We start from the raw sequence: 144,179 nt of genomic DNA on the forward strand, positions 1-144,179 counted from the left end.
CCCGATAGCCCCAAAATATGGGGTCGAAAAGAGAGATCGTCATCGAATACAACTCCAAGGTTTTTCACTTGGGAAGATGACGTCTCAGGAGGAAACATATCCTGGGGCCACCACGACTTCCACCCAGGATCAGGGGCACAGCCGAAGAAGAGCAGCTCAGACTTGTCTGAGTTGCATTTCAGGCAGTGCCGCTGAAACCACTTGAAAACTGCACTCAAACAGTCTTTAATTCTGTCGCCGTCAAACACCTCTCCCTTCCTGCATGTAAACAGAAGCTGAGTGTCATCAGCGTATGAGATGACCCGGGCCCCATAAGCCTCCGCTACCATCGCCAGAGGGGCCATATAGATGTTAAATATGGTGGGGCTCAGAATGGACCCTTGAGGCACCCCCACCTCTAGCGATGGCATTTCCGCGGAGAACGCTTGGCTGTAGTAGGATGCAAGTGCGCTGTGCGCAGATGGCAGCAGCCCAGGGGTATGTGGTAGTTGCAAGTTTATTGACTTTCAGTCAGACGCATGTGCTCTGTGCACGTGTGACAGCAGTACAGAGCGCAGTGAGAAACGTTTCCATTTGCACACCTTATGAAGTCTTAATAGGGCTACAAAGGGCAGCTGACAGCATTAAACTCTGCTGTAGGGTTTAAAAAATCAAAGTTGTCAGTTAGTGGTAGCGATTTTGGTACGTAACATGTCTTCGACGGTGGAGTCCATCGGTGTCTGTATCTTTTCTGCAGGTTGCACGACTTGTGCTGGCGCTTGTTTCAGGGTCCCGGGTGGCGCGAGATGTCACAAGTGGCCATTATGTTACATAATTCTTAGTAACAAGTGAAAAAAGACTTTCTAGGGTCTAGGCTACAGATTAGTGGTTAAAAAAAGACTGATATTAAGAGTTGTTACTTAAAATATGCTGGTGCAGTTAAAAAGGGTGACGTTAAGTTTAAATTCTTCATAGTAGGCAATTAATAATTATGTGCAGTATTTACGGTAACATCAACAAAGGAAAAGGTGGTTTTCAATCATTATTACAGTGCCCAAGAAAAGGAGGTGGTAGGTAGACAGGGATCATTTTATGCTGAGCCAGGGGATGCTATAGTTTAATCCTGATGAGTTTGTCCTTAGATGGTGTACCCATCTCTGATCCTTTTCAAATAAACTGTTCTCTGCATTTTGTGATGTCCCAGTTATTGTCTCATTGACCACCCAGTTTAGGTCATCGATGGAGAGTTTCTGTTTAATATAGTGAGTTCTCATTTTGGTCATTTCACTTTTGCATTTGACATTACTCCTATGCTAACAGATCCTCTGTTTTGTTTTGCGACAAGTCATTCCGATGTACCTGAGGTTGCAAGGACAGGTGAACCTGTGTTGAGTTACAGTTGGTATGTTGTCTAATCGTCCATTTGAGCTCTGGTGTCAGTTGTATGCTTTTTGTGGCAGTAGTTAATTTGCATACTGAGCACTGTCGGCAGGAGTAGTGACCTCTGACTGGTTGCATGCTCCATAACGTGCTGGTGGGTTTGTTCATTTGAGGTTTTGGGGGGCGTGTGTGCACAACGATGTCTTTGATATTCCTTGGTCTTCTATTGGCAGACCTTGGCTTTCGCCAATCTAGTGAGCCAGATGTTATTATTCGCCAGTTTTTGTTTATAATCTTTGTTACTCCATTGCTTGCTATGCTGCACGTGGTGACGCATGTCAAGATATTCTGTGTAGAAGTCTTAGGAGTTATTTCAAGGAGACTTTCTTCTGGTTGGTTCCTTTCCCTCTTTTGACATTTTGCCCCTGTTTTGGCTGGGTAGTCCCTTCTAGATAGTTTTGAGCACAGATCCTTGGCTTGTGTCTTGTATTCTGTTAGTTCACTGCAATTTCTCTTTAAGCAAAGAAACAGGCTGTAAGGTATTTTTTTTCTGAGTGTGCGTGGGTGGAAGCTGGTGTAAGAAAGGAGGCTGTTTTTAGCGGTTTGTTTGAAAAAGGTTTTTGTTCTGATGGTGTTGTCTTCTATGTAAACCTTAAAGTCTAGGAAGTCCAGTTGTTTTTCTGTCAGCAGTGTAGGTGAATTGTAGACATTCATCCTGTGCATTCATCCATTCGTGAAAGTTGTGTAGACTGTTTTGGTCGCCTTCCCAGATTACCATGACGTCGTCTATATACCGCTTCCAGAATGGGATCTTTGACAAGTAGGGATTGTTAGCATTCTATATGAATGTTTTCTCGAAACTGCTCACGTAGAGTCATGCCTCACTAGAGGCAAATGTGCTTCCCATGGATGATCCGTGAAAATTTTTTAACAGCACAAGCATATTTCGAGTAACAACTCTTAGTATCGGAGTCTTTTTTTCACCATTAATCTGTAGCATAGACCCTAGAAATACTTTTTTCACTTGTTACTATAAATTATGTAACATAATGGCCACTTGTGAGATCTCGCACCACCCGGGAACTTGAAACAAGTACCAGCACAAGTTGTGAAACCTGCAGAAAAGGTACGGACACCAATGGACTCCACCGTCAAAGACACATAATGTACCAAAATCGCTACTGCTAACTAACAACTTTGTTTTTTAAAACCCCACAGCAGAATTTAAGGCTGTCAGCCACTCGTTGAAGTCCTATTAGGACTTCACAAGGTATTCAAATGGGAACTTTTCTCACAGCGCTCTGTACCGCTTCGATCCGCGCACAGAGTACATGTAAGTCAAATAAATCGAGTCTACCACACACGTCCTGGGCCACTGTCATCCACACACGGTGCCCTTGCATCTGTCTAAAGCCCACATTTTGCCGCCTACCACACAAGCGCTACCCTACTATAACCAATAGACAACTTCGCCACTATCATGGGAGTAATTTGAAAACCAAATTTTATCTCTTGAATATCAAAACCTTGTGGATTTACGATACACGCATAACTTTGCAGGGAAGAGTTTGTTAAGATCACAAGACACCACTAATACAGAGGGTGCGTAACGACCTTCACCAATATACAAATTGTGGCATACACTCTACTACATTGGGAAATTCATGAATTGTAATACTGACCACTGTGTGTATGTGATTGCCTGCCCTTGTGCACAATTCTATATTGGGAGTACCATCTTCCCAATAAAGAAACGAATATTGGAACACATGAGGGCAATTAAAAAAGTTGACATGAGCTATGCCACTGCACGTCACTGGTTACGCTTCCACAATAGTGATGTTAACCAATTTTCCGAATCCCAGAGGGGGCAACCGACTCAAACAGCTACGTGTCCTGGAATCCCAGTACATCATGCGTCTGTATTCGAGAAACCCCTTTGGCTTGAACGAGGATGAGGAATTACACATGCACATTGGCTGAAAACCTTATGTTAAGCCTGAAAATCTGTCTTAACCCTGTACAGAATCCTCATCTCTACTCACTGTTTTCCCCCATCCCTCCCTAGCTGTTGTGTTTGCAATGTCCAACTCATACTTTCCTCCGGAGAGGGCTCTCTCTGTTGACAGGTGTGAAGTTAGGAGCTTCACATCTAAGCTTAGACCTAACGACCCCCTCACGACCATTAAGGTCCGGCACATGGGCGAGCTCACACTAGAGAGCATCCCATCACTAACATCATTATTATTATTAATATTATATTTAAATTTGTAAAGCGATCAGCTACCCGTAGGTTTCCCGGCGCTAAAACCACAACATGAGAGGGGAGAGTCTGAAGAAAAACTGTTAGATGTTGAATAACCAAGTTTTAACCTGTCTGCGAAACCTAAGATAGTTGGGTTCAGTTCGTAACTGGAGGGGAAGAGAATTCCAGAGTGAGGGGGCAAGCCAGACAAAAGAGCGGCCACCCATTCTGGCTTTTTTTATTCTGGGAACTGAAAATAAGTGTTGGCTAGATGACCGCCGATTGCGAGGGGGACAGTATTGTTGTACCAAGGAATTAAGGTAAGGTGGAGCTAGGCCTGTATTTATTCTGTGCATGATGCAGAGGGCCTTAAATTTTGTCCGGTTTTCAATATGAAGCCAGTGCAAAGTGCGTAGGGAGTTGGAGGTAGGGGATGTATTGGGTAATTTGCAGAGTGGTGAGCTGCCATGTTCTGGACTGTCTTCAATTTACGAATTACCTCTTTACAGGCTCCCCGAAGAAGGATGTTCCCGTAGTCCAGTCTAGAGGTGATTAAGGCCTGGACCACGGTTTTCTGGGTTTCCAGGGAAGCATCCATATGATCTTCCGCAACCACTTAATAATAGTGATGCAGGTGGAAGAAGTTTTGACCATGTGGTTCTTCATGGATAGCTAGTCGTCAAAAATGACGCCGAGGTTGCGTGCTGTTTTGGACGGGGTGGGTAAAGTGCCCATTTGAGAGGGCCAGTGTTGGGGTCCCCATAGGGTGGTGTTATGACCAAACAGAAGAAGTTCTGTTTTCCCCCGGTTCAGTTGCAGTTTGTTGTCAAACATCCAGGCTGCGATGTTGCTCAGTCCTGTACAGAGGGAGGATGAAGGGGAGTGAGGATCAGAGGAAAGAGACTAAATGACCTGGGTATCATCGGTGTACGAGTAAATAGTGAGCCCAGCTTGCTCCGCAATAGTAGCCAAAGGTCTGACATACAAGTTGAAGAGCAAGGGACTCAGGATGGAACCCTGTGGAACACCGTACGCGGATGTGAAGGTTTGAGAAGCAGATGAGGAAGAAAAGACCTGGAAAGTGCGATCTGAGAGAAAGCTAACAAACCAGTTGAGAGCTATGCCGGTGATGCCAGATGATCTAAGGGCATTGATAAGAAAGGGGTGGGAAACCGTGTCAAATGCGGCACTCAAATCAAGCAGAATGAGTGCCACGGTTTCCCCCCTATCTACTCGGCATCGGATGTTTTCAGAAACCCCTAACAGAGTGGATTCTGTTGAGAAACCAGATCTAAAACCGGATTGAGATGGATGTAAGATTCTCCTCGCTTCAACATGGGTTGTCAGTTGGGAGTTGATGTGTTTTTCCATAATTTTAGAAAAAATCGGAAGAAGTGAAATTGGGCGGAAATTAGAGGGGATGCTGGGATCAGCATTAGCCTTTTTTAGCAGAGGGTACTGTACTTCTCTTAGGGAAGCATTTAGAAGATCCATAATGAGTGCAAGGGAAGAGTTGTCCAACCTTGTAAGTATTTGGGGGGGAAGAGGATCTAGTTGGGATCCGGATTTAATTTTGCTGATAATATCAGAAAGGGTCGTGATGTTAAGTGGATCCCAAGTGTCGATCAACTGTAAGGCAGGGGGACAGGTTTCCCGTGGAAACCTAGAATCCCAGGAGTTCGTAGGTTTGAGTGGTGTGGGGGGGGTCTGCTGCCCAGAGGACTTATCCTCTGGGGTCAAGCGGTCAGAAGTTGGAATTGGGGCAGGTGAGTATGGCAGAGAATGGGGGGAGGCAGGTTTCTCAAAATTGGAATAGATGGTATCAATTTTGGCGATGAAAAATTCAGCCAGTGATTTGCATTGCGCAGTATCTAGACATGGTGGTTTAGGCTGACACAGTGCGCCCGACAGCTTCTGTACTTCCTTAAAAAGTGCTTTAGGTCAGTTTTGTGCTCCAAGAATAGTTGTGTTGACATGTTCAATTTTAGCAGTTTTACATAAGAAATGATATTTAGTTAAAGCAGCTTTGTAAATTTGCTTGGAGCCTAGGTCGTATTTTATGCGCCATTTGCGCTCAAGGTTTTTGCAAATGTTTTTTTCTTTTTTTAAAGCGGCAGTAAACCAGGGTGCAGGCGGGTGGTGAAAATTATGCTTTTGCATGCGTTGGGGTAAGCATGCATCGGCCGCCTGTGTTAACCAGACATTTATGGCCTCAGCTGCTTCAGTACTAGTGACTTCCGTGAGGGGTCTAGTGTTTTCAAGATGGGGGTTGACTTTCTTGATGTCTAATTTATTCCAATTTCTGGATGGTCTAGATTCAGTAGGGTTAGAGGGAATGTTTGGTTGCCGACCAATGGTAATAATGAAAGTCACCATAAAATGGGCAGACCATACAATAGGTGAGGGAGCCTTGCAGTCGATGATTTCTAAATTAGAAAGAATGGGGTCCAGAAGTTTCCCTGCTTTATGCGTAGCACCAGAATTATGTAGAGTAATGTTTAAGGCAGCCAGGTCCTGTGAAAGATTGCTGCTGGTGGGGCAACAGGGATCATTCAGGTGCAGATTGAGGTCACCAATAATTGAGAAGTTAGTGGAATTCTGGATTAGTGGTGCTATGTACTCAGGAAGAGTAGCTGCCCATGAACTCGCTGGGCCGGGGGGGGCGATAAATGAGTATCCCGGAAAGAGTAAAATTGGGGGACAGTGAAAGCTTAAAAAGACCTGCCTCGCTGTTGGGTAATACAAAATCTTCCCATTTGCAAGAATACCGTCTGTTGTAAACTATAGCTATCCCTCCACCATCTTTCTTTACTCTGTTTTTTCCAACATAGGTGTAATTATCAGGGAGAGCAGCAGCTTTATCCGGGCCAGAGTGATCTTTTAGCCATGTCTCGGTGAGGAATGGGGCTGCTGGTTCCTCAGAGACGAGTAGATCAAAGATTTCCCTCTTATGTTTGACAAGAGATCTGCAGTTTAAGCTAATCAGCGTCCGAGACAGGTCTATGGTTGTAGGCTTAGGTCGTGTAAGAGGAAAGTCAGATGAAGCTATGTTGGCTATAGAGGGGAGGGAGGTAAGGGGGAGATAGCAAGCTGGGCAGGTGAAAGGGACATGGTAAGGATTCATGATGGTGCAGTGTGCACATAGTGGTGGCCTAAGTCTGAGGAGAATTTCCCTGGAATAGGTATGTAGTGGACCAAAGGGTGGAGGGCCAGGGGTCGTAGCCCCTAGTCCCGGCCCGTCGCGGACGGGCGCAGATGAGCGCAGACGGGCTTGCCTTAGGTGCGCCTTCGGCACGCAAACGGCGCGCCCGCTGTGCTTCCTGAAGTTACACATTAATATATGTGCCAGAGGAATGATGGGGGGGCCTGGCCTCAAGGTGGGCGTGGCCAGCGGCCTCGCTGGTGATGGCGGCGGGAAGATTTGGATGTACCCAGGTCCCTAGACAGCGCTAGCTCCACTGCTCGATGCCCAGATAATTGCAATCAGGTGAGTTTTTAAAAAGATACAATATAAGTAAAATAGAGAGCGCAGTGCAGCCTACTCCCGGCTTTCTGCCTCAAGAGGAATGGTTTACAGTGAGCGCTCGTAGTCAGCGCTTTGAAATACCGTGGGGCGGGGGGCATGGCCTCAAGGTGGGCGTGGCCAGCGGCCTCACTGGTGATGGCGGCGGGAAGATTTGGATGTACCCAGGTCCCTAGACAGCGCTAGCTCCGCTGCTCGGTGCTCAGATAATTGCAATCAGGTGAGTTTTTAAAAAGATACAATATAAGTAAAATAGAGAGCGCAGTGCAGCCTACTCCCGGCTTTCCGCCTCAGGAGGAATGGTTTACAGTGAGTGCTCGTAGTCAGCGCTTTGAAATACCGTGGGGCGGGGGGCGTGGCCCCAAGGTGGGCGTGGCCAGCGGCGGGAAGATTTGGATGTACCCAGCTCTCTAGACAGCGCTGGCCCTGCTGCTCGGTGCTCAGATAATTGCAATCAGGTGAGTATTTAAAAAGATACAATATAAGTAAAATAGAGAGCGCAGTGCAGCCTACTCCCGGCTTTCCGCGTCAGGAGGAATGGTTTCCCCTACTCCCTCACAGGCACACCTTACTCCACGTTTTTATTTGCACAATTACACCCCAATTGACTATTGTTGTATGTCTGGCTAGACGAACTACAGTCAGTATAGGGCTCACGTTCTGCACAAGTCACGGTGCTGAAAGACTAATCTCAGCACCTTTCAGTGTTGTCATGAGTGATGTCACTGACCATGTCATGAGTGATGTAATATGTGACGTCATCAGCAGTGCATTGCACACGCAAGTTCTAGTGAGTCCAACTACCTATAATGTGGAATTTCAATGGTTTTATGACAATAAAATTTCAAGTTAACTATAACTGCTGTGAAACCTATGGTTTTTTCAGTGAATTTAATAGGTTTTTAAATGCTAATTCCTAACTATAACTGGTGTGAAACCTATGGTTTTTTCAGTGAATTTCGTAGGTTTTTTAAATGCTAATTCCTAAGTATAACTAGTGTGAAACCTATGGTTTTTTCAGTGAATTTCAAAGGTTTTTTTAACCCGTTCCCAGCGTCAAACATTCAGCGCCCAGTGCTGAACGTTCGGAGAACAAATGCTGGCCCGTCGGCCAACGGTCGTGCGCAGCACTGGGGAGGTAGCGCTCGTGACGACCGTTGGCCGACGGCAGCAATTAAAGGGTTAATGCTAATTCCTAACTATAAGTCTCACTTTATAAGTAAGACTGTTAGCGCTCTAGTTGTTCTTTAGAACACTCTGGTACATTCTGTTATTGGGCTATAGTTGCGCTACATCTGGCTGATATTAGGGCTACATTTGTATTTTTTTGTCTCTGGTGGCCATCTTTGGGCTACATTGGGCTACATTTGGGCTCTAACATATATATAGCCCAATGTAGCCCAATATATATTTTTTTCAAAGTTAATTTTCTTAAAAACCACTGGAGCATCTATTTTGAGACATAGCAAAGGCACATCGGGCTACCAGTGTATATTGTTTTTTTTTTTGCCCTGGAACGCTACTGGTGCGCGCCTCGGTGAGCGCCTCAGAAAGCGTAGTATTTTGAAGCGCCCCGGTGCGCGAACCAGGAAGCGTCCCATTAGCGCCAATGTAGGGATCGAAAACAACATTGTGATGCGGCGCGTAAGCGTGACGTATCGCGTAGCCGCGCGATGTGTCTTATGACGTGCTGCATTAATGCACCCGGAAGCGCTCCGCGGCGCGGCCCGGTGCGCGAAACGTAAGCGCGCCGGAGCGTGTAACGTAAGCGCATCGGGTCATGTGACTTGAAAATAACACTTTTCATTGGTTATCATCATTTTTTTTCTCCAAATAATGAAAGCCCCCTCCTTTTTTCCTCATTCTAACTTTCTTCATTGAAAGAGCAAGAGCTGTTTTTGAGCAAACAATGGCATCACTTGTAGCTGCAGCTGGTGCATCCCCACCACCACCCCCACCACCAAGAAAAGAAGGTCCACCACCACAGTTTCTTGGAGGACAAGAAGAAGAGGAGGAAGAAGAGGATGAGGAGGAACAACCAAGGCGCTTCCTGCCTGAAGAACCAAGGCAAAGGCACGTTAAAGTGCACTTTATTTGGCAATTCTTTTCTTTTCCTGAAGACCAGAAAAAGGTGAACGCCCCCAAAGTCACCTGTCTTATTTGTGGCAAAGTCCTCTCCAAGGGCAATCCCAAAAAGAAATATTCTTTTGGTAATTTTACCATGATCCGCCACATGGAGAGGTGGCATCCAAATAACTTAGCCCAGGCTGAAGTACAGGAACTTCGAAACAACCCCTGTGGCCAGCACCTCCTCTTTTGTACCCTCACTTTCTGGTCCTGAAGCACGCCAAATGGTTTCAAATATTCAACAAAAATTTGGCACCATCAAAATTGTTTGCATTTTCTGTGGCAAAACATTATGTTATTGTGAACTTAGTGTCACCTTAATAAATAATGCTGTAGACAACCACCAATGCAGCAAGAAAAGGAAGCAGTAATTATTTTCTTTTTTTTTGCTCCTGTTGAGCCCTTAAAAAACACAAAAAATATATAAAATTGTTTAAAAATACAAAAAAAATGTTCAGAAAAATAATAAAAAAAATATAAAACAACAAAAGAATAATAAAAAAGTTCTTTTCAGAACTACCTCCCATTTATAAAATATTGCTAAAAATGTTAAACACTGGCATTCTTTTTTCTTTTTTGTGCGCTTCCCGGTGCGCTCCCCGGTGCGCGTACCGGGCGCTCCCTCCACGAAACAAAAAAAAAAAATATGTTTTGGTCCCGCGGGGCCCTTTTATAGCCCCCACATCAAACCTAGGGGGTCAGGGTGGGTCTACCCTGCCCCCTTATGGTCATTTCCCCCTTTATTTTGGCCACCTCTTGTGTCTCGATCTTACCGAGACACAAGATGGCGGACGCTCCGTACTGTTTCAAATGTTTACAGACACCCGAGAGCCAATCAGCTTTCTGTGCGCAAGTATATATATATATTCCTCACAACTGTTCCCGTCGCAGAGGGAACACTTCCTGTTGGTGCCCGCGTTCGAGACGGGGAGCGTGTCTTCTGTGCATTCGGAAACAAGAAACCACGCGGCACACTTCTTGGCAGTAAATTCTCTTTGTTTATTTCAGGTCTAGCGCAAAACTCATATATATATATATATATATATACCTACTGGCGGTCACCCATAGGTAGTTATAGTTAGTATCTAGTTACCGTAGGAAAATGGCAACATTCTTTTACCAATAACGTTGGCCCTGATTGACGAATTTTCGTGAAATGTTTAAATCTATTTATTTGTTGAGGTCAGCTTCTATGTTGAAAGTTTGGGGGTGATTCATCAAGAGGACAGAGAAAAAAGGGGGGTCCCAAAACATGTTTTTTCAATGTTAATTTCCATAAGAATCTTTAGACAAGGCTACAGGTCGAACGGGTGAAAGGAATTACCCCAAGTTTGGCAGGGAGAAGGGTCTTGGTCTAGAAAGCACGCTTTTGTTTTATTTGGTGTAAATTTAATCAGTAGTTTTTGAGAAATATTGAAATTTACAGATATCGATATTTGGGAATTCTGCCATCTGAGTGGCTGAGGCGAAGTTTGTACTGAAGCGACGGTTGTCAGAAACTCGATCCAGCGACATCAAACAAATTAACTCAGAATCATTACCTGATGTATATTAGGACGACAATTGGTTTTAAAAAAAAGACTGGAATTAATTCCACACTCTGAAACTGTTGAGATCTGAAGACAACAGAGTGTAATTGGAAGGACCCACACTGGAAGTCGATGCGACAGTGTCAAGGTTTCAATCTCTGAAATTCTGGAAGGGTCATTGTTGTAATGCAGATTAATTTTGTCCTGAAGATGGACTGAAGGATACGCACATTAGAAGACCGAAACGCCGACTAGATTATCCAACTCTCTATGTATTAATCTACATCAAGTGACTATATTATTCAGTAAAAATATTGGTCGCTTTTATGATTTTATTAAGAGAGGATTTTACTTATGAAATTGAGGTGTGATTAAAATGTACCTTTTTTCATTTGTTTGCATTTGCTATCAACCTTAGCTTTGAGTGTACCCTATAAATTTTTCGCAAAAAGAAAATACATTTTTTCAAAAGATATCCCGTTGTTTGTTCTTTGTTTATGATTGATTAATTTGTAAAATATTTACCCAATTTGATAATTGAGTCATAGATAACTAAAGTGTCTACCTTTGAATCTGTGAAACTATTGGAAAGGACTGTAATGTCCGAATAAAATTCCTTGCAGGCATCCTCACCTATACCGTTATTTCAGCCCAAGCCTCCAAGGGTCTATTGGATTTCCCCACATCATTATCAAATAGTATGTGAAAAAGGGCCCATCACGTGCCGGCGGAAGCTCCTGGGCCGAGGTCTGCGAGCTCAGAAGGCTCCTGAGATTAACGCTGGCTACCGTGACACAGGCACAGAATGCCCAGCCTGAGGCCCAGGAGCTTGGAGTGCCCTGTATACTAGTAACACAGTAGTCTAATAGGTACCGACAGTGTAACGGTGTTATTGATTCCATAGTGTGCAATGCTTGAACTATATCTGAGAGTGGAGATGAAGTTAATTCCTTTGACCAGGTGTAAACAACTTTGGGTCCTAACCGTGGAACAGTGTCTTGATCCCAATGGACGATGTTAGAACTGCTCCTGAGAGTGGAGATGAAGGTACTCCCTTCGACCAGCTGCAACCAACTCTGGGTCCCAACAGTAGAATGGTGTCTTGATCCCATAATGGATGATGTTGGATAATACCTGCTGCTTGCTTTTCTCAGAAGTTTGTGTGTTGAGGTGCATCACAGTCTGTGCTTCTATAGGTAACTGCTGCACATGATTGTTGGGCTTGGTTGACAGTAGTCGGTGGAGTATACTGTGGTACAGCAGGTGCGAACAATGAAATTGGGTCTTGATTCTATGATTGAGGATGTCATGATTTCTCTGTATCCCCTCTGATCAGGTACAACCAACTCCATGCTTCCGAATCCAACGGTGTGTGGCTGTGAGTTGTGAATGACCACTGGATTTGGTCTAGACCGCGGTTCGCAGGGTTCACAATTCAGATTGCGTGGTAATTGTTTAATAACAGAATCCAGTAGTTAAGTAATTAGAACGTCTATTGAAACATACACAGTATTGTTTTAGTATACTTGCTTCAAGAAGTTTTTTTATATCAGTTATAGGTTTAGTGAAATGACCAAATTCATCTCGCAAGTCCAAAGGAATAGTAAATAGTGTAGACTGTGGAGAGATGAAATCCCAATTCGAATTGTTTTGATTTATTCATTGTAGCGTTCTCTTCAACTTATGTTGTTTTGTTTTGTAAAGAAGGAGTTAGAAAAAGTATTGATGGTTGTGTGTGTGAGTACTGCTTTTAATTAACAATGCAGACAGTAGTGTTCACAATTCAGATTGAGTTGCTATTGTAGATGATGCAGTCTTGTAAGAGAAGGGATTGCTGTAGTGTGCTCTGTCTGCACCACTTATACACATCATTGCAGGCTCTACACACGTTTTCTTTGCTTCGCTTATTGCAAACCGTGGAGCTCAAGTCAATGCCATGTGGCTGTGGGCCCTTGCTGAACGTTCTCTCTGGTCTATATTGCAGACTTCAGTGTTCACATTTGACATTGAGTTGGGATTGTAGATGATGTCGTTCTGTAGGAAAAGACATTGCTTCGGGACGCTCTGTCTGCACCACTCATATGCATTTTATTTATTTATTTATTAACGGTTTTCTATAGTGCGGGCATGACCCGTGGGTATCAGAGCGCTTAACATCATATGGTGTGGGTTACAAACATAATGTACATAGAGCAGTAAGATTGTGCAGACTTAAAAATGTCGTTTTAGACCTAGTAACTAAAAGGCTAATATAGGGGAAAGCAATAACGGATCAGTATTGATTAAGACATTAGTTACCAATGTTCTGAGGTCGTATTTCTTTGAGGTCTAATCAATTCTATTCCTATATTGGGTATCTGGTCATAAAATCCAAGACAAGTCTTCTGTAGCGTTTGTCTTGTTTATGGGAGGAACTTGCTCATAAGAAAGTTCTTAATTTCTTTCCTGAATGTTGTAGTGTTTGTAATTGTTCTGATGTTTGCAGGAAGGGAGTTCCAAATCCTGGTAGCTACCCCTGAGAATGCATCATTGCAGGCTCTGCATACATTTTTATTGCTTCGTGTATTGCAAACTGTAGAGCTCAAGTCAATGCCAGGTGGCTGTGGGCCCTTGCTGACCGCTATCTCTGGTGTACACTGCAGACAGCTGTGTTCACAATTCAGATGGAGTCGCTATTGTAGATGAGGTAGTTCTGTAGGAAAAGACATTGCTCCAGTGTGCTCTGTCTGCACCACTCATACACATCATTGTAGGCTCTGTACACTTATTTCTGCTTCGTTTATTGCAAACTGTAGAGCTCATGTCAATGCCACGTGGCTGTGGGCTCTTGCTGAACGCTCTCTCTGGCCTATACTGCAGACTTCAGTGTTCACATTTGACATTGAGTCGGTATTATAGATGATGCAGTCCTGTAGGAAAAGACCTTGCTCCAGTGAGCTCTGTCTGCCCCACTCATTCGCATCTTTGCGGGATCTGCACAACGTTTTTTTGCTTCGTGTATTGCAAACTGTAGAGCTCAAGTCAATGCTACGTGGCTGTGGGCCCTTGCTGACCGCTCTCTCTGGTCTATACTGTAAAAAAAAAAAAGAATTGACATTGAGTTGGTATTGTAGATGATGCAGTCCTGTAGGAAAAGACATTTCTCCAGTGAGCTCAGTCTGCACGGCTCATATGCATCATTGAAGGCTCTGCATACATATTTTTTTCTTTGTGTATTGCAAACTGTAGAGCTCAAGTCAATGCCACGTGGCTGTGGGCTCTGGCTGACCGCTCTCCCTGGCCTACACTGCAGACAGCAGTGTTCACAATTGAGATCGAGTCGCTATTGTAGATGAAGTAGTCCTGTAGGAAAAGACATTCCGTTAGTCAGAACAAGGGATCCCCTTTGGATGAACTTACAATAGCATCTATGCTTATTAACACAACATTCGAAAAATAGCATTAATGCTTATAGATACAACATTCAATTCAAAAGTAGAGCAAAAAGTGAAAGATATTAATAATGACTGATTCATAAAAAAGTATACAATTTTAATTCACAATACCATGTAATGGTTATCTTTAATGGGCTTATCGCTCCTATGCACTACTTAAAGGAGTCCAAGTCAAAGAAATCCGAAAGTCTAACCATATGTTAGTTAGATCACCGAAATCTTGCACGCTATATGATTGGGGACCAAAGATATGCTTGATATGCCAATAGTCATTCAATTTTATATAACGGGGGATGCTGTGGGTCTCGATGTAATCCCAGGTCCCAGCCAAAGCACGACCGCCCGCAGTCTGCTGTGTCTCCAACACCGGGTAACCAGGACATGCGTCTCCAAAGGTATATCGGAGACGCCTATCTCTGGTCTAATCTGTGCCCCAGAACCTGTATCTCGCCCACCCGTGTCAACACCGCCCTCCGGCCACCTCCAATCTGGACAAATAGATCCCATTGTCCCTCACTCATGGCTCCCAGAGTAGGGTGGACCCTTCAGTGCCTGCCAAACACTCGTCATGTTCAGTTTCCCAAAGTCGACACTCCCAGACCAAGGGAAACCCACCTCCATACCAGCAGCTCGGCCCCCCGTCTACATAATATGCAATATTGTCACTGGGCACACCATTTTCCATCGACCCATTCATGCCGATCACATGCAACCTCATGGCGTGAATGCCTTCGCTATTAACTTCCCCCCTAACCTCTCTCCAAAAGCGAAAAAAAACTTCAAACATAATCTAATCAGACAACACCCAGAAACGCTATTTGCAGGCACCTACCACTGCACCTCCAAAGGGCAGGTAAAGATGGATCTCATCCTCCACACAGATGGACCTGAGAACTGGAACACCACATTAAGAATGAAACTTCACATATCTAAAACGACGACCACCACACATAGCTGTAACCTGACGACCTCTCTCCGCAACCAGGCAACCAGAAAAGGGAACACATCAGTGACCATTTATTCAAATGGCACAGTTTTGATACAGGCTAACAACAAGAACGTCCCTACTCTTCGTTCCACCCATCTTCACTCTCTTCGTCCTGCTCCACCCCAGCCCGCTTCCCCCGGCCATCCTGCCCCATCAGGTGAAGAAAATATCTATTTCCAATCCCCTGATGAGATCCCTCAGCCACCCCCATGAAGCTCCTCCCACTCCCCCCCCCCCACGAATCATGATCTTGATCTTCAACCTTCAAAGGAAGATCAGTCCCCACCCCCCCTCAATTTTATCTTCGTGAACATCACACCATCATCCCACGGGCGCGGTCTATTGACCCCCCCTATCACTCCAGCAGAATCACTGAAGAAGAGCTCACAACTAAACCCCCTATTGAGGGTCATTAACAGAGACAGCCGGGCCAACCTACTTAGCATTAGACCTCAAAATTTTACCGTCCCCCCCACTCCATGAGATGTCCTTTCCCAAAACTGCTGGCCCCCATCCCCGCAAAATATGGCTCCCTGGGTGGCCCTATTAGAAAGTCATTTAGAAATAATATTCAGGGGCCTTGATGAAATCCTAACCAACCTAGACAAGGCTTGAAAGCCCCAACAATCCCAACCCAGGGCTTCTTCACTGACTCACTCTAACCCTCTAAAACCCCAGTACGGGCCCTCACCCGCCCTCAAGAACCGACTGCTGAGGCTTTCTAGAGATCCCATTACAGACTCTCACAAGAATCAAAGCCCCCACGTCTGGGGCTCAGAGTCCCCCTAGTAAAGATGTGGAGATCCAGTCACAAAGATCTTCCAGAACTAAAGCAGCAATGTCCGCTGAAGAAGCTATGGACCTAGCCTCCACTTACGACTCTCCTCCCTCAGCTTCCACTAATTCCAATATTCAAGTGATCACAGACTTCAGAAGAGACTACCCCTGTGAAAATCACAAGACTCCCGCCCTCCCTCTCCTCTTTACCGAGGGCCCCATTAGGAAAGTATCCGAGCAAAAAGAAACTGTCCACTAACTGCATAGTCATTAACTGTATATCAGCCCCCAAGCATGGAACGGATATAGCTGAAGCCATCCTCTCTCAGGATTTAGACATTGCGCTCATCACGGTGACATGGCTAAATGAGATTTTCCCGCCTTGTTTAGACATGCTCGTACCCCCAGGTTCAGCAAGATCAACAAAGACAGAAAAGATCAACGAGGTGGAGGTGTAGCCATCATCCATAAGGACAGCATTGACATCGCGGTAATGGACTCTTGCAAATATGGCTCCTTTGAATGTCTCTCTGTCATCATCAAGACTAAGGATAACAGCCCATTATCACCCACCAGGCAACACCCCCACATTTGGTGAACTCTTATCTGACTTGATTGCCCACTGCGCACTCAAAGACACTAACTACAAAATCCTTGGTAATCTCAACCTACGCTGGAACGAAGCCAACAACACACTAATTCGATCTCTCAATACGCTTCTCTGCAATAACCTTTCCCAACATTGCTCTGAAGAAACTCACAACAAAGGAGCGACCTTGGATGCCATCATTGCCCACCAAGACGCAATTATGATCGACAACATCCTTTCAGTGGACTGGTCGTATCATCATATGATCCTATTCCACATCAACCAAAGAGTTCTATCCCTGCCTCTTGTTCAAGACCCCCCCAAAGGGTCCAGAAATCTCACCCACATCCCCTTGGACATCATGGAAGATAGGCTAAAGTTGCTCCTACCCATCAGCAAAGATCTCTCCACAACTGACCTCACCTCGCTCCAGAACACGAATATGGGAATTCTTCTTGACCAACTAGAACCCCTGAAACTAAGAAAAAATCAAACCATTCCATCCAGATCTTGGTTTGACTCTGACATTAATGAAGAAAAGAGACAACTAAGAACTGCAGAAAGAGCTGGAGGAGCTTGCCCACTACCTTCCATCGCAACAAACTCAGAACTATCCAGAAGAAATACAACAGTCATATCAAGAATAAAAAATCTGTACATTTCCGCTCTGCACTGGATAGCGCAAAAAACAGACTCAAGGAGCTCGTTAATATCATCAGACAATAAACCTCCAAACCCGATACAGCTGGAGAACCGCAGCCTTAAGGCCCGGCGGCGCAGGGTACGCCTAAATCCCTGGGATTCACCTGCCTTGTCAAATACTGAGACAGGGACTCTTCATCTGGCGTAGAAGATGGTATTTATTAGCTGCAGCTAGTACAGTGGTCTTAGAAGTCGTCAGTACAACGAGGTTCAAAAGAGACTGCCACTTAACTCCGTGGCGCACAGGTTTATATACGATACAATACAATGCAAAAATGCAATCACACAAGAGCATGAGCTATAGGCAAACGTTATAGACAATGTTTTAAGACTAAGGCAACTCAAATTCCCGGTTCTGTTTGTCATTTGACCCCTTAAGTAAATTACAAATGAATCCACATTATTCGATTTACAAGCAGGGAAAACACAGCTGTGTGTCGTGGAAGGACAGTCGTGAAACAGGAGAATGCATGAGACATGTAGCGAAGGACAGCAGATAAGATAAATTAAAGGAAACAATGGTGTGAACCAACATGTAGTCTGGACGGGGATTAATCAGCTCAGACAGGAATTAGTGTACTCGGCCAGACCCTGACACTCGTTAGTAAACATAAGCAGAGAAGCCACCTGACACGCAAAGGCAGAAATGACAAAAACATCGCGTTCGCCGAGCTGCCTGAGTGAGGGCAACATAAAATGGCAGCGATCACAAAATGGAGGCTGAGCATGAACAAATTCGTAATTTTCAGAACCTCAGACCCTCCTTTTGCCATTACTCAGGCAAAAACAAACCAACTCATGCTAATCTGAATCAGAATCAACACTGATGTTCATAAGATCTTCAAGCTGTTGCTGCACCATCATTCTAATATTCTCTGTCTTCTGAGTAGCAGATTGTGGAACACATAAAGTAGCCAACAGGCCACAACCTGCAGGACCACATTGAACGCATAAGCAACAGGAGAATATGATGGCCAAGATTGCTCCAAAAGATCTTCCATCCCCAAGCTGACAATATTCCCCAAAACCATCCCATAAAAGACCAATCTCCTTCGTCTTGATGAATTGACTCGAAGACCGTGTGCAATTTGGAAATGGCTTGGTATACTGCCGGAGCGTCGTCTGGAATATAAATGCAGCAACTAGATCCGATCAATCTACAAACACCTCCTCGGTCTGCTAAGATCACATCTAACCGATTCGATTTTGCAACGTCATGAGACGGTCAGCCTGAAGCTCTGCTGTAATGTTATCTATCACACCTGCAGTAACATTAATAATGGTCTCAACCACTCGAACCAGTTGCCTAATGTGTCTACTGTTAATCATCGGGCCCCAAAAGGGAAGGAATCCTTTCAGGAAATCTCCTCCCTCTTGTTCTTCCGTGTCTTTGGCATCAGTTACACCTCTGCTATGCCTAACTCTATGATGGTCTTATGGAGCCGTATATGTAGGGGGAAGGAGGAAAGATATGTAACAAGTTCCAGAAAAGTTGGAAGGGAGCCAAGTATAAGCTCGGTCATTGCAGACAAAATATGTTCCTTGAGACGGGACCAACGGAGAAAAATCAAGGGACAAAAAAATGTATGTGTATAAACATTTCTGCTGGATGTCAGCCTTCTTGCTATTGACTTGGAGACAAGAATTACCCTTCTTAGTTTTGTCACTAAGAATAGAGACATGGTGGGTAACATTCCATCCGTCATAAGCTCTCTTCTCATCTAATTGAATCTTATTCTTCTCTATAATCTTAGCCATTACCAATATACCTTTAATCAGAGAGCTATGACTGAAATCTAGTCCATTCCCAGAAGTTCTTACAGGTCTTCCAAGTCTGTTGTGGTATGCGGCTGAAAACATTGTCAGATAAGCCCAAGCTGAACCTTCGTATGAGAAGGGAAGAACCAGATATGGCATTCCCTTTTGCGCATTATGTGGCATAAGTCCGCACACCCAACAGTCAGTCATATTAATAGCCAACTGATGGTGGTGTAACAACTGAATGAACGTATTATTCATATACTCGGCTCTCCTTATCTGCTCATGAGGGGGTAGAGTATGCATTTTGTGTGAAAAGACAGAAAGACGTGAAGGCAAAGAAGTTGTAGAATTAGCAACATTTCTCGATTGCAAAACATGTACGATCCACCCTGTGCAGGCTAATAAAATGCACAAAAACATAAAAACACACAAAGTTACGCCAAATCGACTACGCAATAATTTACAGTACTTTGATATCATTTCCTGCTTGCTATTTTCCCTACCTATGGTTGTTGCACCATCCATCTTTATCTAAAAAAAATGTCGCTCGCGGCAATCTTCCTTAATCACTCAGGTACTCACTTCTGTATATCCTGAGGCACTAGCCTCTTTCTAAAAGAACAACAATCAGGTTATAGCCTGAGTCTCCTACTGTGACCCTGCGACGGAGACAGATGGCACATTTAATACTAATATTATATCAAAAAGGAAGCAAAAAGGGACCCAAAAGAAATGTCTTTAAGTAAAAAGTGTTTAAAAAAAGTTCAGTTCTCTTTATTAGCTCTTGGTCTTAAGTTGTAATGTGTTTTGCTCGGCACGGTCTGATCCTGGAATAGAACTTCTGGATTGGTAGTGTCTATTCAACGATGCACAGGCACAGCGGCTTTAAAAATATCATCATCTGCTTTTCAGATTGAGTCCCATAGATTTGAGCATCGCTGAAAGGAACAAAGCAAGGAACTGCTGCAGTGTCCGATTCTCTTACACCACTACAAATCTACTGGTCAAAGGGTAACGGCAGTGGCACCTTTTTACAGTGCACGCCATGAATCCAGTTGCGCTTGCCAACCACTTTCACGGCCGTGCGAGTAACGAGCAAAACTTGCGTAGGCGCAGACCAGCAAGGCTCCCGATTCTTGGTCCATTGAAAATTCTTAACACAGACCCAGTCGTCGGGTAGGATGGTGTGACCTGGGTCTGTGGAGGCCTCCGGCAAAACACTTGTACCTGTTGGCGAATAACACTTATTTTAGTAGTCAAATCATGTAAATAGTCAATTAACAAAGGATATGGTATGTCGGAATATCTTTTAGGGCGGGGGACGCCCCAAACATTAGCTGGGCATCCAAATACCACTTCATATGGGCTAAGTCCCATACTAGAGTGCACAGTAGTTCTGGTTGACAAAAGAGCTAGGGGCAAAGCATCAGGCCAAGCAAGACCCGTACTGGCTTTAATCTTGGCCAGTTTAAGTTTGAGTGTACCATTGTAACACTCAACCAAACCCGCTGACTGTGGATGGTTTGCCGCATAGATTTTCTGTCTAATACCAAGACCAGAACATACTTTCTGCATAATCTGGCCCACAAATTCACTTCCATTGTCACTCCAGAAAATGCGCGGCAAACCGAATCCGGGGAAGAACTCCTTAATCAGTACTTTAGCAGTGGACAGAGCAGTGTTATCTTTCAAGGGGTAGGCCTCTATCCAGCGGGAAAAGGCAAATACCACCACCAGAACATACTTGAGGTTGTTGCAGCGATCCATATGAATGTAATCAATCTGCAACACTTCAAACAGGTATGACAGGGGAGCAAAATGACCTGCCGGAGTTGGGGTACCCTTTCCTGGGTTAGGCATTAGACAAACAATACAATGTTTAACCACATTTTCTGCACATTTCGGAATTCCTTCATTGTGCCATAATGGGGTCAAGAGCTTACATATGCCTTTTGCACTAATGTGAGCTGGACCATGAGCCATAGTCACGACCGGTAACACATAAGCGTCCGGTAACAACCATCGCTGATGTTCCGACAACTCTGTCCAACAGCCCATTGAATATAACATTCCCGTTCTTTCTTTCCACGTACTCAATTCCTTCTCAGTAGCCTCTCCCTAAATTGTTTTCACACTCTCAACCGTGTCTTCACACATTACAATTTCCCTAACCCAATTTGCAGGACCTGCCACATACATTCGGCTAGTGGTGTTTCTGGCTGTTGCTTTCGCTACCTCGTCTGCAAACGCATTTCCACGACCCACATCATCTGTAACTTTCTTATGTGCGCTGCACTTTATGATCGCTATTTGTATAGGTAAGGTAAGTGACTCAAGAAGATCAGTCACTAACTGACCATGCTGAATCTTTGTCCCATGAGAGGTAAAGAATCCTCTCTCCCTCCAAAACTTGCCGAAACTATGCGCAACGCCAAAAGCATACTGACTATCTGTGTACACATTCACTCTCTTTCCCTTCGGCAACACACACGCTCTAGTCAAGGCTATCAATTCAGCTGCTTGGGCTGAATTATGTCCAATACGTGCTGTTTCGACAATTGTGCATAAGGTGGTGGCAGCATAGGCAGAAGTAGTTTCTCCATTTGGAAGCTTAAAACAAGAACCGTCCACCCAAAGGATCCCGTCCGGGTCCTTGAATGGAGTGTCCTTTAGATCAATCCTATCCTTCATTTCTTCTTCTGTTCGGAGAAAACAATCATGCTTTTCCTGATCATCTTTCTCATCTGGGAGCAGCAACAGTGTAGCTGGATTTAACGTGTTACATCTTTTGATATGTACATGGCTCTCTAAAAGTGTCAGCTCGTAACCAGACAAACGAGTACTCGTGAGATGCTGCGTCTTAGTTCTGTTCAGCAAGGTGTCCACTGCATGTGGAACCATAACAAAGAGTGTGTTATCCAACACTAATCCAGCAGACTGTCTAATAGAGATTGCGGCAGCTGCTGTAGCTCTCAGACAACTGGGCAAAGCTTTAGCTACTGGGTCTAATGTAGCGGAGAAATAGGCACATGGCCTTTGCCTATCTCCGAATTGCTGTGTCAAGACGGACAATGCGCAACCTTCTCTCTCGAGAACGTACAGTGTAAAGGACTTGCTATAATCTGGGGTACCCAACACCGGAGCAGAACACAGGGCAGTACGTAAATCAACAAAACTTTTCTGACATTCATCCGTCCAAGGGAGCGGATGGGGCATGTCTTTCAACGTTAGTGCTACCAATGGTTTCGCCAAAAGTGAAAAATTGGGAATTCATTGTCTACAATAGGAAGGGATACCCAAAAAGGCACACACTTCTCTCTGTGTCATGGGTACAGACATCTGTGAAATAGCATGAATGCGTTCTGGGGTCAATCGCCTTCCCTCCTTCGACAAGAGATGACCTAAATAGGTCACTTCTTGGCAGGCATATTGCAGCTTAGAGGGTGACACCTTATGATTTAAAGCAGACAAATGATGCAACAACGCAACAGTCACACTCTTGCACACATCTTCCGTATCAGCAGCCACCTGTAAATCATCCACATAATGAATAAGCGTAGCACCTGGAGGCAAAGAAAAAGCATCAAGTTGAGACTTAAGAGCTTTACTGTAAATAGAAGGACTTTCACAATAGCCTTGAGGAGCTCTCTTAAAGCGGAAACTTCGGCCACCCAAGGAGAAACCAAAGATATCCCTACTTTCTTCAGCAATAGGAATGCTAAAGAAAGCATTTTTCAGATCAATCACAGAAAACCAAACTTCCGAAGCAGGAATCATTGTTAACAAAGCTGTAATGTCCGGAACAACAGGGAAATGTGGCACCACTATTTTATTGACTTCTCTCAGGTCAATAACAAATCACTAGACAGGAGGCTGTGAAGGATCCGTTCTCTTAAGAATCGGAAGAACAGGACTGTTACAAACATTGCCTTTCGTGTCTTCGACCATACCTTTCTGAATAAAATCATCAACAATAGCCAATAAGGCTCTTTCTCCATCACTAGAAATACGATATTTGGGAATGCGTGGCATTTTAACATTATCTTGGGCGCCAGTTGGAGACCCGCAGCCTTAAAGCCCGGTGGCGCAGGGTATGCCTAAATCCCCGGGATTCACCTGCCTTGTCAAATACAGAGACACAGACTCTTCGTCTGGCGTAGAAGATGGTATTTATTAGCCGCAGCTAGTACAGTTGTCTTAGAAGTCGTCAGTACAACGAGGTTCAAAAGAGACTGCCACTTAACTCCATGGCGCACAGGTTTACATACGATACAATACAATGCAAAAATGCAATCACACAAGAGCATGAGCTATAGGCAAACGTTATAGACAATGTTTTAAGACTAAGGCAACTCAAATTCCCGGTTCTGTTTGCCACTTGACCCCTTAAGTAAATTACAAATGAATCCACATTATTCGATTTACAAGCATGGAAAACACAGCTGTGTGTCGTGGAAGGACAGTCGTGAAACAGGAGAATGCATGAGACATGTAGCGAAGGACAGCAGATAAGATAACTTAAAGGAAACAATGGTGTTAACCAACATGTAGTCCGGACGGGGATTAATCAGCTCAGACAGGAATTAATGTACTCAGCCAGACCCTGACATTCGTTAGTAAACATAAGCAGAGAAGCCACCTGACACGCAAAGGCAGAAACGACAAAAACATTGCGTTCGCCGAGCTGCCTGAGTGAGGGCAACATAAAATGGCGGCAATCACAAAATGGAGGCTGAGCACGAACGAATTCATAATTTTCAGAACCTCACAGCCCTGGGGCAGGCTTCCAAAGAACAGTGCGACAACTTTGCCAAGTTCATCAATGATAAGATCTCTAAGATTGAGCACTCCTCTCCCGATAGCAGCCCGGGTGAGATGCTTGGTAGTGCTCCCCTTCCCATCACTAAACCCTGGTCACTCTTCCAGCTTATTCCAGAACAAGAGATAGTCAAACTTATCTCCACCTCTAAACCGCCATCTCACACCCTAGACCCTCTTCCTGCTCAACTCACCCAAAAATTGAAACTCTCGCTAGCCCCACTCCGGTGCAGGATTATAAACAGCTGTATGTATGTATAGGCATTTATATAGCGCACTACTTACCCGGAGGGTCCCAAGGCGCTTCGACCGCTGCGAAACCCTTCCTGGCTTCCCTGAGAGATGGTCCCTTAATGGGTATCTCCAGGGTGAGACCAGGCATCCCCGGCGGTCTGGTGGGACCGTTAATGAAGATGAGGCAAGCTAATGCCCAGAGTTGCCGAGTGTGATCGCTGATCAGAGTGGGCACCGAGGCGAGAGAATTATCGAGTCCGCTGACCCTGGTCCAGAAACCTGCCGCGCCGGGAATCGAACCCTGGTCCCGGGCCGTCCTCTGCTCTCGGGTCTGCTGCCTCTAACCAGTGAGCCACACTACTTCACTAAGATCTCGGCCAAGAGCGCTTTCCTTAACCTGAAGCTACTAAACAAAAAAAAACCTTTCATTCCATCCAAAGATCTCAAACAAGCCGCCCAAGCATTGGTGCTGTCAAAACTTGACTATGGAAACGCAATCCTCTCGCGAATAGCTAAAACTCATCTTGCTCCTCTGAAAACAACCCTCAAAGCCGCTGCCAGAATGGTCACTGGAATAAAGAAATGTAATCACATCTATCCTGCACTCAAAGAACTCAAGTGGCTACCAATAGAAATGAGGGTGAACTTCAGAACAGCCTGCCTCACCCACAAAGCCCTTCACCAAGACAAACCCGAATATCTGGCGTCCAAACTCGAAAAAGCAGGTTAGAACAGGAACCTCAGAAGCTCTAATACCCTACTTCTTATCCTGCTAAAAGCACAAAAACAAAAAAGCATGGCCATGTCCTTTGCCGGAAATGCGCCCAAAATATGGAACTCTATTCCCCCTCACATCAGAACTATTCCCTCCTTCGTTCTACTTGTATTGATATGTTGCATTACTGTTTATACTGCTATCCCTCAAGAGGGACGCACTGTGCGAGGTTTACCTCAAAGAGCTCAGAGAGAAGGTTTAAAAGTTGAGTATGGTTCCATAAGGGCACCTGATTATTCATTTATCTAAAATCATTAATACTCTCAAAATTAAGAATAGTGGTGGTAGGGACAGTTTAGGAAAGAATGAATGCTGATAAGTTCCCCATGCAAGAAAAGCATTTGTGGCAGGGGGGCCAAGTCAGGGTTTTGGGGCCAATTCAAGGTTTTAACCTGCGATATATGCTGGTCACTGTCAACCTAAGGGAGCTGCTGCCTTTGCGACTTCCCTTACATTGTAAAGGAATTCCAATCACCCAAATTGGGCAAGAATTCTGCCACAGACCTCATTAGATCTGCCCCACTTTGCCTTTGCACCTTTGTGTGATTATGTTTTTTCACACTAGTGTTTTCTTCTAAGTATCTGACAATCAAAATCTACACTACATTATACAGGACCTGCCATACAAGGCTCACTATCAAATGCCGGCTTATGGTAGCAACAATGTGGTGTGTGTTCAAGGAGCAGTAAGCCACAATCATAGCTAATGGAAGCAAAAGTATGTTTTGTTTTGTGAAAACACATGCAAAGATTGTCTTTATTGCTCTCCTATCCACAACTGTGTCAGCAATTTCTCCCTTAACTAACATCAGGCTACAATAAGACTATTTTGAGTTCAGCAGTCGACCCTTCAATCCACTGTAGTCTGATGTTCAAGTAGACTTCTGTAAAACGGATTAAGTCCTGTTAATTGCAGATCAAAGAAACTGGTCAGTGCACAAACCAGATCACCCCTCTGCGAAGGACCTATAATAGATACTCTCAGCTAGGTATAAGACAGCTAGTCCATTGTCCATCTACAGGGATGTTGTCTAGAGTCAAGTAACTTGATCGATGTATATTTCTTTTAGAGTAGCAATAATATAACCTTTGTAGACAGCTAGGATATCAGGAGTGGACCTGCTGTGGTTCAGAAATATGTTAATTGCATATTTTATTTTTACCTAGTCATTTCCTTATTCTTCAATATGTTGAGGGTTGGACAAGGGTTAGCATCTGCCATTATTATTGAACTCGTTTTTACAGTTGTGGTTAAAGAATTGAATATCCTCCGATTGTGAAGGGGTGATGATGTAAAGCGCTCTGACATCCGATTGCTCTATAGAAAACGATGAATAAATAAATAAGTACATAGAATTTATCAAAAGATTTATGTTTTTGTCACACAGGTCCCTTAATCTATTGATACTATGGGCCAGATCTCCCGCAGGGCAGTGCAGCACCCGTACATCCTGTATCTGCGTTGCATGAGAAGGAGAGAGCAGAATAACACCACATTTACTGAAATATGGCACGCTTCTCCTCTCTCCCTAACGCTGGCACTGAAATCAGCTGCTGTGCGCCACAGAGACACCATTAACCATAGTACTAGGGTGTCTATGTGAGTCAAGCATAGGCTTTGTACTGAAAGGAAGCCTTTCCAGTACAAAACACTGTGCTTAGACTAATTTAAAACATGTTCCCACTTTGTATGTGCACTGTACAACGCAGCATACATGCGAAGTCGGAAAATAAAGGAGAAAAAAACATTTTTCCTTCATAGCGCCTGATTGAAGGGTGTGCTTTTTTATGCTAAACCATGTCTACTTGATTTAGTAAATTGGGATTAGCATCAGAAACCTTGGGTGGTTGCATGGTAATGCCCATACTCCACATATGGTACGCACTGTTGGCGCCAGGTAATGCAAAGCAGTGTTATGCGGTGCTTTGCATAAGCAGTAATTATTTCCAGCGCTAAACCAGCATTGTGACTATTTGCATGACTTTCCTGCTGCAAACACAGTGTAAAATCTCAGTAAATCTCCCCCTAAGTTTCTGACTTGATCACTTTCAGGTTTCAAAAGGAGAGGGTACCCCACTTTCACCAGGGAACAGGGTAGAAAGACAATAAGTCAGAAGGGGGGATCCCTGGGATCTACAGGTTGAACGATAAATGTTGGCCTTCCCTGTTTTGAGAGGAAAGAGGTCACACAGTGCAGAGGGTATTTGAACAATTATAAGAATAGTATTCCACAAGGAAAATGGGATCGTTAACAATCTATATTTATTAAAAAAATATTTTTCAATCAATCACATAATAAAAACAAAGCAAGTTCATACAATTTTCACAAAACAGTTTAAAATCCAAGTGAAAGATACCTTGGAGGAATAAAAATCAACAGTGTTGCACATACATGATATTACGCCACGCAGGAAGTGGAGACATAACTAAAACATATGTGAAAAAAATATATACAGCAAAATACATGTAATTACAATAAACCCCTTAGTGAATATGTGGCTCACCAGATATCTTAGCCACTCAATAAAACAAGATCCAAAGAGCCTGGCCTAGTTCAATTACTGTAACGCTTTAGTGGAGAAATGAGACACCCATCTAAAGTTTTACCCGGCCCTAACTGGATTCTTCTGAACAAAGAAACAGTGCGTCGACGCGTTTCGGTGCTGTACAGTTGATTTTGTGGCACCTTCCTCAGGACTTCTCTTTCTGGGGTTTCAGAGAACGGATGATTATACCGTATCCTTAGGGTTCTGTGGGCGAAGTACCGTGATGTGGTCAGGTTGTTATCGCTCTGGGCTATCTCACAGCTGACACTACCTGACAGCAAGAGAAGGAACGAGGCAGAAACACGGCCACCTTGAAATTCGGAACATATCTGGTTCTGGAAGAGAACTCCAACTTTATATGCCCGTTCGAAGCATGTTTTAAAACTATTTGAGATGCATGAAATTTGAGAGAACTCCTGACAATTGAGAGAAGAAAAGAGACCCCAAGATAAGGAGCTCCAAAGCTAGGAGAAAGAAGGCCGAATGAACAAAATTTGAGATAGCCCAGAGCGATAACAACCTGACCACATCACGGTACTTCGCCCACAGAACCCTAAGGATACGGTATAATCATCCGTTCTCTGAAACCCCAGAAAGAGAAGTCCTGAGGAAGGTGCCACAAAATCAACTGTACAGCACCGAAACGCGTCGACGCACTGTTTCTTTGTTCAGAAGAATCCAGTTAGGGCCGGGTAAAACTTTAGATGGGTGTCTCATTTCTCCACTAAAGCGTTACAGTAATTGAACTAGGCCAGGCTCTTTGGATCTTGTTTTATTGAGTGGCTAAGATATCTGGTGAGCCACATATTCACTAAGGGGTTTATTGTAATTACATGTATTTTGCTGTATATATTTTTTTCACATATGTTTTAGTTATGTCTCCACTTCCTGCGTGGCGTAATATCATGTATGTGCAACACTGTTGATTTTTATTCCTCCAAGGTATCTTTCACTTGGATTTTAAACTGTTTTGTGAAAATTGTATGAACTTGCTTTGTTTTTATTATGTGATTGATTGAAAAATATTTTTTTAATAAATATAGATTGTTAACGATCCCATTTTCCTTGTGGAATACTATTCTTATAATTGTTCAAATACCCTCTGCACTGTGTGACCTCTTTCCTCTCAAAACAGGGAAGGCCAACATTTATCGTTCAACCTGTAGATCCCAGGGATCCCCCCTTCTGACTTATTGATCACTTTCAGACCTACATTTCGCTTTCTTCGACAAGCCATGGCTCTTATCTTTGCCATAGAGGAGATCAACAGAAACCCTGAACTCTTACCAAACCTCACACTGGGCTACCAGATTTATGACTCTTGTGCCAGTGAGATGAAAGCGCTTCACGGCACAAGGAGCATATTCACACATAAAACAGAAGCAGTTCCAAACTAAAGCGGTCAGAAGAAGGACATACTTTGTGGGATCATAAGAGACTTCTCTTCAGCCTTACTGATGGCTGAACTTGTGGGGATCTACAAGTATCCACAAGTAGGAGCTGCTGATGACTTTGTATGTTTAGTAGTAACAAGTGGTTCCTACTAAACTGAGATGGAACCTTCTAGCATCATTAGTGGGTGTAGGAAAAGATTGTAAGTCTGCATAGTGTAATGCTAGAGTCAATCAAATTCAATTGTACCATTGGTTAAGATCCTGTTGTCACAATTTTCTTGATAGATGTCGTTATTTTGCTGCTTTTGAAAGTGTTAACTTTATATCTAAGGTCACTACTCAGTGCTGTAGAGTAGTAAAGGGAAGTTCAAAAGTGTGGAAAATTGACAAGTGCTGGTAAAGTTCACCAAATGTAAGGTGAGATATTCTGATCTATTAGTCCTCCTTCACTGCCTATGGATTTGTCTCCAGACCTTCTCTGAATCTGAGAGGGTTATGTTCTGCTCTCAGACTTGGGGATAGGGGTATTCCATGAAAGTGTTGTTTCAAAATGAGGGTGAAATACACATATCCTGTAGAAAATATTGAATTGCAATAATATGGTGCCTCCAAAAAGAGACAATAATACCATTGTATTTTAAGGCTTTCATATTGTTCATTTTTAATTATTTATTGTGCAGTTTCATTTTTTATATTTTAATGTTTCTTATTTTTTGTTGACATTTTGGTTCTTTTATTGTATTTTGTATTAGTTTTACTTTGATAATTTGATAATTATGTGTGTATTTTTTAACTTAAAAAAGATAGTTTCAAATATGGTCATACATTTGTTATGTGGCAATAGTTAATTAGATAATTAATTCTGTTGATTATTTGGTAGTGTTATTTTTTTAAAATATTGTATATTAGTATTTGTTTCTGTTATCAATTAAATTGGTTTTTGTGCTTGGACTTGAAGGATTATAGGATGGTAAGTATTTAAAATCTGTGTTTTACATGCTTTAATTGATATGATTTTTACTATAATTTGATAAATAAATTAACATTTTAAATTTGTATCTGAAGAAAAAAGGCCACTTTCCTGCCAGTATCCATATCTGTATCTGAATAATCAGGTACTCAAAAAAGAGAATGAAAGGGTTTCGGAAAGGAGGTTCCTACTCTATGCATAAAGTGCCTACTCTTCTCGATGGCGATTTTCCTGTGAAATTAAAAATTAAGGAATTGGTGGAAATGCTGCCTAAACTGTTCCCTCAGACCCGACATCCATGTGGGGTGAATCTTGGTAGGATGCCATACGTGGCCCACAGTTCATCTAAAACATTTCAAATTCAGCCAAGGTTTATACGTTCAAAAGTGTGCACCTGCGACTTAGAACACTGCACTGACATCACCCCACACCATCAAGAGTATTACTGGCTCCCAATCCACAAACAAGCATTCTAAAAATATTACACACTCACATACTTTGGCCCAACATAACTGAAAACTGCATACACTTCTACAAACGTACCAAACACCTCTGCCGGACTCCTATGCACAATCACCCCCATATGAACTGGTGGTGGCAGTGTAAAATGTTATTTTCATTTGTAGCATGCACGGATACTCACAAGTGATTTATGCATCTTTAGTGTGAGCAGGATTTTTCTCTGTGTGAGTAAGACTGCAGTTTACTGACACCTCATGTGCAAAAACCTGCTGCCATGTGAAACTAAGAAACTGGTGATGACCTCCATGAGGGGGCATTTTGTGCAAAAAGAATGCAAAATGTCTTACTGAAATTATCAGGCATAAATCTGTGCAATTGTTGGCATTTCCTTTGTGAATTCCTCTAAGGTTTAGTTGTTCCTGCCTCTCTCAATCCTTCTCTGTGCTTGTCCCTCCTCCTTCAAACTTTCTCCTCTCCATATCTACTTTCACTACTTCCACTAATTCCACTCTTCCCTCCTCTCTCACTGGTCCTTATGACAGTTTTTAGTTCTTACTTGTTGTTCTCTTCTGCATACTTTCAATTATCCTTTGCTTTTTTCTTCCCTTCTCATATTTCTCCTTACATCTTTTGCACCTTCATTCCTTTATCCATGCGGCGGGAAAGTGAATTATGAGTTGGAGTGGAGGGGAGCCCCCCACAACTAATAAAGTCACAGACATTTCAGGTTAAGTCAAAGGTTTCAGTAATTTGAACCTGAGCTCAATCCATTGTAACTACAGCACACAGCATACAGACTTAACTTATAGAAAATATTAAGCCTATAGAAACACCTAAGCAAGTTCAAAGTCAAAATGATAACAAAATAAAAGTTCCACTCTGATCTGGAAAAAAAGAGTATGATTTAATAAATAAAAAAACACCCACATGATAAATATTCAATAAGGGAAACCAGAGCTCTGACTGTTAGAAAATGTAGGAAAAAACAGTTCCAAAAATCATTAAGAGCCACATATAATCGTGATGGATACAGGACGGCTACACCAATCAGGGGTCACTTTATGAAGCCTTTGCATTGCCCTTGTGTCAAGCACTTGCATTGGTCTGCGTGGCTTAGTAAATCCAGAGCATCGCAAGGCGGCACGAATCCCAGCCTTGCGTTACTCTGCATTGTAAAGGCGTTCCATTGGTGGAGTTTGGGTGCAATCCCAGATTACCCACGGGTAGTAAACCTGCGATTGTGTCAAAATGCAACGACATCCCAACAGAGGTCTAACGTGAAGGAATATCTTTTATTTCTCCTCGTTATTTCCTCTTTCTACATGTGTAATATCCTACAGCACACATAGAAAAAGGAAACTGCATCAGAGGTTTGTTTCTGTGCAGCAAGGTGTCCCTTCTTGCAGAAACATAATCCTGCCTGTGAAGCAAGCATCCTTGCACTGTGCTTCGGCAGTAGGCAGCACTCAGTGTGCCAGAATAGAGAAAGCAGGAATTAGCCATAACACAAGAAATATGACACCTTCCTACCATCTCCATTTAATGCAGCGTAGCACACCAAGACAAGGAGTCTTGCTGTATTGCATTGCAACATATGTTAGTAAATTTGGTCACTAGGTTGTTACAGTTGCAGATTTTACCTTTGGACTTAGGGCTGTATTTAGATATTGGTGAGACACCCCGCGTGTCTCCGTGGCTGAGTTTACAAGTACTCTGCCAAGCTGACAGATACCTGCCAGATGTATTTTGATGTTGGCTGGCTGATCCGCCGTCCGCGTTGACAGACTATGTTCTGTTGTGTAAATGGTTCACCTCTATCGACGCAGTGGACTACTCTGCTGGCTAACGTTACTGCATCACCATCCGGGTAGCGGGATTGCACCAAGTCTATTTAGATTTCACAGTTGTGCTTGTGTTGTTCTAGCAGCGCATTGACGATGGAGGGATTCCAATGTAAGATATGTTCAACATTGTACTATTCCTGTGGCTTTTGGATGGGTTACTAGCATCACAAAACTGATGTGTTTTGGTTAATTCTTTTCACCTGCATACCACACTATTAAACACACTCCAATTGAGACCATGATTCATTAGTTGTGTTTTGCCTTCTCTGTTTCTTTTTTTTTATAATAAAGGCAGGGAGGCAAAATCCCCATTTTAGAGATGGAGAACTGCCAGTGGATGAAATTATTAGAGTAGAGCCCAAGTTTAAAATGCAAAGGCAAATGTGGACAGAATATTTGACAGAGGGAATCCTGCAGCAAACAACCTGTGCACACAGGAGCAAATTAGGAAAGGTTTGAACGACCTTCAAGTACGGAAGCATTCTCTGGCCTCCAAGCATCACCTGGAGGACCAGAGGACTGGTGGGGGTTCTCCCAGACCTCTTACAACTTTTTTCCCTGGTTGGAGAACGTCTTACAGATCCTACATCCTGAAAGTTTAACAGGAATCCCCGGTGGAGTGGATACTGATAAGTTAGTCTTTTGAATGTGTCACTAATCATAAATGTAATTTTTCAGTTTAATTTAGCTGTTGGTAATGTGTTTAGCACCTTTTTTAAACATAGACACCTATATATAGGAGCATCAAACATGTTTCTCTTGTTTCTGAGTTAGAGTGCAGTTCTCTGTATTTAAGATTACAGGTGTCAAACTCCATTACATTTAACACTTACACACCCCTAGACACACATATATATATACCATTTGATCAGAAGCATTCCTTATGGTGAGTTTCTTAGGATGAGGAGAATCTGCAGCACCTCATCAGATTTGGAAAGATGCCAGAATGAGGCGCTGGAAAGATTCTGCGCCCGAGGATATGATGTGGCTCTTCTGTTAGAGGCGAAAGACAGAGCCAACCAGCTAGACAGGGATAATTATCTAGCCTCCATTACGGGGGTTGTTACCCCTAGTCTAGTTGAGAGTGAGGTTGAGACCCAGACTAACAACATCAGCCTGATAACCACTTTCAATGATGATCACAAAAAAGTGAGAGGAATTCTGAAGAAGCATTGGCCCCTTTTAAAGACCGATATTACTCTGGCCCCCCTCATACCAGCTGAACCAGGGGTGGTGTTTAGAAGAGCTCCTTCTATGAGGGATATGTTGGTTAAATCTAGTCCGGAGGTAGTAATAAAACCTCATCGTATTTCCAACAAATGCGGTTTTTTTAAGTGTATATCTTGCAGGGCCTGCAAATTTGGTGTAAATACCAGTGAATATTGCTCTGCTTTTGATCCTACTCCCATCAAGATCAGGGATCATTTCACCTGCCGCACGGACTTTGCAGTATATGTGCTCCAATGTACCTGTGGCCTCAGGTACGTTGGTAGCACCAAACTGCAGGCTTTTAACCGCATTCTGCAACACCTACGGGCTGTGGTCAATTCGGATGGTAACTATCCGGTAGCCCGGCATTTCGAATTGGTCCACAATAAGAACCTTAATGATTTGAGATATTTTATCATTGATGCGGTGCCGAAAAATATCAGAGGGGGAAACAGGGAGAAAGCGTTAAGGCAGCTTGAGAGTAAGTACATCGTATTACTCGATACCAGAATCCCAAACGGTTTGAATACAGGGGAGGACCTTTACTGTTTCCTCTAGAGGTAACAGTACAGTAAGTTATATTAGTCACCCTGTTATTTCACTCACAAACCAGTATCCGTTGGGATTAAGCTGTCCACTAAACAGTGAAAAGGGCACTATGCCATAATATTCACTTGAGATAGTACTCATACCCGTTGGGCCCCGTACCCCATGTTGTAAGCCTTTCTTATCAGAAATTGACCACTTTGCCATGATGTTTACGTTGTGCCTTATCACATGCGTTGTCTAAAAAAGGTTTTTTGATGTTACTGTGACTATTACACACATTTACTTCTGCTAGTGGGTGGCATGCAACTCTTCATCAATAGAGATTAAATTAGCGTGCCACCACCAATGCACTCCCTTAAAACATTAGAGTATAGCACTCGGTTTTAACAAGCACAATTTTGCACATTACCACTAAAACTGCACTTTATAACAGCGTATTTTGCACGTTCCCTATATGTGAGACTTTTTGCAACTTTGGAATACATTTATATATGAATTGGAGTGAATCATTAATTTGATGGGCAATGCACTTTATTCCACAGGCATCAGTATATAAAGATATATTTATTTGTAAATAGTATGTAAATATATGAATTTGCCTTGTCATGTGTTTACAATGATATATATTTTACCATGTAATGAATTTGCCTTTTGCATATGGACCATTGTACATTGTTGATGGGATTTGAAATAACAACTCCTTTTACGAAGTATTTCTTCCATGTTTATGTTGCATTTAAGTCTGATTGGGAGCATTCACAGTATATAAGTACACTTATTGGTTCTTTGTAGTCATGTGATCAAGGCTGCCTTGCTGCAGCCGAAACGCGTCATGCTGGGGACAGAAGAACAATAAACCACCCTTGAATTAATACCAATCGCAGTGTTTGTGGTCTGTACCTACGTCGAGGACTCTGCACTTTTGCTGAGAAGTAGGAGTTGGAACGGATATATATATATATATACGTAATAAATATATATATGCATAATAAATATATATATATTTATTATAAATACATGCAAATATATATATGTGTGTGTGTCTGTGGTTTCGATTGTAAATGTCTATTCTTTTTTACTGTTTATTTTAACTAGGTACAATTTTGCAAGTGTTGGTAATATTTAATTGAAATGACTACAACTACCATGAAGCCTCTCTTTTTTTCTATAATCATTTTCATGTATGTTAAAGTGTTATTTATTTTATAGCAATCTTGAACTCTTCAGCCACCTCTTCCCCTACGTCCCCCACATGCCTCTGTTACTCCCCTCGGACCCCCCTTATTATAGCCTCCCTTCTCCCATCTACCTTTTTCTCCATTCTCATTCCTCTCCCCAGGCGAAACCCCCCTTTCACGGGCACATCTGTTATCCAACATCCCCCCTCCTCCACATATACATCAATCCAACAACACCACCGCCCATCCCTCTAGAGCCCTCTATACCTTCACCCCTATCAATGGGATCAACTCACCCACCATTCCCTCTCAACCTGTCAATTCCCCGATGATGATCCTGCCCAATACCAGCATCTTTAAATGCCCGCTATTCCTCTTCACTCCAATGCCTCCTCAACCAGAAACCTCTTAGTAAACCACACACAGATTGTAAGCTTAACCCTATACAATCGAAACTGTGATTAATTCAAGCTGATATTTGACAACAAGTTCTTATCACCTCCAATCTTGAGCACAAATGGTCCCCACACTTAACTCACCCCAGACTACAACTCCCCAACCTCATCAACTACTCTGATGCTATCCCTGCTTATCCAGGGATCTCTCTCCCCCACTGGAGATCAACACCCAAACCCAACCACTCCTCACGATGCAATAGGTTAGTTAGACAGCTATCAAGAGACCATATACTCTACCTTCTTCAAACTGCAACCTGATCCAGTTGTTCATGCTTTATCTGCCACAAAAATCGAGACTATCATTACTCAACCTATCAGGACATCTCACTCTAGCACCAGGTTTATGAATGCCTTGCACTGTATGAAAGTTCCCATCTCGCATATGTCCTTGACAACCTCCAAATCCCTCCTGAAATATGCGTTAACTAAACTGCCACTCAGCCATTAAACACGCAGCTGACATAACAGCTCTTATTACTAACCAGGACCTAGAAATCCTCATGCTCACTGCAACCTGGTTGAATCAATCCCCTACTACTGTTCTAGACACCCTTCTCCGCCTCCCAGTCATGACATTATTAGACTAGACCACTTAGGACACTCAAGAGGAAGCGTTGCCTGTACATAAAGGTCTTTACTCTGTATTTAACAATCACACACTGTGTTTCTGCCCACCTATGAATACTTCTGCATCAACATCTCCACCACTAACAACTCAAGATGCTCCCTCCACATGTTTTATCACCCTCCCAGAGATAACCACGTGTTTATTGAACAAATCATGGAGATTATCTCCGCTAAAAGTGAAGAGCAGAACAACCAGATTTTTCCTGGTGATTTCAATATTTACCGGAATAATTCCAATTACTCTCTCATCATGTTTAAGTCTTTCCTCCAGTATATATCTCTTGTGTGGTTCTCTTTTCATTTGGTAATTCAGGAGGTTATTATCTGGTAAATCAAGCTGCTTTACATTCCTTTCAGACTTAGCCTGAAGGCTGCTCTCCATAGCTACCACTAGGATAGCTTTTAATAAAGGTTGTCTATAACCTAATCATCAATAAGGGTTGTTTGGACTGATACAAGGGTCCCACTATAATATGTGCCAGGCAATGCCCAGTGGAGGTTGAATGGCCATGGTGTGTTGGGCACAGGACCTGGTGGAAGGCCTTACAGTGCAGAATGGGTATGTGCCAGACCATGCGTCCTGGGTTTAAGTGGCTACAGTGGGCTGGGCACAGGGTCTGGGTGAGGCCGTTGCATAGTGCAAAATGGGTGAGTGTCAGGCCATGCGCAGTGGCGGCTGAGTGCTAAGTGGTTTGGGAATAAGGCCTAGCCCTGCAGACAACCCCTCTAGCGCACAACCAAGGATGCTATGCAGTATGGGTCGGTTATCCATGGCGGATTCTAAGAAGGTCTGAGGCCGCTGTTTTCTGAGCAGCTTAGAAGGAACCATTTCAGAGGAAATATGTGATTATTGCTAAAACTGGAATTGCTCTGTAAACGTACAACAAGGGCAAAAGAAATCCCACCCAAAAAATTGGAAAGAACGTTGTACACGGTCGAAGGTTGTGCGCAGCACAGGCAGGCTAGTTGTGCCCCGGTGACAATAATAAGCCATCTGACCTTCACTAGTCTCATGTCACAAGCACTCCTTGATAACAATATATTGAATTGTAATGGGGGTGGGAGTAGCATCTTTAAGGACTGTCAGTCAGTCAAAATTTAACTATATTTGGTTTGTCAAAACCACAAAGTATACATATACATTTTACAGTTTTATATGAAAAAAGATAAAATTCGTTTTCATTAAAATATATTTCTGTTTTTTTCTATTCTTTAAAAGTAAGACATTATATTACAGTCCCCATTGTTAACTTGCATCGGTTTTTGAAAGCAAAGTCTCTACTTTGTACATAAATTTCACCCCGCGGCATATTAAAATGTTCGAAACCGCTCCCATCCAGCTGGTGACAGCCTGTCTTCAGGTGCGGATCTGAAGGGCAATTGGAACTGATTTCAGCAAAGTTATTCTATCACCTTTTATTGACTCGCACATGCACAACAGATGGCATAGGGTTTCCGTATGGTACCTGCATAGTCTACATGTTGAATGTTGATGAGTGTTTTTCCATGATGGAATCAGATCTTTAGAAGAATGGTCGCCCAGTCTAAAAGCCATGAATTTCATTTTTAAAGATAGCCGAAAGTGTGCCACGAGGTAAGGTTGCGGTTTTAATTGTTTATATGAGTTTAATACAGTCCATGCATGTCGCCGTTTGGCCAAAGTCATTTTGTCTTCTATCAGAGACAGTGCTTTTGCATTTAGTTTACAAATCTTCTTGAAAGATGCCTCTTCCAGTTGGCTGTTCCAGATTTCCTCTAATTTAAGGGTTTTTAAGGTTGTGCGCAGATCATCACCCCAAGAGTTTGGTTCTTGTAGATCGTGTTGTTTTTTGATTTCTTGCCAACATAAGTTGTTTAATGTTCCAGGTTCTGCTGATCTAAGCTTCCAGCACCATTTCGCTAAAACCGCTTTCCTTTGATATTTCTGATTTTGCAGGCCAAATTCCAATCTTATTTGTGCTGGAGCTGATCCTTTGTAGAGATTGAATGTTGATTTATATATTTTTGTCCGGAGTGTAATTAAAATCTCAATTTCTTTCCCATGCCATATTTCTAGCCCATAGGAAAGAGATGGTAATATTTGGGCCGCCATTACTTTTAAAAGATGGTCGTATGACGGACATTGAAGTTTCTTTTGAAGTGTTCTGTAGGCGAAACTGAGTGACTGTGCTTTAGCAATGATGTTCCTTTTTTGATGTAATATGGACATAATCTTGCTTACTGTAACCCCTAAGTATTTATATGATGTTGTTTCCTCGATGTGTTTGTCCTTTGTGTACCATTTGAACGATCGTCTACTTGAGCCGGCCAATCTCATCACTTTCGTTTTTTTGATATTTAAATCCAGACCTTCGCTGTCAAAGTATTCCGTTAATTTGAATATTATTCTTTGAAGACCTATCGATGTTTGACTTAAAACCACAATGTCGTCTGCATATTGTAAGAACTGGATACATTCGTTAGCTAATTTTGGTGAGTGTCCGTTCACGTTTTGTACGTGACTTTCTAAATCTGCCAAATATATGTTAAAAAGACTTGGGGAGAGCACGCAGCCCTGTTTAAGGCCATTTTTTATTTTTAATTTTGTGGATATTCGTCTCCCATCTCCAAGCTTTACTTTTGCCCACATTCCGCTATATAAAGCTATTATGATACCAATTAGAGGCGGCGGGAGACCCCACTTTTCAAGTTTTTTCCATAAGTGGTCTCTTGGGACTCGGTCAAAGGCCGATTTCAAATCTATGTAACAGGCTAGTAGTTCGGTCTTCTTTTTTCCTGCTCCTTCGATTAGCAGTGCCAGTGCTGAAAGATTGGTTGTTGCCTTCCGTAAAACCCGTTTGGAGTTTTGGTACAATTTTGTTTTTATTTATCCATTGTCGAAGGTGAATTAGTATGCAGGATGCAAAAAGCTTTGCCTCTATGTCGATCAGGGCTATAAATCTGTAATTCCCGGGTTCCATTCTACATCTATTTTTATATATAGGGTGGAAGATATTACCCTGCCAGGACTGCGGTATCTTTCTTTCCATGTAGAGGCAATTAAATAGCGGCGTCAGATATTTTGCCAATAAATCGGTGTCATATTTGAATAGAGCATTTGGAAGCCCATTGGGGCCTGCTGCTCCTTCTGCTTTCAGTTATTTTTATCAAGGTGGTAGTTTGTTTAACTGTTGTAAGTGTGGTTAGTTCTTCTTGGTCTGTACTTTCATACTGATCATCTTTACCATGTCCGGTTTCTGCTTCTTTCTGAACCATTCCTTTTTTAAAGTCTATGTTTATTTCTTTGTGAGGTTGAATCCTGTGTGTGTTATATAGGCTTTAAATATAAGGAACCCATGTCGTTTCACTGATTCTGATACTGCATTGTCCACCCCTTCCTTTTGATAATTTTCTAATTATGTTCCAGAATTCGCTACTATTTGGTAGTTTGCTCGTCCGTAGCAAATCTTCCCAAGTTGTCTCCATGTGCATTTTTTTCGCTTTTCTGCATTCCTCTTTATATTCTTTTCTTATTTTCAGTACTTCATTATTGTCTTCTTCTTTTCCCAACCTCTCATCTGCAGCCTTTATTCTTAGTTTTTTCGCAATTTCCCTTTTTTTATCTCTTAATTTGATGGTGTACCATGAGTCTTTGTTAGCATTTTCTCTGTAATTTTCTATTGTTTTTGCCGAGAATTTTCCAAGCACAAGTTTGTGTAAATTCTCCCATTTTCTATAGGGCGTTTGGTTTCCGGAGTCCTCCATGATTTTTACTTGGTCACGCACCATTTCCATTATCTCATTTTTTATGGAACCCTTCCATTTGAGTTTCTTCAGGTTGTGGACTACCGGAATAAAGCCTAATGATTCTACCTTTGTTTTTTCTTCGATATTTATGTTCAATCTGGTCTCTTGTGGAAAGTGATCACTCTCCGGTCGGGTTATTATTTCAAAGTGATCCACCATCTTTATTTGATCTTTACTAATTAGTGTAAAGTCTAGTATTGAGTTTTTCTTTCCACTCGAAAAGGTGGTTCTTGCCGGTCGATCTCCCTTCGTGTTTCTATTTAGGAGCGTTAGTCCTAGTGGTTCCAGCTCGTTCCATATCTTTTGGATGTTGTTTTTTTCCTGCCTGGCTCTTTTTAGATTAATGTTAAAATCACCTGAGATGAGCATCCCATGGAATTGATGAGTTTTTGCAAAGTTTTTATCAAGTATAAAAGTGTTAGTAGTTTTTTAACTTTTGTACCCTTTGCTGGATGGATGTATATATTTATAATCAGTAATTTCCATCCAGGACTACCTTTGCATGCTTTATTTTCTAATTTGGTGACTTGTATCCAATTCTCCCCTGGATCTAGTGATTCTGTTTTCCAGTTTAGGTCGTTTGAAATGAAAGTAGATAATCCTCCCCTTGGGTGTCCATACTTTGCAAATTTCTCCGCCATCACATGGTGTTCCTCATATCCTATGATTTGTCTCGGGATTTCGTTCCATGTTTCCTGAAGAAGTATTATTTCGAAAATGCTCAGGAAGTCTATTGCCTCTTGATCTTGACTCATTTCTTTGAAACCGTGAACGTTCCATGAACACATTTTAATTAACCTCTCGGATTTTTGGTTTGACTTGTTCTTTTGCTTTTGAATGTTTGGGACACTTCCATCAGGATCGATGCGCATTTAGGGCTAGAGCTATCCAGGACCAGTCTTTCTCCTCTTTCGACCCATGATCCACTTGTTTTGTTTTTGTTGGACATTTCCAGCCTTGTTGCGTGAATGATTTGTTTCTTGCTCCCATTAAGATTGAGCGCGTTTTTTCGTTTTTGTTTTTAAATTGGGAAGGTGTATTGTTTATTAAAGGAAATGGATACTTTGTTGGCTTTGGGAGCTCTAATATTATTCCCCATTCTGCAAAGTGTGTCCTTTTTGAAAAAATGAGTTCTACTATTTCCTTTGATGCCCACGTAGTGCTACTTATTTCCTCATCTTTCTCTTTATATGTTTGGATAAATTCTACTGATTTTAGATCACTCGTTGTTACTCCTCTTAATATCGGTATCTCTTCAAACAGTCTCAGTATGTTTCCGCGATTCAGCGCGTCCATTTTTCCTCTTGTTTGGAATTCCGGCCGAAATAGTAATTTACAGTCAGTTTCTATTCCTGCTTTTAGTAAATTCTGTTTTTGATAAACTTCTCTATTTCCCACTGTTTGATCAAGTCGAATATATGGAATTTGTCCGTATTGTTGTTCCGTTGTTGTTATCTCTGGTCGGCTAAAACCTACCGATGTCTCCACTTTTTGGATATTCATTGATTCTCGTTCTGCTATTGCGTTGCTTATGTTTTGCCCCAACTTATCATTTAGTAAAGTTCTGTGTGAATCATTGCATGTTCTTCCTTTTTGTCCTACCGTTACGATTCAGCGTGTGTTTGTTTCCTTTACTTGATCTACTTGTGTTTTTTGGCTCTGTTCTTTTTCCATTTTGTTCAGACTGTGTGATGAAATTCCTATTGTCTGCCGTTTCGAACAATTTTGTGCCGATATCTCATCCTCAGACTTTAATGTTAATGCGTTTACCTGTACTTTTTGATGTTCTATGACCTGATCGTGGTTTATTTTTACTGTCTCATTTATTTTATTTGTTCTTTTATTCAGTATGATTATATCCACTTTTTCCTCGTCCTTTGGTTTTCCTTGCGAAAGTGATATTTTCTCATCCTGACCTAGACATTTTGAATGCTCTTCCACTTCTTCTATATTTATCACTTGGTTACTAACATCTTTAACAGACTTTTCTTTAAACAGATCATTTGGGGTCTCTTTTCTTTTTCGTTCAAATATGGCAAAGTTTTGTTTTTCTTGCTTGATTTTGATGGCATTTTTCCTTGCCTTCCTTGCCCGTTTGCGTTGTCTTTTGGTTAGGTGTTCTATTGAGCCCGATGACCCCATTGTTTTATTTTCATCGTGTCCTCTCTTGATTGGTACATATTCTTTTAATCCATCTGGGGTTTTTTCACTTTCGGCGGGGGGAATTGTTCTATTTTGTTTTCCAGTTTTTATTACCTCGTCATTAGTATTTTCCCCATTATTATTTTTTGCGTTAGTTACCGCTAGTATTTCTTTCAGAATGTCAGATAATGATGGCAATTTGTCTACTATGTCCCCACAGACACAATTTTGTTCCATTAGCTTTACTTTCCATTGTTTATCATCCTCGTTTTCTTTTGTTAGGTACATCGAGATTTTATCCAATTTAGAATTTATTCCCACTATATGGGTTGCAATTAGTTTCATCAGATCCACCTGAACATCGAGTTTGTTTGATTGAAAATTTAAAGTGCTGATCGCTTGTTGTAGGCTTTTTAAGAGAGCGTCCCCCCAGAGAGCGGACTGTGCTTCAGTTTGTTGCGCCCATGCCCCTGTGCTTGTGTTAAAGCTGCCTGTGGAGGAAATGGTTATTGGATCGTCTTCTTTTATCCCCTCTTTGACTGCAACGAACTCCTGAACTTTTACTGGTCCATTGTCTAATTGGGCTTGATGTAAGTATTTTTGGAGAAGATGTTGTTTCCTGTTTCTCTCCTCTTCCATCTGTTTCCAGATTTTCGAATTCTTTCAATTTTTCATGGCTGCGATGCTCTAGTTCAACTTCCTTATGTGTGTTATCTTCAAGCATTTTCCGGAGTTCTGCTTCTTCAAAGATTGAAAAAGATTTTGACCAATCTATTTTTTGTATACTTCTCTGCAATTTTGTTTGAGGTCCTGATTCGCTTTGGTCGATAAATACTAAACTCTTTTCGTCGCCCACGGCTGGAGCTTTGTTTGGTGTGGACATCCCTTGGCAAAGAAAGAAGTACATGGATTTGTCCTGTAGTTTTTACAAACCAGTTTTTTATTGAAGATTTTTCTTTAGAATAGTTGCCCAGACTTATTTCTGATTCGTTTCTCTTTTTACGTTTTTTGCTTGATGGAATTAGATGTTGTGGTTTTATTGGGTTTTCTAAACTTTTTGCTTCTTTGCTTGTGGTATGGATTTCTGCCATTTGGCCTTTTGAAAAGTGAAAATTGTGCTTAAGTTTTTCCTCCCCAAACTTAAAAGGCTCTGCCATGGGAGCTGGTATCAGATCTATTTTTTCCTTGCTAATCCACTCTTCTGACTTGCTTTTGTTTCCTTGCCTAATTCTTTCCATTTCCAACAACCTTCTTTTTATTTTCTGTATTGGAGTTTGTCGAATTTTTCCTGACCGCATAATCCAATGTCTGATATCCAATTTCTGATATTCTCTCCAGTGGCCTTTAGTGTTTGGGATCTTACCTTGTTTGTTCGCAAATAAGGGTGTGTCTGATTATCCCTTTGTTTTTTAGACTATTTTTGTTTTCTTCTGAAGGCTCCTGTGTTATTCCATACGGTACGGTTTTTCGCTCCGACTCTCCAAACACATGAAATTCTGATCTGCTCTGTGTTAATGGTTTTACTAATTTACTAAATTATAGATATGCAAGCGGTGTTGGTATCTCAGCGTGATTCACTGCTCTTACGTCTGGATACCCGTGGTACAGTTTTCCCACTGATTTTCCTGGGATCCTAGGCCTTTGGGTACAGATTTTCTTGTTACGTAAGAATGATGTAATCCCCATCCACTACGGCCACTGCCAGCCACTTTTGATCTTTCTCACTTCTACCTCACACTTGCACTAGCATTCCCAAACCTCCCAAGCCTGTCTGCCCTCTCTGGAAACAGCTGCCGTCGGGGAGAGAGCGGGAAAAAGAACGAAGGGCGTAGGTAGTATTAGGTAATGTGGCCGCTATTGTGGCTCCTCTTAATGTAGGTGAGTTAGAACAGGTAAGACAAGTGTTAAATATATCTGATATTGCCTTTACAGCTCTGCTATTATCTGATAAATGGGTCTGCACGATCTGCATGCCTGCAGAGTGTCTCGGCTGGATGTTTGGCTGGGTGCTTTGCGAGTGGGCCTCTTTTGGAGAGGTTTGGGGTTTTGTACTTGTTTAAATTATTACCAGATGTGTAGGGGTTCGGGGAGTATTTGGAAGCACGATTTCCACCGAAAGTCACCGAAAGTCCCCTACTGTAGCTCAACTCCTTTAGTCCTTTAGTCCGAGTTCCGCTCTTCACTCCCCCTTGCTATACTCGGCCTTTTCTCTTTAATCTCCTTTACTATCCTTTACTTTTCTCTGCCCCCAAAGTGGAATAGGCTAGTACTCACTAGTACTCACAAAACCTGGGTCCTTGCTGCTCGCCCCCGTACTCCTTGCTCTTTGCTGATTCCAGATGGGGTCTGGAGGCTACCACTGTTTCTGATCCCGTGGTAACTCCTCAACTCCTCGACAGTAACAACCCCTCATCCACCTGAAAACACTTTGCACACGAAACAGGCTCGGACTAGGGTTTTCTTACTTCTTACACGCAGTGCCAGGAGCTTAGGGCCGTGCTGCCATCTCCTGCACAGCTCCCGGGTTTTGCAGCCTTCACCCTGCCTTTACCCTGCTGGCTCCTGCTGCTGCATCTGACTCTTTATGCTTTAGACGCCTCTACTCCTGGTTGCAAGCTCCCCCTCTATGACCCTCCGCAAACCTCTTTGGTCTCTGCGGTCTCTGAGGGCTCCTGACACTAATGCTGACACCAATGCCTCGGTGATCTCGGTGATCTCAATGGGGTGTGCTGCCGCCGCACTGCAGCCGCTCCTCGTGCCCCTCGCGGCCTCCCGTGGCTCCTCGCTGCTCCGACACGAGCTGCTCACTCAGTTTCAGGGTTTAGCAGCTCCCCCGGCTATCTAGGTTGCGGCGGCCTCAGTGGGGCACAGCCGCAGCAGCACTCGAGTCACAGATTTTTTTTGCAGCTTTTCCGGCTTTTCTCCGGCTTTCTCAGTAGTGCCGCAGCAACCGCCTCTCTCCGTTTCTCCACGCGGCTTGTTTGTTTTTTTACGGGTTTCAGTTTTTGATACGGTACGGTACGGGTTGAGAACACCACCGCCACCGCCGTCACAGCTCCTCGCTGCTCCTCGAGACACCAACTGCTCAAACTCGATTACTCTCTGTTGCTCTCTAGCAGCACCAACCGACCGCGTCCGTAAGTGGTTTAAGGACTGATTAACATATATGAATACATTGTTGGTAAGCAATGAGCAAGGGAGAGGGCCAATGTAAGGATGTGAGTTTGTGGCTGCAGTCCTGGGTAAAAGGTCATAGGGTATTTGGACAAGCTACTCTTATGTGAACAAGTGATGAAATGAAAAAACCTCTTTTATATGACTTTTCTTTAAATATCAGGATTTCATTAAAAAAGTTGTCAACATATTGCTGCATGTAACACTGATGGAAAGTTTACAGCTTTTATCCTTCAAATGTTAAATTATCTCTTGTAGATCAGGAAAATTGCCAAATATGTCCCCCAAACCAGTGGTCCAACATCAGGAGGGATAAAGTACTGGGTTTTTAAGAACCCAGCAGTGCCAGGGAACACACCCTAAGACTTCGAGTCCTTCCTGTTTCAGACTACAGAAACACAGAGTCTTCTTGGTGAAGTCAAAGATCGTATTTATTGGCTGCAGCCAGTAACAGGTATCCTAGAAGTACAACACGGTGTATATTCTCAGGAGACTGCTCAATCTTACAAAGCCAGCCTTCTCTTTTTATACAAAATATTATGCTTTAGGCAAACATTCCTTATTTTACAGTTGACCATTCACATATTTTCACTACAAAGAAAAAGCAGAGTCATGATGACAAGCCCATATTTTAGTTTGTCCAGCCCACACTCAATTACCCGGTAAAGCCCAGTATTTTCATCAGATATCGACGGACCCCCAATAAAAACGGGCACCTCCTCCTCGTAAAGCAAGTCATAAAGAAAAAAACAGGGACAGGTGTGTGTAAGATTAGGCATGGTTTGTGTGCGATGAAAGGTTTATGATATGTTGTGCCTTGATACTAATCTCATTCGGCCACTGAGAAAGGAACTGGCCGAACAGGTTTGGCTTCAGGCAGTGGAGTCAGCTTGCCCAGGTCACAGAGGAGTCAGCAAAGGTGTACGTGTCCTTCAGACTCGTTTTTGGCCTTAGTCATTTGGCCTATGTGAGGGCAATCACAAAATGGCTGCCGTTCATGAAATGGAACCCGAGGGTTCAGGACCGAAACTCTGATTTCAGGGTGATTTCGTCACCCGAATATGACGAAAATGCTTGTGCATAGTATTCTAATCATGCTCGGTCTGCTGATATCCAAATCGTCATGATACGACGATGTTTACAACACGGGTTCAGAATTTTCAGTACCGCAGATCCTCCTTTTGCCCTTACATAGGCAATAACCTATACTCACGCTAATCTGAGTCCAGGTTTATATTCATAAAGTCATTGAGATGTTGCTGTAGCATCATCCTATTACTTAGCTCATTTCTTGATATAGGTTTCCTTACACACGATGTAGCACAGAGGCCACATATTGCAGGAGCACACTGTACACACAGACAGAACAGGAAAAGTATGGCTAAGATCATCCCAATGACTATCAGAATCTTCCATCCCCAGGCGGATATCAGTTCCCAGAACCACCCCATCAATGACCAATTTCCTTTATCCACGTGAATAGATTCAGAGATCTTATACAGTTTGGAAATGGCCTGGTAGACTGTCGGAGTGTTATCTGGGATGAAAACACAGCAACTTGATTGGATCACTTTACATACCCCACCTCGGTCTGCAAGTAGGACGTCTAATGCGACCCTGTTCTGAAGAGTCATAAGGCGATCCAACTGGAGCTCAGCCGTCAAATTACTAAGGGCACCGGCGGTTTCAACTACAGTGGATTCAACCACCCTTGTCAATTGCGTTATGTTCTTGCTGTTAACCATAGAACCCCAAAACGGCAGAAAACCCTTTACGAAATCTCCAAATTCTTGTCCTGCAGTGTCTTCTTCACTGATGACATCTCTAACTATCCTTGTCTTATGGTAATCTGCCGCAGCCGTGTAGGTGGGAGGCAACAGGAACGAAACAAAACATGTGCCTGAGAAGTCAGGGGGCAACCATGTATAGGCTCTATCATGGCAGATGAAATAGGTACCCTTAGCTGCTAGAAACGAAGGGGAAATCTGAGATGCAAAAACATATGTTTCAGTGCAGATACTTTTCCCTAACTGAGCTCTGGGATTCTTGCCATTACCTTGCAGACATAGGTGACCCTGATGGGGTACAATCCAAATCGGGGAGGATCTCTTTGCTCGCTTGTTCTCGCTCAGAGTAACTCCATATCCTGTTACATTACATCTAGCATAAGCTTGTAACTCATCTCTGGGAATCGTTCTATACGAGTCAATGTTTCTGCTCATATTTGTTATTCCCACTACCAATGCCTTGTTGCTCGAGTTACTTCTTGTGGAACGTGGGGGATATGGTTCGATGGCATATATGAACATCGTCTGAAACGCCCACAACGAACCATTGTAACTAAATGGTAAGACCAAGTATGGGATACCCTTATCTGTTGTATGTGGCATAAGATCACACACCCAACAATTAGTTGTGTTCACTACTAATTGGTGTTGGTGTAAGAGCTGAATGAAGGAGTTATTGATAAACTCTAATCTTCTAGTGGACTCATGCGCAGGCAGAGGGTGAAAAGAATGCGATGAAACAGTAGAAGGGGGTATGGGCTGTGTAGTGGGTGCAAAGGTCACTTGAAAAGAGAATAAAACATATCCTATTAAAAACGTCATTACACTAAGCAACATGAAAATACATAATATCAAAAATCATTTCTTTGTCATCAATATACACATTCTGGCTTTAAAGTCCATCTGTTTGGCCGGTCTCTCCATCTCGAAAAACTCCATCCTCTCTAATTGCTGCTCGCGGCGGTAGGGTATTCTATGCTAAGGAATGCTTCTGTCAGTCCAGGGCAACTCCCTTAGACCGACCAGAACTGTCGACCTAACGTCTTGAGCTGCACTCCAAAGACTTGGGCAACCACGACCCTAACAGCTGAACCCGGATGGCGGTTCGAAAAACAAAAATAAGAAAGTTTCTCAAATGAGAGAGCTGCACTTTCAAAAATAGAAAAAAAAGATTTTTTTATTTGTCCATATTTCTCGGCCTCAAAATATAACGGCTTTTTCAAGGTACTGTCTGGTTCTGGAACAAGAGTTCAGGCTCTGTAGTGTTCAATCGAATTGACAGTGGCACAGCTTCTTGCAAAAGATTGTCCGTTTCTCGCTCAGAAATTGTTCCTTTTACACGTGCATTGCTAAAAGGCAGAAAACGAGGCACAGTCTCAGTCTCAGAGTCAGCGATCCCCTCCTGGACCCACTGGTCGTACGGTAGAGGCAAAGGGACCCTCTTGCAGTGTACGCCATGGATCCAGTTCTTTTTCCCTTCCACTCGAACAGCTGATCTTGTTGAGAGAAGGACGAGGTGAGGGCCGGTCCAACGGGGCTGGTCATTCTTTGTCCGTTGGAAGTTCTTGACCAGCACCCATGATCCAGGATCGATAGGATGTCCTGGAGCTTCAGAGACCTGAGGCAGAGTATCATGAACCTGTTGGTGTAAAACACGCAATTTAGCCATCAATTCATACAAATAATCAAGCAGTACAGGGTGTTCGATCTCACTGAATTTTGTTGGCCTTGGCACTCCCCATATGTTGGCCGGGGCGGCTGAACACAATGTCATAGGGACTAAGTCCCACTCGCGAATGCACAGTCATTCTTGTTGATAGGAGTGCTAAAGGCAGAGTGTCAGTCCATTTAAGACCAGAACTCGCCTGGATCTTGGCCAATTTCAGTTTTAGTTTGCCATTATAGCACTCTACTCGTCCAGCTGATTGGGGGTGATTTGCAGCATGGAATTTTTGTTGGATACGTAGCCCTTCACATACTTTCTTCATCACTCGACACACAAATTCACTCCCATTATCACTCCAGACCATTCTCGGCATTTCAAACCTAGGGAAGAATTCTTTGACAAGGGCTTTAGCTGTGGATATGGCAGTTTTGTCTTTTAAGGGATATGCTTCTACCCATCTCGAAAAGGCACAAACAACAACGAGTACATATTTCAAATTGTTGCACCTTTCCATGTGGATGAAATCTAGCTGCAAAACCTCGAACGGATACGTTGGAGGCGCAAAATGACCAGCTGGAGTTGGGGTTCCCCTACCAGGATTGTATTTCAGACACACCATGCAATTCTTGACCACATTCTCTGCACACTTAGGAATTCCAGCATTTTGCCATACTGGGGCTAACAACTTACAAATCCCTTTCACACTGATATGAGCCATTCCATGGGCCATTGTCACCACTGCAAGCACATACGCATCGGGTAAAAACCATCGCTGATGTTCTGACAATTCAACCCAACAACCATTTGCATTCAATTTACCCGAACTCTCTCTCCACACACTCGACTCTTTCTCTGAAGCTTCAGCTTGAATAGACTTCACACTCTCTATCGTATCTTCACACATTCCAACGTCACCAACCCATCTTGCAGGGCCTGCAACATACATTCAATTCATTAAATCTTTTGCTGTTTCTTTTGCGATTTCGTCAGCAAATGCATTTCCACGACCAACATCATCAGTAACCTTTTTGTGTGCACTGCATTTCACAATCGCAACTTGTAACGGCAAGGTCAGTGACTCAAGAAGCTCATTCACCAACTGACCATGTTGTATCTTAGCTCCATGCGAAGTCAGGAACCCACATTCTTTCCACAATCGTCCAAAACTATGAGCCTCACCAAAGGCCTACTGGCTGTCAGTATATATGGTCACTCTCATTCCTTTCGACAACACACACGCTCTCGTAAGTGCAATCAATTCTGCTGCTTGAGCTGAATTATGTGGGATACGTGCAGTTTCAACAATCGTATGCAAAGTCGTGACAGCATATGCCGCAGTCGTATCACCATTCGGAAGCTTGAAGCATGAACCATCCACCCATAAGGTCCGTCACACTTCACAAGAGGAGTATCTTTTAGATCTACTCTCCCTTTTGTTTCTTCTTCTGTCCTGAGAAAACAATCGTGCTGTTCGACATCATCTGTCTCTACTGAAATCGGCAATAACGTGGCTGGATTAAACGTATTGTACCTCTTTATGTGCACATGACTCGCTAACAGTGTCAACTCGTAACCTGACAAACGAGCACTAGTTAAGTGCTGTGTCTTGGTCCTGTTTAACACAGTGTCCACCGCATGTGAAACCATCACAATCAACATATTATTCATCACTAATCTAGCAGACTGTCGGATAGAAACAGCTGCTGCCGCAGTGGCCCTCGAGCAACTTGGCAACGCCTTAGCTACCGGATCCAAAGTCGACGAAAAATACGTGCATGGACGCTGTTTGTCTCCGAAAGACTGTGTCAGCACTGACAAGGCACAACCTTCTTTCTCATGGACATACAGTGTAAAGGGCTTACTGTAGTCGGGGGTACCCAACACAGGAGCCGAACACAATGCATCACGCAATTCGGAAAAACTTTTCTGACAATCTTCAGACCACGAAATGGGATTCGGTGTATCGTTACAAGTTAATGCCAACAAAGGTTTGGCCAACAAAGAAAAATTCGGTATCCATTGTCTGCAATATGATGTAATGCCCAAGAAAGCACGTACCTCTCTCTGTGTCCTTGGCACACTCAATTTTGCAATTGCCTGAATTCTTTCTGGGGTCAGTTTCCTTCCCTCCTTCGATAAGAGGTGACCTAAGTAGGTTACTTCTTGTCGACAATATTGCAATTTTGAAAGAGACACTTTGTGATGCAAATCATACAAATGAAGCAACAACGACAAGGTGGCTTGTTTACAAATCTCCTCAGTATCTGCAGCAACTAGCAAATCATCGACGTACTGAATAAGGGTAGCGCCATCAGGAAAAACAATCGTATCAAGCTGTGTTTTTAAAGCCTGACTGTATATCGATTGACATTCACAGTAGCTTTGAGGAGCGCGTTTGAAGCGGAAGCTTCGGCCTCCTAAACTGAAGCCAAAAATATCCCTGCTCTCCTCGGCAATCGGGATGCTGAAGAAAGCATTCTTCAAGTCAATCACCGAGAACCAAGTGGCTAAAGCTGGAATCATAGTCAATAGGGCAGTGATATCAGGGACAACGGGAAACTGTGGCACAACTATTTTTTTTACCTCTCTAAGATCAATCACAAACCTGTGAACAGGTGGCTGGGAAGGGTCGGTACTCTTCAAAACAGGCAGAACAGGACTATTACAAACGTTGCCTCTTGTCTCTTCAATTACATCTTTTTCGATCAGATCATACATGATCGTTAACAACGCCTTTTCACCTTCGCTAGAGATCTTGTATTGGGGAATGCGCGGCATTCTAACATTGGCTTTCAATCTTACAACATATTGCGGTATTTCCAAAAGACCCACGTCGTTAGGACCAGTAGCCCAAAGAGCATGCGGAAGAGAAGACAATTCTGTTGGAAGTGTATCCTTCGACAAATACATCGGGGAGACCACTCTCTTGCCCAGTGTAAGTTGTACTCCCGAAGGAGAACAATACAACGTCACATATAGTCTTTTCAACAGATCCAATCCTAGAAGGTTCTCCCCACAACCTGTCGTCAGAATAAGGGGTGCTTCAAATTCATAAGGTCCAACAGAAAGAGACATAGGACTAGAATCGGGTTCCTAACGGGGGTGCCAGAAAAACCTACTGAAACATTCATTTCGCCAGACAAAGGTGCACCAGGGAGTTTTGAGTGCATAATAGAACTCTTTGTAGCACCAGTATCCAACAGAAAAGGCTCTGACACACCTGATGTAATCACCTCAACATAAGGTCCACTCTGATCTACTGGAACTGCAACAACTCCCTCTCTTTGTCCATGGCTGTCCTAACAATCATTAACATTCATTTCCTCACCTTCATTATAGTAATTGTCCGTATAGTACTGAGCGTTCTTACCAGATGAACCTCGCTGTTGATCAAAACTATTCATCGAGTTCTGTGGAGGCAAAGAAAGTACATTCTGTCCACGACCTCTACCTCTAGGCGCTTGTTGAGCACCTCTACCTCTTACACCAGAAACACCATTCGTACGCTGCAACAAAACCGGACAACTATTTTTGTAATGACCCTCTTCTTTGCAATACACACACTGATTAGGACCATACAGAAAACGCTGTTGAGAAGACTCGTTTCTTTGCGAGTTTCTCGAATACTGCTGATTCTGCTGATAATCACGTTGATTATTAGTACGGGGTGGATAAGCTTGCTGTAGAAGAACTTTAGTTTTCAATTCCTTAGTCTTCTTATCCACTTTCTCTAACTCATCTTTGTGCCTATTTTCATAGTACTGGGCAGTAGCCAAAATCTGTGCTGATAGGAAACAGCCCAAGCACTTTCAGAATCCTTCAACTTATTGCACAATTCAGGAAGCAAATTATGTACAAATTTGTCAACAAACAATCTCTGACCGCCCTCTGTAGCCATATCCTGACCACTATGGTCGACAAAGGTCTCTTCGAACCTCGTGAAAAAGTCAGACACCGTTTCGTCTTTCTTCTGCTTATATGCAGACAACTTGTCCCAATTGACACGCAATTCGGGCATTAAAGTCTTCATATACGTAATAATCTTATCAGGAAGTTCAGTAATCAAATCCTCAGGCTTAGCACCGCCTACTTGCCTATTGCCGGCATCTCTATGATTAACCCATGTATCACCTAATTCAACCGCATGATCCCTATGACGAATCTTACTCCAAATAGGTTGTGGAACAACATTGCCAAACAACATGTCGATGTCCGCCAAATTCATAATACACGAACCCACAGTCTGAGTCAACTCTTTATAGTACCCTGCTGGATTTTTGCGTGGATCAGGCAAAGACTGCTTAATAGCTAAAACTGCAGCACGTTTCTATGGAACATGCACGCAGACACGCTGAAAATGAGTCGGTACAGCTGGCCGATTATTACCTGCACCAGCAACCACTGCTTCTTTCCACACCGGAGGAACCTCTCTCATTGGATATTGTCGTGCCTTTCTCCAAACTGAAGAATCAGGCCCGAACAATTGTTGAGAAGGAGACTCACTCCTAAATGACAACAACATCGCGACTGCTTTCCCAACATCAGATGGACTTACAATAGTTCCTTTCGCAAATTCGGAACGTATGCTGTACAACACGTCAGGAGCTTGCCCCACTTCCTCATCCCATTTTTCAACAAGAAAAGCACACATCGTATCGAAAATGTACCGTTGCTTTGGTGCTTCCCACTGAAGGAAAACATGCATAACACCCTCAAGATCATACTGTGTATCGTACATAATCCATTTACGCGCCATGTGGTCCAAAATCGTACGCTCAGCCTCCTCAGCGCCCGACATCGCCATCGCCATCCCGGATGGCTACAAGATCATCAGGAGGGACCGTGTAAACCGGACTGGTGGAGGCATCGCCATGGTCCACAAGAACACCATCCGCATCACGACCGACACCGACGACACCTACACCGCCGCCGAACACCTCCACTTCCAGATTCACACCGACCCAAAGACGACCCTCAGAGGCACCCTCATCTACAGACCCCCGGGACCACGCACACAATTCAGCGAAGACATCACAGACTTCATCAGCCCACACGCCCTCCCCTCCGCCGACTACATCCTCCTAGGGGACCTCAACTTCCACCTGGAGAACAATAAGGACCGCAACACCGTCACCCTGCTGGACAACCTCGCCAACCTAGGACTCAAGCAACTGGTCAACACCCCCACCCACTACGCCGGCCACACGCTTGACCCCGTCTTCTCAGCCAGCAAGCACATCGCCTTCAGCCACTCCACCGGACTTCACTGGACCAGCCACAGCTGCGTCCACTTCAGCTTCAGAAAAACCACTACCCACCACCACCCGCAACAGGTTCCTCACAAAAGCTGGAGCAAGATCACTGCCGACCAGCTCACCCCCTCCCTCAGCCAGAACCCACCTGCCAGCACACCGGACCCCAATGATGCAGCCCGCAACTTCACGCAGTGGCTGACCGCCTGCGCCGATGACCTCGCACCACTGAAGAACCCTCCCAGCAAACCCAGAAGCAAGAAGGCCCCCTGGATCACGAACGAACTCAAGGACTCCAAGAAGACCTGCCGCACCCTCGAGAAAGCCTGGCTCCTCGACCGTACCACTGACAACATGACCGCCCTCAAACACGCGACCTGCAAGCACCACCAGCTCATCCGCACCACCAAGAAGAAATCACTGAAGGATCGACTGGACAACAACGCCCACGACAGCAAGGAAGTCTTCAGCATCGTCAAGGAGTTCTCCAACCCCAGCACCGGCAACAACGACATCACCCCGTCACAAGATCTCTGCGACTCCCTCGCCTCATTCTTCCACCGCAAGATTGCCGACATCCACAACAGCTTCGGCGCACCTTCCTCGCACCCAACCGTCGAACCAACGCACCCCACCGCCACCCTCCGCACCTGGACCGCAGTGACCACCGAAGACACAGCCTGCACGATGAACACCATCCGCTCCGGATCTCCGACTGACCCCTGCCCCCACCACGTCTTCAACAAGGCCGACTCCACCATCGCACCCCAACTCCGAGACGTCATCAACACCTCCTTCGACACCGCCACCTTCCCGGAGAGCTGGAAGCATGCCGAGCTCAGCGCCCTACTGAAGAAACCAACAGCGGACCCCACCGACCTCAAAAACTTCCGCCCCATCTCGCTCCTCCCTTTTCCTGCCAAAGTCATCAAGAAGATCGCCAACAGACAGCTTGCCGCCTTCCTCGAGACAAATGGATCCCTCGACCCCTCGCAGTCCGGCTTCAGAGCTAACCACAGCACAGAGACCGCCCTCATCGCAGCCACCGACGACATCCGAGCCCTTCTCGACAACGGGGAAACAGCGGCACTCATCCTCCTGGACCTCTCCACCACGTACGTCACTGTCTGCCACTGCATCCTAGTCCAACGCCTCAGCAACACCGGCACCCAAGAGAAGGCATTGAAGTGGATCATCTTGTTCCTCACTGGAAGAACACAGAGAGCCAGCCTCCCCCCGTTTCGTTCCGAGGCCACCGAAGTCATCTGCGGCGTCCAGCAAGGATCATCACTCAGCCCCACCCTCTTCAACGTCTACATGAGACCTCTCGCAGCTATCGCACGCCAACACAACCTCAACATCATCTCCTACGCCGACGACACCCAGCTGATCCTCTCCCTCACCAGAGACCCCGACACCGCCAGAACCAGCCTCCACGAAGGGATGAAAAACGTCACAGAGTGGATGAAGAAAAGCCGCTTGAAACTGAACTCAGACAAGACGGAAGTCCTCATCTTTGGACCATCACCCTCCACCTGGGATGACTCCTGGTGGCCCCCAGCCCTGGGCACCGCCCCCAAGCCAACAGACCACGCACGCAACCTGGGCTTCATCCTGGACTCCTCCCTCTCGATGACCAGACAAGTCAGCGCCGTCTCCTCTTCATGCTTTCACAACCTCTTCATGCTCCGCAAGATCTTCCGATGGATCCCGATCAAAACCAGGAAGACAGTCACCCAGGCCCTCGTCACCAGCCGGCTGGACTACGGAAACACCCTCTATGCCGGAACCACAGCCAAGCTACAGAAAAGACTACAACGCATCCAGAACGCCTCCGCCCGACTCATCCTGGACATCCCTCGACGCAGCCACATCTCCGGCCACCTGAGGAACCTACACTGGCTCCCCGTCAACAAGAGGATCACGTTCAGGCTCCTCACCCATGCACACAAGTCTCTCCACAACCTGGGCCCCAAGTACCTCAAAGACCGCCTGACCTTCCACATACCCACCCGCCAGCTACGGTCCGCTAGCCTCGCCCTCGCCGCCGTACCAAGCATCCGAAGAGCCACCGCCGGAGGCAGATACTTCTCCTACCTGGCAGCCAAGACATGGAACTCCCTCCCCATCCACCTTCGGCTGACCCAGGACCACCTCGCATTCAGGAGACAACTCAAGACCTGGCTGTTCGAGCAGTAGCGGCCCCCTTCCCCCAAGCGCCTTGAGACCCTTCCGGGTGAGTAGCGCGCTATACAAGTGTTATGATTGATTGATTTATTGATTCGGCAACTGACTACGTGACTGTCTACGCTCAGTAACAGGGGACATAACCAATTGTCCCAACAAAGGAGAAAAGAAACCAGTAACTGCAGTAGTCATTCGTTGTCTAGCAGAAGGAGAAGGTGAAAGAATAAGAGAAGGTAGAACAATAGCAGAAGAATTCGAAGTCGGAATGGAGGGAGCTTTAAGAACAGGCGTAGGAGTAGTAGACGAAGAAGGAGGCAAATGTGGCGGCCCCTGAGGAGGCTGCGCCAAATTCAATTCAATTCAATTCAAATAATTTATATAGCGCGCTACATACCCAGAGGGTCTCAAGGCGCTTGGAGAAGTGTGGGGAATTACTTGTCGAATATCCACGTTTTAAGTTGCTTTCTGAATGCTAGGTGGTTCTGAGTGAGGCGAAGGTGGATTGGAAGTGAGTTCCAGGTCTTAGCCGCCAGGTAGGAGAAGGATTTTCCTCCCATGGTGGTTTTGTTGATACGAGGTACAGCAGCAAGGGCTTGGTTGGAGAAGCGTAGCTGGCGGGGGGGGTGTAGAATGAAAGTCGTGTGTTGAGGCATTCGGGTCCAAGTTCGTAAAGTGCTTTGTGTGCGTGGGTTATGAGGCGGAATGTTATCCTCTTATTGACGGGGAGCCAGTGGAGGTTTTTCAGGTGACCAGAGATGTGGTCGTTACGCGGGATGTCTAGTATGAGTCTGGCTGATGCGTTCTGGATGCGTTGGAGTTTTTTCTGAAGTTTTGCGGTGGTACCGGCGTATAAGGGGTTTCCGTAGTCCAGGCGGCTTGCAACCAGTGGGTGGGTGACCATTTTTCTAGTTTCGGTGGGGATCCAGCGAAAAGTTTTTTTGAGCATGCGAAGAATGTTGAAGCACGATGATGAAACGGCGTTGACTTGTCTGGTCATCGAGAGTGAGGAGTCCAGTATGACGCCCCGGTTTCGTGCTTGGTCTGTCAGTTGGGTGCTTTTCCAAGGGACTCTGGCCACCAAGAGTCGTCCCAGGCAGAGGGGGAGGTACCTAAGATAAGGACTTCTGTTTTGTCGGAATTCAGTTTCAGACGGCTGTGCTTCATCCAATCGGCTACTTCTTTCATTCCTTCATGTAGGTTGGTTTTGGCGGTGTTAGGGTCTTTGGTGAGTGAGAGGATCAGTTGAGTGTCATCAGCGTAGGAGATGATGTTGAGGTTGTGTTGGCGTGCGATGGCCGCGAGGGGGCTCATGTATACGTTGAAGAGGGTGGGACTGAGTGTGGATCCTTGTTGCACGCCGCAAATGAATTTAGTGGCCTCTGACTTGAATGGTGGGAGGCGGACTCTCTGAGTTCTTCGGGCAAGGAACGAGGTGATCAATTCCAGTGCTTTTCCTTGGATTCCGATGTTTCTGAGGCGTTGTAACAGGGTGCTATGACAGACAGTGTCAAAGGCTGCGGACAGGTCGAGGAGGATGAGGGCGACTGTGTCTCCATTGTCTAGTAGAGTTCGAATGTCATCTGTTGCTGCGATCAGTGCGGTCTCAGTGCTGTGTTTGGCTCGGAAGCCGGACTGTGAGGAGTTGAGGGATTTGTTGGTTTCGAGGAAGGCGGCGAGCTGGTTGTTGACAGCTTTCTCGATGACTTTGGAATGGGAATGGGAGGAGCGAGATGGGGCGGTAGTTTTTGAGTTTGGTGGGGTCAGCTGTGGGTTTTTCAGAAGGGCGCTGAGTTCGGCGTGTTTCCAGCTTTCCGGGAAGGTGGCGGAGTTGAGGGAGCAGTTGATGACGTCTCGGAGGTGTGGTGCTATGATGGAATCTGCTTTGTTGAAGATGTGGTGAGGGCATGGGTCTGTGGGGGATCCTGAGTGGATGGAGTTCATCAGGCGGATGGTGTCCTCAGTGGAGATTGGGTTCCAGTCGTTAAGGATGTTCAAGGGGGTGAAGGTACGGCAGAAGGTTGGGTGGGTTGGTCTCCGGGTTGGTTGTGAAAGCTGTTGTGGATGTCTGCGATTTTGTCGTGGAAGAACGAAGCTAGGGAGTCGCAAAGGGCTTGAGAGGGAGTGATGTCGTTGGAGTTGGAAGCGGGGTTGGTAAACTCTTTGACGATGTTGAATAATTCCTTGCTGTTGTGGGCGTTGTTGTCAAGTCGGTCTTTGAAAGCGGCTTTCTTGGCAGTCTGGATCAGTTGGTGGTGTATGCGGGTGGCGTTTTTGAAGGCGTCCCTGGTGCTGGTGTTTGGGTCTATTTTCCATGCCTTCTCAAGGTAGCGACAGAGTTTCTTGGATTTTTTAAGATCATCGTTGAACCAGGGGGCGTTTTTGTTGCCTAGTTTTATTTGACGTTTTTTCAGGGGTGCTAGGTTGTCGGCGCTGTTGGTTAGCCATTGAGTGAGGTTAATGGCTGCTTGGTTGGGGTTCGAAGAGTGGGCAGGGGGGTTTTGAAGAAGCGATGAGGAGATCTGGTCGATGTTGATTTTGTTTCAGTTTCTTCGCAGAGTAGGTTGAGGATGGTTGTGGGTTGTGGTCTTTTTGTAGATAAAGTGAACGCAGCAGTGGTCCGTCCAATGGAGAGCTGTGGTGTGACTGAAGGAGATATGTTTGCTGGAGGTGAAGATAGGGTCGAGTGTGTGACCTGCGTAGTGAGTGGGGGTATTAACAAGTTGTTTGAGTCCGAGGTTGGCGAGATTGTCCAGAAGGGTGGTGGTGTTGCGGTCGTTGTTTTTTTCCAGGTGAAAATTGAGGTCTCCCAATAGAATGTAGTCCTCAGAGGGGAGGGCGTGTGGGGTGATAAAGTCAGTGATGTCTTCACTGAATTGTACACGAGGTCCTGGTGGCCTGTAGAGGAGGGTGCCTCTGAGTGTGGTCTTGGGGTCGGTGAGGATCTGGAAGTGAAGGTGTTCGGCGCTAGCAAGTTTGACGTCTGAGCTGGTTAGGATGCGGATGGAATTCTTATGGACGATAGCGATGCCTCCTCCTGTTTGCTTGGTGCAGTCTTTTCGGATGATCTTGTAGCCTTCAGGGATGGCAATGGTGATGTCTGGGGCTGAGGAGGCGTTCATCCATGTTTCAGTTAGGAAGGCGACGTCCGGAGAGATGGTGTCTAGTAGATTCCAGAGGTCGATGGCGTGTCTGTGGACCGAGCGGGTGTTGAGTAGGATGCATTTTAGGTGGTTGGTGTCAGGTCTCTGGTTGGTGTTAGTGGATGAGGAGTTGGTCTTGGTGCCGTCAAACTTGCAGGAGTTGCATGTGAAGGATCCATGGGTGTGTCCAGGGGCGGCTTGGGCGCAGGTGGGGAGTCAACCGGGGTTAAGGGCTAAGAGGGTGGAGGCGGCGTATGTAAAGCGGGTGGGGTAGCTGGTACGGGGGCCAGGGGGTCTGGCGCTGGGCGCGGGCTTGGCGCGGACGGGCGTAGACAGGCTTACCTTTGGTACACCTTCGGCGCAACTGGGGCGCGACCGCTGCGCGTAAACGCTGCGCGATTGTCCAGCTGTCATTAATGGAGGATGGAGGGGGGCGGAGCGTGGGTGGGGCGGCTGGGAGGCAGGAGCGTGGGGGGAGGGACGGGCTGAAGGCACAACCAAATTGCAATACGTAAAAACAAAACACAAAGGCTAACACGCCGATATTAGGGCACAAGAAAAACAAATAAGGTTATGGAAATGCTTATTTAAAATAAAATACTCCCGTGGGCACTGTTAAGCACACAGGCACCAATTACGGGTCAAGAGTCAGCAAAGGCAGACACACGTCACAATCAATAAATGAACAGCAGTGCGAGGCGCTTGTGGAGGAGAGCAGCGCTACGATACCAGAAGCTGCAGGAAGCAAGGGGGAGCAACCGCTGCATCCGGAGACAGGACCACAGCCAGCAGAAAGGGAGCTGGCTGTGGTGGAATCACAGGTGGCACAACAACTGGGTGTTGTGCAACCACAGCTGGTGGCAGTGGTGCCGTAGCATTTTGTGCATAAGGGGGTGGCGAACTCAAGAGATGCGACATTAAAGGATCTTTCTCAAGATCTTTCTTTTCTTCCTGTTCTTTACGCGGCAAAACTGGGTAGCATCTATCTACCGCTAACTTCTTCACCCTAAGCATCTGTTCGCTTTTTTGCTCTTCCTCATTATCCCTAAACGCAACAGCAGCTTGTACCATTGACATACCTCGTTCTAGTTTATTTTTCTTTGCTAATTTCATTTCTCTCTGTTTGGCTTCTTTGCACCATATGCGAAAAGAGTTAAACATTCCCGGCCGGGCTTTCTTCCTAAAAAGTTTAACCTCCAGATTATCCAAAATCTCTGTGTCAAAACTACCATATTGGGGCCATTTTAAAACACCATCTTTTCTGGTGTATCGAATCCATACTTCATTATATGCGATGGGGCCTACGCCATGTTTCACATAAAGTTCATAGGTTGGAGTTCCAATCGGAGGAACCGGACAAGAGTCCTCCAATCGGGAATCCCTATTACAACCAAGACAAAACATATTTCCAAGTCTGCTAAGACCAGGCATCTTCGCTCTCTAGTCTGGCTTCAAACTTCAAAGGATTATCGAATATGATAGTCTCGTGAATACACGAGTCCCTCGGCTTTGGTACTTGCAAGTTCCAAATTAAAGCGATCCCAAGGGGATACCCAAAACCTAAGAACCAAACTAAGGACTGGGAGACGCTCCACTCATACTTAACTGACGTATTGATGACGTCACCAAAAGACTCGTCTAACGTTTCGCTCTACCAATCATCAAGGGTCCAAAACAGGGTGATAGTCAGGGCAGCAGTCCTTCGTAGCCGTCGGGAAGCGGGGAACCTTGCAGCAAAGACTTTCGGACCACGTCGACATACAGGGGTCTTTGAAGTGGCGGCCTTCTTCCCGAATTTTCACACGAAGCTCCTCTCGAACCTCTGGCTTGGACCGGTACCGCTGATATCGCCCCACAATGGGCGCCAACTGAGTACTGGGTTTTTAAGAACCCAACATTGCCAGGGAACACACCCTAAGACTTCGAGTCCTCCCTGTTTCAGACTACAGAAACACAGAGTCTTCTTGGTGAAGTCAAAGATCGTATTTATTGGCTGCAGCCAGTAACAGGTATCCTAGAAGTACAACACGGTGTATATTCTCAGGAGACTGCTCAATCTTACAAAGCCAGCCTTCTCTTTTTATACAAAATATTATGCTTTAGGCAAACATTCCTTATTTTACAGTTGACCATTCACATATTTTCACTACAAAGAAAAAGCAGAGTCATGATGACAAGCCCATATTTTAGTTTGTCCAGCCCACACTCAATTACCCGGTAAAGCCCAGTATTTTCATCAGATATCGACGGACCCCCAATAAAAACGGGCACCTCCTCCTTGTAAAGCAAGTCATAAAGAAAGAAACAGGGACAGGTGTGTGTAAGATTAGGCATGGTTTGTGTGCGATGAAAGGTTTATGATATGTTGTGCCTTGATACTAATCTCATTCGGCCACTGGGAAAGGAACTGGCCGAACAGGTTTGGCTTTAGGCAGTGGAGTCAGCTTGCCCAGGTCACAGAGGAGTCAGCAAAGGTGTACGTGTCCTTCAGACTCGTTTTTGGCCTTAGTCATTGGCCTATGTGAGGGCAATGACAAAATGGCTGCCGTTCATAAACTGGAACCCGAGGGTTCAGGACGGAAACTCTGATTTCAGGGTGATTTCGTCACCCGAATATGACGAAAATGCTTGTGCATAGTATTCTAATCATTCTCGGTCTGCTGATACCAAAATCGTCATGATACGACGATGTTTACAACACGGGTTCAGATCATTGGTATGGTTATAGTCTTCACAGCTGTATCCTTCTCTATAGCCACAGCTGCAGTGCTGGGAATCTTTATTAGACACCGAGACACACCAATAGTCAAGGCCAATACCCGAGATCTCAGCTACGCACTTCTTGTCTCCCTAATGCTGGCCTTTCTCTGCTCCCTCCTATTTATAGGACGCCCTACGGCATGGACCTGTCTGATCCAACAAGCTGGATTTGGGATTATTTTTACTGCTGCTGTGTCTTGTGTTTTAGCAAAAACCATCATTGTTGTCATTGCCTTTAATTCCACCAGTACTGGGAGCAGATTAAGGAGATGGCTGGGATCCCGGGTGTCCGGATCTATTGTCCTCTTGTCCACACTGGGAGAAGTGACAATCTGTCTGTCTTGGCTGCTCACCTCTCCCCCTCACCCTGGCATTGCCACACAGTCTGAGACTGGGAATATAATCCTGCAGTGTGACCAGGGCTCTGTCACTGCCTTCTACAATGTGATTGGTTACATGGCACTCTTGGCCTTTGCCAGCTTCATGGTGGCTTTTCTCGCCAGGAACCTCCCTGACCGATTCAAGGAGGCCAAGCTCATCACATTCAGCATGCTGGTGTTCTGCAGCATCTGGGTCTCCTTCATTCCTGCCTACCTCAGCACTAAAGGCCGCAACATGGTGGCCGTGGAAATCTTTGCCATCTTGGCTTCCAGCGCTTGACTGCTGGGCTGTATATTCATTCCTAAATGTTATAATATTCTGTTCAGGCGTGATGTTAACATCAGGGAAAATTTAGTTCTGAAAAGTAATTCATAGTCTCGAAGAGATATTGTCATCTGGCTCTACATTTTACAATACCAGAGAAATAGTCTCCCACATAAACATATAGTTTGTACATTTTACATACCGTATAGTTTTTTTAGTTCTGTAAATTTTCTTGGGCCCATGCATGTTAGTCTTGTTCATCATAACTGCTGATGAGCTCTAAGGAAAGAAGAATGCTGTGAACATTGAAGGAGAAGAACAGTTTTCTCAGTCAGTAATCCTCAGGACAACTGGTCTGCTTCTAGATTCAGTGGTAAGAGTGGGTCAGAGTTGATCAATGAGACCCTAGCGCTTCCAGTGGTGGGAGATGGAAGAACACCATAGTATATTTTAATATCCTTGTTCTACCTGCAGAACATCTGGGGCACAGATTGAGGGCAGGCTGGAAAGGGACCAAGAACTGGGCGATGGCAAGAGCTGGACGTTCCATTGATGGGCCGTACTCTTAAAACCTAGTTGCATTAAGAATTTGAGGGGAGAATTATAAATACAGGAATGTTGCATGTTCATATATTTACAGATTTCAAAATATCAGTTTAATGCTTAAGTATATAATTTTCTAGAAAGGTGGGCTTCAAGATCTATTTATTGAACTAGTCCCCAATATTTGGCGGATGAAGATCTGTGTTCAGGTGTGTTTGATCATACACTGATGCTCTAGTTATCTGCGAATTTGCAGTGGAGAAAATGTATGAATGCTTCCCTCAAACATCAGCTTTTAGATTCTTTCATCTCTTTTTTAAGGGCTACAGGTGGGTGGAGCTGAAAGGATGCGTTGTTACCTTTATCAAGAAGGGCATTCCATGATGTCTCTACAGCAGAACTGTTGTGGGGCTCCCATAGGGCCCACTGTATTTTCTCTCCTATGTTAGCCTAACACGCTTTAGCTTTGCAAATGTTACAAAAGATCACACTTGTTTCTGTACCGCACTTTATTTTACAAGCAAGCTGCTCATATTTTGTCATTCAGCTTTTCTCCTGGGATTCAGTCTGCACATTACATAAAAGGTCAAATAACACTGCGCCCTGCATTTCTCTGTGGTTGGACATGGACACCTAGAAATAATAGAGACATCCAGCTGCTGTTTTTGAACATGCAATTCTTATCAAACAATCCAGGACTTTTCTGTTTTGAAAATAAAGAGGAGAAATTCTCTCAGAGCAAAGGTCCCAAGACGAGACAGCTGCTCCATCTCAAATGTAGAACAGGTAACATTTGATGCCAGGTATGGGGTCAGACACTATTCCCAGAGATCTCTAATATATCACTGTGCTCTCGTAGTGAGGGTAGGATTTGGAAGATCGGTCATTCAATATGGCAGGGCTTTTTATCGTGTACAAACTATTGATCAAATTAATCAAATTGTTGACCTGCATATATTTTCTAAATGCAGCACAATTGCTTCATGATAGAGCACAGTAGTTTCAATAAATATTGTAAACTTACTTTGTGTCTCTTTTTATTTATTGTGGACATGTATGAGTGAGAAAACGAAAGGTAATGACCTGCTACTACGATCCCTGAGAGGGTCAAGAGGGTTGTGTCTTGGGGTGCCAACTTATTTGTTTCTCTTGGAAGGTGTGGAGGACAGGTAAGGCACTCTCAGCTAATCAGGATTTGGGCCCGTAGGTACTGATGCTGTATGGTGACTGAGTCCCTACATGCTGAAGTCCCGTGATCCCAGGCATACTTCTGTTTCTAAGGAGAATCCCTGTAACATGGGGCAAACAACACTTGGTCTGGTACTTATTTACGAGAATCCTAAGTAGTGTTTCTGTTCACCCTTGCTAATCTTACACCTCTCCCCAGAGACTTCCATGGTGATGGTGAGACATCCTCCACAAAATTCTGTATGCACCTAATTCCGTTGGTTTTTCATGCTTGAAAGTTCAGTTTTAAATCTCTTTATTGATGGATCATAGCACATACGTGAAAAACATGTAGCCACATAGCCCCCAATACTCATTGCATTGTGAGGAACAAGGCTCCAAAGAGACAGATAGGGCCATGCCACGGTGTAAAAAGAGGCCCGATATCAGGGGCATTGTATGTGCAAACAATCAACATTAGATAGAAGAGAAAATATAATCAAACAAACACCCACCCAAACCCTCTTCATCAAACCATCCTCCCTTGTTCCAAGTCCACAACGCATGTTGTCCAAGAGCCCATTCCTAATAACCCATCTTTGGCTGTTGCACATCAGATAGACGCCGTAAGCACAGGTAGCGAGGGCAAGTTAACTCCTGAAATTCCGAGGCCAGCTGAGACTGAACGGGCTGCCACAGTTCTGCATACTTAGTACCCTCTCCTGCCAGCGTCAGGGAAAGCTTCTCCATACCCAACACATGCCATAAGCAATGGAGCCAACCCTGAAATGTGGGGATGTGTGTAGTGCGCCAATGGGAAAGGATATTCTGAATTGTGGAGCCCAGGGTAATAGCAACAAGGCGGCCCCTAAGGGAGCGCAACGAGTTCGTGACTGGGTTTGGCAGGCCTAACAATACGTAGGAAGGGAATCGTGGAATCTCTGTGTCAATGTGTGCATCAACTTCGTCCAGGATTTGTTTCCAATACTCCTGAAGGTGGACGCAGTCCCAAAGCAAGTGTACTAATGTGCCTGTCTGACTACACCCTCACCAGCATGTCGCCTCTCTAGAGTGATCCATCACATTTAGGCGCTCAGGCGTATAACACCAGTAGGTTGCAACCTTGGTGAGTGTGTCCGTGAGCCGCATGTGATATGCAGAATGTCTAGCCCTGTAATAGATGCCCTCCCATTCTTTATGGCAAAGTACCCTTCCCAGCTCCCTTTCCCAGCGTGCCTTCCCAGCGCTATAAATATGTGTGTATTTAGCTTGTAACATCCTGTATAAGTCAAAAATGAGTTTTTTGTCTGATCTGCGTGTGATCAACCAGTGCCCATACGGCAGAAGCTGCCTGTCAGCCGTAGGACGTACATGTTCGCTAGTTGCCCAGTGGCGCGCCTGTAAGTACCAAAGTTTCTCCGACTCCGGCAGGCCATATTTCTGCCAAAAAAGAGGAAATAACATGACACCCTCTTCTGCATATAAGTGGAATTGGAACCTACACCCAGCTGGTCACCATCTCGTGAAGGCTACTGAGTCCATTCCTGGTGTAAAGCCAGGGTTATCTGTCAAAGGTGTAAGTGGGGACGGAAAGGAGGTGAGTTCATGCCTGACATTGGTGCGGTCCCATACTTCCATGGAGACCCTGTTGATATGCGAGGCATACAGATTGGGGGGTCTATGCAGTCCCCTGGAGTGGGTGACCTGCCACCGCCTTGTCCTGAAAGAGCCAAGGCTTTTCAGACTCCCATTTACTCCACTCCACAAGAAAGCGCAATTGGACTGCTTGAAAGTAGAGGAGCAGATCGGGGAAGCCAAGCCCCCTTCCCTTCGGAGGAAGTGTTACCAGTCGCAACTTTAGCCGCGGTTTCCTACCGTTCCAAATAAACTGGGCCAGCTCGGACTGCGTCTGTTGAATCCAGCCCATAGGTGGGGGATGGTGCGAAACAAAAATAGGATATGGGGAGGATTGTCATCTTTACTGTCGCCACTTTACCCGACCAGGACAAAGGGTAGTGTTTCCACCTCCCCAGTTCCTGCCTAATTTTCTGACGCAGCCAAGCATAATTAATACTAACCGTGGCCGGGAGCTTGGGAGCCAACTGAATCCCCAAGTACAGGATCGCTTCAGTCGCCCATTGGAAAGGAAATGATCCCTGCGAAAAATCCTGCGTGGGCCCCTCTAAGGACAGATTTAGGGCCATGAACTTGCTCATGTTAACCTTTAAGCCTGCCGCTTGCGCAAAAGCCTCTAGGTCCTCAAGGCATGCAGGCAGCGATTCCTTTTGATGGGAAAAAGAGAGCAAAACATCAACAGCGTAAAGACTGATGGTGTGAACATAGCCTCCAAACTTGATTTCTTGTACCCTCGAGTTAAGTCGCAGCCTCTGTGCCAATGGCTCCATGTACAGAGCTAAGAGTAGAGGCGACTGTGGATACCCCTGCCTCGTGCCCCGCTCTATAGCATACGGAGGGGAAACACGACAATTTACCCGAACCGTCGCAGTCGGAAATTTATAGCAGTTCATGACATAGGTACGGAACTTCTTCCCCATCCCCACCTTCTCTAAAACTCTTTGCAAGTAGGGCCAATGGACCCGATCAAACGTCTTTTCGACATCAATTGCTAGCGTCATAAATTCCCCTTGCCTACGCGTAGCGTTCTCCATCAGATGTAAGGCCCTCTTGGTATTATCAGAGGTTTGGTATTCCGGGATATAACCTGCTTGATCTGGGTCAATTAGGCCACCCATGTGAGGTGCAAGACAGTAGGCTAAAATACCCATGTATAATTTGAGATCAACTTTAAGGAGAGAAATAGGACAAAATGCCTCACATTTCGAGCGATCTTTTCCTGGTTTCGGAATAACCGCAATAGTAGTGTCCAAAAGGTCCCTCTGGATCGCCCCCGGTTCTGAGAAAGAGTTAAAAAGGGCCATAAGAAGGGGAGCCACATGTGCACAGAACGTCTTATAGAAGCTCACGGGAAAGCCATCTGGCCCTGGCGTTTTAGCCAGCTTAAGGTGGGAGATGGATTCGATGACTTCCTCCGGCCTGATGTCACACTCTAAGTGGCCTGCTTGTCCTTTCATGAGAGCTGGAAGGGGAATAGAGTCGATGAAGAACTCTCCAACGGAGGCCTCCAGTGATGACCCAGCATGGAGAGTGGCGTAGAACTTACTAAAGGCAGCGGCAATGTCAGCATCCTCCGTGACTCGCCCGCCCCCCTGCTGAAGAATCTCCTGCAGAGCCTGGCGCTGCCGAGCTTTGTGCAGCTTTTGACCTAACAAACACCCACACTGATCCCCACAAGTGTAAAATGCGTGCTTCAGCTTCAGGGCCGCATATTCTGCCTGGTCCTGATCTTTTGCCACCAACTGTTGCTGCACTGCCTTAAGCTGCCTCCAAACTCGGGGAGCCCCCGTTCACTGGTGCATTTGCTCCAACTACTGTGTCTGCTGTGTGAGTTCCTCCCTCTTACGCACGCGCTCAACATTGTCAGCCGCCGAGATTGAAATAAGCTTTCCTCATACCACCGCTTTCAGTGCTGCCCATTGTGTCACTAGAATAGTGTCCGAATTACTATTGTGTGTGAGATAGTCAGCTATAACTCGCTGTATTCCTGTAATCACCTCTTTGCGATGTTGCAGCGTTTCCCGTTATCGCCAGCTTCGTGTCGCGTGCCGGGCAGACGGAAGGGAGATATCGATGGTCTCCAGCGCGTGATCTGAAAGAGATGCAGTCCCGATTTTGACAGCGATCGTCAGCCCTTGCACCGAGAGGGAAGCCAGTAGATAATCCAGGTGAGCATAGGTTTTGTGTGCATTAGAATAGCAGGAGTACTCCCAACTCCGGGGGTGAAAGCAGCGCCACAGATCCACCATACCCACCTCGCGCAAGCGGGCTAGTCCCTCCAGGGTGAGAGTACCTGACTGGGAAGTACGCTGGCATGACCTATCTAAAACCAGGTTAAGATCCCCACCCAGCAAAACATGGTGGTCCATCGTATTAGAGGCTTCAGTGATAGCAAGGTGGAAAACCGTCTCTCATCACCCTTATTGGGAGCATAAACAGAGCCAATAGTGAACATGGAGGTGCCTAAGGCAAATCTATCCGTCAGTAACCTCCCCTTTATCTCCACCCCCTTGTGCAGCACCTTACTCCGAAATCTCTGGGCCTCTAGGATTGCGACATCTGCGGTTTTCACAGCAGCAGAGGAAAAAAACGGTATTGGGAAGCTATGGGATCTAAGGCGATGGCAATCTTTCTGTAACACATGTGTCTCCTGTAAGAGGCATATGTCTGCCTGAGAATGCTCTAGTAGGGAGAGGACTGCCTTGCGCTTTACCGGGTTGTTCAACCCCATCATGTTTAACACAAGGACTTTGAGTACATTAGCCAGCATCTTCACAGTACGGGTCACAAGATGCCAGGGGGACAGATCTGTCTGCGAATGGGATGGGCCATGCACATCTCGCCTCCACAACGCACACGCGCGCGGGGCACTGGGCCCTTCCTCCAGTGCTCTCTGGACTTGGAACAGCCATACCCTCCCCCCAACAGTCCCAACCCAAAGAAAACCTCAAAACGAAACAAGAAACGCATATCCATAGTGTCCATCATCCTCAGATGATTAGAAGAATAGTGAATCAGGGCTTTCCAGTACACTTCCAAAGGTCTCCCCTCCCGCAAACGACCCAAACTGCAAGGTAAATAAACAACCAATCTGAGCAGCTCACTGAGATCAGCCAGTCAAGGACGGGTTACTGTCCGTTGCAACCGCCTCCACCGTGGCTCGTTGGCCCTCGGCAATCACGGCTGCCGGAGATTTCTTCACTCGTTTGCGTCTATCTTGCTGTCGCCACTGGGGCTTAGAGTCATTTGCAACGGTGACCTGGCTCTCTCCCTCGCTCTCTTCAGCAGGTAGATTGATGCCTAGCAAGCGGCAGGCTTCCGAAACTGATCGCAACTGATAGAGTTTATTGTCCAGTTTAAATCCCAGATGGAACGGGTGGACCCAACTATATGAAACATTGCGCTGCTGCAAGTGGGTTGTGACAGGTTTGAAAAGTCGGTGTTTCTGCAGCGTAAGAGCCGAGAGATCTGGAATAGGACCGGCGACTGACCCTGAAATGTTAGAGGGTGCATCTGTCTGGCCTTCTGGAGGATCTCTTCCTTAGTGCAAAAGTCCTGTACACAGACTAGATTATCTGGTGGGGGCGCCGTGGAAGCTCGCAGGGGTCCAACACGGTGAGCTCTATCGAGGCGCAGCTCCGACTTCAGAGGACGCCCCAGTATATGATTGAAGAGTTCTGTTGTAAAGCGAAACAGATCTTTCGTTTCGTCGGTTAGCGTCACATTCTGAATTCTAACATTATGTAAATGTAAATGTAGTATACTTGTAAAGCACACAGCTGCCCCAGCAATGGGTTGTGCTGTATAATGCTATGGAACCCTTTCTGGCTCTCCCTGTGAGATGCCCCTCTTGGGCACCCCCAAGGTGAAGCCAGGCATCCCAGTGTTGTAGGGGCCGTTGTGGAGATTAAGCAAGCTATTGCCCAGAGTTGCAGCATGGGACCCATGATAAGAGTAGGCGCCGAGGCAAGAAATATCGAATCAGCGGATATTGAGCCCAAGACCCTGCCGCCTCAGGACTTGAACCCTGGTCCCGGGCCTGATCTCTGCTTCAGAGTCTGACGCTCTAACCAGTGAGCCCCACTTCTCCACAATATTATGCCTACTAGAGCGGTTCTCCAAGTCTTCTAGGTGGGTCTGAAGATCAACCTGCTGGTCGTGAATCCGAATAATATCTTGCTGCAAAGCTGCGATTTCAGTGTCCGTGCTATCACTCTTGGTCTCCAGCTCAGCAACCCGTTCCCCGATTCCGTTCACATCCCTGCAAACTTCCCTGATTTCACTTTAGAACTCCTTCTTCAGGTGCGGATGTCCTCCCGCAAGGAAGTGAACAGGGACTCCAGAAAGGCCTTAGTGATAGGTTCCGAGCCTGTCTCTAGCTCCAAAGGCACCTTTGTCGAGGCAGATGCCATGGCATCACGTTGCTGACTCGCTTGGAACTAAGCAAAGAGATCTTTCACTGTTTTGGCTCTGCACCCCCATGAAGTGGACATCGCCCACTCCTCGCGCCACGTGCTCCTCAGAACGGAACCCCCAAAACACTGCTCCATCCCAACAGGCTCGAGGCTGCAACTCCCAGCAGAACGTTCAGGCCGCCGTCCGTCACAAACAAAATCATCGTGGGCGAGCCAAGCCGGGGTGCCTGCCCACCTCCCTAGGCAGCAATAAAGTACGCGCTCTCCTATTGGGCCTCCTCAACGCCAGCTGAGCGACGCGCCCTGTCCTCGCATGCTTAACAGTAGAGGCCTCCGTAGATCCACAATGTCCCTCCAAGCTCATGTCCCTTGTGCTGCAGTTCAGGAGCCAGAGCAATTCTGCCGCTCACCAGGCCCCCAGTCAGGCCCCGACAGCACAAGCCCCCAGTTCGCAACACCGTACGCTGTACTCTTGCACCAGAGTGTGGCCCAGGCTGACGCCAAGAGTCCACCGCTGGCCTCTGCTGCATATATCCTTCAGGCCCCAGACCTCCTGCCTGCTGTTGCTGGCTTTTACTCTCCAGGGCCCACTCCGTGTCCCTCTGACTCCTTGGGCCCACTGTCTCAACCTGCGGAGATCGCGCTGTCTGTCCCTGCACTTTGGGGGGGATCGCGCTTCAAAGCTTCTCAAGCCTATGCCCAACAGAAAGTGCCCCAGCTAGATTGCGGTCCCCCGCGCTTCACCCGGGTGGCCCCTGGCTCCTAACAAAGCTGTGTCATAGCCGCCACCCGCTACCGGGCTCTTCCCGTTACCGTGATGCAGGCAGGCCTCCCAGGCCCGGGACGTGCTGCTCCCCGCATCATCCACCAGCGGCCTTCTCACTCCCAGTCGCTTGCAGAGCCACCGCGACAGCACTTCAAATCCGCCGAGCTCCGGCAGGGCCAGCCAGGGGGGTCCCTGCTACCGTGCCGTGCTCCACCGGTATCGCGGGGCTTCACCAACACTGCAGGGCGTCTCGCACCTTCAGACCTCCTTGCTGAGGGAAATAACCTGGCTGGTCCGTTAACTCACTGCCACGGGCCCAGGATGATGGTGTCCACAAAATGGCGGCCCAAGCTTCACCCTCCACCCACCTGACAGCCCGCAACCCTCCATCCACCGCAACCATTACCGGGCCCCCAGTGTCCTATCGGCCAGGGATCAAAGCAACGTCTGAGGCCGGTCAGGCCTCCCTCTGCATCCTTGTCTCTGCTGCCCAGCAGTCCACAGCTCCCCCACCACAGTTCACACCGCAGGTCAACCCGGCACAGAGGTGCTAAAGGGCCCACACCAATGCTCAGCGGCAGAAAGGTGCAATCGACACCGCAGGGTCCTCTACCACAGACGTGTTGGCCTAGTATCTTCCAACATGCTGTCCTAAAATGGCGGGTGTGCACCTCGTCTTCCTAGATTTCTCTCCGGGCCTCCACGGGTATGATTCTGCCTCTTTTCGGTCAGTGGATCTCCCCCGATGCCACAATGGCCGGCAGAATCTCTCCGGGCCGCTCACCAGCTCCCCAGCCGCACTCCTCAGGGCTCTACCAGGCCGGACCGTCTGGCAATTTCATGCCCCCAACTACCAGGCCTCTGCACTCTCAGTCTTGCGCCCTGCTCTCCACAATTAATTGGCTGGCGGCTCACCTCCGGGCCTGCTCTGCATGTCACCTCCACTCTAGTCTGTTCCGGACCCTCTTAGTCTACCAGGCATGTCTCCTCTGGGCCCCCATGCTCCTCCAGGCCTGGCCCGGGGAGGGGCCCAAGTCCCGTCTCGGGCTGCTTCAAGTCTCGCTTCTCTCCTCCGGCAGCTCGGTGGGAAGCGGCCCCCCTCACTCGAGCACCGCCTAGCTCGCCCTGCAATTTCCCAGGAGGAGAGCGCCAAGGCCTGCAGATGGGCCCACGGCTGCCTCCCCACCGGCCCAGGGTCAGGAACACCACTCACTCGATATGGCGGGTAGGGCATCTCACTGCAACACTCCACCGACTTCTTGCTGCCTCACTGCGCGGTCTTCCATCAGCCTCAAGTCAGTGTGTCGGCGTTCTTCCTGAAGGCTGCATCCCCCGGGCCAAGCAGAGACCAGCGCAGCAACAGCCTCTCTCCGTCGATCCCAAGGGGGAACTGCGGGGCTTCAGCGGCGTGGAGCGCTGGTTGCTCACGTCTGGCTATAAGCGCCAGCAGGCACCGGCAGGGTTTCAGGCTTGCCCCTAACTGCACCGGGACCTCTTCTGTCCTTTAGAATGGGCCGCCAGTAGCTAAAACGGCCTTAGGGTTGATGCTTTATTAGGCCCGTTTTTGGGAGCTCAGGAGCAGTGCGTCTGCTCACACCACCATCTTGGCCACGCCCCCTGCTTGAAAGTTTAAAAGGACAACTCTGTATTCCATGCTGCTTAAATTATGGCAGCGCCTCATCCTTTTGCTATTCCAGTGAACTGCAAATGCAGATGGCGCTTTTTATCTTTGTGGCAGAACCAGGCACTGCTTATCACTTTGATAAATTATATTCTTGGGTCGAATTTCCATCGGAGAATGGTAATACAAATACTTTTCAGCCATTCACAACTCCTCCAGCACCAGCTCAATACAGAGCACATGCACCCATGGAAATACCACCATCATACTTAGTTCCTTGGGGCCTTCCCACATATACCTACACCTGTACCCATGGGCCCCCTTAATAATGATGGGGCAACATGGCCAGCTTTAGCTGGATACACTACGTACCCTAATTTGGCTAATCAAAATATTTTCCAATCATGCGCCTTACAAAATGCTATAGTTACTTTATACAGATGCTCAACTCAATTTGTTTTGCCCACCTTGTTGGTTCAACCACGGAGAGTTGGCCTGCCTGGGCAGGACCCCTTGTCTGCAATGCCAACAACAAGTTGTGCAATTGTTCATTCAGTTATGGGAAAGAGACCCACTAATAATGAATAAATTCAATTTGGGATCACCCAATACATTTACCAAATTGAAGCTGTGTTCCCATTTACTGGACCACATGACAAGCATAGAATCCTAACTATGTGCTCACCCCATTGACTGGTTCCCGCTGTTAGAGACGGCAACACTTGGGGTACAGTTTTTACCGAAGTCTATTCTTGCTCAGATATGAATTTAATTGAAACATTGTAAAGACAAGAGGCGTTTGGCAAAACAGGAACAGTTTAGCCAAATGGCGCTCCGGATGATCTAAGTAATCTCCGCCCAATCTCCCTTCTAGCAGCCCCGGGCAAAATGCTCGAAAAATTGATACAACGTCAATTGAACAGATTTATCGAGGACAACGAGATTCTGCATGAAACTCAATCAGGCTTCAGATCGGGATTTAGCACCGAGACTGCCCTCATTGAGGTGGCTGAGTCGATTAGATGGTCTTTAGATTCAGGAGCATCAGCCATGCTGGTACTCCTGGATCTATCAGCCGCATTTGATACGGTGGATCACGACAGATTGATCTCACGGCTGAAGGATATAGGACTGAAAGATAAAGCGTTGGGCTGGCTACAATCCTATCTTACAGATCTCTCCCAGAAAGTAGCGCTGGGCACCTTCACCTCAAAACCAAAACACCTCAAGTGTGGCGTCCCTCAGGGGTCGGCTCTCAGCCCATTACTTTTTAATGTTTATTTAGCCCCACTCTTTACCTTGATCTCAAAATGGGGAGTGAAGGCAATTTCGTATGCAGATGATACGCAATTAGTCTTCCCTTTCTCTGACGTATCTGAGGCAGCCTTCAGCAAATTGAGGGGATGTCTTCGGGATATTTCCAGCTGGATGAATACTAACAAATTAAAACTGAATGCTGGCAAAACGGAGGTTGTCTTTTTTGGCAAACATAATCGTCCTCCCTCTGACTTGTGGTGGCCTCCTGAAATGGGTCCCCCCCCTCCTCCTAGCACCTATGCGAAGAACTTAGGTGTCAGATGGGACGAGGGTCTCTCCTTTTCGTCACACATACAACAAGTCACAACTGGCTGTCTTTTCAAACTTAGGAACCTTCGGAAGTTCCTTTCGCTTTTGCCAGCAGACTGCCGAAAAATGGTAGTCCATGCAACAGTTACATCCAGATTGGACTACGCGAATGGCCTATATCTTGGCCTACCCAAATACTTGGTACATCGCCTGCAGATCGTGCAGAATGCGGCTGCGAGACTGCTAAAACACATCCCTTTTAGACAGCATGTCTCTCTGCATCTACACGACCTGCATTGGCTCCCTGTGGCTAGTAGAATAAAGTTTAAAGCTCTAACCTTGGCGTTCAGAGCACTTAAGGGGTCCTGTCCTGATTACTTAAAACTTAGACTCCCCAGGTATCACCAGGAGAGGCACCTGCGTTCTAACGCTCTGCTTCAGCTCCTCGTCCCTCGCGCCAAAAAAGCCAGACTCGGTGGCAGGTCCTTCTCTGCTAACATGGCAATTCTTTGGAATACCCTGCCGGTCGCCATCCAAGCTGCCACGACTGAATCCTGTTTCAAGAAACTAATAAAGACCTGGCTTTTTGCCCAGAAAAAATAAGCACTCTCCCCCCTTTTTTGTTTTTCCTGCCTAACAAGAGTTGCCCACCTAGCGCCGGGACACCTCCTTGTGAGGTAGCTGATCGCGCTTTAGAAATATCAGTATTATTATTATTATTATTATTATTTAGTTTAATTAAATGGAGTGAACAGAAGAGCAGCAACAGAGGGGTGTCTCATTGTACAGGGGTTTTGGCCAGCATTGTATACAGTTCTTGAAGTACAATAAACATACTTCCAGACCTAGCCATGAACCATAAATTCAGCCATCTGATAAGGGGACACAGTTGGCTCTCAAAGTTGGGCGGACCTAATGTGAGCCAGTGTGAATGTGTCCAAATGTCCAGCATGAGGAGTGCATGATCACTTTGTATATTATGCATGCTGCGTTCTGATTGGCTGAGTGTTCATTAAAGCAAGTTGCATCTGACTTCAGGGTATTTTGGGAATGCACACCCCTTTAGCCAAAATATTTTTATTGAGGCTAATCTCCTCTTCTCTTTTGTGGTGTAGCTGCCCATCAGGGATCTATCTGGGTTTACCCTGTTTCCACATTCATCTTCGAGCATCAATGGAAAGGCTCGGGTTTGGGTCGCAAGCCCTATTTGACCAGGTATCTCTGACTCCAGTTTGAAGGGGAGGTCATGTCAGGTGGATTCAACAGCAATGATACGACTTTATTATTACGGGTACATATAAGACAGTGATATTTTCATTATTATGTGTGCATTTGTGATTTGCCATGGTGTACATTGACATTGAAATTGACCCCTGTTCTGTGCATACATGTAATGGCATACATTGAAATTGATTTCACCATCATTGAAATTGTTACGTGTACATATATTATGGCATATATTTACATTGTATATACCCATTTTAACATTCCCCTCTGTAGTCGAAATTTCAACTACATCATTATTCTCATATGTCATGACAATCCCATTATTCGAGGGTGGGTGTCGTTCTGTTGTGTCTGCTATCCTTTTTCTTGTGATTTGCATACTAGGTTGGGATACTTGAGGACTGCATTTTTACAGCAGGAAATTCCCAATTGTCGGAAACCACACAATACAGGAACCAAAATGACAACGAGAAGCAATAACGTGCACAGTTTGGTCTCTCCAGGGGGAGTCAGGAATTTTTTTTATGAAACCCGTCCTGCTCAGGGGCACCTCTCTCTTTCTTCTTGTCAGCTTGTAGAAAAGCAGTGCTTGGATGCCAGATGCTAGAGTTCCATTTTCAAGATCATTTCCAGCAATAAACGCGTAACAGGAAGCACCAACCTTTTCACACACCCTACCCGCCACAGAGGACATCAAGTCTAACACATACCAATGTTGCATCACTTTGAGGTGGATTGCTCTTAGTTCTTCCCCAATAGCATTTAGGCCAAGCTCAGTGTTGTTAATCATCTTCAGTAGTTCCCACTTGTTTATCTGTAACCAGCAGGTGTTTGCTTTTGTTTTTACAGTGAAGAAAGGTATGAACTCTCCTGCATTCACCTGAGTGTGAGAAAACAGTCTGAATTCTTCCAGAATGTTCTTGTACTGAGCCCAGATAAAATAGTCAACAGTTCTTCTTCAAGCCTGATGCAAAATAGTTGCATTCTTCTGTAGATGATATTGGAACAATTTAGACAGATCTTCTCCAGGAAGGCTAAGGTTCAGACTCCCGGCCATCCAGAGACAAGCTGTGCATAGGCAAATTTTCTGCATTGCCAGTAGTAGTCCATCAACGTGGAGGTGCCCCATGAGAGGTCTGATACTTGTAGTATTGCTCCACAATTTTCTTTGATACCAATAGATATTGTTACATAGCCTCCAAAACACAAAGAATACAATATAGGCTTCCATTCAATTAGGGTTTTCCTCTTCCCTTCCAGCCATGTGTACATGCTTATCTTGGTATTCCATATTTCCTGGCCTGGAGTATCTGTGCTGATGTTTGACCCCCTGTTAGATTTGGGGATCTCTAGTTGGCACAGGTAGGTACTTGAGACAAACAGGGACCCTCGCCTCTAGTCAGGATAAGGCGATTACACTCCTAAAATAACCCCTGATCACCCCCTTGGTAGCTTGGCATGAGCAGCAAGGCTTTATCTCTGAGGCATTGTGTGTTAAGCATTTGTGACCACATACAGTAACCCAGTGACAACACTACAAAAGGACCCCACACAGGTTTTATGTAAAAAATAAGCATACTTTATATAGAGTTACCACAAGACCATAAACGCCAAAAATACACAATACTATTACTTTAAGATGGTAGGTTTAAGCTTAGTTCAGTTCAGTTCTTAGATGCAACACTTTGCGTCAATGTACCTTAGGATGCGTTGCGCTACAACCACAAGCAATGTCACAGCAATGGGAAATGCGGCAAAGTTCAGATACAAAGAAATAAAGACGTGGAGATCTTCCAGATGCGGCACGCTTCTCGGGGATGCGTGGAAGTTCCCCTTCCAATGCATGGACTGCAGCGGCGACACCCTGACGATGTTACGGCAGCAGCTCCAGCACCGACACTCTTCTTCCACGATGTGTGAAGCTTCAGCTCGATGCGACAACTACAGTGTCGTCATCTACAATGCAAGGGCAGCAGCTCCAATGGCGGCGCGCTTCTCTGGGATGCGAGGTGCTCTTCTTCGATGCAGTGCAGTGGGACAGTTCCCGTGGCGACACCCTCCTTCGGAGTTGCGACGGCAGGCACAACGACGGCGACACGCTCCGAACTCGTTGCAAGATTCTTCTCCTGTTGCGGTGCAGTGCGACAACTACAACAGCGAAATCCTCCTTCAGAGTTGCGAAGGCAGCAGAAATGATGGTGACACACTCACTCTTCATTGCGGCACACTTCTCTCCAATGCAGTGCAGTGTGAAAGTTCCAGCTGTGACACCCTCCTTCGGAGTTGCGACGGCAGGCCCAGTGACGGCAACATGCTTCTTCTCGCTGAGTCGTGCTTCCAGCTCCTTGCGACACGCAGTTCCTCCGAACACCCAAAACAGCAGCAGGCACTTCCACAAGAACTCTGGGGGGTTGGGGGGTGAAGTCTGTTGTTCCTGAGACTTCAGCAGGAGGCAAGCTCTTTTCCAAGCCCTTGGAGATCCTTCACAAGTTGAAAGCAAAGTACACAGTTCCTTTCTCCTTCCTTTCGCAGTAAGGCAACAACTGCAGGCCAATCCTCCAAGCAGCACTTCAGCTTGGGAATAGTCTCTCCTCAGTTTCTTCAGGTTCCTCTCCTCAGTAAAGGTTTCTTCTTGTAGTCCAAAAGTGATCTAATTTCATGGGATCAGGGTCCCAATCTTTATACCCCAAAATCCTTTGTTAGCTGAGGAGAGAGGGGTCTTTGCCCAGTCCAAAGCAGTTCTGAAGCACTTTGTTTACCAGACTTCTCCTTTCCTTTCACAGTGCAGGGCAGGCACAGCAGCCGCCCCCCAGGAGGTGGAGCCAGCATTGTAGAATGCAGGCACAGCCCTATTCAAGTTTCAGGTGCAACTCCTCCCTCCCATCGAGTTGCAGGTCTCTCTATTCACCACTGGGTGACTCAGCCTGTCTCTTGGAATCCCCCAGCCCTGTCACTCACAAAACCCGACAAAGAAATACACAACCTAGCAGAGGCAGGTTTGAATGGTTAGACAAGCAAATACCTACTTTCTAAAAGTGGTATTTGCAAACACAGAATGTTAAAACCAACTTTCCTAAAATATGTATTTTATCGTTCTGAGTTCATGCATACTAAACTCGAATTTATACCATGTTCTCTGAGACAGTTAGGAATATAAAATGTAATAGTTCCAACAGCCTATTTTGGTCTATGGAGAACAGGTAGCCTTGCAATAGTGAAAAACAAAAATGGCTGTAATTCACTATTAGGACATGCCACATACATCAGGGCTTGTCCTACCTTATACTTACAATGCACCCTGCCCTTGGGCCTACCATAGGTGTAACCGATATTAAGAAAAGGGAAGGTTTAGGGACTGGCAAGTGGGTGCACTTGCCCAGTCAGCATAACAGTATCAGACTGCATGCAGGCTCTGCAATGGCAGACCTTAGACACATTTTACAAGGCTGCTTCTGTGGGTGGTACAACCAGTGCTTCAGGCCCACCACCAGCATTTGGATTTACACGCCCTGGCACACTCAGTGCACTAGATTAGGGTCTGACAAGTAAACCAAAATAGCCAAACATGGAACCACTGATTAATACATCAATGTGCAATAGGGAGCACTTGCACCGTGGCACTGGTGGATAGCAGTGGCACAGTGCCCAAAGCATCCAACACCAGCAAAAATACATGAGGCAACAGCAAAAATGGAAGGGAGACCCACGCCAATGGTGCCAGGTCTAACACCCCCTAACATGGGATCCATTTGCCCTACGGCCATTAAGGTGAATGTCCTGCATGGAATTCCATATTAGTGGTCCATTTGTCATTAAGAAAGGTTGCCCCAAATATGTTAAGGTTCACCCTAGGACTACAGATGGAAGAGGATCAGATGTATTTGTGCACTGGTGCAGTAGTTTTGCTACTGCTAAGAATCTCTTTTCTATGAATTCTCAAAGCTAATCAGTGTCTTCCCCTATGGTGTCCCTTCTGTGCATCCTAACTAGCTCAGTTTGAATGTCGGTATGTTTGGTCAAAAGGTATAGTGCTGTGGTGTTGATCTCATACTGGTGATGTTTACTATTGCTCTCTTGGATACAACTTTATTGGGTTGTATCTTGACCCTAATCCTACATAGGTACATGTGGATAAGACATTTTGCTTTTTTCAGGGCTATTTCTTGGGATACGTAAAGCCTCTCTGTGCCTACGGCGTGGGGTAGCAGCAAATATATGGAATAGGACCTGTTTGTGGTTTGGTTGTCATGTGCTGATACTATCTGTTGTGCTCCAGTGTGCTGTGCAGTTCATGAGGAAAGCTGGTGTTCGGTTCAGTGTAAGTGTAAATGAAGTGGTAGAGATCCCTATGCAAACGCAGCAAAAATGCAGATTTCTGGCTTGAGAGGAGCATGAGCGCACCCATGCTAGAGAGAGAGAGCATGGAAATACATAACTTTGAAAACATTCATAGGTCTTGGGATGATCTCCAGGGGAAATGTCTGTCATCTGGGTGTCTTGGTGGAGTGCAAAAAAGAGTCTGTTTGTAAAAAAGTGTCTGTAAAGACACCTTGGGGCCTTTGTGTTTGAGCAATTGGGCCTCATGTAACTCCTTTTGGGGTCTTCGGCTGGAGAGGTTGCGGGCTTCAGTAGCAAAGGTGCAAATGTGCAAATGTGGCTCAATTGCAGACATGTTCGGATGGGTTGTAGGTTAGTTTGGAAAAAACACATATCAGTATATGCTTTTTGGGAAATTCCTCATTTTTAGGGGTATATTGTGTAGCTTGACTATGGGCAAAGCTTTTTAGTGGGTTACTGGAAGGAGGTTGCATTACTTTTAGGGAATGGCGATGTTAGGCCACCTTAGGGTTATTTTTTGGGTACTTCGGTTACCCCCCCTCACTCGCAATGGAATGGGAGAGAGTATTTTACTTTGCAGGCTGCTTCCTTTAAGTGTATGTGTGTGTCATTTTATCAGTGCAGAGGATATCCTTTTAACCTGCATGTGTGTTGTGCAATGTGAAAGGAAGTGGATGTGTAATGATTTTTAGGCATTTAGTTGGTAATGGCGATGCTTCTTGTGTCACGTGCATATACCTCTGGTCTCTGCAGCAGGTATGTAATGAGGTTCTCCCTAATGGAGTTGGGTGATTGGGTTATGCCCTTTTTTATAGAAGGTTCAGTTATTATGTGCTACCTTTGGGTTTCCTTGTGCGGGTTCCATTGCATATTTACCTATGCTTTTGGGTGATGCTGCTTTTACTGTACTATACTGGAGGTAGTCGTGAAGTTGTTCATGGCCCCTCTTGAACTCTGCAGAGGAGTGACTGGGATTGTGCTTATTTGCTGTGCTTTCAACAAGAGTTGAGTAAACGGTTAGGACTCGTCCTGATCAGCCCAATGTAAATGTAAATGTAGTGTAAATGTGTGTGTCTTGTAAAGCGCACTGCTACCCGGAGGCGTCCTGGCGCTATAGACCGCTGGGGAACCCGTCCTGGCTTTCCCTGTGAGATGTTCCCTCCTGGGTATCTCCAAGGTGAAACCAGGCATCCCCGGTGTATGTGGGGAGCCGTTGTGGAGATGAGGCAAGCTAATGCCCAGAGTTGCCAAGTATGATCCCTAGTTAGAGTAGGCACCGAGGCGAGGATTATTGAGTCCGCTGACCCTGGTTCACGACCCTGCCGCGTCGGGAATTGAACCCTGGTCTCGGGCCGTCCTCTGCTTCCGGGTCTGCTGCCTTTAACCAGTGAGCCACACCACACCACTCAATGTAGGTAATGGCAATGATGCTAATGGATTTCTTATACAGACTGGGTGTCATCTGGTTGCTTGCTTCAGAGTTTTGAGTACATCCTTGTCCTGGGTGTGTGAAACGTGGCTCCCGAAACCGGAGCGTCTGCCTCGTTTTGGAACTGTAAGAGGGACTCCATTTGGTGGAATCTCTGGGGCTGTTGAAACCTACATAGCTCACCCAAAGTTGGATTTAGATAATGAGAGGACCTGGGTGCTGGTTTGTATGGACCAGTCTGGGGCTGTCTTCCCCCAGGGGTGTGGCAAGCCAGCCCATGCCCGGGGGGCTCAATAGTAGAGAGTGACCTATGCCCCTACAGGCACCTGGCTGGTGAACTTTAGCAAGTATTCACGATCGATTTAGTGTACTGCAGCCCTAAAGTTTTTTGTGAAGGCATGTAAGGTAATGTATCTGGAAAGGGTATGCAGGGGATATATCATATTAGAGGATGGTTTCGGACTTACTGCGTGTTTGGATTCTGCGATTGTTCAAGGACATTGTCTCCCCAGACAGTCACGCATCCCTGCTGTGGCTGTATTCCTGTTCAATGCTGGGCTGCTTCCCTGTCTGCTACACCTGTTGCCAAGTGTTCGGCCAACCATGCAGCCCCTTCTGCGTCAGGGTGGATGTTGCCTAATTTCCCTGAGCCTGATTGGAAGATGCATTTCCATTGCTCTGGGATGTTTGTAAGGATGGGTATTCTGTGGGGGCTGCCCTGGGATTACTCCTCACAGCTTGTGAAACTTTTTTAGGAGACAATAGTCGGTCATGTGGTTTCATCTATAATAATAGTGTCATTCTCTGAGATCTGGTGGCAGCGAGCCTCTCTGTTGTCTGGTGCTAGGACTCTTTTGCAACCCTCTTAGGCTCCATGATTGAGTCTTATTCAAGCCAGGTGCCATCTGTCAGCTTGCATGTTTACATACATGTAGTTGTGCTAGTCTGTGTCAGGGTGCATGTTAACATACAAGTAGGTGTGATAGTCTGTGCAAGCTTGCAAGTTTACATACATGCTGTTTTTTCTGTGTATGTGCATGTATCTGACCTATGTTCATCTGTGCGCAGATACTGTGTGTCTTCATGTGAGTGCACCCTGCTGTGAAGGTGCAAAGTTAATATCTGTCTGTATTTGTGAATAAGCCTGCTGGAGTGAGCAGGTCTGAAACGTCACTGAAAGTAATTGCCCATCCTATTGACTTTGGCAATGCTTGTTCCTATTACATACTCAGTCCCACTAATTATGCACTGATTACTGTTGTTCTTCTCTGGCCCTCCTCATGATAGCAGGTGTAAATTAGCATAAAACCTGGAAAGGTAACTCGCTCTTGACTCAAAAGTGAGGTCACACTGACGCCCTCTGAGATGTGAGGAGCTGTAATAATAATAATAATAATAAAGAGCTTGTAAAGCGCACAGTAATGCCATCACGGCATGTCCCCGCGCTAAGCTAGCAGTGAACCAGCAAGAGAGAGAATCCAGAGGTCTATGCTGTGTATAAGTGAGTTTTCAGCAAGGCCCTAAACCGCGCTTCACTACTCTCGAGTCTCAAGGCCAAGGGAAGTTTGTTCCATTGTTGAGCTGCATGGAGCGCAAAAGAGCGACCACCTATTCTGGCCTTCCTCGTCCTGGGGACTGTCAGCAGACCGGTCCCCTCCGAACGAAGGGTCCTGGAGGGTTCATACCGGCTAACTAGATCCTTTAAATACGCGGGCGACCTATCCCAGACAATCCGATGACAGAAGATTAGGCACTTAAAACGTACCCGTTTCTTCACAGGCAACCAATGAAGCGCATCTAGCGCCTTCTGTGAATTGGCCCTCCTAGGTCTTCTCAACACCAACCTGGCGGCGGAGTTCTGGATGACTTGGAGGCGGCCCAGGCTACCCTCGGTTGCCCCCAGGAACAGTACATTTCCATAGTCCAACCGCGAGGTCACCAGTGCCTGTGTTAAAGTCCTTCTGGCCGCAAGGGGCAATAGGTCTAAAGTTTTATTTAGGGTCTTTAGAACTCCAAAACATTTGCCCACAAGACGCCTAATGTGGCCATCATACGAGAGGGAGGGATTCATCCAGATTCCCAAGTTCTTTACTTCCTCACAGGGGGTAGGAGTAGGACCCAAGCAAGAAGGCCACCACTCAGCTGACCAGTTATCGCTTTTTCCCCCCACCACCAGCACCTCTGTTTTAGAACCATTGAGTTTTAAACAGTGGGAGTCCATCCATTCTCCCAGTGCCTGCATGCAGGATTTAAAGTTGGTAGGAGTGTTGGAGGAGTTCTGCGATAAAGAGATCAGCAGCTGGGTGTCGTCGGCGTACAACACCAATTCCACCCCAAATGATTGTACCACTTTTGCCAGAGAGGCCATATAAAGATTAAAAAGAGTGGGGCTAAGAGCCGAGCCCTGAGGCACTCCCTGATCTAATGGCATCTTTGCTGAGCGACAAGTCCCTTGCTGAACCTGAAAGCATCTCTCTGAGAGGAATGACTGTAGCCAGCACAGCGCGTGACCAGCCACCCCAGCTTCCTTCAGGCACCGCAGCAAGATGGAATGTGCTACGGTGTCGAAAGCTGCACTCAGGTCGAGCATAATTAGGGCCATTGTGTGACCTGCATCAGCCCCTGCTCTTAAAGTCTCGGTGGCTCGGAGGAGAGCTGTCTCCGTGGAATAGCCCACCCTAAATCCTGACTGAGATGGATGAAGTAAGTTCCACCTCTCCAGGTGTTCCGAGAGCTGAGTATTAACCACTTTCTCTGCCACCTTCGCCACATACGGTAGTAAGGAAATAGGCCTGAGGTTTTCCAGCACCTCCAAGCTAACGTTAGGTTTTTTCCTTATTGGCAGTACTATGGCTTTTTTCCACTCTTTGGGGACTTGTTGAGTGCAGAAGGAGGTGTTTAGGACCTGCCTAATGTGAGGTTCCAGGGCTGACGCTCCCTCTGACATGACCCAAGCCGGTGCCGGATCGTTGGGGGACCCGGAATTCACACTTCGGCAAATCTTTATAAGCTTGTCCACTGTGGGAACCTCAAAAGTATGTAGTGAGGACTCACAGGGTACCATTGAGCTGCCTACTGCAAAATCTGTGCCTTTAACTGGGACTTGAGAAAAGGAGGCATAAATCGCTTTCACTTTATTAGAGAAAAAGTTAGCGACTTTATTACATCCCTCCACAGAGACCTTTGTGGGGGTGCTAGATCCCGAGACTGAAGATATTTCTTTATATATTTTATATAATTCACGCGAGGAGCACTCGGCTACCTCAATGCGTGTCTGAAAATATTTGGCTTTGGCTCTCCGTACCGCATACTGATAGCTTCGATGAGAAGAGCTGTATATGTTCTTAGCCAGTGTAGTCGGGTTCTTCCTCCAACTCCTTTCAAGTTTTTTGCAGTTGGACTTGATTTGCTGTAGTTCAGGAGTGAACCACAGGGCAGTGTGTTGTCTGCCTTCTCTAGCTTTACCCTTACTCAAGGGGGCTATCTCATCCATTCAATGACACTTTCCAGACAAAAAGGTTCTTGTCAGGTCGGCCGCATTACATGACGTCATTACTAGGGGTTTCCTGAGTCAGACACAACTCTTTGCTGCAGGGGGTCCCTTCATCTGTTACTAGAGTTCTGTGGAGTGAGAGTAAAGTGCTTGCAGAATCCATTCCTGGACACCCCTTGAATCAGACACAAACCCCTGCATTACATGACGTCATTACTAGGGGTTTCCTGAGTCAGACACAACTCTTTGCTGCAGGGGGTCCCTTCATCTGTTACTAGAGGTCTTTGGAGTGAGAGTAAAGTGCTTGCAGAATCCATTCCTGGACACCCCTTGAATCAGACACAGACCCCTGCATTACATGACGTCATTACTAGGGGACACAACTCTTTGCTGCAGGGGGTCCCTTCATCTGTTATTGGAGGTCTGTGGAGTGAGAGTAAAGTGCTTGCAGAATCCATTCCTGGACGCCCCTTGAATCAGACACAGACCCCTGCATTACATGACGTCATTACTAGGGGTTTCCTGAGTCAGACACAACTCCTTGCTGCAGGGGGTCCCTTCATCTGTTATTGGAGGTCTGTGGAGTGAGAGTAAAGTGCTTGCAGAATCCATTCCTGGAAACCCCTTGAAACAGACACAGACCCCTGCATTACATGACGTCATTACTAGGGGTTTCCTGAGTCAGACACAACTCCTTGCTGCAGAGGGTCCCTTCATCTGTTACTGGAGGTCTGTGGAGTGAGAGTAAAGTGCTTGCAGAATCCATTCCAGGACGCCCCTTGAATCAGACACAGACCCCTGCATTACATGACGTCATTACTAGGGGTCTCCTGAGCCAGACACAACTCTTTGCTGCAGGGGGTCCCTTCATCTGTTACTAGAGGTCTGTGGAGTGAGAGTAAAGTGCTTGCAGAATCCATTCCTGGACGCCCCTTGAATCAGACACAGACCCCTGCATTACATGACGTCATTACTAGGGGTCTCCTGAGTCAGACACAACTCTTTACTGCAAGGGGTCCCTTCATCTGTTACTAAAGGTCTGTGGAGTGGGAGTAAAGTGCTTACAGAATACATTCCTGGAACTCCCTTGAATCAGACACAGACCCCTGCATTACATGACGTCATTACTAGGGGTTTCCTGAGTCAGACACAACTCCTTGCTGCAGGGGGTCCCTTCATCTGTTACCAGAGGCCTGTGGAGTGAGAGTAAAGTGCTTGCAGAATATATTCATTGGACGCCCCTTGAATCAGACACAGACCCCTGCATTACATGACGTCATTACTAGCGGTCTCCTGAGTCAGACACAACTCTTTACTGCAAGGGGTCCCTTCATCTGTTACTAAAGGTCTGTGGAGTGGGAGTAAAGTGCTTACAGAATACATTCCTGGAACTCCCTTGAATCAGACACAGACCCCTGCATTACATGACGTCATTACTAGGGGTTTCCTGAGTCAGACACAACTCCTTGCTGCAGGGGGTCCCTTCATCTGTTACTAAAGGTCTGTGGAGTGAGGGTAAAGTGCTTGCAGATCCATTCCTGGATGCCCCTTGAATCAGACACAGACCCCTGCATTACATGACGTCATTACTAGGGGTCTCCTGAGTCAGACACAACTCTTTACTGCAAGGGGTCCCTTCATCTGTTACTAAAGGTCTGTGGAGTGGGAGTAAAGTGCTTACAGAATACATTCCTGGAACTCCCTTGAATCAGACACAGACCCCTGCATTACATGACGTCATTACTAGGGGTTTCCTGAGTCAGACACAACTCCTTGCTGCAGGGGGTCCCTTCATCTGTTACCAGAGGCCTGTGGAGTGAGAGTAAAGTGCTTGCAGAATATATTCATTGGACGCCCCTTGAATCAGACACAGACCCCTGCATTACATGACGTCATTACTAGGGGTCTCCTGAGTCAGACACAACTCTTTACTGCAAGGGGTCCCTTCATCTGTTACTAAAGGTCTGTGGAGTGGGAGTAAAGTGCTTACAGAATACATTCCTGGAACTCCCTTGAATCAGACACAGACCCCTGCATTACATGACGTCATTACTAGGGGTTTCCTGAGTCAGACACAACTCCTTGCTGCAGGGGGTCCCTTCATCTGTTACTAAAGGTCTGTGGAGTGAGGGTAAAGTGCTTGCAGATCCATTCCTGGACGCCCCTTGAATCAGACACAGACCCCTGCATTACATGACGTCATTACTAGGCTTTTCCTGAGTCAGACACAACTCTTTGCTGCTGGGGGTCCCTTCATCTGTTACTAGAGGTCTGTGGAGTGAGAGTAAAGTGCTTGCAGAATCCCTTCCTGGACACCCCTTGAATCAGACACAGCACATGCATTACATGACGTCATTACTTGGGGTCTCCTGAGTCAGACACAATTCTTTGCTGCAGGGGTCCCTTCATCTGTTACTAGAGCTCTGTGGAGTGAGAGTAAAGTGCTTGCAGATCCATTCCTGGACGCCCCTTGAATCAGACACAGACCCCTGCATTACATGACGTCATTACTAGGCTTTTCCTGAGTCAGACACAACTCTTTGCTGCAGGGGGTCCCTTCATCTGTTACTAGAGCTCTGTGGAGTGAGAGTAAAGTGCTTGCAGAATCCATTCCTGGACGCCCCTTGAATCAGACACAGACCCCTGCATTACATGACGTCATTACTAGGGGTTTCCTGAGTCAGACACAACTCTTTGCTGCAAGGGGTCCCTTCATCTGTTACTAAAGGTCTGTAGAGTGAGAGTAAAGTGCTTACAGAATCCATTCCTGGACACCCCTTGAATCAGACACAGACCCCTGCATTACATGACGTCATTACTAGGGGACACAACTCTTTGCGGGTGGGGGTCCCTCCATCTGTTACTAGAGGTCTGTGGAGTGAGAGTAAAGTGCTTGCAGATCCATTCCTGGACGCCCCTTGAATCAGACACAGACCCCTGCATTACCAGACTGCAGGACCCTTTCTGTTGATTCTTGTGTAATATTTTAGGCAAGCAGCGCAGTGCACATTTGTAAAACTTACAATCATGTGAGAAACACCTAAAAAAGGGAGATTTCCGACTGCACTGATCTGATGTTACTAACAAACTCACTCCTCACACCCAGGATGAAGTCAGATGGACCCACATCAGCCTCCAGATGGCGGAAATAATGGGGAATGTTTAATTACAGTCATTACTCGACCTGTGTGAAAAGGAGGCTGGCTCGGGTTCAGCAGCCGCCAGGTGTGAATGGATGGATAAATGAAACCTGTAACAGCAGCTGCCAGACCCCCCCGCTTCTCAAAGTAACTGGCAGATGAAAGAAAGCTGGTGGGCAGGTGCTAGGGTGGGGCAGGTGCCAGGGTGGGGGCGGGTGCCAGGGTCGGTGCTTGCATTCACCTCTGGTAATAAAATGAGGTTTAACTGAGAGCTGAATGTTCCTTCCAGTTGTTGGCAGTGGTTACATATTGTTGCTGAAACCAAGTGCCAGATGTACAAGTGCAGTCCTGGTGTTAACCCTGTGAGTCGGTGGACAGCAGCTTTGTGACAAGAACATGTGTTTTTCAATGTCCTAAACTCCTGCAGGGATTGGATAACATGTCACTGAGCCCTTGTGTGGGTTTAGGGACCCTCTCTGAGGGAAGGGTGCATGAGAGCCTCCCTTCCAATGCCTTGTGGGGTAGATTCATGTACCCTGACTGCTGAAAGGTAGTGGTAACCCACTCACAAACAGGACGGAGACCCCAAGAACCCCCAGTGAACCTTCCTCTTTATGAGCGCTCATGAAAGTGTGTTTTGATGCGGGCAGTGAGTGGTCTATTTCACCACTGCCTACTCTTATTTTTTTTAAACATACCCTGTTTTTCATTAAAGATAAAAAGATGCATTACATTATTTTTTCAGACAGTCAGAGGTATCTTGGTCTGTTAACCCCAGCAGCTCAGCTTCCCTGCTGTGATAGCAGCCGATCAGAGAGACATGCAGTTTGCTACATACCTCTTTAATATTCATGAGATAGATCAAATCGCGACCCACTGTGATTGGGTATTTTGTGACCCAGTCTATCAGTACATAGGTCTGTTTGCAAAATACCATAAGATTCACATAAAGTTGGTGCATACATTACAACCGCGTTTTGAGAATATACCTCAGTACACCTTGCCCAGTGTGCACTGATCTCAACGTAAAAATGAGCATTGGGAACTGAGAGCAACTAAAGTTTCGCTGTAGACTCCAAAAACTGACCGTTGAACCTTGCGAGAAAAGTAATCCCTACAGAGTTACAGCTGAAAGTTGGAGCCATTTTACATGACACCATCTATATTTATAATTCTCTCTCTCTCTCCCTCTCTCCTTCTCTCCTTCTCTCTCTTTCTCTCTCTCTCGTTCTCTCTCTCTTTCTCTCCGTCTCTCCCTTGCCTCTCTCTTGCTTCTCTCCCTCACTCTCTTGTTCTTGCAAATTTTCTCTCTCTGTCTCTCTTTCTCTTTCTCTCTCTCTCCCTCGTTCTCGCGCTCTTTCTCCCTCAATTTCTCTCCCTCTCTGTCTCTCATTCTCTCTCATTCTCTGTATTTCTTACTCTTGCTTTCTCTCTCTTGGGCACTCTCTTTCTCTCTCTCTCCCTCTCCCTCTTTCTCTCTCTCTCTCTCTCTCTCCATCTCTCTCCTCCTCTCTCTTCTCCTCTCTTTCTCTCTCTCTCCCTCTTTCTCTCTCTCTCTCTCCTCCTCTCTCTTCTCCTCTCTTTCTCTCTCTCTCCCTCTCTCTCTCTCTCTCTCTCCATCTCTCTCCTCCTCTCTCTTCTCCTCTCTTTCTCTCTCTCTCCCTCTTTCTCTCTCTCTCTCTCCTCCTCTCTCTTCTCCTCTCTTTCTCTCTCTCTCCCTCTCTCTCTCTCTCTCTCCATCTCTCTCCTCCTCTCTCTTCTCCTCTCTTTCTCTCTCTCTCCCTCTTTCTCTCTCTCTCTCTCCTCCTCTCTCTTCTCCTCTCTTTCTCTCTCTCTCCCTCTCTCTCTCTCTCTCCATCTCTCTCCTCCTCTCTCTTCTCCTCTCTTTCTCTCTCTCTCCCTCTTTCTCTCTCTTTCTCTCTCTCTCCATCTCTCTCCTTCTCTTTCTGTCTTTCTGATGTCACTAACCATGTCATGAATGATGTAACGTGTGACGTCATCAGCAGTGCGTAGCAGGGGCACGAGTTATAGTTAGCTGAACTAACTGTAAGGGCTGAATTTCTCTGGTTTTGTAAAAGTAAAATGTCCAACTAACTATAACATCCCTGAAACCTCTGTTTTTGTCAGAAAAATTCTAACACTTTTTAAATGCTAATTTCTAACTATAACGTCCCTGAAACCTATGTTTTTTCTGTGAATTTCAAAGGTTTTTAAATGCTAATTTCTAACTATAACATCACTAAAACCTGTGTTTTATTCAGTGAATATAATACCCACTGGCGGTCGCCTGTAGGTAATTATAGTTAAAACCTAGTTTCCATAGGAAATCCGCAACATTCTATTTGGAATAACTTTGGCGCCGGTGGACAAATCTTTGTGAATTTTTTCAAGAAAATGGCCTGCTCCCCACCGCTCCGTCCCTGAAAGTTGGGAGTGTTTCGTGAAGTGGAGCCGAGAGAAAAGGGGGGTCCCAAAACGTGTTTCCATAGGACCTTTAGCCAGGGCTACAGCCCAAACGGCTGAACGGAATTACACCAAACTTGGCAAAAAGGTAGAGTTCTGTTTGCAGATCACGCTTTTTGTTGAATGGTGTAAATCAGTTCAGTAGTTCCTGAGTAAAGCAAAAGTACAATCACAGATATATATTGGAGGTGTTACGGTAAGCTTGCTGTAAGCTTACTGTACTCTGTACCTTCCTGAGCACGAGTTGAATGCTAATTGGCTGTCAACTGTTTGTCAACACTCTAAACCAGAAAGTGTTGGCAGCCATCTTGTGCCTCGGTAGACTGAGGCACAAGAAAGCAGGGAAACAAAGGTGGAAAACACGCAAAGGGGGCAGGGTAGAAACACCCTGACCCCCTAGGCCTGCTCAGGGGGTCCCACAAGGACCCCCAAGGACCCTCCAATTCATTTTTTTACAAAAACCACGGGGTACCAGTACCGTACAAGTATCGTACGAGTACTTTTCAGAGCATGAGCTGCATGCTAATTGGCTGTCAACTGTCTGTCAACACTCCAAACCAGGAAGTGTTGGCAGCCATCTTGTGCCTCGGTGGAACCGAGGCACAAGAAAGCTGAAAACAAATGCGCAAAACATGTAAAGGAGTCAGGGTAGACACACCCTGACCACCTATGCCTGCTTTTTTTAAAATTGCGGTGTATGCGTACAGTATGCGTACCCCGCAGGAAAAAAAAATAGTGTACTTTTTTTAATATTAGCCCCCGGGGGGCATATTTTATAAAAAGTGTGGGGGGGCCCAATCCCCCCCACACTTCCCCGGGGACCGCAACCCCTGGGGCATAGTTAATATGCTAGTGGGGGGCATAGAGCCCCCCCCGCAGCCCTGGGGACCGCCACCCCCTGGGGTTCTGTTGTTAGTGATCGGGGGCCTCTAAGACCCCCCAAGACCCGGGGACCACCACACCCCAGGGCTTTCTTTTTAAGTATGTGGGGGGCTCACGCCCCCCGCACCCTGGGGACCGCCACCCCCTGGGGCTTTGTTTTTTATAATTAGACCTGTGTGGGGGGGGCTCAAGCCCCCCCACATGCCCCGGGGACCACCAACTCCCCGTGGCACTAATATGCAAATAGGGGGATCCGTGACAGACCCCCCAGCCCCGGGTACCACCACCCCACGGGGCTTCGTACATGTTGGGAGGATGGTCGCACGGCCCCCCTCCTGGAGCCATTGATGGTCCTGGGGACCGCCACCCCCCTGAGCCGGCTCCTGCAGTGTCCTGGGGTGCCCACCCCCGGGACACTGCTGTTTGCTATGGTAAGGCGGGAGCTTCGCGGCTCCCACCCTACCACAGCAAACTGCTTTGATTTTTGAAAGAGAGAGCAGGAAACCTGCTCTCCCTTTCAAAAATCAAAGCTGATTGCTGTTCTGTACGGGGAGCAGCATTTTAGCTGCTCCCCATACAGAAAAGCAATGCCGGCGCCCGCAGGATGTGGAGAATCAGCAGGGACTGTGTGGGGCTTGGGGATCCCCCACGGCCCCCAACGAGGAAGGCCAGGCCCCGGGGGATGGGGTCCCCAGGGCCAAAAAAATAGAAAAATAAGGGGAGCCACACAGCCCCCCTTCTTAAAAGTTTTATATTTTTTTACTACGGAATCGGGAGGAGGCCACGCCCCCTCCCTGCACCTCTCTGCAAACCCACCCCCTTGTGCGTTTGCAGAGGGGGAAGTAATTCTCCTGGCATACTGAGGGTCCCTGGGGGCCAACTAGCCCACCAGGAGCCTCCAGTCGGGGCCAGGGGGCTCCCTTGCAGAGACATGTAAAGAGGCCACCCCCCTTTTTACACCTCTCTGCAATGGAGCCCCCTGGCGCATACTGGAGTTTGCTGGTGGGCTAGTTGGCCCCCAGGGACCCCAGTATGTGAGGGGAATTACTTCCCCCTCTGAAAAGGCACCTTGGGGCTGCGTTGCAGAGAGGTGTAAAAGAGGCATGGCCTCTTTACACCTCTCTGCAACGCAGCCCCCCGGCACACGCTGGAGGTTTCTGGTGGGCTAGTTGGCCCCCAGGGACCCCTAGTATGTGAGGGGAATTACTTCCCCCTCTGCAAACGTGCCAGGGGGCTGCGTTGCAGAGAGTTGTAAAAAGGGGCCTGGCCTTTTTATACCTCTCTGCAACAAAGCCCCCTGGCGCATTCCTGGTGGGCTAGTTGGCCCCCAGGGACCTCCAGTATGCAAGGGGACTTAATTTCCCAACTTAGAACGCGTTACGGGGCATGTTTTCACAGTGGTGAAGGTAGGGGGCGGGACTTGAGGTGACATGTGTGCAAACAATCCCTGTGGCGCGTTGTAGGTTGGGGAATATATTCCACTTAAATCCAGAGGTCCCCTAGGGGCCAACTAGTACAACGGATACCTCTAGTAAGTGCCCGGGAGCTGCGTTGCAGAGTGTTGTAAAAAGGGGGTGTGGTCTCTGAACATCTCTCCCTGATGTAATGAGTGATGTCACTGACCATGTCATGAGTGATGTAATATGTGACGTCATCAGCAGTGCATTGCGGGTGCGCAAGTTGTAGTTAACACAGCACCTTCTCCCACCATTTCACTGCCTGTCCAAAGGAGGCCCTGTGGTGTGTGTCATGATGTTGACTGCTGCCTGGAGTGCGGTGGGCAAGGCAGTCTCTCCGTGTGCGGTGTTTGTCTTGGCATGTTTCACGGTGTTTGGCTGTTTGTCACTGTAGGGTACTTGCCACATCCAGACCCTGCCATCCTCCCTCCAGCCTGGCTGTCAGGGCCCAGGGTCTGTACCGGCACCCTGGCGTCCTGTCCACCCTCCCTGTCACTGCCCTGTTCTCTGAAGCACATGGCTGAGCCTTGAACATGTGGTGGCAGGGTAGTTTCACTGCTAGTGCCTAGTCCTGCACACACCAGTCTGGGAGTAGTTGGGGGCTGGAGTGATATATGTCTTGCCATGTAGTTCATACTGCCCTCCATCCACCACCTCTTCCCCGCCCTGGAGTCTGCATGGCTCTTACCACAGACCCTACCATCTTGTACACACTTCTCCCACCCCTGTCCTGCTGTCCATGGAAAACTCCTGAAGAATAGGCTGATGTGTAGGGACAAAGTTGGGTCCCTGCCGCATCACAGCAGAGTTTGTGTGTGTGTGTGGGGGTTGGTATATTCGTGGGGATGGGCACATGAAAAGGAGCTTGTCTGAACCTCACATGGCGCTCGATGGGCAGTCGTCAAGTAGCCGGGCAAATTTGCCCCCACTGGCGGGTTGCGCACAGCACACTAATGTGGTGGGGGTCGGACTGATCTTCTCCACAGTGGAGGCCATGACCTCTAGTAGCCTGTCTGTACCTATGTCTGTGTGGGCGTTAATGTATGTATACATTAAAACATGCACCTTGAGGACCCCTTGACCCCTGAAGTGCAGGCTGACAGGTACTTCCATACTTTAAGCAAGGATCACCACAAAGCAGTTTGAATGTGTTGGGAAAGTGACGTCACTCGCCATCTTCTGACTTTGAAGAGGGACTGAATGGTACCTCTGTGTCTCAACAACTAGGCCCCAGTGGTCCACATTGCAGTTCCCAGTTTGGTGTTGTTTCGGATTCTAGAATGGCTCTTGGTCTTACAGAGTTAACTCTCCCCCCTACATCACCCACTACCCCACATGAGGGACTGACAGACCCCAATAGCTCAGCTCTGTATTGTTTTTCTTCACGTTTTTAAGTTTAAGGTTTTAAGGAGTTTGTCTATTATATATTTTTAAGCTAGTTCCATTTCTTCTCTTCCTTAATTCCCCGACCACCACTGAAAAGGGGACTAACCGGCATGCCCCACAGCTCGGCCTCATTTTGTTTGAGTGTTTTTTTAGGTAGCTCCGTATCTTCCCTTTGTTAAATCTCCCTCTATGGCCGCCACCCGCTCACCTCCCTCCGGGGGACTGACAGGTACTCCCCCCAGCTCGCCCGTGCCCTACGCAGGGCTGGGATCTGGTTTCTTGTCCGGCTACCACTGTTTTCCTAGTCAGAGGCTGCGGCCGCCCTAGGAGGCTTGTAGCCTTTCCGAGTCAGCGGCCCCACAGGCACCGGGAAACTGTTGCAGCTGAGCCAGCCCAGCCCCGTCCAGTGCCCACTCCGAGGGGGAGCAGCCAGGGAAGACAACTTAGGAGCATAGCCGCACCACGGCTACATTAAAGGAGAGACATCACCACTTCTTCTTCTCCCTCCTCCCCGCAGCAGAATTAGTGTTCAAATACACGAAAATGCCACATATTAATTTCAAGTTTTGCAGACCGATGGCCGCATTCAAGGCTGACTGATCACCAACCGCATATTGTGTGTGGGATTAAACTCATAGTTTGCCCTGGGAGGGGCTGTGGTGGCCCTCACAGTCACATTAGTAGCCCCCGTGGCAGACCAAAAAAGAGTCAGTGCTTGGATACCAGGGCAGGGAGGGCTGGAGTGTGAGCCTCAGCAGCTGTCACGAACTTTGAAGGGTTCGGAACGAACCTGAGCAAATGGAATATCCCATGGCTTCCAACCAAGGGATATTAACACACCAGTGAGCTTCGCACGTCACTAACTGCTAGGGTGGGAGACACCAGTTCAAAAATAACAAACATTGGCATAGCCAATACGTCTCGCCTTTGGGACTTTATAAGTCTTTAGCCATGCAACAGTTGATGCTGTTGCACTAAGGGTATAGTGCTGCATAACTAAATACTTATAAGGTCCCAAAGGCAAGACCTATTGGCAATGTATGTATGTATGTATTTATGTGTGTTCTTATATAGCGCTCGATTTTACCCTTGGGCATCTCGGCGCTTGCCTTGGGAACCCGTCCTGGTTTTTCCCTGTGAGATCACCCGTGCTGGGCATCCCCAAGGTGAAAGCCAGGCATCCCGCCGCGGGGGGGGGGGGCGTTGTGGAGATTAAGCAAGCTTGTTGCCCAGAGCTGCATAGTGTGAACTCGTGCTTAGAGTGGGCACCGAAGCGAGAATTATCGAGTCCGTGGACAATTGGGTTCAGGACCCTGCCGCGTCGGGAATCGAACCCTGGTCCCGGGTCTGACCTCAGCTTCAGGGTATGCCTCTTCTAACCAGTGAGCCACACTTCTCCACTGCCAATGCCAATGCTTGTTTTCAAATGCAACTTCAAACACACAATGGTCAACAAAAATGTTGTAAACTTTTGTAAATTTTGAAAGAGTTAGTGGGAGCACTCTGGCCCAGGTTGGAAAACCAAATCCAGCCGGGAAAAGGTCAGGAGGACTAGAGAGGAAATTTCAGACAGCTACCTGGCCACCAGAGCATTTTGAATGCAAGTTCTAAGAGAGGGAGGTGTGGTGCAGAGGCCAGAGTGGCTGATTCCAGAGCTCAATCCCTGGCTCACTTAATCTCGCCTATAGCCCGGGCACTTAAGGGCTGAGATATGTGTGCGTTCCAATTAGGAATAATTATTATGATCTAATCCCCATAGACATCAATGGAGTGGTCTTAATGCTGAGGATGCAGGGATAGGATGCTCAAAGGATGCTCTGGTTGAGGCGCTGTCAACGAGGGTGTCTTCCTGATTGTACCTCAGTCGACAGGTGATGAGGGGCATCTTTGACCGCAGACATTGGAGTCCTTCGAAGTCCTCTGTGATACAGTATTGTGCCAGCTGATGCTAGGCTGCTGGTGTCCGTGCACCATGGTTTGACAAAATATATAGCTGGGGGCTAATGTCCCTGACTACGATAAATCCAGACTCTGGTTGAACTCCAGGATCCGGCAAAAATGGCTACAACCTTTTGCTATCTCAGATTTTGTGCACCTTACCAATGGTAGTGGCAAAACCTCTCAAGAGGCTACCGGATTATTGGTTTGGGCTTCTTCAGCTCTTGTGTTCTGGAGCTGGTTCCAGGGATCCCCCGACTGATTCTTGGATTCATTGCTGTGAACCAACTTTTCTCTGAGCCAGAAGCCGCAGGCACAGTCCAAACTTTACTAGCCCAAAGTGCAGCCAGTTCAGTCCTCTTGAACGTGCAGACTCTCTTTATGCAGTTCAAGTACAGCAGGGCAGTCGTTCTTCACTTATTTCTTCAACTCCAGCATGATCTGAGGGTCAGGATGCCAGCAGTGTCACATATATCCCAGGAAAGAGCACTGAGGGGAACACGTTGTTCTTAGCCAATGGGCAACTGGGTCCCCTTCCACCTAGTGATGTGTTTCCAGCAAGGTGTAGGACCTGGCTATCCCAGATTGCCCATTTCTTGACCGTTTCAAGATGATATGACCCTTCCTTGGTCATCAGAAAAGTGGTATCCCACCCTAGAGGTGAGGCTATCATTGGGTTATACGCCCACAGGCAAACCAGTTTGGGGACGGAATTTCCCTCTCTAGATCTGTCTCCTAATTGTCTGCAGGAACAAAAGGCATCCTGCGGAGGGGTGTTGTCACCGTCAGCCCTTCAAAGGAGGCTTCTACTTTGAAGCTCACCTTTTGGGCTAACACCCAGTAGCAAACCTGGGACAGAAGGTAACACCTCATCTGCTATATAACACAATGTCCAGCACTCTACAAATGTATGGAAATGATCTATTTCTTTATCGTATAGTAGCCAAGGAAACAATAATTATGGATAAAACACCATATAATTACAACATTTCATTCATTCCATCCAAGGAAATTAGGAGTCTTCAATAGTTGAGTAGTCAGGTCTTTTATTCTGTTCAAAAACGCTGTCTTCATAAAAGCAATGTTGTAGCCAGTGCCTACGCGTTTCGTCCAAACGGACTTCTTCAGGGCAGGTTAGTTACTGTTTTTTGTCTAGTCTGATGCTTCATCTAAGGAGTTTGTCTGTGAGTTCCTTTCTCAGCACAGTTGTGCAAATATTAAGGAAAATATCTTATAAACAGTAAGTATAGTCTCTTAGTTAGGGGTCCCGGGACTCAAATAGATATTTTCGTGCTTTCTTTGTTGAAGTAATTTGCTGAGCCGGAACGTTGTAGGTCCAACTTATTGTTCTGAAATGTAGAGTCAAAGCATCATGGCACCATAACCGCATTCGCTTATAGGTAAGCAAATGCAGTTATGATGCCATGATGCTTCGACTCTACATTTCAGAACAAAAAGTTGGACCTACAACGTTCCGGCTCAGCAAATTACTTCAACAAAGAAAGCACAAAAATATCTATTTGTTTATAAGATATTTTCCTTAATGTTTGCACAACTGCGCTGGGAAAGGAACTCACAGACAAACTCCTTAGATGAAGCATCAGACTAGACAAAAAACAGTAACTAACCTGCCCTGAAGAAGTCCGTTTGGACGAAACGCGTAGGCACTGGCTACAACATTGCTTTTATGAAGATAGCGTTTTTGAACAGAATAAAAGACCTGACTACTCAACTATTGAAGACTCCTAATTTCCTTGGATGGAATGAATGAAATGTTGTAATTATATGGTGTTTTATCCATAATTATTGTTTCCTTGGCTACTATACGATAAAGAAATAGATCATTTCAATACATTTGTAGAGTGCTGGACATTGTGTTATAGTGTGTTTGTTTGAGACTTTTTAGTCTCAGGGAGACCTAGGGGTCTGGATCTCCTGTCCTTAGCACCAAAAATTTTCAGATATTGACGTGACACTAGTGGATAGGTGCAATATCACATAGCCTCAAACCCCTGTGCTTGGTGTGTATTGTAACACCTCATCTGCTGCAAGTGCCTTTGCTCCTGGGCCTGCCAGTAGTTTCCATGTCTCCCAGGCAGGCAAAACACTGTGTAAGTGATGCTTCTGGAGTAACTGGAGTGCAGCATGCCACTTTCTAATGTTGCTTACCTTTATTAGTGACATTAAATGCAACCTGAGCATCAGGTTGGGTTTAATGCCCCAATTAGTTTGATACCATTCTTGAACATGTTAGGTAATCGCATTAAGAGGTTAGCCAGGTTGGGGTTCCATCAAGGAACCCAGTGTTAGCCAATGGGCTAATATCCTTTTCAACAACATTTTGCAACTGTTGCTGTGTAAACATATGAAAGTATATGTCTTACTTAAAAATATTTAACTAACTGCAAAAGGGCTCTATAGGCCTTCCTTAGGGGAGACCTACATATATCACTGAGCAAAGTGGTGTCTTTGTTGTTACTTGTAATGGTAACGTCGAAATAGTATTTATTTAAGAAGTTTTATATAGCGCTAACCAGACCGGAAGGTATCGGAGCGCTTTACAGCAAGTATAGAGCAGTGCAAAAGACAGCAAATACAGTACAATCAGCGAGGCGTTCAGGATATGAATCAGAGTAGAGATGGCGATCCGCATTGAGAAGAGAGTAGAGGCACTTTAAACACTCCTAGCGGTTCCTATCTGTTCGATAGGGAGCGGTCGAGGAAAAGGATTTTGAGTTGACTCTTGAATTTCGGGAAGTGAGGAATAGTTCTGATGTGGGGGGATAGAGTTCCATTTTTTGGGAGCATTTCCGGGAAAGAATCTGGTCAGTGTTTTTTGTTTTCGTGCTTTGAGCGGGATAAGAAGTAGGGTGTTAGAGCTTCTGAGAGTTATGTTCTGACCTGCTTTTCTGAGTTTGGCTGCTAGATATTCTAGTTTGCCTGTGTGAAGGGCTTTATGGGTGAGGCAGGCTGTTCTAAAGTTTGCCCGCATTTCTATAGGTAGCCACTTAAGGTCTTTTAGTGCCGGGGAAATGTGATCAAATTTCTTTATTCCAGTGACCATTCTGGCAGCCGTGTTTAGGGTTGTTTTCAGAGGAGCAAGGTGAGTTTTGGGTATTCCAGAGAGGATTGCATTTCCATAGTCCAGTCGTGACAAAACCAATGCTTGGGTGGCTTGTTTGAGATCTTTGGATGGGATGAAAGGTTAATTTTGTTTAGAAGTTTCAGGTTGAGGAAGGCTCTCTTGGCCGCAATCTTGATGTGTTTGGTCAAATCAAGTTTAGAGTCTAGAGTGATGCCTAATGATTTAACGGAGTCAGCCAAGGAGAGGTTACCATTGAGCGCATCAATTTCTTTTAGCCATTCGTTCATTTGTGGGTTCTCTTCTTTGTTCGAGATAAGAAGCAGCTCAGTTTTGTCCGGGTTGAGTTTTAAGTGGTTACCTGAGAGCCACCGTTGGACTTCCTTTAGTGTTTCATTAAGTCTATGCACATCTTTAGAAGAGGAAATTTCTAGGTAGAGTTGAGTATCGTCAGCGTAGAGGTGGAAGGGCATGTTGGCTTTCCTGAGTAGGGTGGTGAGGGGTTCCATGTAGATATTAAAGAGTTGGGGGGAGAGCACTGAGCCTTGGGGTACTCCCCTTGTGACTGGGTGTAGGTCAGATTCATAGCTTCTGATTTTGATTCTTTGTGAGCGATTGTTTAGGAATGAGGAGAACCAGTTAAGGACCACGTCGTCGAGCCCGGCCCTTTCTTCCAGAGCTTTGAGGAGAAGAAAGTGATCGACCGTGTCAAATGCCGCTGATAGGTCTAGGAGAATGAGGAGGGAACAATGGTCTGAGTCCAGAGAATTGAGAAGGTCATCAATTACTTTGAGGATTGCAGTTTCTGTGCTGCACCCTTTCCTGAATCCCGATTGATGAGAGTCTAGGAGACTGGTATTGTCCAAGTGCCAAGTTAGTTGGTTGAGTATGCATTTTTCTAGGATTTTGGAGAGGAGAGGAAGGTTAGAGATGGGTCTAAAGTTGTTTAAGTCATTTTTGTCCAGGCCTGTTTTTTTTAGTATTGGGGTGACTTGTCCCACTTTCAAACAGTCTGGGACTTCTCCACGATTTAGGGAGCTGTTTATAATCCTGCACCACAGTGGGGCAAGAGAGAGTTTCAGTTTTTTAGTGAGTTGAGCAGGGAGGGGGTCAAGCGTGTGAGAAGATGGTTTGGAGGTGGCGATAAGTTTGACTATCTCTTCTTCAAGAATGGGCTGAAAGAGTGACCAGGGTTTAGTAGAGGGAGGGGGGGCATTGTCAAGCACCCCATCTTGTTTGCTGTGGGGGGGAGGGAGAGGTTGGTGGCCAGGGAATGATCGATCTTGGAGATCTTATCTTCAAAGAATTTGGCAAAGTTGTCGCATCGTTCTTTGGAGGCCAGCTCCAGGGAAGTATCTGGTTTGGATGTTTGCTGTCGAATGATATTGAAAAGTTCCTTAGGTCTGTCTTTTGCGGTCTCGAGAGCGGAGCAGAAGAACATAGATTGTTTGTTCTTAATGTGACTGTTATATTTCTTCCGGATGTTTCTGAGTTTGTCACGGTGGTACATGGAGGGCAGGTTCCTCCACCGTCTTTCTGCGGCTCTAAGTTGTCTCCTTTCTTCATTAGTGTCTGAGTCGAACCAGGATCTTGATGGGATGGTTCACTTTTTTTTAAGTTTCAGGGGTGCTAGTTGGTCAAGAAGGGTTTTTAACTTCGCATTATAGAGCGAGGTGAGGTCATTCGTGGAGAGATCGTTGTCATTGGGTAGGAGGAACTTGAGTCTCTCTTCCATAATGTCCAAGGGGATCTGGTTTAGATTTCTTGCCCATTTTGGGGGATCTTGCGCAGGGGGCAGGGATAGGAGTCTTTGGTTGATGTGGAATAGAATCATGTGATGGTCCGACCAGTCGACTGGGAGGATGTTGTCGACCGTGATTACGTCTTGGTGGGCAATGATGGCATCTAGGGTCGCTCCTTTGTTGTGGGTTTCTTCAGAGCAGTGTTTTGAAAGGTTATTGTCACAAAGGAGATTGTTGAGCGATTGAATTACTGTGTGGTTGGTTTCGTTCCAGCGTAAATTGAGATCACCCAGGATTATGAAGTTAGAGTCTTTGAGAGCGCAATGGGCAATCAGGTCAGATGGGTGTTCGCCAAAAGTGGGGGAATTGCCAGGAGGGTGATAGAGAAGGTGAACTATCAAAGGGCGGTTTTACTTAGTCTTGATGGAGACAGATAGACATTCAAAGGTGCTGTATTTGCATGAGTCTGTTATCGTGATGTCGATGTCATCTTTATGGATGATGGCTACCCCCCCCCCCGTTGGTCTTTTCTGTCTTTGTTGATGATGGTGAAACCAGGGGGTACCAGCATGTCTAGACAGGGTGGGGAAGTCTCCTTTAGCCATGTCTCCGTGATGAACGCAATATCAAGGTTCTGAGAAAGGATGGTTTCAGCTAATTCCATTGTATGTTTGGGGGCGGATCTACAGTTAATGAGCATGCAGTTAGTTGCTGGATTGATTTTGTTCATATGTTTTCCTAATGGGGCCCTCGGAATGGAGGTGAGGGAGGGTGGAGGTCTTACAATTTTCGCGGGAGGGTGGTCTCTTCCGAAGCCCGTGATCACTTGAATTTTGGAGTTGGAGGGCAATAGGAGAGAGGAGTCATAAGTGGAGGCTAGGTCCAAGGATTCTTTTTCAGACATTGCTGCTATCGCTCTGGGTGGTCTTGGTTTTTGTGTCTCCATGACCTTGTTAGTGTTGTTCTGGGCTTCGTCCGACGGTGCTGTGGTTCAGTGAGAGTTTGGGGGGTGGTCATCGTGTCACTTTTTGTGGGCCTCAGAAGTCTGTTTCCTCATGTGGGCGCAGTCGTGAGTAGGCATTTTAGTGGGGTAGGCACCACCGGAGGGGAAGGGATTGAATGGAATTGTTGGGGCTTTCTCGCATTGTTCAGGTTGGAGAGGATTTCATCAAGGCCTCTAAATATAATTTCTAATTGGTCTTCTAGCACATCCAGCCGGTGAGTCATGTCTTTAGAGGCAGGTGGGGTGCAGTTTTGAGTTGGGACAACCCATGTGGGGGGGCAGGGTCGTCTCCTGAGGTCTAATGATGGAAGGGACCACCAGACTATCCCTGTTTGCGGCCCTGGGTAGGGGCTGAGATCCATACTGTCCTTTGTCACATTCAGAGTGGCGCAAACAGTGCTGCAGATCTGGACGAACACTCTGCCTTACACACCCTTGGTACCCTGGGTCAATATATATTAGTGAGTTATAAATAAGTCAGTACTTGTCAATTGTCTGCATCCAATTAAACATATCCTTGATGTAGGGTTAGAATGCTAGCACTGAGGTCTGGTTATTTTTAATTTATTTATATCATTTGTAAAGCGCCTGAATCACCCCGTATGGGGTATCTCCACGCTAAGGACATATATGGGTATGGGGTGCAAAGTTAAAAAAGCAGAGTTTTGAGTTTTTTCCTAAATCCTAGATAGTTAGTGGTAAGGCGGATATCCAGGAGCAGTTGATTCCATAGTTTGGGGGCCAGGTAGGAAAATGATTTTCTTCCCAGTCTGGCTTGCTTGATACGGGGTATGACAAGAAGGCCTTTCCCTTCAGAACGAAGGGAGCGTGATGGTGTGTATTTAACTAGTTTATCAGCCAGATAGGCAGGACCCATCTGGTTTAGGCCTTTGAGCACTATGCAGCAAATTTTAAAATGAATTCTTTTGCGAATGGGTAGCCAGTGAAGTTTGTGTAGTAGGGGAAGTGATGGGGCACGATAAGGTGCACTGGTTACCAAATGAGCAGCTGTTTTCTGCACCACCTGAAGTCTATGCAAGGCAGATTCCTTAGCAGAGATCAGCAAAGCATTGCTGAAGTCTAAACGAGTAAGTACTACGGCATGGACCAGGGTTATACATGTTTATGCAGGAAGGAAATAGAAGACTTTACGAAGCAGGCTAAGGGCATGAAAGCAAGCTCTTTTAGTTGCTGTTATATGTTCATCCAGATTTAAGTCATTGTCTATTAGTCAACGTGCAACTTTCCCAATTCCTTGAGACGAACAAAATCTTACGTCAGTCCCAAACAGGATTCCGGCCGGGCCAAGGCACAGACACTGCACTCCTCTCCGTCATCGAGGAGGCAAGATGTATCCTGGATTCAGGAGGATCAGTGGCAGTGATCCTCCTGGACCTCAGTGCCGCCTTTGACACAGTGGATCACCGTGTCCTCCTCCATCGCCAGGCCAGGGCAGGAATTGTGGGAACCGCACATGCTTGGATCGAATCCTTCCTTTCCGGTCGTTCATTTCAGGTGTGGGACGGCAACTCTCACTCAGACCCCCTCCCTCTCACATGTGGAGTGCCCCAGGGGTCCTCGCTCAGTCCCACCCTGTTTAATGTCTACATGGCCCCCTTGGAAGATGTTGTGACCCCCTACGGGATAAAAATAGTCAACTATGCCGACGACACCCAACTTGTCGTTTCTCTTTCCCACCTGGACAATCACCCAGAAATCTTATTGAACTGCCTGCAAGATATACACACCTGGATGTGCGAATCCTCTCTGAAGCTGAACGGTACAAAAACCGAAATCATGCTTCTGGGTAATAAATGGTCCTCCATCCCTCCATCAGTTTGGCCGGACGCCTTCGGTGATATCCCCACGCCTAAGACAGAAATCAAAACACTAGGTTTCTGGCTGGAGCAGGACCTTTCTATGAAGACCCAGGCAGCCAAGACCGCTGGGACTTGCTTTGGCCTTCTCCGATCAATTCGCAAGATTCTCCCTCTCCTTCCCCCCCTGTCCAGGAAACTTCTGGTCCAAGGGCTTATACTAGCGCGGCTTGACTATGGCAACACCGCGTACCTCGGCGCTCCTGAAACCACCTTGGCCAAACTCCAACGTGCACAAAACGCTGCGGCGAGACTCATTCTGAACCTTCCTCCCAGAGCCTCGACCAAACCGGCCCTTAAATCTCTGCACTGGCTCCCTGTGCGCCAGCGAATAGAGTTCAAGGCCCTGTGCACCACGCACAAACTCATCAATGGGGCTGGACCTGCCGCCCTCAAAGACATGGTCATCCCCTACAATGCCCCCAGAAACCCTCGCTCTGACAGCGAACATCTGGCCATAGTCCCAAGATTTAAGAAGTCGCGCACCGGTGGCCGCCGCTTCTCGGTCAATGCCTCTTCAAAATGGAACGCACTTCCTCGCATATTGCGTCTTGAACCATGTCACGCCCTCTTCCGTAAAAAACTTAAAACCTTCCTCTTCCCCAAATAGTTTCTGGTCTCCCCTTCCTGGATTTCACAACCTTACAGCGCGGGGATGCCTTCGGGTCACCAGGCGCTTTATAAATCACAAAATAAATAAATAAATAAATAAATAGTACCCTTAGGTTTTTAACTATTGACTTGGGAGATGGTGCTGGGCCTCATTCTTCTGACCACCAGCTCGGGGAACAGCTGGTGACAGCCTCCTTGAAAAGCATTATTTCTGTCCTTCCTGCGTTCAACTGCAAGAAATTACTGCTCATCCCATATGTTATCACTTTCATACCTTCCGCGAGCATAATTTGGATGTTGGGGGTATCTTAATTGTAAGAAAGAAAGAGTTGAGTTTCGGCCGCGTAGCAAATCGGGGTAAACCCGATTTTCCTGAGAAGTACTGCGAGGGGGGTGACGTACACATTAAACAAAGATGGAATTAAACAGGAACCCTGGGGTACCCCTTTGGGTACTGAGGTAGTCTTGGATTTCAAAGGTCCAAGATTCACTGTTTAGGTCCTGTCTTTGAGGAAGTGCTGCAACCAGTCTAGAGCTGAGTTCTGGATGCCTATAGAACGCAATCTGTCCAGCAGGATCTGGTGTGAGATGGTGTTGAATTCTGCGGAAAGGCCAAGCAGTATGAGAATTACAGCTTGGCCAGCGACGCCAGCACTCAAGTGTCATCTGTTACATTAACCAGGGCAAGTTCAGTACTATGCCTGGGACGGAATCCTGACTGAGAATGGTCTGGACAGTTGGAAGGTTCAATAAAGGCCGAAAGATGAGTGCTAATGTGCTTTTCCAGCAATCTATACTAATATAGTAAAGAGAGAGCCCAAACCTTTGAGGCGGGTAATCTCAGGAACCACAGCACCAATCACAACACCCAATACAGCGTTGGAAAGGGCAGTTGCAGCAGAAGGACATAGGCTATGCAGACGCCCACCATGTACATTTAAAAGGTAAAAGAACCATGCCAGCAAAGTAGTCCCTTGTGGGCGTGTCTGCGTTGTGCTGTGGGCGTGTGCTGGGGGCGTGACAAACACTGGGGGCGTGTGGTACGTTCCGCCCTTCATGCCATGTCTCATATCATGTGCGGATGCTGGGGGCGTGTGCAGGGCACAGGATAACGAGAAAAAAAGCGAGCGTTGCGCCCAATATTTCATTGTTTTTTCTTCCCTGGTTCTGCACATTCCAGCTCCGGGTGTCCACCCTGCTCCCTTTAAATACCCCTGCACCTCATAATCATAACCCAGCCTTACTCCTTAAAATACCCCAACACCCTTAACCACTAACCCATCTTAACCCTATAAATATACCCTGTACCCCAAAACCCAAACCTATCCCATAACCTTAAAATTACCCCTGTACCCCAAAACACAAACCTAGCCCTGAACCCTATAAATACCCCTGTACCTCAAAACCCAAACCTACCCCAGAACCCTAAAAATACTGCTGTACCCCAAAACCCAAGCCTAGCCCTGAACCCTAAATATACCCCTGTACCCCAAAACCCAAACCTAGCCCTGAACCATAAAAATAACCCATTTCCCCAAAACCCAAACCTACCCCTGAACCCTAATATACCCCTGTACACCAAAACCCAAACCTATCCCTGAACCCTAAAAATACCTCTGTACCCCAAAACCACAACCTAGCCCTGAACCCTTAAAATACCCCTGTACCCCAAATCCCCAAACCTACCCCAGAATCCTAAAAATACCCCTATATCCCTAAACCCAAACCTAGCCCTGAACCCTAAAAATACCCCTGTACCCCAAAACCCATACTTATCCCTAAACCCTAAAACTACCCCTGTACCCCATAGCCCAAAACTATATCTTATCCCCTAAAATACGCAAACACCCCAAAACATATACCTCAGTACCCCAAAACATATACCCCTATACCCATACTTACCTTATCCAAACATTAAAAAAAAACATGCTTTTACCAATCATGCATTTACAACGAATTTCGTTGTAAATGTATGCGTGGTAAAAGCATATAAAATGTAATGCCATGCGTTATAATGGCATTGCAGAGTCATGGTACTTTCGTAACGAAAGTATGCGGAGTGATGGTATGCGGAAAGAAAGTTGCGGAATAATGGGTGTTTACCCTCCCCGGTAAGTACATTGGTGGCACGGCGGCCCAAATCCCCAGTAACATACTCATATTTTTTCACAACCGATTTGAAAAATGCACAGGTCTCTCTCATTGATGGCCAGCACCGACTTACACTTTTAGTCACACCTCCCGGCACAAGTTCTAGAATTGCGAACTTTAGAGCTGGGAAGCTACGTTAGAATCTCGGCATCAGCTCAACATCCTGTGATTCCAGGCAAATCGCTTTGTCTCCCCGTGCCTACCACAAATGAATGTGTTCTTCTGTAAAGTAAATTGTACTCATGCCATGTTGTCGAGTTCTCGCTATATAATATTGCAAGGAAAAATAAAGTAGGGAAACTCGAGTTCACACACTACTGAACGCGCACTCTTAAGTGCATCAGCAGTGCACAGTGAATCGGAGCGTTTCACAGGCCTGTCACAGATAAGAAATGCTATCAAAACGAAATCCTACAAAACAATATCTACTGGCCGGCAGCAATTCATACCCGGACAACGCCGGAAAGGGCTGCTAGTTTACTATAAAGGGGGAGCCGTGAAATGGGGCGGTAGTTGGTTATAACATTGGGAAACAGTTTAATATTTTTCCTGATGGGCATAATCTGAGCATCCTTCCATTCTTTAGGGAGTTTACCTTCTATGATAGAACAGTTAAGAATCAAACAAAGAGGCTCCACCAGTTCGCTTCAAGTTTTTTGGCAGTTTTAGCTGGAATTAGATCTTGGGGACAGCCTGATTTGGCAGATTTTAGTCGAGATTTAGTATCCTGAATGGGGCGCTGTCTAGAAGAATCAGAGGCATGATCGATCATCAAATTATAGTTGGTGTTGGTAATGGAGGATGTTATCTTGTTATAAATATCCTCTATTTTTTGTGAAAAATTATCAGCTATGTTGTCGCAAAGTAATTGAGTGGGTTCCTCGTCTGGGTTGCAGGCTTTAGGGTTAATGAGGGTATTGAGAATGTGAAAAATGGTTTTAAAGAGGTGTTGCCTGATTGCTCAAGTTGGGTGGCTATAAGATTTTTCCGTGCAGATTTGAGATTTTTATGGTATATATCTAAGGCTGCTTTATACTGCCCCTTGTCTATCGGGGCTTTAGTTTGGCGCCATTGTTGTTCAAGCCTTTTACATTTGCTTTTCTCTGTTCGAAGATCCGATGAGTACCAAGGTGTCTGGATACGAGTGGAAGCCACGCAGGATCAGAGCAGCTAATGTGGACTTGATAGTGTCATGAAAGGCCGTCAGACAATTATCAACTGCGTCCGATGAAGATGGGTAGACGGGGGAAAATGCTTCACAAAATAGGATTAGAGATCATTTATTTCACTGTCTGTAGATACGAGTTGTTGGAACTTTTTTAACTACGTGTTCGCAAAGGCCAGAGAAATCAAATGAGATTATTGAATGGTCTCACCATGTCAATGAATTTGTAGATTTATAAACTATAAACCATTTCAGGTGAGTTAGAGAGGACCTGGCCCAGAGTATGGCCTGCGATATGTGTAGGAGCATCATTCCTTTTCGTGAGGCCTAGGGCTGACATTTCCCTCGAGAAAATGGCCACCTCTGAGTCACCAAGGTTTTCACTGTGGACATTAAAGTTTCCCAGAAGAAGAAATTTATTAGATGAAATCACATGAGAAGCATTCAAGACCAAAAGATTTGAAATAGAATTGGAGAGAGGTCCAGGGGGGTGGTAGATTAGAGCTCCCTTCCAACTCACTGTGAGTGGAGATCTAATCTGAATATAAGAATTTCTATACTGTAATTACTATATTGATCCAATAATATAGCTTTTATTGGGTCTTTATAAATAATTGCAATCCCACCACCCGCTTTTCGCGACCTGTCTAATTTCAAAATACGGTAGCCATCTGATAAAGCAGTCACAATATCCGGGGTGGAGGATGGTTTTATCCATGTTTACGTCAAAAACCCAATGTCTGGGAGGGATGAGGAAAGTAAGTCCCAGATGATAGTGGCATGTTTAGGAATGGAACGAACATTAGCCAAGAAACAGTCCCAGTTGGCTTTGAATAAGTTATTATCAGCATGGCAAACGGTATGACGAACATTAGCCAATGGTGGTGAAATGCTCTGAAAACCACAGTGAATACATGTTAAAGGGCGTTCAATGGGGGAGGGAAATTGATAAGTGCAAGGATAGGTACCTTTGCCTACAATGGGAGAGGGAGTGAGATCTCTAATGAGTAACAACTCCTGCCTAGAATAGATGACGCTCACCTTAGGGTTTTTTGTTTGACCTATAGAGAAACCAGCAGGATTCCTGGCTCCTGGCGATGGTCTGGCACGGACGGGCGCAGATGGGCTTGCCTTTGGCGCGCCGCCTGCGAGCCCGCTGCGTGCGTCAGCTGCGGGTCGCCTGCAGTCCCAGTTTCATAGGGAGGAGGTTTGAGCACTAGAACGCTCACCTCTTTCCCCTGGGAATGAGGAAGAATGGCAGCAAGAAAATGGTAGAGATAGAAAAGAGACTCCCTCCACAACAATCGAGCAACGCTCGCGGTGGACCAGGGAGCCTGAGAATCAGCCCTTGTTCAACAGCAAAAGTGAGTAACTATAAAAACAGTAAAAACACAGCTAGCGAATTACAGCTAACGAAATACTTGCGTGAATCAAAGCAAATTTTAAAATTGCACCGCATACAGGTGACAGCGCGTTAGCAGGCATCTGTGCTCTCTCATAGTTGAAAAACCAGCAGGAACGGCCCAAAAATGTGGGGGTGAACATGCAATAAGAGGCATGTTCCTTGCAGCTCAGATATTACATCACTCATTACATGTTCCATGACACCATTGAAAAGACAATTGACGCATTTGAAATGACATCATTGATGACAACACTGTGCATGGCGGGGGTGAGAATTAAAGTTACTTTCTAGATGTCTCAAGTAACTAGAACTTGAGCCCTAAAGTAAACTCACACCCCTGGTGTTAGTGCACTGAGTCTGGCTGCAGGGAGAATAACTATAATCCGTGCCCTCGCCGTGCACAGTGTTGTTATCAATGATGTAATTTCATGTCATTAAGGATGCTATCAATGCAGTCATTGAACGTGTCAGGAGTGATGTGATATGTGAGGGTACACGCAGGGCACTGTTCTACTTACGTGATGTAATTAGAACTGGTGAGTTTCAGTGGGTTTGTTAAGTAAAACATTTTGTTTCATTTGGAGTCCCTTCAAACGTTGTTCTTTTTAGTGAATTTCAAAGCTTTTTTAATGTCAAGTAATGTTATAGTACAAATCCCAACATATTTTTTTAAGAGAATGTCAATAATTTTTTTAAATGTAAAGTCCTTTGCTCTACGCCACCAGGCCCTGTGCCCAACCACCTACAGAACACAAACACCTTTCTTTCTTTTTATTTCATGGTGCGGCTCATCCACAGCGATTCTCCAGAAAGGACTGCAGTGGATACACAAAATCCCCAAAAGATAAGGAATCCCTCCACCCGCAGGGCCCAGGGACCAGAGGATCCCTACCCTGCCCCCTAATATCTTATTCTGTTTTGTTTTGTGGGACTAAGGGACTGAGTTCCTGAACCTTTGATGGTAGATGCAACTTTTCCTTCAGGTTGCAGCCAACCAGTCATAATATGTGCTTCCACTAGCATATCCTGGACTCCACGGTCGCATGATATATATGTGATTTTTGAGCCATAATGTCTCTTAAACTTCTTAACAGATTTACACAATATTATTAAAAACATACCTTCCGGATCCAGATCTAGCCTTTTGACACATTTGGGTAAATTCTATTCATCTGTTTTATACTATTGCTGTCCATTACTCCTATTGAGAGTCGCATGGTCAAATGCATCCTCCTCTCAATTAAACCTTTTTCTCAGCCTGCACTTGATGGATCACCCAAGACTTTCAAGAAAGAAGCTGAGGTGGAGGGGACATTTAAAAAAAAAAAAGTTTAATGAAGATTGGCCAAACGATACTCAAGTTATTAGCAAATCAGAAAATAAACTTTCTATGGAACCCTTGCCCTATATATAAGTGCACACTGGTGACAGTGGACAGGACCTATTGCCGAAGCCACACTGTGCACCGTGCATAGAATATGGCTGGACACCAGTGCTATGGGTAACCTTACACTATGCATGGCCAAAGACCGCGCATAGATAGCGTTTGGCAGCCGGTGCTATGGGCAACCCTACACTATGCATGGCAAAAGATTGTGAATAGAAAGTGTTTGGCAGCCTGTGCTATGGGCAACCCTACCCTATTCATGGCCAAAGACTGGTGCATACATAGCCTTTGAGAGCCTGTGCTATGGGCATCCATACACTATTAACAACAAAGACTGTAAATAGATAGTGTTTGACAGGCCGTGCTATGTCCAGCCCTACACCATCCATGACCAAAGACTGTGCATAGATAGCATTTGGCAGCTTGTGCTATGGGCAACCCTACATTATTCATGGCAAAAGAATGTGAATAGATAGAGTTTGGAAGGCCGTGCTATGCGCAACCTTATACTATGCACAGCTAAAGACTATGCACAGATAGCGATTGCCAACCCATGCTATGGGCAACCCTACCCTATTCACTGCCAAAGACTGTGAATAGATAGCGTTAATTAGCCCATTCTATGGCCAACCCTACACATGCACGGCCAAAGACCCTGCATAAATAGCGTTAGGCAGCCTGAGATATGGCCAACCCTACAATATTCTCGGCCAAAGACCTTGCATAAATAGCATTTGGCAGCCCGTGCTATGGGCAACCCTACAGTATAAATGGCCTAAGACAGTGCATAGATCGCATTTTGCAGTGCCTGCTATGTCCAGCCCTACACAATGCATGGCTAAAAACTGTGCATAGATAGCATTTGCCGTTCCGTGCCTTTGGCAAGCCCCACACTATTCACGGCCAAAGACTGTGCATAGAAAGCATTTGGCAGCCAATGCAATGTGAATCTCTACACAGAGCACGACCAAAGACCATGCATAGATAGCATTTGGCAGCCCATTCTGTGGGAAAACCTACCTTATTCACGGCCAAAGACCATGCATAGATAGCATTTTGCAGCCTGTGCTATGGGCAACCCTATACTATGCACGGCCAAAGACCATGCATAGATAGCGTTTGGCAGCCCGTGCTATGGGCAACCCTACACTATTCACAACAAAGACCATGCATAGATAGCATTTGGCAGCCCGTGCTATGGCCAGCCCAAGGGCTATTAATGGCCAAAGTCCGTGCATAGATCGGATTTGACACCCCATGCTATGGCCAACCGTACACTATTCAAGGCCAATGACCGTGCATAGATCGCATTTGGCAGCCCGTGCTATGGCCACCCATACACTCTTCACGGCCAAAGACTGTGCATACATAGCGTTTGGCAGACCGTGCTATGGGCAACCATACACTATTCACAGCAATGACTGTGAATAGATAGCATTTGACAGGCCGTGCTATGGCCAGCCCTACACCATCCATGGCCAAAGACTGTGCATAGATCGCATTTGGCAGCCTGTGCTATGGGCAACCATACTCTATCCATGGCCAAAGATTGTGAATAGATAGGGACTTGAAGCCTGTGCTATGGGCAACTCTACATTATCCAAGGCTAAAGAATGTGAATAGATAGCGTTTTGGCAGCCCGTGCTATGGGCAACCTTATACTATGCACGGCCAAAGACTATGCAAAGATAGTGATTGGCACCCCATGCTATCGACAACCCAACCCTATTCACAGCCAAAGACTGTGCATACATAGAATTTGGCTGCCCCTGCTATGGCCAGTCCTGCACTATGCAGGGCCAAAGACCGTGCATAGATAGTGTTTGCCAGCCTGTGCTATGGGTAACCCTACACTATTCACGGACAAAGACTGTGCATAGATAGCATTTGGCAGCCCATGCTGTGAGCAAACCTACTCTATTCACAGCCAAAGACCATGCATAGATAGCATTTGGCAGACCGTGCTATGGGCAACCCTGCACTATTCACAACAAAGACCATGCATAGATAGCGTTTGGTATCCCGTACTTTGGCCAGCCCTATACTATAAATGGCCAAAGTCTGTGCATAGATCGCATTTGACACCCCATGCTATGGCCAACCATACACTATTCACGCCCATGACCTTGCATAGATCGCATTTGGCAGCCTGTTCTAAGGCCCACCATACACTATTCACGGCCAAAGACTGTGCATACATAGCATTTGGCAGCCCGTGCTATGGGCAACCATACACTATTCACAACAAAGACTGTAAATAGATAGTGTTTGACAGGCCGTGCTATGGCCAGCCCTACACCATCCATGGACAAAGACTGTGCATAGAAAGCATTTCGCAGCCCATGCTATGTGCAACTCTTCACTGTGCACTGCCAAAGACCATGCATAGATAGCATTTGGCAGCCCGTGTTATGGGCAACCCTTCACTATTCACTGTTAAAGACTTGAATAGATAGCGTTTGACAAGCCGTGCTATGGCTAGCCCTACACTATTTACAACAAAGACCATGCATAGATAGCATTTGGCAGCCCGTGCTATGGCCAGCCCTATACTATTAATTGCTAATGACCGTGCATAGATCATATTTGGCAGCCTGTTCTATGGCCAACCGTATACTATTCACGGCCAATGACCATGCATAGATCGCATTTGGCAGCCCGTGTTATGGCCAACCATACACTATTCACGGCCAATGACCGTGCATAGATCGCATTTGGCAGCCCGTGCTGTAGCCAGCCATACACTATTCACAGCCAAAGATGGTGCATACATAGGGTTTGGCAGCCCGTGCTATGGGCAACCATACACTTTTCACAACAAAGACTGTGTAGTGCAGTTCCTATTTTCCCTATAGGCCCTGCTCATTGGAATAACATAAACAGCAGTGTAGACGTAGGACTGCGGTCTTCTAGGTCTCTACTGACTATGTTAGACTTAATTTAGGTTTGCGCCAGCTAGCTCAGAGGTCACTGGAAACTTTCTTGACTGAATAGGAAGTGATCAGCTTCCCTGGCTCAGACAAGAAGGGTTTCAGCTTCCGACAACCGCATTAACATGACAACTTTGCTCCTAAGAATAAGAGTCAATCTCTAGAGTTGTGTGAAACAATAGACAGCTATTTCACTCAGTCAGTTGTGCAGATTTTACTTTTACCAGGATGCAGAGAAAAGAGAGACGGGCGTTTTCAATAAAAGATATTATTTATTGAGCAGTCTTCCTTCTCATGCAAGAGAAATGAACTGCCACAATTGCAAGACTTGTTATTATAAAAAGTGCGTACAGTAAAAGGAGTATTACGAAATAATACTATAAAAGCATTGATATGATTTCTTAGCCATAAGATAGTTAAAATGAATAAAATATATACATTTCATATATAGATTAGCTAACGACCTCAACTGGTGCTTCCAAATACGCCTACCCCGATGTACCTGACCTAAGCCTAATACGTGGGAGGGAGTACGTTAGTAGCAGTTTAAGTTAAGTTGGTTTTGCCAAGAGTTTGTTTCAAGAATTCTCTCTAAGGGTTTAGTCAGCACCGTACCTCTGGAATAGAATGCAGGAGGTCTGGTATCTCCTCTCAGGACCCGATATCCCAGTTACTCGCAAGAGTAGGCAGGAAACGCCGGAGCTGGATTTTCTCGGCAGGAGAAAAGACAGAGTCTTTCTCAGCACGTCAAGGAGGAGGGGCAGCGTCCGTGGGCTTCTCGCATCTGCTGGGCTCTGCAAGGGGACAGCTGATCTGCTCCAGTATTCACCACCACCGTGTGCTTGCTTAAGGCAACGTTGGTATATTTATACCTGAAAGTTGCCGAGTTTGACGTAAGTTTTTGGACATAAGACGTCAATAAAGATGTCATTAAGAACTGGTCGTTCTTGCTGGGGGTTTGAGATGTCGAAAGAACTCGGTGTGTTATCTAGGAATCTAAGGAAGTGGCTTCTGCTGTGTCATGGACTGTCATGAGCTGTAGAGACGAGTTACTGAAATATGGCTCTGATCGTTATGCCATTATAGGGATATATATTGATTATAGCCGTATAGGGGCACGAGGTCACAATATTGATCGGATCCTAGATAGAACACAACACCCACTCCACGATAAGAATCACATGTATTCATACCCACCCTAAAATACATTTTGCTTTTGAAGTGGTGTACTTGAAATACATGGAAATTAATTGGTACTGTACGTTATCAAGAATAGTAATCATTCAATTGCATATGTAATTATTTGATTTACACATGAAAAAGTCTCTAAATACAGAAAAGAAGGGCGAGACTAATTCATCACATATAAATACAATTTGCTGTAAAATGTGCTAGAGGCTAAGGTAAATTTTTGTCTCTAGATCTAATAAAACGGCACTAAAAAATAGAAGCTCTGTTCTTTATGAATAGTTCTACTTTAAGCAAAGGACGTGTGCCAGAAAAAAAGTAAATATTTTGGAAAAATTAATTTCATGGTGAGCGGGGAAAAATAGTTCAAAACGCTTTTCAGTAGCTTTTTATTTATCAAAGCTGAAGGCCGAATTCAGAGTTCATGGGAACGCTGTGTGCCGGAATGTTTTTCTAAAAAGTTATTGTTTCTGTTCAGGGGAGAACATCATTTCAGACAGACTCACAAAGAATTGGTCTATATATTCAGGTGACAGTTCGACCAAGTTCGATAATGCTGTAACTTGGCAGTTGTGAGAATGATTGCTATCATCGATTTCAGGATCAGCAATGCTCACAGAAGGTCGTACCTGGGTGATGTTGCTTTCATTTCTTGCGTCACTGCTACCACCTAGTCGTAGTGCAGGAGTCTCAATGAATGCCGTCATCAGGATTGGTAACCGCTGGGGACAACATGATGCGTGAGCCGTTACTGGACTTAGCAAAGTATCGACGTCCATTGGTATTGCTGATGGTAGTGCAAGACAGGTGTCTAAAACGCATTCCTCTCCGCATAGCATACATCGAAGCACAGGTAAGATGCAGGTCTGCCATATAGGTCTGAATGAAAGAAACCAGGTCATATTCAGATCTCGTAGCCGGGCTATCCCAAGGACTTTAGCTATGCGATCCCGGTAGTGTATTGCTAGGATTGTTTCTTCCATCCGTGCCGGAGTCATGTGTGCGTTTTGGTTTGCTATATCGGAGCAGGAGGGTCAAAAATAAAATACCTGATACGAGTCCCAAAAGTAGTGGTACGCTGCCAAAAATCGAATGTACAAAATTTGGAAAGATACCCAGAACTGCTTCAAATGGTGTTAACAGTCCAGAAAAAACGGTCTTAAATACATTTGAAATACCACTGGCATTCGACATATTTAGTATTTGGCTGAGCATTTCTTTGAAATGCACCGGGCAATTTGTTCATAAAAGTGCATGTATCTCTGCCTCCGTCCTTGCAACTTGGAGATCATACGTCTCTTTTGATGACGATATGGGCACTGTTGTCTGCAAAAGTACAGACTTCATTCTGCTTAAAGTATGAATTCGTATAGAAGAGATATTCAAATTAGGCCAAATCGGAGCCATTGAGTCTCCAGGGCCGTTTGGATACAATGCTTGCATACAGCAAGTGACCATGGAACTCACGCTTAAGAGATATGCTTTCCCTGGCACCAAGCCACAACAGCTGTGATCCGTTATTAGAACGTAACTCCCATTAGAAAGTTGCCTAAAGAATGGCTCTATTTGTGCTGCAGGTGTGCCATGTTGGTGGCATGAAAGGTTGTTTGAAGTACCCTCGCAGGCCCCATGTAAGGTAATACCTTGGCACAAAAGTATACCGCTTAGTGAATGTTTACACTCATTACCACTAAGAAATACATTTCTGTTGTTGTCACTATAGCATGTGTGTGTATAAGGTAATTTCCATGATGACTTAATGTATCCTTTACCCAACTTTTCATACTGGCCTGCCAGTATATATTCAAGGCAATTTTTAAATTGGAAAGTTGTTATCGGAATTTTGATAATCCTGTGTATTATCCATTCAATGACAGGTCTTTCTGACATTGTCAATGGCAATCTCCCAAGTTTTTCGATACTCAGGATTGCATAGTCTGCTCCTTTCTGTGCCAAACTGATTTGTTTATCAGTAAGTTTAAAGATGGAAAACAATGACGTTGTGTTGATTAAACGTCATGGCACATAGACTGAACGAAGATTTTGCAACGTCCAGCCTAGCTGTACAATAGAACGTAATTGGGACTGGCCATGTTGTAACATTAGCAAGTCCTGGTCTATTATATCAATAGCAGATGATACAATACTGTCCAGTGTATATATTCTGTCAAGTCAAGTCAAGTCATAAAATTTATATAGCGCACTACATACCCAGAGGGTTTCAAGGCGCTTAGGAAGGGGAGGAGGATTATTTGTCAAATATCCACGTTTTAAGCTGCATTCTGAACGCTAGGTGATTCTGGGTGAGGCGAAGGTAAGCGGGGAGTGAGTTCCATGTTTTGGCAGCTAGGTATGACAAGGATCTGCCTCCCATGGTGGTCTTGTTGATGCGAGGTACAGTGGCGAAGGCTTGGCTGGAAGAGCGAAGTTGGCGGGAGGGGTTTAGAAGGACAGTCGAGAGTTGAGGCAATCTGGTCCGATGTCGTAGAGTGATTTGTGTGCGTGGGTAAGCAGTCGGAAAGTAATCCTCTTATTGACGGTTAGCCAGTGGAGGTCTTTAAGGTGACCAGAGATGTGTTCGTTGCGTGGGATGTCTAATATGAGCCTGGCTGAGGCGTTTTGGATTCGTTGTAGTTTCTTCTGGAGTTTAGCGGTGGTACCTGCGTAGAGGGTGTTTCCGTAGTCCAGTCGGCTCGTGACTAGAGCGTGGGTGACTGTTTTCCTTGTTTCGGTGGGGATCCAGCGAAATGTTTTTCTGAGCATGCGAAGAATGTTAAAGCAGGAAGAGGATACGGCGCTGACTTGTCTGTTCATTGAGAGTGAAGAATCCAGGATGACGCCAAGGTTCCGTGCGTGGTTTGTCGGGATGGGTGCATTTCCGAGGGCTTCCGGCCACCAGGAGTCGTCCCATGCAGAGGGGGATTTACCTAAGATGAGGACTTCTGTTTTGTCTGAGTTCAGTTTCAGACGGCTTTGTTTCATCCATTCGGCGACTTCTTTCATTCCTTCTTGTAGGTTAGTTTTGGCGGTGCTGGGGTCATTGGTGAGAGAAAGGATCAGTTGAGTGTCATCCGCATAAGAGATGATGTTGAGGTTGTGTTGGCGTGCGATGGCCGCGAGGGGGCTCATGTATACGTTGAAGAGGGTGGGACTGAGTGAGGATCCTTGTGGTACGCCGCAGATGATTTCAGAGGCCTCGGACTTGAATGGTGGGAGGCGGACTCTCTGGGTTCTTCCGGTGAGGAACGAGGTGATCCATTCCAGTGCCTTTCCTTGGATTCCGATGTTTCTGAGGCGTTGTAAAAGGGTGCTGTGGCAGACTGTATCGAATGCTGCAGAGAGGTCGAGGAGGATGAGGGCGACTGTGTCTCCATTGTCCAGTAGAGTTCGAATGTCGTCTGTTGCTGCGATGAGGGCGGTCTCAGTGCTGTGTTTGGCTCGGAAGCCAGATTGTGAGGGGTCGAGTGATTTGTTGGCTTCGAGGAAGGCGGCGAGCTGGTTGTTGACAGGTTTCTCGATGACTTTGGCCGGGAATGGAAGAAGCAAGATGGGGCGGTAGTTTTTGAGTTCGGTGGAGGACAGAGTCATTAACCCATTGTCCACAACAGAAAGTGATTTTTCCAAATTAATACGATCAATTTCTCGTATTTTCTCGGCTGTTTCAATTTGAGTTTCTTTCCATGCCTCGTTGTATGCTGCATATATGCTGGCTGCTATGAAACGTTTTTGATGCTGTTTGCCTGGTTCCATGATGAAATCACACCATCGTTAAGTAAAGACAAGTGTTGCTTAATTTGTGCCAGTGTGGATGTTTGTAGCCATTCAAGGCAGAGTTTCCCTACACTGTATGTTGTTACTATCCCTGGATGTTGTCTCTGGGAGTATCTAGGGTCTGGTCTGCACATTTGTTCAGGAATCTATCTTGACAGTTATTCATGTCTGTAGGCCAGATTAACCACTTTTTCCAATCAGGATGTGTTCTGTTTTCATTTAAAATTTGGGATACGTCTATCTCAATATCTGTGGTTGCATTATCAGGTATTGGCTTTGGAACAGACGGTTTGTTAAGGTCTTTAATCTTAGCTAGGCCAAGACAGGTTGTTTGTTGAATTGTGTCATTCAAGAACATTATTTGTTCTGGGATCATCCAGGCTCGAAATAATGCTTCTAGGCCTTGTAACTGCCAATCTTTTGTACCCAGATGGTTTTTGTTTCAATGTTATTTTTCCAGAAATCAAAACCAAATGTAATCATTTTTTCAAAAAATGCTTCCGAATATATCAATTTAGTATTTGTCAGCATGGTTTTTGTCCCTGTTTTTTCCAACAGTTTATAATAAAATGTTTCTGCATTACTCGTGTTAAACCCTGAGAAGAATTGGAATTTCTCATAGAATGGAATTGAACTGCCTTTAGGTGGAGCAGCACAATGTTCCCATTGGTTATATTTAAAAACATTTCTAGGTTGGGTAGATTTATGTAAATAGTGGTCTGCGTAATGTAAAAAACAGTACATCTGTTCATAATTAGATGAACCTTATAAATAATCATGTTCTGTAAATTTTGCTGACAACACCAAATCTGACATCATATCATTTATACTTTTAAAGTCCCAATCATCAGAGAATGTACTTGGTTTTACAAAGTCACTTAATGAAACCTTAAACTTGTGAGGATATTTCAAGATCTCGACCGGGCCATATATTTCATAGTCTGTCTTGTCCCAAACTACCCCGCCGGGTATTGGAATGGCTGTGACATTTACTGATGATAGTTCTCTTTTCTTGACGTGGGATGATCTATGAGGTTGTAGAACTAAGTTGATGTTCTGACTGGCTGTGTCCATTGAACTGTATTTTCCCTCAATGAATTTTCCCAAACAAAGTACCATGATGAGCCAAAGCAGGAGGAAAAATACACCTAGCCCAATCCAAAATTCTAACCATGGAGAAATAAGATAGGTTTCTTTGAGTTGATGAAAGAGTTCTGTTGCTTTTTCTTTAAAAGTCTTTGTTTCTGGCATCACTTCAGGGTCACTTTGATCTTCCGAAAAGTTGTCGAAATTGATGAAGTAGCCAGATGCAGTTCTGTCGATTGTTGGAATAGTTTTTCCCATTTGGCTTTGATTAGCACATTCTGATGCTACATCATTGTAGACTGGTATTTCATGACGAACTGTTTCAATCTGTGTTTCAAGAGGCACAAGTTCCATGGCATTTCTGCATAGTCCTTTTTTATTAACTGCAGGTTTATCGAATGTGATTAGTCTTTCAGTTTGAACCTCTTGGATACTTGCAAATTTGGGTAATCTGTTACTTCTTAGGAGTCCACTGGGCCTGCTATTGATTATAGGCCACATGATTGCGGTTTTACCAGGTCGATTGATACAACTCTGTTCTCCTTTTTACCAGCAAGGGGCGGTAGTACTACTGATCTTGTTCCGTTGATTGCTAAGACAGGTACTGCTTTTCTGTAAGAAGGGCCAAATTCCTTCTTCACAGCTATTTTTTCTCTGACCAGATCCCCGATCTTTGGAATCCAGACAGGTCTTGCTGGGACAGGTGGTGTGTCTTCAGTGGTGGTTGGCTGTTGTTTTAACTTTATGTTGCTCAGGGCTTTTCTTGTTTCATTTAAGTCCTGTAAAACAGCCAAACGATCTTTGATATCAAAGTCTTTATTCTTATCTTCTACCACTGAAGCAAGACTATCTAAGTCCTGAACATGCATTCTAGTTCCGAACATTAGTTCGTATGGGCTGAAACCTTTTAGAGAATTTCTTGGCATGTTGTTAAGAATACGTTGGACACTCATTAAATGTTTGACCCACCCATCACCCGAACCTAATACATTTGCCGTTATAGATTGATTTATGTCTCGGTTTTTTCTTTCCACTACGCTCTTTCCCTCAGGATGAAATGGACAAGAGAATCGCAATCCAATGCCCATGCTGGTCATGGCCTCCTTATAAGCTCGAGAGCTAAAAGCAGGACCCTGGTCAGAATGAAGCATGGCAATTGCGTATGTGCCGATAAAGACTCGCAAATCTTTTATAACAGTTGTGGCATCAGCCGAGCGCTGGGGCCACATTTTTAAAGTGAATGTAGTCTTAAACAATTAATAGGACACTGGATTGCATGTGTAGATAGCTCTATGCTACCTTCATACAAGGCCATGGCATTACCCCGCTTGACTCGTTACTGCGGTCTCTGTCGCAGTCTGGACAGCTCTTTACAAATTTATAATGGTGCAGGCTCATCCCCGGCCACCAGTATGCTTCTTGTAATTCGGTCAGAGATTCCTTCAACTCTTTGTGCCTTGGACCTTCACCAATGTGTGCGTCTGCTATTAATAACTTTCTCATGTTCGCGTTTGGAATTACCCTATCCCCCACTCCAGGGATTCGAGCAAAAGGAACAGAGTTTGCATCAATTACGTATGTATAATTGAGTGGATAGTTCACAGGTAGTGCTGCACAGTTGCCTTTTGAAGACGTTTTTACTGCCAGCATGGTTTCCCCGTCTATGTATTTTTCTGAACGCTTTTTTGTGGCTACGGAAGCCGGTTTACTGGCTTCCGCTATGGCTTTATTAGCCAATGAATTCCCTGCAACGTGAACGTCATCACGTTGATGACTCAGAGTGTGTATCACGTGAGTCTTTTGTAGTTCTTTCTGTAAAAGAACTACTTGTTTCCAAAGCATCTTATGCTTGATTCTGGCACCTGTGTCATCTTTGTAATGATTTTGAACCCAGTTCTGCAAATCATTATTGTAGGAGTTGACGCAAAAATGCGAATCGCACACGATTAGTGTCGGGAATTCACGTTCGGCATTTTCAAGCGCCATCTTTAAAGATCTGATTTCAGCTGTTTGAGTCGAACATTTTCTCAGTCATTCAGTTTTTGTTATTTTCGGTCTGAATTTACCGCAGAGCCAGCGACCTTTAACAATCGCGCAGGCTGCATCATAGGATTTATCTTCTACATTGTTATGCTGTACAAATCTGTCTGTATAGATTATACAGGAGTACTGTTCTAGAGGGAGAATTTCGATTGGCAGAGATTATTCTTTTTCATATTTAAATCATTCAGTTTTTTCATGTGCGGGGCAAAATAGTATTTCACATCTTCTGCAGCAAGAGAATTTTCCCACTGTATCCATTTCGGATCCAGTGATACTATAGGCAGGTTTACTGGGCTGAAAAGTGCCTCGAAGGCGGATTCTGCTGTGAGAACAGTGATCCTTTTGCCTTGTGCTAATTCTCATTCTTTCGCTATAGCAGTTTGCACTGCTTTCACAGTATTTTCTGAGAGACTGAATGTTTTTTCTGCTTGCGTGTACAAATGTGATTTGTAAGCTATTGGTACCGTTTCTCCCTCATTAGAGGTTAGGTACGTGAATCCGCATCTTCCTGGGATGACTCGGATTACAAGGTTGCATGTGTTGTCACGTGTTTCTAATTTTGTTTTTGCTAACATGTCTCTTTGCAGTGATCTCAAAATTTCCGTGTGTTTTTGAGTCCAGTTGATTGGTTTAAAATCAGGTTTAATTAATTCGTAGAGAGGTTTAATCCTCTCTGCGTAGTTTAGAATGTAAGTTCTTCTGAAATTCAGGAAGCCTAGAATCGATTGTAAGTTCTTCCGCGTTTTCGGTGCTTGGAGTACAGCGCACTTTTCTAAGAAGTTGTCCGCTAGGCTTTTTCCTTCACTTGATAATTTGTATCCTGAAAATAAGACTGTCAGATGGGCAATTCTTGACTTTTTAAAGTTGAATTTGTAACCCTCTGCTGCTAACCCTATGGTGTTCACCCTTTTCAAGTGAGTATCCAAGTCGTTGTCTGTGAGATAGATGTCATCGACATAAGATAAAGCCTCATCATCATATATTTGTAGTAACTCTGTTACTCTGGCTGAGAATAGCCCTGGGCTGTTCTTGGATCCCTGTGGGAGCCTACAGAAATTTTTCTGTGACCCCATTATTGAGAAAGCGGTTAAGTACCTACTTTCTGGTGCAATGTTTTGTATTTTTTTAGAACTATGTTATTCATTAGTGCAGCACTATGCAAATTTTGTACTGCAAATGTTTTGCAACATGAGTTAAGGTGTCTGTAGTCCAGAACTAGACAGTACGATTCGTCCAGTTTGGAGACAGGAAACAAAGGATTGTTCATTTGAGAGGTGCATGTTTCAATCACCCCTTGGTATTCAAGCTGATCTAAAATCTCCCAGACCTGTTTTTTAGCTTCTTGTTTAATTGGGTACTGCCTTTGTGCATTTGGTTGACTTTTTAACTGGATTTTGTGAGGAGGAGAGTCCTCATCCCATCCTACATGATTTTTATATAATGCTGGTGCCTGGGCTACTGCCCATTTCCTTGCATATATATATTTAGTGTGAATTGGAATGTGATTTGAGAAGGCAGGCATAATCATTTCTTCGACATGAGGGCACTCCCTGAAAAACTCTGGGGGCCAATCTTGCTCTCCTAACAGGATGTCATAGCCTTTTGAGAGGTTATCCCAAAATAAACCCCTTATTCTTCTAGTATTATCTCCCTCTATACGCAGTGTTATTTTGTATATCTTATGAGGTTCGCTAACTCTGATGTCTGCAGTTTCTACCTGAATGTATTCATTCGTGTCCACTGTCTCCAGATGATTCATCAGGATCTTGCGAGCTATGGTGATTTCTGCTGCACTGTCTAGCATTGTCTGTGCCCACTTTCCGTTTTTCAGCTGTGTCCTCAGTATTCTCGGCATGTTCGATTACTCTAATACTGGCTACCTTCTTCCTTGGGAATTGTAATGTTTTACTTTGAGCAGGTTCCTTGTCTTTGGACTTGGTGTGCTCTTCCCTTGGGTCTGATCGTCCTCTTCTTTCCGATTTCTGCGAAAAAGATCGAGAGGGACGTGTATCAAAACTTTGATATCTATCAGGCTTTTTTAAGTTATCCCTATTTCTAAGGTTATATTTTTTCTCAGACTGCTCCCTCTAGGGAGACTGGTATTCTTGAGTTGGTGTTTTTTCCCTCCGTCGAGGAGACCTTCCTCTGGACTGGAAAACTTTTTCTTTGGGAGTGGATTGTTTATTTCCATCCCAGCTCTTTTTAGGAGTTTTTAGATTATTTTTAATAAATAATTTTTCAGGATTTTCGAGTAGTTGAGGTTTTACAGGTTTCCCACCCAAACTATCTCTACCTAACTCTTCATAGCATTTTTCTATAATTCTGGCAAGCTCAATTGGTTGATCTGTTATATCTGTTTCTTTCAATTTCTGGCGGATCGCCACTGATGTTGCTTCTCCTTTTATGTTGGCTAGTAATATAGCCGAGACCTGCTTGAAGTCTTTCAGTAATTTCATACCAAGAGTTAAAGGAGGTTCTGGACCGTATTCATTCTGAATTTGTTTTAGCACATCTGGTAGTGGAGTGGTGTGGCTCACTGGTTAGAGGCAGCAGACCCGGGAGCAGAGGACGGCCTGGGACCAGGTTTTACTTCCCGACGTGGCAGGGTCGTGGACCAGGGTCAGCAGACTCAATAATTCTCACCTCGGTGCCTACTATAACCAAGGATCACACTCTGCAACTCTGGGCATTAGCTTGCCTCATCTCCACAACGGCCCCCCACATAAGCGGTCGCTCCAGCCTTCCTCCCGACATCATAGCGCTGCTGTGGTATCGTAGCGCTGCTTCTCATTGCCTTATATCTCATCTAAATTGCTTTAACATTCGAGCTGTAACGTAGCGCTCTGCCCTGCTTTCTTTGCTTATTTCATCTACATTGTGGCTGTGTGCGTAGCGCTGCTCCTCTCCTCTGCCATAGCATTAAGGACACAGAATTAGAACCCGATCGGTGGCGTAGTGCTCCGCATCGCTTTGTGTCGTGACTTAAAGCATTGTTATTTTTATCCTGTATTTCACCGCTAGTCCGCTCTTCCCGCACTGCCCCCTGAGGTCAATTGCTGCCTGATTGCGCCCATAGCGTAGTGCTGTCCTTCTTGTTGTTGTTTGGACACCATTTTGTTGTGCCTGCAGCCCGTCCCTCCCCCTACGCCCACGCCTCCCAGCTCCCCCTCCCACGCTCCGCCCCCTCCACTGTCCATTTATGTCTGATGGTCCCACGCGCAGCGTCCATGCGCTATGGCCACGCCGAAGGTGCGCTAAAGGTAAGCCCGTCTACGTCCGTCCGCGCCTGGACCGCGCCCAGCGCCATACCCCCTGGTCCTCATAATGCCCACCCCTCCCGCGTTACTTACGATGCCACCACCCTCCTAGCCTTTAACCCCGGCCGTTCCCCCAACTGCATCCAAGCCGCTCCTGGACACACCCATGGACCCTTCTCCTGCAACTCCTGCAAGTTCAACGGCACCAAGAACAACTCCTCATCTACGAACACACAACAAATATCCGACCCCAACCACCTACAATGCATCCTGCTCAACACCCGCTCAGTCCACAGGCACGCCATCGACCTCTGGAATCTACTAGACACCATCTCTCCGGATGTCGCCTTCCTAACAGAAACATGGATGAACGCCAAATCAGCCCCAGACATCACCATCGCCATCCCGGAAGGCTATAAGATCATTCGCAAGGACCGTACCGGCCACACAGGAGGAGGCATCGCTATCGTCCCTAAGAAATCCTTCCACATCTCAACCAGCTCAGACGTCAATCTCGCCAACACTGAACACCTTCACTTCCAGATCCACACCGACCCCAAGACCACACTCAGAGGCACCCTCCTTTACAGGCCACCAGGACCCCGCGCACAATTTAGTGAAGACATCACGGACTTCATCACTCCACACGCGCTCCCCTCCGAGGATTACATCCTTTTGGGAGACCTCAACTTTCACCTTGAAAAGATCAACGACCGCAACACCACCACCCTTTTGGACAACCTCGCCAACCTCGGACTTAAACAACTTGTCACTACCCCCACCCACATCGCAGGTCACACACTCGACCCTATCTTCACCTCCAGCAAACATGTCTCCTTCAGCCACACCACAGATCTCCTCTGGACTGACCACAGCTGCGTTAACTTTACCTACAACAAGTCCACATCCAACAACCACCCCCAACCCACTATGCAAAGAAACTGGAACAAAATCACCATCGACCAGATCTCCTCATCGCTTCTTCAAAACCCCCCAGCCCACTCCTCAAACCCAGACCAAGCAGCCACCAACCTCACCCAATGGTTATCCAACAGCGCCGACATCCTAGCACCACTGAAAAAACGACAAATCAAACTAGGTAGCAAGAAGGCCTCCTGGTTCAATGATGATCTTAAAAAATCTATGAAACTCTGTCGCTCTCTTGAGAAGGCCTGGAAAAAAGACCCAACCACCAGCACCAAGGACGCCTTCAAAAACGCCACCCGCATACACCACCAACTGATCCGGAATGCCAAGAAAGCCGCTTTCAAGGACCGACTAGATAACAACGCCCACAACAGCAAGGAATTATTCAACATCGTCAAGGAATTTACCAACCCCTCAGCCAACTCCAACGACATCACCCCCTCTCAAGCCCTCTGCGACTCCCTAGCCTCATTCTTCCACAACAAAATTGTAGACATCCACAACAGCTTCTACAACCGACCCGAAGACCAACCCACCCAACCCCCTGCAGGACCCCCACCCCCCTTGAACATCCTCAATGACTGGAAGCCAATCTCCACTGAGGACACCATCCGTCTGATGAACTCTATCCACTCAGGATCCCCCACAGACCCATGCCCTCACCACATCTTCAACAAAGCAGACTCCATTATAGCACCGCACCTCCGAGATGTCATCAACTGCTCCCTCAACTCCGCAACCTTCCCGGAAAGCTGGAAACACGCAGAACTCAGCGCCCTCCTGAAGAAACCCACAGCTGATCCCACCGAACTTAAAAAATACCGCCCTATCTCACTCCTTCCATTCCCGGCCAAAGTCATCGAGAAAGCGGTCAACAACCAGCTCGCCGCATTCCTCGAAACCAACAAATCCCTCGACTCCTCACAATCCGGCTTCCGAGCCAAGCACAGCACTGAAACCGCCCTCATAGCAGCAACAGACGACATTCAAACTCTACTGGACAATGGAGACACAGTCGCCCTCATCCTCCTCGACCTCTCCACAGCCTTCGACACGGTCTGTCATAGCACCCTTTTACAACGCCTCAGAAACGTCGGAATACAAGGAAAAGCACTGGAATGGATCACCTCGTTCCTCACCGGAAGAACCCAGAGAGTCCGCCTCCCACCATTCAAGTCTGAGGCCACTGAAGTCATCTGCGGCGCACCACAAGGATCTTCACTCAGCCCCACCCTCTTCAACGTATACATGAGCCCCCTTGCGGTCATCGCACGCCAACACAACCTCAACATCATCTCCTACGCCGATGACACTCAACTGATCCTATCTCTCACCAGAGACCCTAACACTGCCAAAACCAACCTGCATGAAGGAATGAAAGAAGTAGCCGACTGGATGAAGCACAGCCGTCTGAAACTGAACTCAGACAAAACAGAAGTCCTCATCCTAGGCACTTCCCCCTCCGCCTGGGATGACTCTTGGTGGCCAGAGGCCCTTGGAAAAGCACCCATCCCGACGGACCACGCACGGAACCTAGGCGTCATCCTGGATTCCTCACTCTCGATGAACAGACAAGTCAACGCCGTTTCTTCATCTTGCTTCAACATTCTTCGCATGCTCAAAAAAACATTTAGTTGGATCCCCACCGAAACTAGAAAAATGGTCACCCACGCTCTGGTCACGAGCCGACTGGACTACGGAAACACCCTCTATGCCGGTACCACTGCAAAACTCCAGAAAAAACTCCAACGCATCCAGAACGCTTCAGCCAGGCTCATATTAGACATCCTGCGTAAAGAACACATCTCTGGTCACCTGAAAAACCTCCACTGGCTCCCCGTCAATAAGAGGATTACTTTCCGGCTCCTAACCCACGCACATAAAGCACTCTACGAAATCGGACCCGAAAGCCTCAACACACGACTGTCCTTCTACACCCCCTCCCGCCAGCTACGATCCTCCAACCAAGACCTTGCCACTGTACCTCGCATCAACAAAACCACCATGGGAGGTAGATCCTTCTCCTACCTGGCAGCTAAAACCTGGAACTCACTTCCCACTCACCTTCGCCTTACTCAGGACCACCTAGCATTCAGAAAGCAACTTAAAATGTGGATATTTGACAAGTAATTCCCCACCCTTCTTCAAGCGCCTTGAGACCCTCTGGGTATGTAGCGCGCTATATAAATTTTCTGACTTGACTTGACTTGACTTGACCTCGGAGATACCCAGTAGGGACCATCTCACAGGGAAAGCCAGGATGGGTTCCCCAGCGGTTTATTGCGCAAAGATACTCCTTCTGGAGTCGATTCTAGTGCGTTAGAAACCCACAATTAAATTAAATTAAATTAAAATACCGCCATGGACGGAACACCATGTGTTTTTGTGTAAATGGAAGCAAAGACTGTACCCCAAGTGTCACAGTCCTCCACATGTGGTGCGACCCCCATTGGAAGGCAGATAGTCAGAATTCTGTGTTTCTCAATAGGGGTAGTATTCGGAAATACCGCCTCTATTTGAGTAATTTTCTGTGCTAACCAAAAAGGAATTTGTTCCGGTTTCGGGGGAGTTTTTCCAAGACATGATTGTATGTTCTGTGGTGTTATTTTATTTGTGTTCCCCTGATGAGGGGTCAGCTGTGGAACATTAACAGCTGTTTGGACTGTTGCAGTCCGCATTTCATATTGGACTAACTGTCTATGTATTTTAATCAGTAATTTTAGCTGTGCTAAAAGTTCTTCTCTTGACATTTTTTCAATATCTGGATGTGGTGTGTAGCTGGCTAGAACCGGCCACGTTGCTCCTGGTCTACCTAGTGGACCGAGCCTGGTGATGTGATCATTATGTTTTAGGGTGCCTTTAAACCAGAGCAGGTGCTCTTGGTATTTTAATGGGATTTCAATCTCCTCGAAAGGAGCGTACTCTTCCGGTGGTTCCTCTATTTTGTAATAGTGAAACTCGTGTGTTGTAGCGTTTGCGACTGGAAAGTTTATCCAAGAAAAGAATACCTCTGTCTGCCGATATTCGTGTGCCTCTATCACGAAAATGACTGTACCACGTCGTGATGTCAGTCCGTTTTCTATAAGTTTTAACGTTATAGTTTTTCTTATGTTTGCTGGGATGATAATTGCATCCGGTTTATTAATTCCTGTAACATTGAAACCCGGTTGATTTGCGTCTACTGCGAATTCACTGGTTCCGTTGTTATTGCCATTTACTGGCATTGTTATAATGAAGGTTTGCAGAGCAGGTTTTCAAGGAAACAAAGATTAGGTGCACAATATTTTGGAACACTGTATCCTTCAACGTTGACTAAACCAGAAACTTTACATAGGAATATCTTCCTACTAAGTTCCGGCAGATTTTAACCTTTCACCCACTCCAGACGTCTATTGGAGTATTTACGGGAGAAAGGGTCTGTGTGAAAAAGCACGACTGAGTTACTCTAACATCTTGCGTTAGTTTTATCGCCTTACCAAACGTTGGGCACCATGTAGTGTAGTTCCTATTTTCCCTATAGGCCCTGCTCATTGGAATAACATAAACATCAGTGTAGATGTAGGACTGCGGTCTTCTAGGTCTCTACAGACTATGTTGGACTTAATTTAGGTTTGCACCAGCTAGCTCAGAGGTCACTGGAAACTTTCTTGACTGAATAGGAAGTAATCAGCTTCCATGGCTCAGACAAGAAGGGATTCAGCTTCCAACAACCGCATTAACATGACAACTTTGCTCCTCAGAATAAGAGTCAATCTCTAGAGTCGTGTGAAACCATAGACAGCTATTTCACTTAGTCAGTTGTGCAGATTTTACTTTCACCAGGATGCAGAGAAAAGAGAGATGGGCGTTTTCAATAAAATATATTATTTATTGAGCAGTCTTCCTTCTCATGCAAGAGAAATGAATTGCCACAATTGCAAGACTTGTTATTGTAAAAAGTGCATACAGTAAAAGGAGTATTACGAAATAATACTGTAAAAGCATTGATATGGTTTCTTAGCCATAAGATAGTTAAAATGAATAAACTATATACATTTCATATATACATTAGCTAACTACCTCAACTGGAGCTTCTAAATACGCCTACCCCGGTGTACCTGACCTAAGCCTAATACGTGGGAGGGAGTAAGTAAGTAGCAGTTTAAGTTAAGTTGGTTTTGCCAAGAGTTTGTTTCAAGAATTCTCTGTAAGGGTTTAGTCAGCACCGTATCTCTGAAATAGAATGCAGGAGGTCTGGTATCTCCTCTCAGGACCCGATATCCCAGTTACCCGCAAGGGTAGGCTGGAAACGCTGGAGCTGGATTTTCTCGGCAGGAGAAAAGACAGCGTCTTTTTCAGTGTGTCAAGGAGGAGGGGCAGCGTCCGTGGGCTTCTAGCATCTGCTGGGCTCTGCAAGGGGACAGCTGATCTGCTCCAGTATTCACCACCACTGTGTGCCTGCTTAAGGCAACATTGGTATATTTATTTCTGAAAGGCGCTGAGTTTGACGTAAGTTTTTTGACATAAGACATCAATAAAGATGTCACTAAGAACTGGTCGTTCTTACAGTGCTCGCACAAGTTCTATTACTAATCAAAACAAAGCAAGCGGGGCTTTCCCAGGTTGCTGGGGGGTTTGAGATGTCGAAAGAACTCGGGGGCATATTATCAAGGGGGTTTATCTCCACTTTTTTGGCTTTAAAAGCCAAGAAAGCGGAGATAAAATTATCTCCCTATTACCAAGCTGTCGCTAACACCAGTTAGTGACAGCTAAAAGGAGATAGCGACCATCTTGGGCCCCGCTTTGCATGTCAGTGATATTTATCACTAATGACATGCAAAGTGGGCGTGCCAAGATGTTAGCGACTGGAAACAGTCCCTAACATCGCTATCTCCTATTACCAGCTTTTGGAGATATTCGCGCTAAGCGCGAATATCTCCAAAAGCTAACACCTGCCCTGAGCAGTTCTTAGCCATGTTATCCAATGGGAGGTGGATAACATGGCTAAGAGCATTTGCTCGATAATGCATGAATATCGCTGACTATTCAGCGATATTCATGCATTGCGGACGTTTTTTATCGCATTTGCGATAAACCTTGCTAATAGCAAGGTTTATCTGCGATAAAAATCGCCGATGTGCGGCGATAATTTTTGTCTCTAAACAAGTTAGAGACAAAAATTATCGCTAGTTGTTGGTAATATGCCCCTCGGTGTGTTATCTAGGAATCTAAGGAAGTGGATTCTGCTGTGTCATGGACTGTCATGAGCTGCAGAGACGAGTTACTGAAATATGGCTCTGATCGTTATGCCATTATAGGGATATGTTTTGATTATAGCCGTATAGGGGCACGAGGTCACAATATTAATCGGGGTCCTAGATAGAACACAACAACTGTAAATAGATAGTGTTTGAAAGGCCATGCTGAGGAAATGAAAATTCTTCATTCTCAGGGGTCTTACTAATATCAATGAAGAACTTGACACAGAAGCTGAAATATGAAAAGACATCTTTATTAAACTTTCAATAAGTGAGGCTATGTCACCCAGCTGCCTTAGCAACTGAATGAGGCAGTCTGAGGAATACAGAGAACAGAGGCCTTATATATGCTTAGGAATACACAACTCAGCATAAAAGAAAGGGGCAGTCCTTGCTTTTGCATTTTGTATACACCATTCACAGCCAAAGACTGTGAAATATTAGTGATCCGCAGTCCGTGCTATGGTCACTACACTATGCACGTCCAAAAACCGTGCATAGATAGCGTTTGGCAGCCTGTGCTATGGGCAACCCTACACAATGCACTGCTAAAGACCTTGCATAGATAGCGTTTGGCAGCCTGTGCTATGGGCAATCTTACACAATGCACGGCCAAAGACCTTGCATAGATAGTGTTTGGCACCCTGTGCTATGGACAACCCGACACAATGCACGGCCAACGACCTTTCATAGATAGCGTTTGGCAGCCTGTGCTATGGTCAATCCTACACAATGCACGGCCAAAGACCTTGCATAGATAGTGTTTGGCACCCCGTGCTATGGGCAAACCTACACAATGCATGGCCAAAGACCATGCATTGATAGCATTTGGCAGCCTGTGCTGTGGGCCACCCTAAACAATGCACGGTCAAAGACCTTGCGTATATAGCGTTTGGCAACCTGTGCTATGGGCAACCCTTACATAATGCACGGCCAAACACCATGCATCGATACCATTTGGCAGCATGTGCTATGGCAACATGCATATATATGGGTTGGCTGTCGGTGCTATGCACTGTTTTATATTTTTTTTATGGCATGGAAGGCGATGCAAATCAGACCGTTGTTTTGTAAATCTCAACTAACATTTTGCATCATGGCTGTGTCAAGAAAATTATGCAGTTATGTGCAACATTTTTTAAATCTGGGGTAAAGATTTTGAGTTCAATACCCGAAACAAATGTTACAAAAAAATTAAAAACACTCTAAAAACATAAAAAAGGTTTTTTTTTAAAACTGCATTCATCAGTGAAAAAATTGCATTATGTTGTTTTTGATGTCTGTCGCTAAATTACGTCATAATGGACCTGGTTCTGAAAAAATAATGTAATATGGTTAGATTGGCCTCAGGGGTCGCAAATTGGGCATCAGCATTTTGCACGCCCAATGATATTTCGCAAACTGACCTATGAAATTGATTGGTTCACAAAATACTAGATCACATTGGCTCACTGTCCTACCTCCCTTTTCAGTGTTCTTGAGATATGTTGCAAACTGCAAACTACTACAATCTACTATGATTTGCTGCCGTCATAAAGATGATGTGCTGCTGGGGCCATTGACCACCACGTCTGTGATCACTTTGTCAATGTCTAGTCCTGTGCAAATTCTTGCTCCCAACCCACTGCCGGGCAGCCAACACCTCTGCGAACTGACAAACCACTCCATACACAGCATTTGGCCATGTGCATTGGGGCCGGGTCACGTGGACTGGCCTGTCAACAAGCCCAGAGGCCAGCCTGCCTTGGGTGGTCAACTCAGGCTATGAATGGCTTTAGTAGTTCCCGCCAAGAAGTAGGGCACTGGACCCAACTGCAGGTATTGGACTACCTGGCAGGGACCTTCCTGATGCCATTATAGTACCACTGTACGGGCAAAGCACTTTTTTTTAATTAAAACTCTGAGAGGGCTGAACGGCTGGGTATTTCCACCTGTCCTCCATATAGTCCTATTGTTCTGCAATGGCAGCATCAACCTGATGGAACAATTCTCTCATCTAGCAGCCAGATAAGCAGAAGGCTCAGGTACTGCAGATCCAACTCTGTATCCACAGCACTGATTTGTCCGAAACAAGAAAACGCTCCATTGACTAATTTGGTTTGATTAATTTTGGATTCTTTTTTACCACAGGATTGCTGGAGGACTGGTACAGTGGAGGTGCCATGGTGCCCATATTGCAGATATCTGTAACTTGTTCTGAGGTTTAAGCAATTCCTGCCTAGGGCAAGCCCTCTTTAAATGCCAATTTGTCAAACATAGTTGATTGGATTACACCAAATCATAAAGAGCACGCTTTGGGAGTAAAGAGCTATCTTTAGGCCAAGGTTGGTGTAATTCAGTTTTTTGTGTTTTGGAGAACAAATTCTTCCTATAGGAATAAAAACAGGAAAAAACTGGGGGCGTGGCCTAGCGGTCCAACATGGAAGATGCACTTTAGGTTGCTCTGGCAGCCGACATCAGGATCTTTCAACATCCTGACGGATATGCAGCACAATCATTCGGATTGCATTCCAAAGGTCGCAGTGCATGAGAAGATGGATCTGCAGCTGGGAGCCAATGAGATGCGGTGTTACAGGCCCCTCAAGCTGGCTTTGTGGCTTGGGTCTAGGCTGTTGGGTGGTCTTAGCAGTGTTGGTGGCCATGTCGGGTCACGCAGAGAGATTGTGTGCCTACCCACAGCGAGATCCGCATTTGGGCCCATTGTGTGCTTTGGTCGGGTTACTCCCTGGAGCGTACTGGTGGTGTGTGCTGTTGTGATCTTTGGCTCTGTGGCTGGCTGGAATGGTGTCACCTGGCCTGTGGAGCCCCCGGGGCAGCCTGGTGTGGGTGGTCATATACAATCTACACTGCGGACCTGCCTTTGGAGCCCGAACCCAGTCTGGGGGAGACACACCGCTTAGTGCCTGTTCTCTAATCTCCATTCTGGTGAGGACCCCCACTAGAGGGTGGGGTGTGAGTATGCTCCTGGGTGCGAAGGTGGCAGTGTTAGGTGTAGATGTGGCTTGTGCTTAGGGACTGCTCCTCTAGTCTTCACCTGCCATATTTGGGGGCCTTCCAGTGACCCTCTTCTGATCACTAGTCTGCTTCTGTTCATCCAGAAGCAGTGCCCCCATACCCGCTGGGCATGCCCTGACCACACTCTGGGGTGGGTGGGCAGCTTGGTACATTGAGTGCCCCGCTACTGATGGTGATTGCGGGCCTATAACTTGAATATGTGCTGTGGCAAAGTGAAGACTAAGGACTAGCCCTCAGGCACCATGGCCAAACAAGCACAATGGAAAGGATCACCAGGGCCGGGGCAGCAGTGGCAAATTCTGGTGATGCGAACGGATCTGTCCCTTACAACCCAGCACAGATAGTCACCATCACCCAATTTAGAGACATGCTAGAGGCAAAGCTTGGTGCTGTGGGCTCCAAAGTGACATTGCTGCAGCAGGATCTTCTGAAGCCAGTAGAGCGCATCACAGAGGCAAAGACCAGGGTCTCCGAAATTGAAGACACTATTACTTCGCTACAGCTAAAAATCACTGCACTTACAACTGAGACCAAGAAACCAGTTGCACAAGTGGAAATGCGGAAGGCCGTGCCCGTCGCAATAACCGCCGCTTTGTGGCCTTTCGCAAGGGCTGTAAGGGAGAGAATATGGGTCAATTCTTTGCCTGCTGGATCACTCTTCTATTGCAGCTGGACTCCCTCTCCCTCTGTTTTGTCATTGTGCGTACACACAGGGCCCTGGACAGGAGGTGCCCTCCTGGGGCCCGGCTGTGACTGGTTATAGCCAACATTCTCAATCCTTAAATTTGCACGCAGCTCGAAAGAGCTATTGTTTGAGTTTCATCAGATTAGGATCTTCCCAGATTACACCAAGATAGTCCAACAATATTGCCAATCATTTGTTGATGAGAAGAAACACCTTTGCCAGCTAAAAATCTAATTCCCGCTTCTATTCCCTGCCGGTATCCGTGTACTGCCGATGTGTTGAATGTTGTTTTCGATCCCCCGGAAGAGATCTTCTGATGAACACTAAGAAACCATTATGGCTTAGGGGCCTGGTGCTTGGCCTGCTGAACCTCTGTGGCTGCCCATAAATCGCAGCTTTATCATATGGATACATGCGTCTGCGATGGAAGCCTTGCACTGCTGGATGCACCTGTGGTTTGCCTCGATTTAGAGTCCTCCAGAGATCTTCTCACTGTTTTGGAAAATGGAGATCCATTGGACAGCTTTTGGCCCCCGTTGGCATCGGCTCTGGGCTCCTTCCACGACAGATACTTCATTGTTGCTGAGGTATTGGCGTGGGGAGAGTGTAGGCAGGACTGTTGTATAGTTCTGTTTCACCTTGTTATGGCAGCCCTAGTGCTCGCTTGTCAGTAGCTGGGCCCATGGATAGATCGATTGATTCTAGATAGTGCCCTGTGGCAAAGACAGATTCCGTCAGTGCAGCGTTATAACATGGAATGAGTGCTTTATCAGGCCAAACAACTACAGGCTGATAAACTTCTATTATAAGAAAGGCATCTCCTTGTGTCTAAGGCTACCTGTCTGCTCCACTTTGGCTTTATGCAGAAATATCACTCTGGTTTTGTCTGGGGATCATGGGGTGGGTGGCCTTTCTTTTACATCGCAGGGTTTGCTTTCAGATCCTAAAGACCTGGGTGGATGCACATGGGTGATACATTTTTGTGTCTGCTACGATATTTGAGGAATCTGTTGTTGTGGGCTGTGTCTACACCCCCCAATCCGCTAGGGCAGTACTTTGTTGATCATATTATAGGTCTCTGGGGAACACTGTCAAAAGTGTTGGCTGTTATCATAAGACATTGGACCCACATCATGTTCCAAGGATTCAATCAATGGCGGAATTTGGAGAAGTGAGGGGATCTCGGTTGCGTGCTCTGGTAGAGACGATGGGGTGGGTGGACACCTGGCTGGTCTATCAACCCACTGAGGCTGGGTTCAGTTATTATTCTGTGATGCATTAGTCCCTCTCTCGACTGGACCATATGTTGGTGCCGGCCAGCCACTTACATGGAGTCTCTGCAGTAGATCCTCCCTAAAGGATTGTTTGACCATTCCACAGTGGCATTGAGGCTGTTGGTGAGTTCCCAGTGCCTCTCAGTCAGATGGTAACTCTCACAGTGGCTCTTGAGAAACCTGCTATATAAAACACACATGCACCAGGCCATGGTAGACAATTTCTCCCATAACATGGCGACTGCCTCTTCCAAAATCATACTATGGGAGGCAATGAACCCACCATTAGAGGCGCAGATATTAGTTTTTGTACTGCGGAGTGTAAACTACAGTCAAACGAGCTATCTCTGATGGAGGCTCAGAATGTAGAGTTGGAGACGCAAGGACAGGACAAAGGGGGTGGGATGGCGTGATGACATTTGGACCTGACCCCGCAACAGCATTAAAGAGGGCTCCTGGAGGAGGCCAAGGGTGAGCGACGAACCTCCATGAACCGGATATACCAGTCGGAAGACAAATGTAGCAAATTGCAATATTGACTGTGCCGTGATGCTCGGGACGTTGATGTCTGGTCCAAAAAAGGAGGCCATAAGCTTCATTGACTACTATGAGGCTTCAAACATAGAAAAAGAGACAGTCCTTCAAATCAATCACTTCATAGACGCCCTTCTCCCAAAGGCCCTGTCTCCTACAGCCAAGGCACTGCTTGATGCTCCACATACAGTAGGGGAATTGACTGCTGCCCATACAGAATTGCACCCAGGGAAAGCCCCCAGCCCCACTGGGTTCCCTAGTGAATTATCGAATGAATGAATGAATTCGCGATTTGTAAGAGCACAACTTAACCCGGAGGCATCAAGGCGCAGAGGATGGAAAGAAAACAACTGAGTGAAACGGAGGCATCCGGAGGAGGCAGTACTTAAGAATATGATTGAGCGAATTGCCAGGTTTTAAGATTCTTCCGGAAAAGGGCAAGTGATGGCTGAGTTTTAAGGTTGGTAGGAAGCGAGTTCCATAGCTTGGGGGCGAGGGAGAAAAAAGCCCTCCCGCCCCATCTAGCCTTGGCGATCCGGGGGGTCGCAAGAAGGTTTTTGTGAGCAGATCTCAGGGCTCTACCCGGGGTATAGAAGGATACAAGAGACCTGATGTCCTGGGCACCCAGGCCATAGAGGGCCTGATAGGTCAGGACCAGAACCTTAAATTTGATCCTTGCCTGAACAGGTAGCCAATGGAGGTCTTTTCTGATTACAGTAACAGAAGCACGTCTGGGGGCATTCACCACAAACCTGGCTGCAGCGTTCTGAATAGTCTGTAAGCGGAGGACAAGTTTTTTGCAAATACCAAGATAGAGGGCATTGCAATAGTCCAGGCGGGTGAGATCAGGGCAATAACCACCTGTTTCCAGGCATCGGGGGAGAGATAGTGTACTAGTTTCTGAGGATCCTCAGGACCCCACAACAGGTTGACACGGTTTTGCCAACTTGTTTATCAAATGCCCGTGTGGTGTCAAATGTGACCCCCAGGTTTCTGGCAACTGAGGAGGGCAGGGGGCAGGTTCCGAGGGAGGGTGGCCACCAATCCGAGGACCAGAGATCTTGTTTGCCCCCAAGTATAGGGATCTCGTTTTTTTCCCCGTTTAGCTTAAGGAAGTTAGTGGACATCCAGCCTGCCGCGGCTTCCATGCAGTTCTTGAAGTTGAGGGACATGGACTCCACCGAATGGGATAGGGAGACCATTATCTGGGTGTCGTCGGTGTAAGACAGGACTTTCAGTCCGAAGGATCTCACGAGCTTTGCAAGGGGAGCCACATATATATTGAACAGCGTAGGGCTCAAAGATGAGCCCTGCGGGACCCCTCAATGCAAAGGCTTGGCAGAGGAAAGGAAGTCACCCAGTTTGACTCTTTGGGAATGTAGCATGAGATGAGCTCATCTGCAGCTTTCAGAACCATCTCCGTATAGCTGTTCTATGATATAGCCATAGCATATACTCTTAAGTGCATTATAATCTTCACGGTTAATGTTAACTTTGGTTTGCTTTATCAAAACATGTCGTGTTTGATGTCAAACACTTTGGAATACTACCCCCCAACCAGTTCTGGCGGCGGGGGTAGCATTCCACCCTTCTAAAGGGAAAAGACATGTACACACTGGTACACCCGGTTAAAGTTAAACAGAGACTCAGAATCACAAAATGGATGCTGCTGCCACAGACACGAGTCTGCCCTCCTGCTGCTGGATGAAACTCCAGCAGGGGAGGCTTAGACAATAGGTTTCCTGTCCAGGGAGGCGCTAGCAACACCCCAGACAGGCTTTAGTGTATTGAGGCAGGGTGGGGTGCATTCAGTGAATGCTTTTCAGACACTGCCTGGGGCACACAAGGTGCTCCATGCATTTCCCATTTCAAACCGGTTGCTGGGGCACTCAGCCCCAGCTCTGGAACGAAACTGGACAAAGGAGACGGGGTGTACCGGGCCGACTTCTCATACATATTACACAGTCCATGTCCACCACTGCTCCCGATACAGCGGTCAATGTCCGATACATGCATAAGTCATAATACTTGAGAGTCCACTCATCTGTTCTGACCTAACCTGGGCATCTATTTGCTGCTCTGCAGTCAGTATATGCTCCAGAGTCAAGCTACAGTAGTCTGCCCATCTCTGCCAGATCTTAGAATGTTTTTGAGAACATCGCCTTGCCTGGAACATTGTGACCTGCAGACCCATACAGAAGTTGATACCGCACTTCCAAACACCCAGAATCAGCGAGTCTGTTGCTTTCCACTGTCTTGCAATGTCTCTTTTTGCTACAGTGAAGCCAAGAAAAAGTAAATTATGTTTATATCTATTACCACCTATACCTTCAGCACTATGGCGGTGAAGCAATATTGGGGCCAACAGGATACCCTGGGCATACACTTCAGCCAAACAAGACACAACACCATGCCAAAATCCAAAAAGGTCCTGCATTCTCTCGCTATGGCGCAACACACAAAGCACATTATAACCAAGGCCCTGGTCATGTTTTTTTTTTGTCAACATCCATGTTTGTTTATTTTTTATCCTCAATGAAGGAGTACTGAGCATGATGATTTTGTGTTCGCTAAACGAATGTGTCCTTGCAGTGAAGTCCATCTTTTTCTCTGCTATGCCACATTCCCCTAGTTTGTTCCTGTTCTGCACTATACACAGGCTCAAACCCATTGCGGCTGTATATAGTGGGGTTTGGTTCCACGGCCTCCCTGGTTTGAACTGAGATTATCCTGCTGGCTTCCAAGGTTCATGCCAATAGTCAAAGTGCTCTAAAGTGATGTCATTCCATGTGTGTTCCATGGGCGTTCCCACATATCCTCTAATAGATTTTGAAGCAACGCCTTATCTACAAAGAATTGTAGACATTGGTTTTTGCCAAACTCCTGATCCTCCCTGAGGGGCGCAAGAGTGCACAGCTATGGGCAGTTCACCAGTGCAGGGAGAGGGCAGATGTGTGCCGCCTCTTTGTATATATGACAACGTTCTGCTCTCTCCATTTAATGCAGACACCCTTGCAACATGGCACAAGAGTGCACAGCTATGGGCAGTTCACCAGTGCAGGGAGACGGCAGATGTGTGCCGCCTCTTTGTATATACGACAACGTTCTGCTCTCTCCATTTAATGCAGACATCCTTGCACCATGGCACAAGAGTGCACAGCTATGGACAGTTCACCAGCGCATGGAGAGGGCAGATGTGCGCCGCCTCTTTGTATATATGGCAACGTTCTGCTCTCGAAATACAATAAGTCTATGTGTCAGAGGATGACTAAGTGTCTACTAAAGACATACAACAGGATATCACACTGTTTGGGAAGATATCCATCAGTTACTCTTCCTTTGCCGCCCTATTCATCATCTGAGCCACTTCCCGCAGTGGAGAATCTTTGTTGTTGCCACTTCAGTTGTTATAAATGGAAGTGGGTATATGCTATTAGTTATGGGACGACAAGGAATGATGTTAGTAACTGAAAGCAGTGCAAGAAAATGTGAGGAACGAATAAGTGCTCTATTAAAATTTGAAGAGTGGACGCAAAAAGCTTTATTCTGGCGGCAAAGGAAGAGTAACTGATGGATATCTTCCAAACAGTGTGATATCCTGTTGTATGCTCTACTGATACATCTTTAGTCGACACTTAGTCATCCTCTGACACATAGACTTATTGTAGACCCACAGTTACTCTTTTTGTATTTCGTATTACTATAGGGGATAGTAACTGTGTGGTCGTTAAATATTCCCTAGGACCCTCCACCCATTTGTTTGTTATTATTATTAACGTTCTGCTCTCTCCATTTAATGCAGCACAGCTGAGCAACTTTGCTTCACGCCCTGTGTTGCATCAATCTGGGCCTGAGTGTGCGGTGAATGTTATTAAGTATGTGTAACACACACTAACCTTACCAAGGAGCTGCAAGTTTATTTCAAGAGGAAGAAGTCACTTTGAACTGTTTGGAAGTTGGGAGCATATTTCAGTCTTGGTTTGAAATGAAGCAAACTGTTTTTTTTGCATGTTTTTGCTTCCCAGATGATGCAGAAAATGGGCAGGTTAGTTCCATGTTTCAAATCCACGTCTTGTAATCCAAACAGTAGAATAAGGAATACATTTGCTCCATTTGCCGAATAGATTTTTTTACATTCAACAATATGGACCCAGCTTTGCCCTGCTTTTTACACGTTTGCAATGTTTCTGTGATCTGCACTGTGAATCTCTCTTGTAGTTGTGTTGTGTTTTCATCCATACAGCCGACCAGAGCTTGGCTCAATGTCCCTCCTGTTTGTAAAGCAAGGTGACTTGGTGACAGTGCAAGATAAAAGAGGACCATCTGGATTAACAAATCAATGATTGTCCCATTTCAGAACATCAGTGACTGAATACTTGGGCCTCAGAGGCTGTCATGTGGAGTAGTGTGGCTCACTGGTTAGAGGCGGCAGACCCGGAAGCAGAGGACGGCCCGGGACCAGGGTTCAATTCCCGACGCGGCAGGGTTGTGAACCAGAGTCAGCGGACTCGATAATTCTCGCCTCGGTGCCTACTCTAACCAGGGATCACACTCGACAACTCTGGGCATTAGCTTGCCTCATCTCCACAACGGCCCCCCACAAACGCCGGGGAGGCCTGGTTTCACCTTGGAGGGAACATCTCACAGGGAAAGCCAGGACGGGTTCCCCGGCAGTCTATAGCACCAGGACGCCTCCGGGTAGCAGTGCACTTTACAAGACACACACATTTACATTTACATTCACTCACACACCACCTTCTTCAGTCCAACAGAGCAGAACACATTTCTTTACTTTGTAAAATCAATAAATGGTAAATTGAATAACATGTATTTTCTGTTGATATGAGTTTTATTGCAGATTCTTGTGCATTGAAGGCACTGAGGATGGAGAGAGCCAGGCTCAGGGGACCTCAGACAAGGGCTGCGTCTAAAACAGTTGCTGCCATAAACGTCCACCTCTTGGTGACGCTTGTTGTTCTGCGACAGCCTGTACTTAGCGAGGACCGCGCAGTCCGTGCGGACTCTGTCGTAGTCAACAGAGGCAAAGAGCAGAGAACAAAATAGGAAACATCCTCCAGGGCACAGGATCCAGGAAACAGCCCCTGAGGGCGCATCCTCTGAAGGAAGACCACAGCTGAGGTCTGAAGAGGAGCTGGGAGGGGGAGCGAGTCCATGTGAAGAGATAATGTTGTATCTTGACACTTTTTCAACAATCTACAGTCCTTCATGCTAGTTAAAAACAGATGTATGGGGCACATACATCAAGCTTTTTCCAGATTCGCTATTTGTAAATCGCAAAATGCTATGAATGTAGGAATTGCAAAAAAATGTGCGATTCCTTAACATTACCTAATAGTGATTTGGAAATTGCGAATCGCTATTTAGCAATGTGACTCCATTAATTCCTATGCGCCTACAGGCCCATAGAAATGAATGGCATTGCTTTCGCTAATTGTGATTACCTAATTGGTAATCGCAAATAGCAAATGCAAATTCAAGGATGCCCGGGGGACCAAGGCACCCCTGAAGCACCCCACAAAAAAAGGTAAGTGTGCACATGTAAAGCACACACATGTGTCTCCTACATGGCACTTTGAATAATGCATTTTTGTGGATTTTTCAACGCTTGCACATATTACCATCAACTAGAAGTTGATGGTCATTAGCATTTCCAAAATGCACAGTTCACATTTATAAACGGCTACATGCAGTGGTTAGACAACAATCTATCAACCAGTAATCTTATAAAGCAGGACTACTCACCTGTGAGGGTCTCAAGACGCTGAACAAATGAATAACAACAAACATCCATCCCATCAACCTTTGAGTGTTTGACGGCCGGTAGGGTGCCTGGAAACCTGAGACTGTCGCTTTCCAAGCCTGCTGCCGCCAATGATTGTAAACTCCAAAAAGTTGTAGATTCGCACCCATTGGAAGAGTACTCATACGGCTGCAAATTTCTTTTTTTAAACCAGTGAGTGTGTTTATATCGAAGTTTCCTCTACAATAAACTAAGAAGTTAAAAGCTTTAGTGAAATAAGACTGCTGAGAAAAACTGACACAGAAAGAGCAAGTCCAACTCACGGACCGGGACCCAACTACCCAGGCAAGAATGCATCTGGGGTGTCACACCCTGAAGATCGTCCCTCAATCTATGCCCCTGCCCGTCCCATTCCTGATAGCTTTCCCTGGAAACGCATGACTGTGGTCACGCACAACACACCTTTGGAGTGTCTGACCAGGGATCGCTCACTGCACGCGCTCTTCTTCATCTCTGCTACGAGAAACCTTGATGGTAAAGTTTGCAAATCGGTGATTTAGGCAGCCCTCGATTTTTACAAATCATTTTATCAAGTGACTGACAAGTTGCAAATAGTGATGTGTGTGCCAGTCGATAAATGAATAAACGGACCTAGAGCTAAGTCAAAGTTTTTTGACTTGGCTCTAAATCAATCAATCAATCAATCAATCAATCAATCAATCAGTAAATTTGTACAGCGCTGCTTATCACCTGTGAGGGTGTCCAGGTGCTGGCAGGGACCAGTTGAAAGCCAAATAGCCAGGTCTTCGAGGACTTTTGAACTCTGCAAGAGATGGGAGGGTCCATAGATGAAAGGGTGTCTCATTCCATGTCCTTCCAGCTAGGTAGGAGAAGGAGCTGCTGTGTAGGAGAAGCAGCTGCTAGGTAGGAGAAGGAACTGCTAGGTAGGATAAGGAACTGCTAGGTAGGAGAAGGAACTGCTAGGTAGGAGAAGGAGCTGCTAGGTAGGAGAAGGAGCTGCTAGGTAGGAGAAGGAGCTGCTGTGTAAGAGAAGGAGCTGCTAGGTAGGAAAAGGAACTGCTAGGTAGGATAAGGAACTGCTAGGTAAGATAAGGAACTGCTAGGTAGGAGAAGGAACTGCTAGGTGGGAGAAGGAACTGCTAGGTAGGAGAAGGAGCTGCTAGGTAGGAGAAGGAGCTGCTAGGTAGGAGAAGGAGCTGCTAGGTAGGAGAAAGAGTTGCAGGGTAGAAGTAAATGCTAGGTAGCAGAAGGAGCTGATAGCTAGTTGAAGGAGCTGCTAGGTAGGAGAAGGAGCTGCTAGGTCGGAAAAATAACTGCTTGGTAGGAGAATGAGCAGCTAGGAAGGAGAAGGAGCCTCTGGGTAGGAGAAGCAACTGCTATGCAGGAGCAGGAACTGCTAGGTAGGAGAATGAGCTGCTAGGTAGGAGAATGAACAACTTGGTGGGAGAAGGAGCTGCTAGGTAGAAGAAGGAGCTGCTAGATAGGAGAGAGAAATGCTATGCAGGAGAAAGACCTGCTAGATATGAGAAGGAGCTGCTAGGTAGGAGAAGGAAATGCTGGGTAGGATGAGGAGCTGCTAGGTAGGAGAAGAAGCTGGTAGGCAGGAGTAGGAGCGACATCCACATCTGCTACGTCAGACAGGGGGCGAGGGTTGCAGAAAGGGATGCAGAGCGGAGGTGTCTGGTTGTCTGATGGAAGACAGGGGGGTCACATAAATAGTCTGTAAGAATCTGTACTCGAGTCAAGCCATTTAAACAGTTGCCATGTATATCGTGCAACACACCTAATGTAAAAATGTGATACAGGCTCCCCAAAATAAAAAAAAGTGTATTTCCTTCACATGCACAAAACTTCCACGTAAGCACGTCAGATTATATCACTGAATAGACGGACATTCATTAAATGTGGTAAGAATCGAACAT

Source organism: Lissotriton vulgaris, chromosome 4_1, assembly GCF_964263255.1.
Source record: "Lissotriton vulgaris chromosome 4_1, aLisVul1.2, whole genome shotgun sequence".
Lineage (NCBI taxonomy): Eukaryota > Metazoa > Chordata > Amphibia > Caudata > Salamandridae > Lissotriton > Lissotriton vulgaris.